Below are 144,179 nucleotides of genomic sequence, written 5' to 3' on the forward strand. Positions count from 1 at the left end.
AATGAAATGTACACAAAAAATTAGGGAAAAAATCATATTTACACGGGACAAAGACAAACACGTCTTACTGCTATGCCATCTTGGATCATTCAAATGTCAATGAAGACACTTGCCAGTTGGTCAGCGCATGCTCGCAGTACACGTCCTGGTAATCCGTCTGGCCCTGCAGCCTTGTGAATGTTGACCTGTTTAAAGCTCTTACTCACAAAGCTCTTACTCACAATGTAAAAAAAGAGATTGAAATATAATGAAATGTATACAAAAAATGGGGGGAAAAAATCATATTTACACGGGACAAAGACAAACACGTCTTACTGCTACGCCATCTTGGATCATTCAAATGTCAATGAAGACACTTGCCAGTTGGTCAGCGCATGCTCGCAGTACACGTCCTGGTAATCCGTCTGGCCCTGCGGCCTTGTGAATGTTGACCTGTTTAAAGCTCTTACTCACATTGGCTGCGGAGAGCGTGATCACACAGTCTTCCGGAACAGCTGGTGTTCTCATGCATGTTTCAGTGTTATTTTCCTCAAAGCGAGCATAGAAGTAGTTTAGCTCGTCTGGTAAGCTTGTGTCACTGGGCAGCTCTTGGCTGCGCTTCCCTTTGTAGTCTTTAATGGTTTGCAAGCCCTGCCACATCCGACAAGCGTCAGAGCCGGTGTAGTACGATTTCATCTTAGTCCTGTATTGATGCTTTGCCTGTTTAATGGTTCGTCGGAGGGCATAGGGGAATTTCTTATAAGCTTCCGGGTTAGTGTCCCACTCCTTGAAAGCGGCAGCTCTATCCTTTAGCTTAGTGCGGATGTTGCCTGTAATCTATGGCTTCTGCTTGGGGTATGTGCTTACAGTCACTTTGGGGACGACGTCATCGATGCACTTATTGATGAAGCCAATGACTGATGTGGTGTACTCCTCAATGCCCTCGGAGGAATCCCGGAACATATTCCAGTCTGTGCTAGCAAAACAGTCCTGTAGCTTAGCATCTGCTTCCACTGAACACTTTTTATTGATCTAGTCACTGGTGCTTCCTGCTTTCATTTTTGCTTGTAAGTAGGAATCAGGAGGATAGAATTATGGTCAGATTTGCCAAATGGAGGGCAAGGGAAAGCTTTGTATGCATCTCTGTGTGTGGAGTATAGGTGGTCCAGAGTTCTTTTTCCTCTGGTTGCACATGTAACATGCTGATAGAAATTTGGTAAAACGGATTTAAGTTTCCCTGCATTAAAGTCCCCGGCTACTAGGAGCGCCGTCTCTGGGTGAGCGTTTTCTTGTTTGCTTATGGCAGAATACAGCTCATTCAATGCTGTCTTAGTGCCAGCCTCTGTCTGTGGTGGTATGTAAACAGCTATGAAGAATAAAGATGAAAACTCTCTCGGTAGGTAGTGTGGTCTACAGCTTATCATGAGATACTCTACCTCTGGCGAGCAATTGCTCGAGACTTCCTTAGATATCGTGCACCAGCTGTTATTTACAAAAATACATAGTCCGCCGCACCTTGTCTTACCAGACGCCACTGTTCTATCCTGCCGGTACGTTGTATAACCAGCCAGCTGTATGTTGATATTGTCGTCATTCAGCCACGACTCCGCGAAGCATAAGATGTTACAGTTTTTAATGTCCCGTTGGTAGTTTAATCTTCCCCGTAACTCGTCAATTTTATTCTCCAAGGATTGCATGTTTGCTAGCAGAATCTAGGGAAGTGGGGGTTTATTCGATCGCCTACGAATTCTCAGAAGGCAACCCGCTCTTCGGCCCCTCTTTCTTCGCCTCCTCTTCACGCAGATCACGGGGATCGGGGCCTGTTCCTGAGGAAGCAGTATATCCTTCGCGTCGGGCTCGTCAGAGTCGTGAAAGGAAAAAAAGGATTATACTAGTCCGTGGTGAGTAATTGCAGTCCTGATGTCTAGAAGTTATTTTCAGTCATACGAGACGGTAGCAGCAACATTATGTACAAAGTAAGTAAAAAATAAGTTGCAAATAAACAAACAAAAAAACACAATCGACTGGGGGCACGAAAATCGGCTGCCTTCTTCTCCGGCGCCATCTGTTTTGTAGTAAGCTGTTAGTAGCCCATGTGCCTCAGCCTAATAATTTTGTCCCTTTCTCCCCGGTTCTGACTTGGTGTACAGGGAGAATACTGTAAGAATGGCCCATGTTCTGAATTATGTCGCTGTATATTTCAAAAGTGCTGAACAAATAGTTTGATTGACTATGATTGACTATGTCTGTCCTAGATTGACTATGTCCGTCCTAGCTCTCATTAATGTCTTCACTCAAATTACGGGTAGCCTCTTGTCCGCTCGTAGTCCCGTTATGCCATAGTTTCTTCATCTCAATTGTCAGTAGAAACCACATTTGTTTAAGGAAGTCAGTCATATCAGCTATGTTTTTAAAAAGGCAGTAAATGAGGCTGAATGAACTGTTTCGTTGCCAGACAAGACTGATAGCCAGGTGTAGCGGTGGTAAGGATTCACTCCATGGTGCTGAAAAGAAAGCTCTGCTGTTGGGACAGTTTTATGTAGGCCCTAACAGTTTGTGGGCACCGTTTGTCACCGTTATAGTGAAGTTAATGTATTGTTTAGTGTTGTGTAGTGTAGTGGTTTTGCTGGTATGCATCTAAAAAAATTGAGGGGAGTTTTCCCCACCAAGATTGACATACACTGCATACAGTGGAGATTTTAGGCAGGCTAGGGAGTGGTTAGGGTAAGGTTTGGAAATGAAAACACCTCATAACAAAAACACTCCTGGATTTGAAATGTCGCCACTCCCAAAAAATCGGACTAAAATGGACCACAAATATATCTCTATTGTTATGTTTCTGGTGTGATTTCAGGCTGAAATATCCTGTTTGTTATATGCTTTCATAAGAACCATTATGAAATAATCCTCCATGTGGACAAAGGTGTGCCACTGCAACGTAAACAGTGTGGGCCGTATCTGCCACAACATATTTGATCGCAACTACTCGGCTCACATAACCACGAGAGAGATCTTGGATGCTGTGTATGGACTGCTCATGGTCCCTGAACCTGAAGATCTACTGGACAGGTTGACTTGAACAATTATTTGACAATATACAAGAGTAATTCTAATTAGTTTAAAATCCATCTTAGTTTCCAAATGGTATATTGAATATATTATATTGAATATGTTTAATTCATGCCGGCATTAATATTTTCTAAATGAAAATGTTTTGTGAAAGTATTTCGGCAGAGGAATTCCTGAATAGCCGCGAAATATATAAACAAGAGGCCAAGAGTCACTCGGCGCAATATGCATGTGATTCAATGTATTACATGGAACAGGTGAATGCACATATCCCCCCCTTTTTAATAAAAAAAAATTGTTAATCGATTTTACATATTTAGATGTTTTTCCTTACCCTTACCTTAAAAGCAGTCTAGGGACAAAGAGTGACAGCAATCCACACTTTGGTTTTGATATACTAGCATTAGTAAACCCATTTCCCCTGTTTCAATGCCCAAATCACCTCTTAAATTTGAAATGTAAACGGCGTTCACAGAAATGTGACTTTTTGCTTTTAACCCAAGTCATCCCGACACACGCACACGCACACGCACAAGATTTGAAGCAAGGCATCAGACTAATCCTCATTATCAATAAGAATAAAATGCTGAAACACCATATCACTGTTGTATGCAGTATACTACTGTGTACAAATAGCAACATTTCTTGGTTTCCAGGTTTGTCAGATTCTACATTTGTTTGAACAGCAAGTACTTTTCTTTAACAGCATACATGGTAAGATAATTTTTTATTTTTGACTTACAAAAATTGGTGGGTGAAGAGTTGACTAAGAGGTTCACACCCTCACATCTAATTTGTCCGCTAACCAAGAAGATGTTCATTGATCCAGTGAAAACCCAGGATGGAACGGTTTATGAGCGAAAGGCCATTGAGAAACAACTAAAAATGTAAGTGTGTTGCTGGATTCTGAATATTGGTTAGAATTATACATTCATGTACTACTACTAACAGTGCACTCAAATTATTACAAGTAAATCTATAGTCATTCAGTTGTGTCAGAATCAATTTGAATCAATTGTCATTCCTCACGTGCAGAACTGTAAAACTGAAGCAACACATTGACAGCAACAATGCAATACTTTGTTGTCCGTAGTTAAAGGCTATGAAGCCTGATTGAGTTTTTTCTCTCAAAATTCTCCAATCAAGAAGTATAAACAAGTATTTGCCGGGACTGGGAGAATCTTGTGTAGTTTGTTATGTCTGTAAACATTGCAATTAAATAGCTAAATGAATGAATTCATTGACCCCATTTTTATGACAATGGTCTACACTCTTACCTTTCTACAGGCAAAGGACTGACCCAAAAACAAAGAAACCTCTAAGACGAACTGACCTCAAGTCAGACACAACCATGCAGAACATGGTGATGCAGCATCGCAAAAAGGAAGATCTGTAGACAAGTGTTTGAAAACACAACACGGCGTCCAAAATGTATTTCTTCCTGCCGTATGCAGGATGTTTTGGGGGAAACATAATGATGTTACCCATTGGGTTATTGAATGGTATGAGCTTTTCTAGAGGGCCTTCTTCTATGCGGAGGTTGTATCTACTCACTTCATGGGTAACTAGCTAAGATTTATATTATGGTAATTACCTGTTAAACTATGTTATTAATCAGTAGCATCTTTTTTTAAATTTCAAATGTCTCAGTTGTCATTGACATCATTATGTCACAGTTGTCATTAGACCATTGTGAAAATCAGACTTAAAATATGCAAATTCAACGATGTGTGAGATAAGTCGAGGGCCCACGTTAATGATGGTGGTGGTTGTTTTCAGTAGTTTACTTTAATGAAACCTTAACACAGTGATGTAAAGAGGCAATTTGCAGTTCAAACAATAACAAACATGACACCCCACCACAGCTGAGGGATGGTGCTGGAGGTACGTAACCACTCTCAAATTCATAGACAAGAGCTATGGATGCAAATACTGACCATCCATGATATCAAAATCATAGTTTTAAACATGTTTGAGGCTATGCTTTGTTTGTTTACACTTACATTGGTTTACAGACAATGGAGTGAAGAAAGATTGTAATTTGGGTTCTGCCGGGGTACGACAGTTGAACTAAGCACATGAGGCATTTGTAAGTTGTTTTCTTCTAGAATCAATGGCTATATAGTCATTCATTTAAAAGTCTAAAAAGGCATGTAGCAATTGCAGATTGCCCTTTTAAAGAATGATATGATATCAATAAAAAAAAAGAATAAACATTGGTTATGATCCTATTGTTGAAGTATTTCTTCACTTTTTCCCCTCCATTTGTTTGATCTATTTTGAAAATGAACTGATTAATTAGCCGTGGTGTTTTTCTTTGGTGATGAATCCACCCTCGTCGGGTCAACACCACATACACACCACACAACTCGCCAGAGCCAGGACTCCCAAAGGGGTGGGAACTCCCAAACTGATGCAACTCTACGCAACTGTTTAGTATGTGTAATGTTGGTGAGAGTGTTTTTGTTCCCAGTACTAACACGTGTACACACACACGCACACACTGTGGCAGAAATAACTGTCATTTTCAAATAGAGTAAAACAAATACATTAGAAGGTAAATATAGCAATTCAATTGCCTTTCATTGCTTCAAACAAGGTCAAACTAGCAGGTTCGTGTCTCTTCAATTGAATGGAAATGACAAAAGATGTAATATCATCTCCATCACATTCTGATGAACTGATCTGCATAACGGTAATACAAATTGGCGGTTAGCGCACGTCGTTTGCTCTCTGATATCATCTACTGTACGTGCTGTGGGCTCAGGCTCACGTGATTGTTATACAAATTCATGAGGCCTTTTAGAGCTCTGACGCAAACCTCGGTCGTGGTGCAGATCTGTCTACTACAGTATTTCCCTGGAATAGAAATACTATAACGTATTGGCACTTTTTCATAACAGCGCACTTCTATTGAGAATGAAACGTTAGCGAAATAGAATCCGTTACGATTTTTGGAAGCGCCGAGATGCTGGGGTTTTTCGTTCAATTAAATAACAGCCCACCATTAATTCTTGTAGAAAAGGTGGAGCAGGTGGGTCAGAGAGAGAGAAAGGAAGGGAAGGTGAGAAACAGAGAGAGAGAGAGAGAGTGGAAGGAGTGTGTATTTCAGAGCTGAGAGCTTTAATATGATAAGTAGTATAGCTGGCTGCTAGGCCATTAACAGAGAGAGAGAGAGATAGAACAAGAGAGAGAGGGGAGGAGAGGGAGAAGAAGCGAAAGAGCACCATCTCTGCGTTAATAAAAGAGGCCTTTGCAGGAGACTGATTAGAAATATAATTTCCTGACTCTTGCTTTTTTTCTCATTAAATTGGGCGATGTAGGCCTGGGATATATATTAATAACCTGGAGAGGGGTGTACAATAACAGAGGGGTGATAGACAGAGAGTAAATTCTCACTCTCTCACTCTCTCACACACACACACACACACACACACGCACACACACACACACACACACACACACACACACACACACACACACACACACACACACACACACACACACACACACACACACACACAGACATGCGCATCCATGTACATGCACAGAGTTCCTTGCATGCACACGCACGCACGCACGCACGCACGCAGGCACGCACGCACACACACACACACACACACGAACACAGTGACAAAACGCTAGCTAAAACCTGATGGCGGGCGCGTTGTGCAGTTGCTTTAATCTAATTCCGCCCTCTCCGCTGTGATTTGTTTCCACGGTAGTTTAATCTCGCCTGTCTCTTCTGTCCCTCAAATAAAACCCAGGCATAAATAAATGAGCTGCTTTACTGTGAGACCAGCCCGGCACACGAACACGCCATGGTAGTGACCTACATACTGAACAGTCAGTTAATACATTATTATTACTATCTACCATTACTATTAGCAGGATTATTACTATTCATTAAAGTCATAAGCATCTTATATTAATATTCAAATAAATGCCATTTTTTTTAAATATTCTAGCACTGCTGTCAGGCCTATACATCCATATAGTAATTAACTGTTATATTACATCATTATTGGCATTACTAATTACTATTTTTTAACAGCCCGCATAATTATAATGATTCATTTGTCGTAATAGCATTTGAAAGTAATATTCATGCTAGTGCTAGATACCACTAGAGTTGCAAAGGGTCGGAAACCTTCCGTTAAATTTCCAAAATTGAACAGCTCGAGCTGTGTATGCAACTGGTTCACCTCTGATGCTCACAGGCAATGTGTATTGGAAGAGATTTCTGAATGTTCTACACCCCTCCAACCAGACATGCTTTATCTACTCATTTGCTGGACGCAGAGTACAACAGAGTTCAAGGGCAGGTCATGCAAATCATCGTAGACTGTATTGCAATCACCTCTGATGGGTGGTTGAATGTTTGTGGGAAAGGAATAATTAACTACATCATCTCCACCCCTCTACCAGTATTCTACAAGAGCACAGACACAAGGGACAACAGACACACCGGTCTCTACATTGCAGATGAGCTGAAGGCTGTCATCAATGACCTTGGACCACAGAAGGTATTTGCACTGGTGACAGACAATGCTGCAAACATGAAGGCTGCTTGGTCTGAAGTGGAGGAGTCCTACCCTCACGTCACACCCATTGGCTGTGCTGCTCATGCATTGAATCTGCTCCTCAAGGACATCATGGCACTGAAAACAATGGATACACTCTACATGAGAGCCAAGGAAATGGTTAGGTATGTGAAGGGTCATCAAGTTATAGCAGCAATCTACCTCATCAAGCAAAGTGAGAAGAATAAGAGCACCACATTGAAGCTGCCCAGCAACACCCGTAGGGGTGGTGTTGTCATCATGTTTGACAGCCTCCTAGAGAGGAAGGAGTCTCTCCAAGAAATGGCCGATATGGACAGCCCCATCAAGAGGATCCTCCTGGATGATGTATTTTGGGAGAGAGTGGTAAGCAGCCTGAAACTCCTGAAACCTATATCAGTAGCCATTGCACAGATTGAGGGAGACAATGCCATCCTGTCTGATGTTCAGACTCAGCTGGCAGATGTAAGAGAAGAAATCTGTACTGCCCTGCCCTCTTCACTGTTGCTCCAAGCAGAGGAAACTGCCATTCTGAAATACATCAAAAAGTGTGAAAAAATCTGTGCAAATACCTTCTGTGGTCCAAGGTCATTGATGACAGCCTTCAGCTCATCTGCAATGTAGAGACCGGTGTGTCTGTTGTCCCTTGTGTCTGAGCTCTTGTAGAATACTGGTAGAGGGGTGGAGATGATGTAGTTAATTATTCCTTTGTGAAGACTTCTGCCTGAAGCCCATACATGCCGCAGCGTACATGTTGGACCCCAAGTATGCTGGCAAGAGCATCCTGTCTGGTGCAGAGATCAACAAGGCCTATGGTGTCATCACTACCGTGTCTCGCCACCTTGGCCTGGTTGAGGGCAAGGTTCTTGGCAGTCTGGCGAAGGAAGAACACTTCCAAGCAAGGGCTTTGGGATTTAGATGCAATATGCAAGTCGTGCCAACATATCTCATCAGCCACCTGGTGGAAGGGATTTGTGGATCTGAGGATCTTTCCCCTGTTGCCTCCACCATCCTCCAAATCCCACCAACATCAGCCGCCTCAGAGAGCAACTGGTCCTTGTTTGGGAACACACACACCAAAGCACGCAACAGGCTGACCAATACAAGGGTTAAAATATTGGTGGCCATCCGGGCAAATTTGAGGCTTTTTGAGCCTGACAACGAGCCATCATCAAGGTTGGAAAGTGACAGTGAAGATGAGGGCTCAGTCTGATGTTCAAGAGGTGGACATTGAGGAGGTCCAGGGAGAAGACATGGAAGCCTGAGAGGAAGACAACCAAAGCTTTAGTTTCTAGACTATCATTTTACAGATGTATGTTGAAAACGTTTTTGGGAGATGCGATGGATCATTGGGGATCATTCAATATTCCCTTTCTTTTTTTTTTTGTTCAGTGAAATCATCCTTTGTGGAAGAGTAGCTCATTTAATTAAAGTTCAATTAGTAACTAAATCGTTTTTTAAATTTCAATTGGACGGATTTAATCAGTTGCAATTATGTCTACTTATGATAATGTAAAAGGTTTATGTTTCTGTCTCCATATGATATGGTAAATATATCCAATGCAAAAAACATCTACATTTAAATGGTATTAATATTAATTTGCATATATTTACATTCATTCCCATATATTCCAGTTAATTCTCATATATTCCCGTTAATTCCCACGGAAAGTTTCCACCTCTGAATATTCCCCAAAAGGTGCAACACTAGATACCACTACTACAAATGTACTACTAAAAATATTGTTGTATGTAGAGTTGCTCATATACTGTAAATGTATACATCTTTTCGAAATACACATTCATCTTGATGACATTATTATCCTGAGTTAGCGAGGCCATTCTGGGAGGAACCAGGCAGTGTTTCCCTGCAGAGTGAGAGATGGCCTGATAAGTAGAGGTAATAAATAGCCCAATCCAGCTGTGAACAGCCCTCTCTCTCGCTCTCTTTCTCTCTCTCTCTCCGGCCCCTGTGGCCAAAAAGGCATCTGCTGCTCATGCTGATGTCATCTGGAGATAATAACCAGGCCCAGCGTGGCACCAGACCACAGCCAGTGCTACGCCTCCCTCCTCTCTGCCGTGCATCGGCTTACTGGGAGAAGATCTGGCAACCCGAGGCTGAGGAGGATAGCAACTCATGCACTACTGCAGTCAGCCCCATAACTGCAGGGTTGGTAGAGCAGCAGTGAGGGACCGCAATGAGGGGTTACTGGGATCTGGCAACCTTTGGATGGAGAGTTTCTAGGATCTGGCAACCTCAGGGGTCTGCGGTAGAGATTGCACCCCCTGCAGAAAGCCCCATAGCCAAAGGGGGTTTGGGACCCAGCGAGGGGGGATCTGCAGCGCTCTGCTGGGATCTGGCAACCCGCAGCTAGGGTGAAATACAAGTGCAACAACTCAACAGTCACCACACTTCTGTCTGAAATACTAAAATAACTGGAGAACCTTGTCTCCAGTGTGTGTGTGTGTGTGTGTGTGTGTGTGTGTGGGAGGGGGGGGGGGGGGGGGGGGGATTTAGAGATAGAGTAGAGATTTGGTTGGCATGGCTAATCGAGGCTAAGAATTTGACTCCCCTTATCCTAGTCCTAGTAGGCTTCATGCAGCTCTACTACCACTTGCCTTACCACAGCTTTTCTCCCACAACCCACCAGGGACTCCAACCCCCAACCCTCCAAACCCCCACCACAATACCACAGAGTGGCCACTCTCACCCGAATCCACCTCCCCTGCCTCCTCCTCAGTGGTTTGTAGGAAATCTATGGCTGTGTCCCAAATGGTACCCTATTGCCTGTTTAATGTACTACTTTTGCCCAGAGCTCTATGGGCCCTGGTCAAAGCTAGTGCACTATATAGGGAGTAGGGTGCCATTTGGGACGCATACAATGTGTTCACTTTCCTAGAGTGGTTAAGAGCACCAGCAACATGGAATTGGAAGGTAACTAACTCGACACTCTTGCCATTTCCTAAAGGGTTTCTAAAATGGGTGTGAGTGGGAAAATTGAGTTACTTTGGGTGGGTAAGATGGTTCAGGCCTGGTCTCTCCGCCCACCTGCACTGCGGACCATTACAATGGCTATTAAACCTCCTGCTAGCACGTGTCAATCTCTCCATTTGGACACTGAGTGGGAGGACTATTAAATGGCTGGATGGGCTGCTGCTTTCTACCTCTCAGTCTGTCTGTTTCCCTGTCTTTCTGCCTGTCTCCTCCTCCTCTCTGTCTCCTTTTAACTCCATCTCTCTCCCTCTCTCTCTCTGCCAGTCTCTCTCTCTCTCATAACTGTCTCCTGTCTGCGAGCATCAACTCCTCGGCTGACACCGATGCCTGCCTGCCTGCCTCTCTTTCGTTCTCCATCTCCGTGAAGGAGAAGAAAGAAGGAAGCAGGGTAGACGGAGAAATCAAATTGTCTTCCATCTAATTCCCTCTGACATCCAATTCGGACTGCTTTTCTTTCTCCCCATCCTGGAGGGATGAGAGAGGGAGGAGGAGGGAAGTGGGGGAGGGGGTGGGCTGTGGTGGTAACCTGAGGAGGAGGGATATGTGTCTGGGTGTGTCTGTGAGTGCGTGTGCCTGTGAGTGTGTGTGTGTGTGTGTGTGTGTGTGTGTGTGTGTGTGTGTGTGTGTGTGTGTGTGTGTGTGTGTGTGTGTGTGTCTGCGTGTTTGTGGTGGGAGGGGGGTCAGTTGGCTGTGGGCAGATATTCAGGATCCCCCCTGTCAGATGGAGCATAGATCAACCAAGGGCTGAAGGCTCCCCTCGAGTCAACACGCACACGCACACGCACACACACACACACACTTACACGCACACGCACACACACACACACACACACACTTCTTCAAGGATAGACTGACCAATACTCTTTCTTTTAAAATAATGTTTTCTTTCATGCAACAACCACACGTGATACAAATACCACTGACAGCAAATGAAGGGGGCAATTTAGATTCATTTGAATAATCTACATACATTTACATAAATTGCATAACCAAATATCCCAAACACTGTGACCGACCTAAGTAATAACCACCAAAAGAAGCAGTATCAAGAGAACGAAGCTCATCGCAATCCAGGGATTGCTTGAGAGGAAATGATGTCATAATTAAAAGGTATTGGTATTTTCTCTCAGCGTCTCAGCAGTGCTCAGCAGGTCAGCTAATAAATGGTCATCGTAGAGCCTCAAGGACCGTGTTGGTCAGAGTATCTAGCTCCATGGTGACTGGGACCTGTCCACTCATATACCATTTTCACTCTATCGTGCCGACCCCAACCATAGACTGCTAGTGCTGGTATAGTATGCTCACCATGTACCAGCATGCTTCCAACAGCTTTATAGGGCGGCAGGCAGCCTAATGCTTAGAGTGTTGGGATAGTAACTGAAAGGTCGCTAGTTTGAATCCTCGAGCTGACAAGGTGAAAAATCTGTCACCCTTGAGCAAGGCACTTTACCCTAATTGCTCCATGGCAGACCCTGGCCGCGACCCCACTCTCTGAGGGTGTCTCAGGGAGACTGGGATAAACACATTTCCAATTCACACGTGTATTCATACACAATTGTACATCTGTGAAATAGGACAAATATGTGCACCCACCAAAATTATAATAACTAAGGTGGGCGTGAAACCAGGCAAGACCAGTTCAGCTTGGCTCAGCAGTGAGAAAAGGATAACAGTGAGACTGACTGCCTGGGCCTTACTAGTCCACCTGGCTAGCTCTGCTGACTAAGCTGGTTCACTCTGCTGACTAACTCCTTCTCTTTGTCATCCGTCTGTTTCTGTTATCACAGTGCCTTTCAGTCCTCCTACACAGACTATGGAAGCCCATAAATCCCCCTTTCTTCCTCTTTCTCATTATTTCTATCTATTCCTCCTGTTTCTCTTCCCCATTTGCGCTCTTCCTGTTACTTCACTTCGCTCTCTTTCAGTCGCTTTCTTTCTTCTCCTTCTTCTGTCTCTTTCTCTCTCTCTGTGTGCTTGGCTGTGTTGGCTGACTGCTCTGTGGATGGCCGCTCCGTCCCGTGAGTGTTCTGACCCTGGCATTGTCTGGCCCCTGACTCTCCTCGACCCCTCACACAATGGTGCCTCACACACTGCCACCAGCCTCACTGCACCCCTGGTATTCACTGGGAGAAACACGGGGAGAGGGTGATACAGAGAGAGAGGAAGGGACAGAGAAACAGGAGGAGAGAGAGAGAGAGAGAGAGAGAGAGAGAGAGAGAGAGAGAGAGAGAGAGAGAGAGAGAGAGAGAGAGAGAGAGAGAGAGAGACTGTACTATTTACTGCAAGCTACTACAGGTGTGAACAGTGAACCAAAAATGTGCCCCATGGAAATCGGTGGCTACAAATGATAAGAACAAAAATGATAAGATCTTGCTGGAGCAGTGCAATGCATGATCTGTAATGGATTAAAAAAACTCCACAAATTATATTTCTAACTGTGTGTAGAGAAAATGTTGATGGAACATGAGGGCTTGGTCCATGCTGGTACACACACAGGGGGCGGGAGCTGGCTGAAATCTCTGAGTTCTGTGTGTGTGTGTGTGTGTGTGTGTGTGTGTGTGTGTGTGTGTGTGTGTGTGTGTGTGTGTGTGTGTGTGTGTGTGTGTGTGTGTGTGTGTGTGTGTTTGTGTGTGTAAGAGAGAGAGAGAGAAAGAGACAGACAGAGAGAGAGAAAGAGAGAATAAGTGTGTGCATGACAGATGTCTGGACAGATTCACACGAGGGAACAGCCACTCCTTGGTCACTTGCTTCACACCATGCCAGGTCAGCAATGGGTCAGCACTCAGCAAGGAAGAGAGAGAAAGAGAGAGAGAGAGGACCTGGAGTATAGATGAGAGGGAAAAAATGTGAAGAAGTGTAGCTGTACAGAGAGAGCGAGAAGCAGAGAGAGACAGAGAGAGAGCGAGAAGCAGAGAGAGAGAGAGAGAGAGGCAGAGAGAGAGAGAGAAAGAGAGAAAGAGAGAGAGAGCGAAAGATCAAACATTAATTTATTGTACAGCACATAGCAGCAGGAGCCATGGCACAGTACCAAAGGATACAAAAGGCAAGAGTCGAAATGAGAGAGCATTTATTTTCGAAGTATTTCGAGTGACTGATGTGAAGAGCACATTTTTAAGTTCTAGTTCAGAGTTATGAGTGGGCTGTTGTTTTCAATTAGAGCCACGATTTCCCTCCCATGTTTAAATATGCAATGCTTGGCTGTGAAACCCTTTTCTTTGATAGACTGTGCTGCTAAATGAGAGGAAACCAGCATAGAAAAGGCACAGGAGGCATGGGGAGCATGCAGGCACACTGAAATAAATCTGGAGTGATTACAAGTGACATGCCTGCAGCTCCGACATCCAAACTCGATCAATTAAACATCAAATCCTGATCCTCCACGATAGTTTCCCCTGCCAAACCCGCTCTTCATTGCTTTAATCCTCAATGCTGAAACCCAGCCCAGTTCCCAAGCTAGCGTGGAGACAGAAAACAATCAATGCATGTTAAAGTAGCCCTATGGTGCAGGGGTGTTGGGGGGAAGACAACATGTGTGTGTGTGAGTGGGGAGGTGGGGGGGGGGCAGCGTGTGTGCCTGTGTGAGAGACATGGTGTGTTTGCGCGCGTGTGTATGTGTGAGCGAGGGAGACAGTGTGCGTGAGAGGCATGGGGGATAGGGTGTGTGGGCTGTGGCCAAAACCCCCTCCTCCTCCTCTCCCCTCCATAGCAGGGTCTTGGCTGCGTTCACAGTGCAGGCATGTCACTGTCTTTAATGAACTCCGACATCACACAAATCACTGGAGTGGTTTCTCGGCAACTGAAGGGGATTTTGGACCCTGGTGGAGCCAAGATCGTCTTCCAGTGGGGAAATTGATTCAGTGGAAGTCTTCACAAATAAACAACTAAGTCAATAATCACCACAAGAGCTAAAGGAATACATTGATTCAGTCCTCTGTTTTCTTGCCAGTCGTTTTCCTGCCAGTAGATACTGTATATCAGAGAAGTCAACCCTGACATACGGCCAGAGAAAAGCCCGCCCAGTCTGCCACATGCACGCAAAATAGGAAAGACTTGCTGTTTTCACATTGTGGTGATATCTCAAAATCTATTTCCCACTCACTCTTAATCTTCCCTCTTCCCTCTCACACCATCTTTTTTTCTCTTTCAACCACTCCCACAAACTGTTATTCATTTCTTTCTGTCTCCCCCGTGTGGCCGTTGACATTTATAGGCAGGAATGCAGTCAATGCACCCAAACCCAAACCAACGTTTGATAGTTGAGTTTTAATTTGAGGCGGTGAAATCTCATGACTCCCAACTCCAAAGTTAAGAGTAGGATGTCATATCACATGCGTATCTTGTGAGAAACCCCCATAAAATGTGAATGATACGCCAGAGGTTGTGGTCATGAGGTCTGTTAATTGTAAAATACTTAAATGGACAATTTTATATCATTATAAAGTCCTTTAGAATCTAATACATTTTGGTAGAAAAAGGAACGAGCGGTTCTGCATGTATCTCCAATTTTAAGCTGCAGGTATCGGAGATTCATTTGAGAGTTTTCTACAGCAGGAAAATAATTATGCAGTGAAAGGATTACTACGTGGAAAATAATTCATGTACATTTGTCATAAGTGAAGAACAAGTCTGAAATTTCTTAGTGGAGATTACAAACTTCAGAAGCCTTTTAGAACCTCAAATACAGTACAAGTTTTACATTTCCCCAATCAATGCCCTGGGGCATTTTTGGGACCAGAGGAAAGAGTGCCTCCTACTGGCCCTCCAACACCACTTCCAGCAGCATTGAGTCTCCCATCCAGGGACTGACCAAGACCAACCCTGCTTAGCTTCAGAAGCAAGCCAGCAGTGGGATGCAGGGTGGTATGCAGGGTGGTATGCTGCTGGCAAATCTAATTAAAATACTACACACTCTCCCACCTTGAGAGAGTGAATGGTAGGCCTCAAAGACTGTGTTCACACAGGCAGCTCAATTCTGATCGTTTTTTCACTAATTGGTCTTTTGACCAATCACATCAGATCTTTAACATATGATTTTTTTTCAGAGCTGATCTAATTGGTCAAAAGACCAATTAGTGAAGAAAATATCAGAATTGGGCTGCCTGTCTAAATGCAGCCAAAGGTCTGTAAAAAATATAACTTGTTCTATTCAATTTCATCATTGCTCTATAGATATTTTGGCAAATCAAAGACACCCCAAATAAAACCTATTAGTATTTGCATTGCAAATATTACTGCAGACACTTTATTCATCCAAACTCAAAGTTTTTCGATACAAATCTTGCTATCAACGTCCATGTTGTTGGTGTTTAATGTGTCTATTGCTGTGACATAGTTCTAAAATACCGGTCCAGTAATTTGCTTGTTAACGTACCTGTGTTTTCAGGCACGGGTTGTAACGTCAACAATTCCTAAAGACGCTAATTATCGAAACTCCCACGTTAAGCGTAAATGTTGCTTTACCTAAACGTTGTATAAGTAATAGGCTATAACATAATTTACAAAATACAGTATGTTTGACAAATTGGAGAAACAGAAATGATGCGGGTTGCCTACGTTCCCTTTTAATCTTGCCCCCTCTGCTGGTTACATTGGAGCATCAACCGTTCAAATGTACCTGGTGCACTCACACACACTTCAAGCTTAAAGGATAATTAACTGCAGGAGTTAGCAAAATTAATGATGACATTTGAAAGAAACCAAACCATATATTCTTCCTGAGGACTTTGCTTTGACATAAATGTGCAAATACGAAAGTAATAGTATGATAAAAATGTATTTAGTTACAAAATAATTACATATTTTATAATAGTATTTTCAAAAGATTGTAATGCATCTGTAAACACATTTTACAACAATCGGATGGCAAGACAAACATTATAAAAATGTTTAATCACACAAAATTAAAAAAAATATTGCCATAACTCTAATCCACCACCATCTGTTAATTAATTGCATAGCCTATATCTAGGATGGCAATTATCATAAACATTCTTACCAAAAAATGATGACACAACTGATATAACACATGCATATACATCTCATAACACAATAAGTAGGTTTTAGACAGCTGGCTCAGGGACAGTGCCTAATACTGTACCAGGTGGTTATTTAGGAGGGCAGGGAAAGATCATAAAGAGAGGAAGTAGTCAAGTAGGCCTAATCAAGTAGGCCTAATCAAGTAGGCCTAATCAAGTAGACCTAAGCGTTGCACAGGAGAAAATCTCTGACAATTCTTCGTTCTCATTCCTAGAGTGAGTGACTGAGGGTCAATGATACCTGAGCTCTGTGTAGTCATTGTATATATCATAAAATACAACAACATCATAATATCGTGTAATACCAGTTACTTTGTCACCCTTTAAAAAAGTGTTATTCAAAACATTTCTGAGGACCCCATTTTCCCCTCAATCATTTCTCGCAACCCCAACCCAAATGTATTGACACAACCTTAAAATCTGTAAATCAAATAACCTTCAATTTATTGCATTTTCATATCTCATCAAAATGAAAATAAATCAATAAATACATTGACTCAATACAATTTTATTTTTTAAATGACCTTTCTCACGTTTGTATATTGTCGAATAAAATAATCTGTACTCTTCATTTTTATATTTTATTAATCGTTTTATTTTGGCGACCCCAACTGCAGTTCCCCCATGACCCCAACAGGGGTCCCTAGCCCAGACTTTGAATACCACTGCTTTAAAAACAAGTTCCAACCTAAATCCATATAATGCCTACTATCATTAGACTTTAACCCCACTTTGAGTTGCACACTTCAGAATAGGTCATTAAATCCCTCATTGTACGGAAACTTTAAAACTGTCTGACAGTTAGTCAACATAGTCTGACTAGAATGCCTACATTACATTTCTGGTGTGACTTGGGTACGGCTATGGTTTCACAGGTTTGTTGAAATCCTGTATATAATACAGTACATTATATATATATATATATATATATATATATATATATATATATATATATATATATATATATATATATATATACAGTATATAATACAAGACACAGTATAATATCTTTATGATAATAAAGATAATTGAAAAAGTGTTCCCAAACACAATACAAGTAAATATAGGTTGGGAAAAACAACAAGAACTTAATGAAGCTAAACCAAAGTGCTGGTACATCTCATCATGCTACCTTCATACTCATACTACTACCTTCATTACATAATTCATGTGTATAGGTAGCTATCATAGATACACATGCATACACAATCAATTTCCCTTGTCTCATAATGCCCAGGTATGCAATGCCTATTGGGACCCTTCTCCGTTTGATCCATTTACAAATATTCCAAATCATTTATTTTACAAATAAAGGAATTCAAAGACATCCAATTTAGCCGCCAGTACCTCATCAATAAACTTCACATTGATGCCTCTGATGCCCGAAAATCACCACAAATCAGGCTCCACCCACACAATCTTCTTCTGCTCCTCCCAGATGATGGAGCGCAGGGTGGTGAGCAGAGTGGTTTTGTCGTACCATGAGTCAGGGCTGACGCTGCGGCAGAGGCAGGGCAGCTTGTCCAGCAGGGACTCCTCGCTGCGAGAACACTCCAGCAGCTGCTCCTCGGACCAGCCCTGACGCTGCACCTTAGACCTGGGAGAGATGGAGAGGGAAAAACAGGAGTGAGTGAGTGAGTGAGAGAGAGAGAGAGAGAACAAGAGAAAGAAACACATATGTACACCATGTATGAGGCAATGGAACAATATTGCTACCATTCAGATTTCGTATCAAAAGTCACACAATGGCCTACTTGAGTTTGCGTGCTCTGCACTTGGAATGGCCGATGAAGATGATGATGGGGAAGATCTCTGCCCTGTGGAGGCGGCGTACACAGTCCAGGCCTAGAGGCAGCACACAGTGGGTACCCTGAGAGTAGAGATAGAAGAGGAGAGGAGTTTCGGTAAGGTCAATACTGCACCTGCACAGATTCTTCTGGAACACAGGGTACATCAAATAACAGGACCACTGAAAAATGGGGGGTATTATCGGTTGTTTTTTGTGACGTTCGTGGAAAACGGTTCAAGTCAGTCTATAAACCATTCAAAAAAGATATATAATATAAGTATGTCAAATACAGTGTTGTCATTTTGACTGTCCCACCTGCTTCATGACCCTCTCAACACTCTGCAGGGTGTAACACCGCTGACCCCCCTGTTCACACTCCTCCAGCACCTCAGACCTCTGCAGCCTGGCAGCATGCTCGCTGGAACTCAATAACTCTGGGGAGGGAGGGAGAGAGAGAGGGGGAGAGATAAGTATAGGGTAAGGTGAGACAGCAGGTACGAGGAAAACAAACATTCACATCTTTATTAACATCACCTTCCACTACCGTGCTAATAATAGATCATCTCATTGGAATTCCCCTCTGGGCATCAGGCAGGAGGATATGCAGTTATTGGATGAAATAAAAAGAGAGAGAGAAGAACGTCAGAAAAAGAAAAAAGAAAGACTACTCCCTAACCTGGCTCACACAACTGAAAGCCCTGCCACTCGGCCAGCTTCTGATCCAGGACACGGCCGAGGATTGTGGGTAGTAGGAGGACCGGACGACAGACGGGTGGGTAGTGGGGCGTGACCAGGGTGTAGGGCATGAGGGTCAAACAGCTTCTGGGTGCAGAGGCATCCCCTAGAGCAGAGGACAATATTAGGACACACCGGGTTCAGGCCAGTAACCAAGGCGACATTATTACAGATATAAGAGCTGTGACGATACCAGTAACGCAATATTGTATTCCTTGGTAAAAATGAAAACACGATACATGCCGCGATACCCGTATCGTCCCAGCCCTAATAGGTATGGTAATATCACAGGGCTGGAGTTAATCCAACCTGCTTCAGCAATGTTTTTGCACAGTTTAGCAAACTTGGTTTGATGCAGAATTTCAATGGGCGCCATCTTGACAATTCAATGGAGTGTTTGGCTCCAACGTAGAGGATAGTCTGTTATGATATGGCCTCTATAGTTCTGGCTCTGTTACGTTTTGTATATTCTTGTGTACAAAAATGACTTCCTATCCAGCCTTGACTGTATCTGATACATACCTGGCCCAGTGCTCTTGTCCTTGCTGTCTTCTACACAGACCCACAGAGGATTCCTCCCCTGTCTACCCGTACTGACGATCCTCACAGTCTTCTTCTTGTCCTGGGCCTGAGGACCCAGCAAACAATGTGTTAACCCGAACGTTTGACAGCGATTCGGAGGGATATTCACATGACTACAACATTTTCTTCATGAATGTTCGGTTAACACGTTTTAGAAACGTCAAAAACAAACATTTTTGGAACACATTCGCGGGAAAGGAGTGTCACTGTAACTCAGAACCCTAAAGCGAGTTGGATTTAGGTCCGAGTAGTTCTGCAAACTATGAAACTAGTGAATGATGTTACCTTTCTAAGTGTCATGGGTTGGAAGCTCATGTCCTCGATAGCTCTGATCAGCAGGCGTTGGGCCCTGCAATGACAATGAACACATCTTCACTAATATCATTTATACAGAACGTGATTTATGTATTGGCCAACAGTCAAAGTATCAAACATGGATTACATGTAGTACGTGTTAGTTCTCCAGAGAGGGATAGATATAGCCTAGTCCCAGATCTGTCTGTGCTATAGTGGTCATAGGAGTTGGTAAGATAGCACAAACAGACCTGGTTCCAGGCTAGGATAGAAATAATCCATGTCAACAATCCAATCCCCCATGGTGGGTATTGGGCCTAGTACCTGTAGTAGTTGGGCAAGTTGCCCGTCTTGAGGTCCAGCAGTTGGCAAGGGTGGACGTGGCTGGCCCTCCAGGAGCAGTCAGCGCCCGCTGGGCGGGTGCATGTGACGTGGAGGATGTCGTTACAGGAAACGGTCAGAGCGTCCTGCGAGCCCCCGGGTAACGACATGTTGACACGCACGTAGAAGGAGTCACCTGACAAGGCCTCGCCACTCTGCAGCTGGAGCAGGAGCTTCTCATAGGCTGAGAGAGAGAAAAGGGGAGGGACCATAGAGGATTATGACTGTGACAGATCTGGGTCACGGCACCAATGTTACAGGTGTGATTTATACACAACCAACCAATATGAATACAGCTACATTAAAATAGCATATTTATGAAATGTCAAGTGGAAGCAGAACAATACCTGTTTCATGTGATAATTCTTAGTTATACACATTACACAGAGAATGGTACTTATGCAATGCTATTGTAGCATGTCAATAGCTTTCCAGTGAGAACCAGTGAGAAAAAAGGGAGCACTCTTTTCTGTTGTTGTGAATATTAGCCAGGTGCTGAAATGGACTACTTTGAAGTTGTTTTGGGTTAAGTGTCCCCAGTATGTCACTCTGTTTTTCACCCCTATGTTGCTATGTTACCTCAAAACAAACAGTCATCCTAAATACCTATGAAACACGAAACAGATAACCCTTGAACTTCAACCTAATCATGAGAATGAGGAACTCCTGCACTCCTTTTTGTGACGAAATCCAGACACACACACACTAGTCAAACAACATTCTTTCCAATCGGCTAAGAACGCATATTTTACATCTCTCTAGCGCATGATCCGAGTAATTTGACAGACTCCACCAAAGTCACGTTAACATTTTGAAGAACATCCTTGCTTTTACAATTCTGTCACATCAGGCACGTCAAGCAAGGGAGAAAGAAAGGACGCCCAGTATTTGCACTGGGCAGGGTATTTGACTGTGATGACATATCAATTACTTGAACCAGACTGTATTTGAACATAATGATGACATATTTTAACAGGGCCAGGGTCTCACCATTTTGGTTGGGCCTCAGGGAGAGGTGGCAGAAGCCTCGGACCTGCCCCAGAGCCCACATGGCTTCTTCCAGGGTGGAGTCCTCCAGAACCATCCTTAGAGCCTGCTGAGCCTGCTCATACTTCACCTGGAACCCAGGAGCACAAACAACCATTGGAATTATAGTGCCTTCACAGAAACTATAAAGAAGAGGGGGGAGTTATGACTCAAAATGGCTGCATTGAATCGATTTGTCAGGTGCGTGCTGGATAGGAGACTGGAGTTGTGGGGACACAGACACACACACACACACACGCACCTCCAGTATTTGTGCCCCCGAACTAATGCCCACTGTGTTGGCGGCAGAGCCCTCAGTGACCTGGTGGACGAACACGCCCGTCTTGTTACCCCCCACCACCTGCAGCTGGCTCAGCAGCGCCTCCCCCTGGAAGGAGATGGTCAGGACTCGGCCCGTGATTCGCATGGCCCGGGGCCGGGAGCGCAGCAGGAACGGGGGGGCTGATGCCCTGGAGAGACTGGGGTTGAGATAGAGAGGAGATGAGGGTACTTGGTTGTTAGATTACTCTCTCGTGGGCAGACTACGGAAAGTTCGTAAACAATTGAGCATCTGACCAAATTTGTGTGTTATTTTAGTTTCGGGTTCACCAAGTTGAGTTTGGTAATGGCGCCTTAAAACCTCTTGACGCTAGGGGTCAATTATTATTTATTTTTTTTAAAGAACGTTCCCAAGGTAAACGGACTATTTCTCAGGTCCAGATCGTAGAATATGCATATAATTTACAGATTAAGATAGAAAATACTCCAACGTTTCCAAAACTGTCAAAATATTGTCTGTGAGTATAACAAAACTGATTCTGCAGGCAAAAACCTGAGAACATATAACCCGGAAGTGATATATATATTTTTTTATTCTGTGTTTCCTGGCCAGTCTTTCTTCCATTTAAAGGGGTATCAACCAGATTCCTTTTCCAATGGCTTCCTCAGGCTGTGACCAGGCTTTAGACATAGTTTCAGGCTTTATTTTGAAAAATGAACAAGATTTTTCAAAAGTAGTCAGGTGTCCTCTGAATAGTGCCTGCGCGCCAGAGGGGAGCTCTCCATTTTGCTTTTCTCTCTTATTGAATAGGATATGGTCCGGTTGAAATATTATCGATTATGTTTGTTAAAAACAACCTGAGGATTGATTATAAAAAACATTTGACATGTTTCTACGACCATTACGGATACTTTTTGGAATTTGTCGAATGGAACAAGGCTTTGGTTTTCTGAACATAACACGCAACTCAAATGGCGTTTCTTTGTGATATTTATCGAACAAAAATAACATTTGTTGTGTAACTGGGAGTCTCGTGAGTGCAAACATCCGAAGATTATCTAAGGTAAGCGATTCATTTTATTGCTTTTCTGACTTTCGTGACCATGCTAATTTGGGGCTAGCTGTTGTAGCATTGATTGCTACACTCACAAAAGCTTGGATTTCTTTCACTGTAAAGTATATTTTCAAAATCTGACACGATAGGTGGATTAACAACAAGCTAAGCTGTGTTTTGGTATATTTCACTTGTGATTGCATGATTATAAATGTTTTTAGTAATATTTTTCCATTTGGCGCCCTGCAATTCTAGCGGTTGTTTAGGAAAGTGATCCCGTAAAAGGGATCCGTGCGCAGAGAAGGAGCAAATCATTTTCATGTGTCGTCATCATAATACCCTCTCCTTGCAATATGCAGGCTAGATGGCTTTGTTCCTCTGTACTTATGCTTGCTTCAGCCTTCCCTCCACTCATCATCAACAATTCAAGACAGTGAATGTGTGCACATGACATAGATTTCAGTACATCAAAGTAAATTAAAGTCCCTCACCCATCACTGTTGTTGCTTTGGCAGGAAGGTGTGGGTGACATAACAGGTTGCTCAACCTCTTTGCCTGGAAATCGAATAAAACAAAAAAGAGACTGTTCAAGAATGTGTCCACAGAGGGAACGCCCAACAGTTAATGTGTTACCTAGCCAGGCCAGGATCCAAACTTCACCCAAGGCTAATTAAATATCTGCTCGGAGAGTGGCCAACCAAATAATTTCCATTTGTTTTCAGGAAGTCTCATCTGAGTGTTTCCCCACAAAGATAAACATGCAAGCATACGCTTATATCCATGTACGCAAGCACGCAAGAGCACACACACAAACACACTTGTAAGTACACACGCACACACAGAAGCTGGTAAGTCCCGGTAAGGTGAGAGGTTGTTAAAGGTTGGAGTTTATTCAGTTACGTACCACTGGGGAAGAACACAAAGTCATTGTCAAGTAAGACGTCACATTCAGCCGTCTCTGAGCTAGGGACAAGAAGAGGGAATAACACTCGTTTACAAAATGGCGTCTTCTTATTTCGTCCTTATTTTCTCTCTCTCTAACCTCTCTCTCGCTCTCTAACCTCTCCTTCCCTCTCTCTAGGTATCATGTAGGCTGCGAGAGAAACTGGTTGAGTGAGTTCGACTGCAGAAATCCAGAATTGCTATCATGGCACTTGGACAGACTTTTGTCTTCACCGTAAACACAAAACTACGACAATAAACATGAACATGGGCAGCTGTTCATCTGTGAAAACAACCTATAATTAGTTCCAAAAATAACACCTGAATCCTCGATCAAATATGACCACCAAGGGAACGTTTCCAATGGCACCCTAATCCCTAAATATAGTGCACTACTTTTGCCCAGGACCCTTAGGGCCCTGGTCAAAACTACTGTACTATATAGGGAATATAATGCCATTTGGGACACAGAGAGACCCCACATAGTTTATAGGAAGATCAAATCTACCTCTACACAGCTCTAATAGTAAAATGGCTCTGTTGTAGAATGATCTCATGTTACTAGGGCCGGGGACGCTGGGAAAAAAGCCTTGAAATGAAGCTCTTCCCGGCAACACACAGAGTAAACACATGGCCTTCCTGGTAAAAAAGCAGACTTTGGACAGTGACATGACATCACTCGGAATATAGAAGGAAGCACGCCAACTGTGCTACTGTGTAAATGTCCAACTGGTTCTGAATGAGGAGTCGGATTGTGTCTTAAACACACACACCCCTTACCTGTCTCGATTGTACCATAGGGTCTCTTCTCGTCTCCGCAGTGACTCTGGGCATGGAGGCTCCACATTTTGGGACCGGACACTACTTGGAGTATTATCACCACTCTACACACAGACACGCACAATTACCAGAAGTCGAGTTTATGATGCAAATCATTAAAGTCAACTCAGATGATATAAACAGCTGACATGACTGATATAAATCCTGCATGCACACACACACACACCTTTATACTGCATCCTCTCAAGGAATCAGGGTAAATTGCATGCATGCGGCGGAGGCGGGGACGAGGTGGGGGGCTGGAGGGGAGGCTGTCACTGCTGGAGCCCTGGCTCTCCCAGCTAAACTTCCTCTCCTGGAACAGACAGATACATGTTAGTCTTTAGTATCTCATTTAGACTCTGCTGTGTAAGTAAATCTGTATACAATGTGAATGTGTGTATGGAGTGTGCGTGAGTGTGTATACATTGTGCATGTGTGTATGTACATGTATACAGTGTGTGTGTGTGTGTTACCCCTGGTGTGTCGGGGCCTCCTCGGTAGGCCCCCCAGGCCCTGAGGGTGAAGACCTCCTGGAGCTCCACCAGTTGGCTGCGCAGCGTGTCCTTCTCAGCCAGGCTCCTGGCTATCTGGGCCTGGGCCTCGTCTCTGGACAGGTACGCCTGGAAGGATGGACAGACAGACAGACAGATAGGGCGGCAATAAGACATACATACATACAATGAGTGTTCAAAACATTAAGGACGCCTTCCTGATATTGAGTCCCCCCCCCCAGCAGTGTTGCAGTTCTTGACACAACCCGGCACCTACTACCATACCCCGTTCAAAGGCACTTAAATCTTTTGTCTTTCCCATTCACCCTCTGAATGGCACACATACGCATGTCTCAGTTGTCGCAAGGCGTCAAAATCCTTCTTTAACCCGTCTCCTCCCCTTCATCTACACTGATTAATGTGGATTTAACAAGTGACATCAATAAGAGATCATAGCTTTCACCTGGATTCACCTGGTCAGTTTATGTCAAGAGCAGAAAAGAGCAGGTGTTCCTAATGTTTTGTACACTCAGCGTATGTGGACTGACAAGCAAAGACAGACATGCAGGCAGGTCAGTATGCAAATAGGTGGATATAGGCAGACAGACTGGCAGACAGACTGACAGGCAGACAAACAGGCAGGCAGGCAGATATACAGACAGGCAGATAAACAGGCAGGCAGGCAGATATACAGAAAGGCAGAGAGGCAGATATACAGACAGGCAGACAAACAGGCATGCAGTCAGATATACAGACAGGCAGGCAAACAGGCAGGCAGGCAGGCAGGCAGGCAGGCAGGCAGGCAGGCAGGCAGGCAGGCAGGCAGGCAGACAGGTATGGCATTCAAATAATAGATTTCAGGATGAGCAATGATGCCATAAGGTAATAGCTCCGTACGTGGTTTCTCTCTGCCTGTAGCTCCCTCAGTTGGCTCTGTATAACAGTACTCTTCTGCTGGTACATCTCACAGTCCAGAGTCAGCTTCTGAACCTGCAGCGCCAGACACTCCTTATGTTCCACCATCTAAGAGCAAACACACCCATGCAGTGTTTAGAGTTTGGCCACTCTAAAATGTACTGTGTAACACAAAGCATATAGCCTTTCAGCAGATCTTTGCTGTTGAATAAAATGGCCAACACAAAAGGGTTGTTCACAATCTCCTAGACACACACACCTCCCGCCTCTCGCGGGCCAGCTGTTCATTCTCCTCTCTGTAGCACCTGAGCTGCTCAGCCAGCTCCATACGGCCATCCATCGCCTCAGCCAGATCTTGGGCCAGGATATCCTCACGCGCCTGGGGGGGATACAGGGATACAAAGAATTGGGGTTTAGAAAATTAGAGAAAAATAAAAGAGTAAAGAGGGATAGTGAGAGAAACCGAGAGAAAGACAAAGGAAGAGACAATAGTCAGGACCACAGTGCGTCTCTGAGAAATTCTACAGTTTGTTTGTAGGAGTCTGAGCTTGTTTCCTCACTCACCGGGGTGAATTTCTCGGCCACCAGTAGCTGCCTGCTCAGAGTGCTAATCTCTTCCCGCAGTTGCTGCGTCTCGCTGGGGGTGGTGCATTTGAGCGAGCGCTGCCTCTCGAAGTCTGTCTCTGTCTGGGCTTTGCGCAGCTCAAACTGAAGCTGATATACCTGCCCATCATAGAAAAACAAAAGACTACTGTCACAAACACTGTGACCGCAGTATTTGACCACAGTTGCTTCAACATGTTTTCTGTTGTCCCTTGTTGTTTCTTACAGTGAATGAAATGTATCTCTTAAAGATGGAATCCGCAGTAGGGGAAACAGCGCCACTGTCCACCCCGTGGCTGTTGTTATTGTTTTTGTATTGTTGACGAAACAGAGCTGGAGATTAGAAAAGTGTAGCACATGCTGTCCTATCACTCATGCAATGATGTCAGAGGGAAAGAAACTGTGTTGGTCGTTTGCAGTGACTTCTTTGTCGTTGTAATATCGCAAACGGACGTGGCAGTTTCACCATTAAGGATTCCATCTGTTTTAATTGAAATTCTTTTTGGTAACAGAGCTATACATCAAAATGTATTATGTGGACAGGGGTGCAGAAGGAGCTGCAGGAGCTTTAACACGTTTCTACGCCAAAATAATGCTGATATTAGTTCAATCGACTTTACAATACTTTTGGTCAACCCTGTAGCAACACTGTCAATAGCGCAACTTATCACTTCATGTAACGCAGTGCAGTCATCACTACTCCTGAATATCACACAGCTAACCCTTTGACCCTAACCTGCAGGTTGAGGTCGCTACAGTGGATGTTGGCGGCCGACCTCTCCTCGATGGCGGCCGTGTACCGCGCATACAGGTCACACTTCTCGTCCTTCAGCTTCAAGATGTCGTGGTGCGCGGCAGCCAAGTTCTTCCTCATGCGGTCGTGGTCGGCCTTAAGGCGGCGAGCCTCTTCCTGCTGCTCCAGCGTCTGACCTAGCTCCACCTCCAGGGAGGTGCAACAGGACCCCAGCCGACTGGCCTCCTGCCGAGCCTCCTGCAGCTCTTTCTGCATCCCTGTCACGGCTCTGACCAGGTACTCGGTCAAGTCCGAGTACTTAATCAGGCCTGGGAGGAAATCAGGATAAGATGGACGCACCACACCCTTCTGCTAGACCATGGCTATGTATCATTTCCCAACCAAATATTTTTACTAAATGATTTACCCGAATGGAGATTATGTGAATAATCTCATTTATTATAATTTAAAGTGAGAATACTGTTTACTGATGAATAGAATGAACACATTGTGCTGTTTTAAAACAGACAGGACAACTTAAAAAAGAGCCACCATCCTTCACACAAGGTAACCCGCCCTGATTCAGAGGGGATTGGGTTAAATGCGGAAGACACATTTCAGTTGAATGCATTCAGTTGTACAACTGACTAGGTATCCTCCTTTCCCTTTCCCCTCTCCATAACACATGGCCTAAATGAGCCACATGGGAAACAGGTCATGTGTTGCGTGCTACTCACCACTGAAGCCAGAGGGCTCGGTGCTGGGCTTGCGGCCTGTGACCTGGGTGTAGAGGGCGGGGTAGTGGATCATCAGGCTCTCCAGCAGGGCCATTGCACCGTTCCTCCCCTGGATACGCAGCAGGTCCAGCATGTGACCTAAAGAAGACAAAGGGTTGAATAGGATGAAGGTCAGGGAGTGCACAACGTAAATCAAACACGTAGATGGACTGTTTTATGGACTGTTATTCATAAAAATGGACTGTTGTATTTCATCATTACTTTAGGATTTTTAAAGGGACAGACACTATTCAAATACAAACTTGTTGAGTTATAAACGTTTATGAATTGCAGCACAAATTTTCATCTCCAGTTATAAGACATGCTCAAGTGCGTAGATATACACTGAGCGTACAAAACATTATGAACACCTAACATTGAGTTGCACCCCCTTTTGCCTCAATTTGCCAGGGCATATGGTCTCTAGGTGTTGAAAGCGTTCCACGGGAATGCTGGCCCGTGGAACTGGATTCTGTGCAAGAACTAAGGCTACATGACAGGCTCACTTTCCCTTTGAACTCATCATCATTTCTTCTTGAATCCGCAGGACATAAAACAATATATAGGTAAGATGGATATCGATTTTTAGACATGCCATGTAGTATTTTCATATTGTAGTATACGCTTTTTATTTGAACTCGAAATTCCTGTCCTTTTATGAAGATTTAAAAAAAAACTAAAAAACAAGCGTATCTCTGTGAAATGGCAACGGAGCACTGAGCGTATACAAAGCGTTCTATCTTCAAGGCCTTTTCGATTTCATTCAGCTCGGAGCCATTCAGCGACCCGCGGAAACAACTTTGAAGACGACGACAACAAAATTAAAAATCCTCAAAAGCTATGTCAACAGAGCTTGGTGCTTTTTAACGGATGTATTAGATTACGGAATCCAACTTTTGTCAAATTATTCTAATGATATGTTAGAGAAAGACCCCACTGAATGATTCAAAGCATGAATAATCATATTTGTCTTGTAAAATTTATTTTATAACATAAGGAAGTTACATTCCCTCACCAAAACTGGGTGAGTGGGTGGTCACCCTATAACAGTATCTCTTACTCATCCAAACTCCTACCAACTCAGCGACCTTGTGGTTAAAGTGTTCACCCTGAGATTGCGTGGTTGGAAGTTTGGATCATGGTCGATTCATACGAAAAAGTCTAAAAATGTGACCTGATGCCTCTGATTGAGACTCAACATTCAGGAGGATGGATTGCTGCGGGCGCTGAGGGGAGGGGGGGGGGGGGGGGTCACCCTGAGCGCCATACAGGCTAGAACCGCCACATACACTTGAAAGAAATAGCCAAACCAAAAACTGCAGACAAAAATGCTTTCTGCTTCTAAGATCAGTGAAATGTGGGCTAAACTGACAACGGAGTGGAGAGCAGAAATCTCGACTAGCAAGCAAGTCGCAGCAATGAAGAACTCGAAGGGGGGGGGGGGGATTCTGGCAGGGGGGATATTTTCGGCACAACACCGGTAAGACCCTGTGACTGTCTAGTGTCCTGCCCAGGGGGTATACTTGTACATCAGGCTGCCTCACGCTACAGAAACAGAAAATAGGCTCCTGTCCCTATGGGCCGTTCTGGCTGGGACAAGGCTTACTACTTACTCCACCAAAGAAATGTATAAACAAAACCAAGTGGAAAAAAATCAACACCAATAGAATCAAATACAATTGAATGGAATATAATTCAACAGAATAGAACAAAATACAGAGAGCACTCAAAAGTAATACAATAGAAAATCATAGACACGAATAGAATAGAAGTCTTACTGGTCCTCATGGAGCGGTTGGTGAGCTTGAGGCTGGAGAGGATCTCATCTTCATCCATCTCTGTGAGGACCCTGGCCTGGCGCAGGTAGGGGATCAACATACATGGTTTCACACCCAGGGAGATACGATGGCGGTTGTCGTTGATCAGCTCCCATACATCTTCGTCGCCCATCTCCTTAAGGTCGGGCCCCTCCGGAACACACTCCGCTGCCATGATGAGTGTGGCCGTGTGTGTGAGGCGACACACTTCGGGCGAGTGTCACGGTCAATGGTGGTCGCAGGCAGACGCAGTCCCTGAAGAGAGACACACTCAATCACACGCACCTAGCATCATCGCGGTCCGATGCTGGGAGAAAAGCAAACTGTCAGAGACACAGGAACTCCAGCACTGTGTGAGAGAGATTTATTTTCCACTCTCAGCAGGTGTAGGCGTCTATGGGTGGGGGTGTGTGTGTGTGTGTGTGTGTGTGTGTGTGTGTGTGTGTGTGTGTGTGTGTGTGTGTGTGTGTGTGTGTGTGTGGGAAAACCTGAAAGACAAGAAACATAATCCCCAGTGAATCCGTGCCCATGCACACACCAAGGGACTGCCCATGCATGCACACAATAACCTGAAAATGTGTACATGTCACAATTGTAAACATCACATTGTGCCGTAGCACGCGTGCTTCATTGATGTAGGCCTATTGTACCTTTTGTTTGCACTACATGGCTCCGATTCAATATCCGCTGTTAGAACACAAAGCTACTTGCCTTCCTCCATTTTCTTTATTACTGAAGCCATATTGCACTGTGGCCACATCACATGAAGGAATTAACAATTCTGTATCTTTGTGATTCACAACCACTGTCATAAAGATACAGAATTAACTTCACTAATCAATTTCATTAATTCCAATTACTATAGCTCCCGCATTGGGCCAATCAGTGTAATTTTGTAAATGCCGGATCTCTATAGCAAAACGCATAATTCACCGAAGTTTCATCAAATATTATTTTCAGTACAGTCCGAGATATCGCGTGTGACTAAACGAACGGACGGGTGGACCGACACACATTCACAGTCCCCTCCTCGATTTCATCATGGGGCGAAAACAATAGATCAAGAGATAGGGGATCTTCGCTGGAAATGTACCACCTGTATATGCATGCCTCATATTGTGTTGTTACCCTATGTGACTGTTATTACCACGAGTAAACTAATACAATGGCAAAGTTTGGCTATAACAACAAAACCCTACATACAAAGGGTAGGTTACACATTTGCCTTTGGTCTGTACACGATAGCATGCATTCAAGTAGACTACAAAACTGTCAAATGCAGGGAGATAATACTGAGAAACAATAATTAACAGATGTTACTGAATAACCATGAGGAATTTCAGGAAATGAGTACAATTCACACGCATCTATTTAAAGTAAAAGACATATAGGCCTACTTAAAATAGCGTAAAATGAGTTCTTATAATATTTACAAAACGTAACTAAAATTGATTAGTGACATTTACCTTTTCGTGGGAGTCGCGGGTGTAGCCTATATATAATCACCATGAACAACCCTACGCGTGCGAGCAGCGCTCCTCCCGCCAATGACAGCGCATGGGCGAGGAGGGAAAAGTTACTAAATTACTAATCAACCAATCAAAAAATAAATAATCCGGGTTATTTGAGAAAATGAACAAAAACATATTAAGCTATTTCCTGGTAACATTCCTTGGGCAACTGAATATTAAAAGGCTGTGGTTGGACTTACAATACATGACCAAAGGTATGTGGACACCTGCTCGTTGAACATCTCATTCCATAATCATGGGCATTAATATGGAGTTGGTCCCCCCTTTGCTGCTATAACAGCCTCCACTCTTCTGGGAAGGCTTTGCACTAGATGTTGGAACATTGCTGCAGGGACTTGCTTCCATTCAGCCACAAGAGCTTTAGTGAGGTCGGGCACTGATGTTGGGCGATTTGGCCTGGCTCGTGGTCAGCTTCGCAATTCATCCCAAAGGTGTTCGATGGAGTTAAGGTCAGGGCTCTGTGCAGGCCAGTCAAGTTCTTCCACACCGATCTCAACAAATCATGTCTGTATGGACCTCGCTTTATGCACAGGGTTATTGTCATACTGGAACAGGAAAGGACCTTCCCCAAATTCTTGCCACAAAGTTGGAAGCACAGAATCGTCTAGACTGTTATTGTATGCTGTAGTGTTAACATTTCCCTTCACTGGAACTAAGGGGCCTAGCCCGAACCATGAACAACAGCCCCAGACCATTATTCCTCCTCCACCAAACTTTACAGTTGGCACTATGCATTTGGGAAGGTAGCGTTCTCCTGGCATCCGCCAAACCAAGATTAGTCCTTCGGACTGCCAGATGGTAAAGAGTGATTCATCACTCCAGGGAACGTGTTTTCACTGCTCTGGAGTCCAATGGCGGCGAGCTTTACATCACTCCAGCCGATGCTTGGCATTGCGATCTTAGGCTTGTGTGCGGCTGCTAGGCCATGGAAACCCATTTCATGAAGCTCCAAACAAACAGTTCTTGTGCTGAAGTTATTTCCTGGGGCAGTTCTGAAGTTGGTAGTGAGTGTTGCAAGAACAGTTTGTTTGGAGCTTCATGTGAGCTTGTGGGGCCTACCCCTTCGCGGCTGAGGCGTTGTTTCTTCTAGATGTTTCCACTTCACACTTCACAATTACAGCACTTACAGTTGACCAGGGCAGCTCTAGCAGGGCAAGAATTTTACGAACTGATTTATTGAAAAGGTGGCATCCTATGATGGTGCCACGTTGAAAGTCACTGAGGTCTTCAGTTAGGCTATTCTACTGCCAATGTTTGTCTATGGAGATGGCATGGCTGTGTGCTCAATTTTATACACCTGTCAGCAACGGGTTTGGCGGAAATAGCCGAATCCACTCATTTGAAGGGGTGTCCACATACTTTTGTATATACAGTACGTGTCAAAAGTTTGGACACACCTACTCATTCAAGGGTTTTTCTTTATTCCTTCTACATTGTAGAAAAATTGTGAAGACATCCAAACTATTAAATAACACATATGGAATCATGTAGTAACCAAAAAAGTGTTAAACAAATTAAAATATATTTAATATTTGAGATTCTTCATAGTAGCCACCATTTGCCTTGCACACGCTTGGCATTCTCTCATCCAGCTTCATGACGTAGTCACCTGGAATGCATTTAAATTAACAGTTGTGCCTTGTTAAGTTAATTTGTGGAATTTCTTTCCTTCTTAATGTGTTTGAGCCAATCAGTTGTGTTGTGACAAGGTAGGGGTGGTATACAGAAGATAGCCCTATTTGGTAAAAGACCAAGTCCATATTATGGCAAGAACAGCTCAAAGAAGCAAGGAGAAATGATAGTCCATAATTACTTTAAGATAGGAAGGTCAGTCAATACGGAACATTTCTAGGACATTTATAGAGTTTCTTTAAGTGCAGTCGGAAAAACCATCAAGCGCTATGATGAAACTGGCTCTCATGGGGACCGCCACAGGAAAGGGTGCAATGCAAATAGTCTGGGTAGCCATTTGATTAGATGTTCAGGTGGTATAGAGGTATAGAGGTCCTGGACGGCAGGAAGCTTGGCCCGAGTGATGTACTGAGCCGTTCTCACTACCCTCTGTCCTGCCTTGCGGATGGAGGCCGAGCAGTTGCCATACCAGGCAGTGATGCAACCAGGCAGGATGCTCTCGATGGTGCAGCTGTAGAACCTTTTGAGGATCTGAGGACCCATGCCAAATATTTTCCGTCCCCTGATGGGGAATAGGTTTTGTTGTGCCCTCTTCACCAACTATCTTGGTGTGCTTGGACCAGTTTGTTGGTGATGTAGACACCAAGGAACTTGAAGCTCTCAACCTACTCCACTACAGCCCCATTGATGAGAATGGGGGCGTGCTTGGTCCTCTTTTTCCTGTAGTCCACAATCATCTCCTTTGTCTTGATCACGTTGAGGGAGAGGTTGTTGTCCTGGCACCACATGGCCAGGTCTCTGACCGCCTCCCTATAGGCTGTCTCGTCGTTGTCTGTGATCAGGCCTACCACTGTTGTGTCATCAGCAAATTGAATGATGGTGTTGGAGTCGTGCCTGGCCGTACAGTCATGAGTGAACAGGGAGTACAGGAGGGGACTGAGTAGGCACCCCTGAGGGACCCCCTTGTTGAAGATCAGCGTGGTGCATGTGTTGGTACCTACCCTTACCACCTGGGGGCGGCCCGTCAGGAAGTCTAGGTTCCAGTTGCAGAGGGAGGTGTTTAGTCCCAGGGTCCTTAGCTTAGTTATGAGCTTTGAGGGCACTATGGTGTTGAACTCTGAGCTATAGTCAATGAATAGCATTCTCATATAGGTGTTCCTTTTGTCCAGGTGGGAAAGGGCAGTGTGGAGTGCAATATAGATTGCATCATCTGTGGATCTGTTGGGGCAGTATGCAAATTGGAGTGGGTCTAGGGTTTCTGGGATAATGGTGTTGATGTGAGCCATGACCAGCCTTTCAAAGCACTTCATGACTACAGACGTAAGTGCTACGGTTCGGTAGTCATTTAGGCAGGTTACCTTAGTGTTCTTGGGCACAGGGACTATGGTGGTCTGCTTGAAACATGTTGGTATTACAGACTCAGACAGGGAGAGGTTGAAAATGTCAGTGAAGACACTTGCCAGTTGGTCAGCACATGTTCAGAGTACACATCCTGGTAATCCATCTGGCCCTGCAGCCTTGCTCAGCATATGTGGGAACTCCTTCAAGACTGTTGGAAAAGCATTCCAGGTGAAGCTGGTTGAGAGAATGCCAAGCATGTGCAAAGCTGTCTTCAAGGCAAAGGGTGGCTACTTTGACTAATCTCAAATATATTTTTATTTGTTTAACACTTTTTTGGTTACTACATGATTCCATATTTGTTATTTCATAGTTTTGATGTCTTCACTATTATTCTACAACGTAGAAAATAGTAAAAATAAAGAAAAACCCTTGAATGAATAGGTGCGTCCAAACTTTGACTGGTACTGTAGAGTGTATCCATTTTTAGCTCATGTGATGCCACATGCCAAATATATTTGAATAATGTGGAATCCTGGTTGCTATTTAAATATGACATTTGCAATGATGTCAGAACTTAACTGGAAAACAAACGGTCACTGAGATGACACATCAGTGGTTGCCCCTCCAACACCACATTCATTCCATTGAGTTACTTCCTTACGGCCTATGTAGGCTATTTACTTGGAGCTGCTTTGAATTATGAAAGGTTTTTAGGTAACGTAACCTAGACACTTTGTGTGCTATACATGGGTGTAGTAGTACAAAGACCAATGGAACGAGGATGTTTTTGTAACAACCAATGAAACCATCAACAACAAGCAAGTTATGAGAAACAATATGAATCCACCTCCCTGTGACTGATTTCTCAATCAACACCGACAGATGCCCATATATGAGACTGACTAGACTGGTATACAGTCATTTGGTGTCACAGTGGAAGTGCAGAACCTACCAACTACATATTTAAAAAAATATGTACAATTCGGTATGTCTCCGAAGGCTGCATTTACACAGGCAGCCAAATGTATATATTTTTTCCCCCTAACTGGTCTTTTGACCAATCAGATCAGCTCTGAAAAAGATCTGATGTGAAAAGATCTGATGGGATTGGTCATAAGATCAACTAGAGGAAAAAAATATCAGAATTGGGCTGCCTTAATGTACACCTCTCCAAGTACTTATGTTGACAATACCTGTAAGACCACATTGCAAGTGCAGCTATAGGCTTTCGAATACAGGTCACACACAAACACATTATAATCCTTGTTAAATTACATTATAAAGGGTTATACATAATTATAAAAAGTTATAAAGAATTATACCTGGGTGCTTAAGTAAAGTGTCACTGAAAGGAATTCAATCAAAATAATACATTTCCTGTGCTTGTGCTGTAAAACTGTAATTCACTGATTTGAAAGCAAATTCCTAGTAGGCATCCACTATATGCTTTCACCTATCATGTATCCTTAGATCGGAGCAGATGAGCGAGAGGATGCGAGGAAAGGAAGCCTTTATAGACTATTGAGACGCATCCTAGGACGAAACATAACAGGTTAGTGGGTGGTCCACCGGCTGATATTGATCTGTGCCAACTGAAGGGCTGTGGCCTCACTAATGTGTAACCTGGCCTTCTCAACCTTCCAATTCAATTCATTGTGTGCATTATAATAGTACCTAACCGGTCATGTAACAGGCAAACAAAGCCACTGGCAAAGCTATCTGAGAGATTGAGGCCAAGCCTCTAAATAACAGCCATCACTGACAATAAAGATTCCTATAACAAAGGTTTCTATGACAGTAAGTACACAAACTACTTTTTGATTCGTCAGTGAAACATATAATAACAAAAGCTGTTGAAAAGAGGGGGAATGTAATTGGTGACTGGCCTGGTTCCAGATCATCACTGACAGTTCGGGAATTCCCTTCCCTTGAAGGCGCCCCAAACCGTGACAAAAGGCACTTCAGGAACGCATGAGATTAGGGGTGATAATCTGGTTATATAAATGGATTAGATATCCAGAGGTGAATAGAGAATCAACTCCAAAGGGGCCTGGTGTTGATTCACAAAGAAAACCCTGGAGGGGACCATTGTCACGACTTCCACCGAAGGTGGCTCCTCTCCCTGTTCGGGCGGCGCTCGGCGGTAGTCGTCACCGGTCTACTAGCTGCCACCGATTCCTTTTTCTTTTCTGTTGGTTTTGTCTTGATTGTTTTCACCTGTATCTTATTTGTGGTTAATTAGGGGCTATTTAAACTCCCAGGTCCCGCCTTCTCTTGTGCGGGCTTATCCTTTATGTCAGTGGTGTATTATTGTTTTGCTCTTACGTGTTTGCTGTCCGTTATTTTCCCTGGTTGAGGGACTTATCGGTTTATTGGTCATTTTGCCTGGTTGTTGGCTGGACCCAGCTGAATAAAATGTATTCATTGAAAGCACTGCTCTCTGCGCCTGACTCCACACCCACCACTTCTAGCGATCCGTGACAACCATCTGGGACCACTTCCTGACTATGATGTCAGCGACTGCTTATTGGGTGGGGGAACCAGCCAACTGACTGATTATTATCCAATATTATCTGATATTTGACATTGATGGACAGAACCTTTCATTTATGTTAAGTGACGCTTAATGGCATTGTATGATGTTTCTCTGTTATTATGACATATGATCATTCACAGGCTGGCTTTAGTGATTCCATACTTAAGATTTAGCTAGTTTGTGGATATTAACTAAAGAAAGAATTGCAAATGTTGCTTTTATTGTTTATATATGTGTATCTTCAGTTTATCCATGGACAATAATATTTTCACACGCTGGTAGGATATCCGTGTATACTGTATATTAAATCAACTCTTCATTCTATCAACTGAAAATAAACTGAAACAAAATAAACAGAAATATTCTGAAAACCAAAACTGCCCAAACATGGCCAGGGGGAGAGCTTCCACCCCAAGTCCAGCTCCCTAATCCTAACAGCCAGAGTAACATAGAACACCATAGAGCAGTAATACCCTTCATCTATGATGGATCTCTATCTCCAATCTACTCTGTGGGTAATCCTATGATGGGGGTTTTCAGTCATGTAATAGTCAGTGGGTCTCCTGACCAATCGGCGTCTGCAGGCGCGCGGCCAGGGCTAGGGAGAGGCGTCGTAGCGCCCCCTGGTGCTGGGGAAACTCCTGCTGGACGCAGTGCAGGATGGTGGTCACAGCGTGCAGACGCTCCTCCTGCCGCTGCAACGCAGGCTCCAAGGCTTCGCTGGTGGACAGGGCGCTGTAGCGGCCCTCACGCACCGCTTGGAGCTGCTTGGCCCGGCCCTGGAGAGAGACCAGACGGGCCAGGTTCTACAGGGGGAGAGAGAGAGAGAAAGGAAGGATAGAGAGAGAGATTAAGTGTGAGACAGAAAGAGAGCGAGCGAGAGAACCAGACCGAGAAAGGAAAAGAAGGATGGATAAGGGATTAAAAAAGACATGCAATGAAAAGAGATATTCAAATAGCTATGCACAGTGCAAAACACTTCTCAACTATGGATAACAATACATTGGGCAGGAATAGTGTTGAGAGTGAATGGGTGAATGTGTCTACATCGGGTACCCTCTCCTTGGTGTCCTGCAGACTTTGGATGTCTGAGGTGAGGACAGTTCTGGCACTGTGGAGCTCTCCCAGCTGCAGCTGTTTGTCCCTCAGACTGCTGCTCAGACTGGCCTGGCCCTGCTGCAGCTCCCTGAGGACCCCGTCACACTCCTCAGCTTGCTGTTAGGGTGGACACACACACACACACACACACACACACACACACACACATTAAGCATATACATTACCAGTCAAAAGTTTGGACACACCTACTCATTCAAGGGTTTTTCTTTATTTTACTATTTTCCACATTGTAGAATAATAGTGAAGACATCACAACTATGAAATGACACATATGGAATCAGTTAAGAACAAATTCTTATTTACAAGAACAGTCTACTCCTTCCTCCCCAACGGGGATTTGAAACCCGGTCTCCCACATGCACCGCATTCTATAGTACAGACATGGCCTGCTCTCCCTTATGCAAGGAATTAGGCACTTTCCCATGTTTACTACAGTATACGTATATTGTAAATCACAGACAGTGTCACCAGCAAAGCACACCCACACCATCACACCTCCACCTCCATGCTTCACGGTGGGAACCACATATGCAGAGATCATCCGTTCACCTACTCTGCGTCTCACAAAGACACAGCGGTTGGAACCCTAAATCTCAAATTTGAACTGATCAGACCAGATTTCCACCGGTCTAATGTCCATTGCTTGTGTTTCTTGGCCCAAGCAAGTCTCTTCTTATTATTGGTGTCCTTTAGTAGTGGTTTCTTTGTCATGAAGGCCTGATTCACACAGTCTCCTCTGAACAGTTGATGTTGAGATGTGTCTGTTACTTGAACTCTGTGAAGCATTTATTTGGGCTGCAATTTCTGAGGCTGGTAACTCTAACATGCTGACCAGACCGGACATGTCGCGTGCGCGAGCGTTGCAAAATAAATTTAGAAATCCATGTTATTCAATTATTGCACCTACACTGCTCGCGAGCGTCTGCGACGCCAAGGGCTAAAATAGAAGTCGTTCCTATTTCTGACGCAGATTGCGCTTAAAGTCATCTCCTTATTGGTTTATAGAAGCAGGTACCCACGTGCCATCTCCTCATTGGTTATACCCACGTGGGTGATTGAAAGACGAACTTTGTTGGCGGTTTTCGTGGTAATACAATGAAAGTTTAGATGCGATCACCATATAAGTTCAAAGATGCAAAAGCCTGGAAGGAGGAGAGATGACTAGAAACGATTCGGTTGGCCGTTTTATGTGTGGATTAATTGTCGGAGTAGAGGTCCTTGCGCATTTCAGGTAAAATAACAACTCAATGTTTATATTCCAGGACAAATTAGCTAGCAACAGCAAGCTAGCTGAATAGGACAAATTAACGTTAGCTAGCAAGTGCAAGCAAGCTAGCTAAATTGCCATACATGTTTAATGCTTTTCGTGGTTTTTGCGACTGCCCTTGAATAAACTTTTCTGGATTGACTGACCTTCATGTCTTAAAGTAATGATGGACTGTCGTTTCTCTTTGCTTATTTGAGCTGTTCTTGCCATAATATGGACTTGGTCTTTTACCAAATAGGACTTTATTCTGTATTCCATCCCTACCTTGTCAGAACACAACTGATTGGCTCAAACGTATTAAGGAAAGAAATTCCACAAATGAACTTTTAACAAGGCACACCTGTTAATTGAAATGCATTCCAGGTGACTACCTCATGAAGCTGGTTGAGAGAAAGCCAAGCGTGTGCAAAGCTGTCATCCAGGCAAAGGGTGGCTACTTTGAAGAATCTCAAAAATAAAATATATTTAAATTTGTTTAACACTTTATTGGTTACTACATGATTCCATATGTGTTATGTCATAGTTTTGATGTCTTCACTATTATTCTACAATGTAGAAAATAGTAAAAATAAAGAAAAATCATGAATGAGTAGGTGTCCAAACTTTTGACTGGTACTGTACATACACACAGGAACGCACACCCACCAACACACCAACTGACCCAATGACCGACACACCCACTTCCACACACCCACACCCCCACCTTCTGTGTGTCCAGTATCTTCCGACGCAGGCCCTGCAGGATGCCGTGGAAGTCGGTGTGAGTGGGCTGCTTGCGGTCGGTGCGTGCCTGGGTCTCACTGCGCATCACGATAGTCTCCCTGCGAGCCACCACTCCCTCCATCTCCCTCAGTAGGCGCTCCTGCTGCTTCATCAGCTGACCGTATCGCACCTGTAGGGACACACCCACATTGACACTTGATTCTTACTCCCAGCAAACAGCATTGATTCCTTACCCAGTGAAAGCATTGGAGGGGGTGAAACAGGTGCATGAGTATGTGAGGTGTCCTAACTATTCCACATTTAGTGCGCTAAGGAATCAAATCAAACATGATTTGTATAGTACATTTCGTACAAGGCAGCAACACAATGTTGTCGTTTTCTATATGAAAAAATTGTGTATCGATCTACAATAGGAGTGAAAGATTGTGTGATGTGAGAGTTGGTTTCTCCGGTGTGTGTGTGTGATGTCACCTCCATCCGGTGGATCTCAGCCCTCATGGTGCGGATGTCTCCCTGGCCCACCTCAGAGTCCACAGCCGACCTGGTCTCTCTCACCAGCTGGGTCTTCTTCTCCCACAGCATGACCTGACGCCTGAAATGCACGCACACAGATAAACATCAATCAAATGGATTTCTAAATGCTTTTTCACACCAGCCGTTGTCACAAAGTGCTATACAGAAACCCAGCCTAAAACCCCAAACAGCAAGCAATGCAGATGCAGAAGCACGGGTGAACTAAACAAAAACACACACACACACATAACACAAACATGTGAAACACACACACACACGTACACTCGCACGAGGACAAGATACAGACAGACAGATAGACAGAGGCTCATGTTTCTAGACCAGACTACTTGCTACTGTTTGACTCACTCGGACTCCACCAGACTGTTGAACAGCCTGTCCTTCTCCTCCTGGATCCTCTCTAGCTTCACCTGCATCTCAATGGAGTCTCTCTCTGCCTCCTGAACACACAACATTACAGGAACACACTGTTTTATATGTAGTCCAATGGTGTGGAGGCATTTCTATACGTCATATTTAAGTCTACATACAGTGTGTCACGCGTACTGCCCTTTGATTTGGTAAAGAGCCTTTGATCTGTTGTAATGGCCAGGTATATCTGATTAATGTGGTATTTAGTTTCCTGACACAGGAATAAGACTGTTGATCAAAATCTATCATGGAGTATCAGAAAGTGCTTTCTGTCTAGACAGAAAAAGACTTTGAAGTCAGATTTTGTAGTAAAAAAATTTTACTTAGTTACTGCGTTTTGCTTTTGTAGGGCAATATAGAATGCAGTGGTTGAGGACTGAAACGTTGTATGTGGGTGTATTTGACTGAGGGACTGATGAACACCAGAAACAGCCCCCACCATGAACACCCCCCGCCCCCGGTCACCAGTCTGACCTTGAGTCTGTGCAGGAAGTCAGTCTCCATGACGACGTTGCCCTGCTCCAGGGCCTGGTGGAGATGCCTGTTCTCACTCAGCAGGGAGTTGAGCTTCAACATGTCCGCCATCAGCTCCTTCATGTGTCTCTCCAGCTCGGCCTGCTCACGCTGCTCCTGTTGTATCTCACCTGGACGGGAGGCAGCGAGTCCATGGGCTAGCGTGTGTTTGTTAGGGTAGGGTCACAAAGAACCCCAAAATGGTGAAGTGTCTTGAATTTTGTTTCAGACAGGGCGTGTTTGAAATTGCTCAGTTCGTTCACAATGCCTGGAGGAGAAGGATACATGTACTATTTGTGTCGTGGGGCTAGATGGTAGCTGTACTGGCCATGATTATTCTATGCTCATAATTTGTAAAATGTTATTTTATTCTGTAGTGTCTTGTAAGCCCATGTGGCTGGGTACCGGTAGGTGTATGACACTAGAGTAGCAGGGCGGTGCTCCGGGCCCATTTCTCCATGGTCAGTGTGTGTGCGCGCCCGTGTGTGTTACCGTACTCTCGGTGCGGACTTTCCTCTGCTGTAGGATGGTGAATTGGGTCTGCAGTGTGAGCAGGGCGGCGCTCCGGGCCTGTTTCTCCTGGGTCAGTCTCACTAGTTCCCCCTGCTGCCGCAGCCAGAGCTGCTGCTGCTCCTTGATCTCTCCTCCCACCCCCTCCAGCTGCTTGGTCAGAGTACTGGCCTGGATCTCCAACGGGCCCAGGTCCTCGTGCTGTTGACGTACGTAGCGATGCGATCAAGACAACATAGAAAGTCAGGAAAATGTGCATTTTTTCCAAAGCTGAAACGTTTCAAATCCATTCGAGCTCCAGTCTTATTGTAGAGGATGGTGCTAACATAGAAATAGAATGCCATTCTAGATCTGTAGGTGTCACCTATTTTAGATTCAGTACCTATAGTCCTTTATTCTTAGGGAAATAAACCCAAAATGTTCAGTTGGTTACTGGTCAGTGCTTGGTTGTAAGTTAACTCTCACCCCAGTGCTGGCGATGAGCTGCTCAATCTTCTTGTTGTAAACGTTGATGGTGGCCTGCTTGCGCTCGATGACAGTGACGCGCTTGGTGATCCTGGCCTCGCTGGCGCTGAGCAGTTCGTTGCGGCGGCTCATCTCCGTCTCCAGCGAGGCGAGGGTGCGGGCCAGACCCTCCAGACGCAGGGTGACGTCACTGCTCTCCAGCGTCACCGCTGCCCTTTCGTTCTCTAGCCGGGACAGCTGGGTTTCCTGGTAGGGTGAGGAGAGAGAGAGACGCACACACAGAGATTGGTTTGAACACAGAGATACATTGCACTAACAACGTTTCATATGTAGCATTGCGGTTGTTGTGGTTTTCAATTGACTAGCTCAAGTTATACCAATGTTCATATTAAATAACAACCAGATGAAACTCCTTCTGTACGGTAATTCTACAAAGTATCCCATTCCTAACACATCTCCACAATATGATTGACAATACACTGCTAAATAGTTGTTGTAATATTATGAATTACTTGAAAACTCCCGAAATAAACTTATGTGAGCCCCACATTTTTTTTTAAATTAACTAGTCAAGTCAGGTAAGAACAAATTCTTATTTACAATGACGGCCTACCCCGGCAAAACCCTCCCCTAACATGGACGACACTGGGCCAATTGTGCACCGACCTATGGGACTCCCGATCACGGCCGGTTGTGATACAGCCCGGGATCGAACCCGGGTCTGTAGTGACGCCTCTAGCACTGCGATGTAGTGCCTTAGACCGCTGAGCCAGTCAGGATCCCCAAAAATACGGCGACCAACCCTCTCACCTTCTCCCTCTTGTGGGCGGCCATCTTGTCGGTGAGGCGTCGGGAGTACTTGGTGGCCTTGTCGTGGGTGAGATGCTCCTGCATCTTGGACATGATGCGGTCCTCCAGCTCGATGCGCCGCACCCACTCCTTCTCCGTCTGCTTCCTCAGGGAGGACACCTCCATCTGGCGCACCCCACACTCCTGGAGAGGGGGAGGGGGGAGAAGAGAGATAGGGAGATGGGAGGGAGGGGGACAGAGGTTAGAAGTGTTTCCTCGTACTATCATCCACTTACATGAGTCACGACAACAACAATACAACCCTCAGTCACTTCATATTGAGCGGATATTGCATTCAGAGGAGCCTGCATAGGGAAAGAACAAAATACACACCAAGAACAAATCAACTGCAAACTTTTGAGAAAAAAAAATTAAGAAACAAACCACAATAAGCGCAAGTCTTTTGACTTCCTTGAGTTTTTATCCTTGATGATTCATTTCGATGTGTGCACTGTTGATTCCACTTCGTTAAAGCAACCTACAAGCATTTCAAATGTGTCAAATAAAACCAATTCATCCACTCACTGTGTTGACGCGCTGCAGTGTCTGCTCGGTCTCCTGCAGGGTCCTCGCGTAGATGCTGTACTGGACCTGCAGCGCCTCCTGCTGGCTGTGGCTGTGGGAGATCAGCTTCCTGGAGGTGGCACTGTCCAGTTGGGTCCGGTTCAGTAGTACTGTCAGCAGCTCATTGCGCTCCCCCTCCCGCGTGATGGACTTCTTGAAGCCCTCGATCTCGGTGTCTAAAGAGCGGACCTGGTGGGTGGCCGTGCTGCATGGAGGCAGGGAGAGGGAGGGAGATTGACAGACGTGTACACGGTGGCATCACACAGGTGTACAGCATGTCCAGCTTCAAGGAGAACGTTTGACCAGAGCAGACCAGCAGGACTGATGTACAGCAAATACAAATTGTATTGTAAATAGACATTGGACAGTGGCCAATGTACATCTTGCCAAAAGTAGTGCATCAGATAGGGAATAGGGTTGCCATTTTAAGTCTATCCAGTGTGTATTCTCTTCCACCGTGGTGTAGGCCTCGTCTCGTCATACCCGCCAGGCTGCTGTTCTACACTGTGTGTTGAGGTGTGTGTGTGTGTGTCACAGGCGGCTGGTGGTATCTTAATTGGGGAGGACGGGCTCATAGTAATGGCTGAAACGGTATAAATGGAATGGTAACCAACACATCAACAGACGGTTCCCATGTGTTTGATAATATTCCATTCACTCCATTCCAGCCATTACTATGAGCCGCCCTCCCCTCAGCAGCCTCCTGTGATGTGTGTAGACTCTACACAGTGCTAGGCGTTTACGTGTCCTCACCGTAGAGCCTCCAGCATGGCGGTGTAGGCGTCGTCTCGTCTCCTCATGCCCACCAGGCTGCTGTTCCACTGCTGCAGCAGCTGCCTCCTCTCCATCCCCAAAGAGTCCATCTCCATCTGGGCCTGTATCGAGAGACACACAGGCAAAAGGCACACCGTTCACCACCATTCCCCATTCCTTCTGTGTGTACAGCTTTTGTCTCAGCCTTTTTTTTTTTATTGAAATACTTGAATGAGGTGTTATATTGATTGGCTGGATCAAAAGCCTGTACCCAACCTGGAGTGGACAGTAGTGTACCTCAGAGAGGGCCTCCTTGGCTGCCTGTGTCTCCTCAGACTGGGCGATGGTCTGGACTTCATACAGAGCTATCTGCTCCGTCAGCCGCTCCATGTGTTTGGTCAACCGCTCCACATACAAGTCCTGAGAGAGAGAGGGGGGGGGGGGGGGGGGGGTAGAGAGTGAGAGGGGGGTAGAGAGTGAGAGGGGGGTAGAGAGAGAGGGGGGGTAGAGGGGGAGGGAGGTAGAGAAAGAGAGAGAGGGGGGGGTAGAGAGAGAGGGGGGGTAGAGAGAGAGAGAGGGTCATATAGGGAATCACCTATAATACCCTGCCTGAGAAGATTTAGCCACAGTAATAAGAATTATTTTAAATTCTATTTCTAGACCCTTAGCAACTGGTCCAGGACCAGTTTTGAGGTTTGGCTCAGCTCGGTTAACATTAGAACTAACATGCCAATCAGCTGATCTTGAATCAGTTGTAAAAGAAGGAAGGCGTGTGTCCTGACCTGTTTGTGTTTCTGCTCCTCTGCCTGGGTCTTCTCGGAGTAGGCCTTGCGCGAGGCGTTCTTCATGGCCGTGATGTCAGAGCGCAGGTCGGCGTTGACCTCCTGCATGTAGAACAGACGCAGTGCCAGGTTCTCTACCTCACTCTGCAGCTGGGACACTGAAGAAGGAGGTGATAGACGTAGTTAGGGACAGGAGTTTTTCCTGACTATGTCACCTGACCAGGAAAACCTTTATATCGTTATGGACTATTATAACTAGGCTAGGGTCCTGATTTTTTCCCTTGATTAGGTCAAGAAAAACTCCTGGCCCGAGCCATAGTACAGATATAGGATCTTAATTTGACCTATATTGTCACAGCAAAATAAGCGCATAATGTTGCTTGATCGGTGGTTAAGCTATTAGCTGGCCAAAAGTAGGTTACCTGAAAAGTGCAATTGTGTTGGTGTTAGTGTGGGTTTTCAGTGAATTGATGTAAATCCCAAAGCTTATCTGCATTTCCTGTGGCGCAGACAACAAAAGAGTGATCAAATGAAGATCCTACATCTGTAACAAAGTGACAACACCCTACGTTCACAGAAACTTGTGCTTTATGACAGTTGATGAGTCAATGTGTCTATGTTTCCTGAACAGTTGTTAAGTATTAATACGATCCTTGTATAGTGTCTGTCCCCATCAAGTCAGTGAGTGGTCTCAGCACAGAATTAAAAAATAGATACTAACTGTGTATCTTCATGGGTCTCACCGTGTGACCTCTGCTTGCCGGCCTGGCTGGCTCTGGTGCGGTACTGGCTTCGGACCCCCTCCAGCTGATCCTGGGCCTGTCTGCGCTGGGCGGCCGCCTGCGCGTTGGTCTCGTGACGGCCCTCCAGACAGGCCTGGAGTCTGGCCAGCTCCTGCTGTATGCCGTACAGCTCCACGCCCAGCTCTTCTCGGTGGTCGCTCTCAGACCTCTCTATGGCCATCTAGGGAGATGGGTGGAGGAGGGGAGGGAAAGAGATCATATGTTGGGGTCAGAATTGCATAGGGCAAATGCATTAGAAATGCACTGCAAGGCCAGTGAATGTTTTTTTAATGTTATAACATTAGTGATTAATCCTTGTGAATCAATTGTTGTCGCTTATAGATCATTTCTAGTTGCCGATTAGCTTATTCTGTTTTTTGAAACGAAAGCACAGGGTCACGTTTCGAGATTGAGACAAAACAATTCAAGGGCGCCCTCTCCTGGGAAAAAGGAGTGACTTCAAAAAGGGGACCTATGAATGGTATGAATCGTACTGCATGTATACTGTAAAGTGGATGTCCATGTTGATTTGATTGTGTATCATTGTAAAGGATGAAGAGACTTTGCTTCAGAAGAAGAGAGCTACTGTACCTTCTCGCGCAAATCCATGTTGAGTCTCTCCAGTTGCTTATGGAGGTGGTTCTTCAGTGCAGTCTGGAACCTTCTCATCAGCGGCTGCAGGCAGATAGGAGAAACCACAGTAAGACGTTCATCTGATAACCATAACGGGGTTTAAACCTTAAGTTATTTAAAACCATGTTAGCAGTGATGTTAAGCGGGAAAACTGCTTTACGTGTTCAGGGTCCAGCACGATTAGCTCATCTTCCTCATCGCTCTCTTCCGCCGCCCTGCGTAACCCGTCCCCATCGCTGTCAGAGAGGCGGACTGAGAGGTGCAATGAGGGGTGAGGCGGCAAGGGCATCGTTCCGTTATCTGGCACCCCAAAAAAACAATGTTTCATGATCACTCCTCAACAGATACCGTGCTTGACAAGTCACAGTGCCCGAGTCAATTACAAAGGACATAGAAATCAGTTAAAAATGTCCACCATTGTTCTATCCCTCCCTCTTATTGAAACCCAGCTGACCTGAGTTGCTGGCGGGGTTGGCTGCGCCTGTACCACTGTTTCCTGACTGTGACACTGGGTAACCAGCCCCCGCCTCAGCCTGCTCTCTGTCTGACTGCTCTGCTGATCCACCCTGCATGGAGGACAGACAGGAGGACACTCAGGAAGTCACTTTTTGACCCATAAAGTTACAATACAAATAATAAAGTGTTATATTTAATTATGTGCATTGGACCATTGCCTAAATCATGCCTATGTCGTCTTTTGGGAATAGTTTCATGATTTTGAATGATTACAAATAAAACGCAGATGATACAATATCATTAGAGTCACAAATCCTAACTTGAGAAACGTGTGAAAAAACATATCCTGTACTGTAGAGTAGTATCTTTCACAAACCTCCTGCACAGGTAGCACAGTAACCCCAGAGTCCTCTGCTGCCTCGTCAGCACCACCTGGCTGTTCATCGTACCTCCCCTCCTGTGGCGGGGTTCCCCTCCTCTCCTCTTCTCCTCCTCCCTCCATTGGACTCAGTGGGAACCAAGATGGTTGACTCTGTCAGCACTACAAGAAGGTTGCCTTTGTGACAACATTGGATTTCATTGCAGTCATGTAGGCAGGTAGCCTAGCGGTTAAGAGCTTTGGTGACAGTAACCGAAAGGTTGCTGGTTTGAATCCCCCAGCCGACTAGGTGAAAAATCAGTTGATGTGCCCTTGAGCAAGGCACTTAACCCTAATTGTTCCTGTAAGTCGCTCTGGATAAGAGTGTACCCTAAATAATGTCACCTGCTCTTTTAACGCCCTTTCATTGAAAGCCTTACCTGCTTCTTGAGTTATTAAGGAGTTATCTCTTCAGAACTGAAAGGTCAGAGAATGAAAATAATGTATTGAAGCAATAATGCAAATTTAAAAGTTGGCTGACAAAGCCTCCTGTCATCACCTGGGAAGACATGACAGAGTAGACACAAATATTTAAATATTCACTAACGTTATGAAGTTGAAGACAATCATTCATTAGGCCCTCATACTGTACCTTTGCTTAAAAATGAAATAAGACAGATACCTATGATGGCTATGCCTACTACGCGCATTATTTCTCATGGAATACTGCTATTCACTTGTCTTCAAGATAGCGTGCCTATCCGTTAATATGCTATTAACGCTAACGTTAGCTAGATTGCCTAACAGCTTTAGAATACCAGAATGTTTTAAATGTTCTCGAATGCATAAGTTACTAAACCTTACGGCTGCTTTATCACCTCTTCAGCAACAACAAATACTCTTGTAGCTCGAAATACGAAATTGAATTTGCAAACTAAAAACAGCTACTCACCTCTGTTTGTCAGCCGGCCAGGCGTTGCTAGGAAACGATTAACTTCCGTGATAGAGCCTAGTCATTGGATAGTGCCGCCCCTGTTGAATATTGAAATTTGTGGACTATTCAAACTTTGCAGTACATGGATTATCAGAAATGGAATTGGAACATTTTAAATATAGATGCATGGCATGTGACTGTGCAATCAAAATAACTTCAGTATATGACAAAAAATTGTTTAATTAAAAAAATCTTTATTTCAATCAAGAGCAAATAATTACAAAGCACGTTGATATTTTTTTTATCATTTGTACCACAATACCATTGCAATTCAGTCGTACAAAATCGATAACAGAAAAGAACAAGGCCTGCTAAATCAACATTTGTAAAAATAAAAAGGCATTATTTTAAAGAACTTCCTTTAGGGAATCTTGGTCTCTCCCAACTAAGAGACCACGTTTCAGCCAAGCAGTAGACAAGGATGAGGCTCAACAAATTTGTCCTTAATCTAAATATTCCATCTATTTGCAGACTCATCAACTCTTATTATATAAATCTGATGTGCTATTCACATCATCATTCTGTCATTGTATTTCAGAAAAGCAGACAAAGCGTTACAAAACATTCTAATTCCAACCTGGTACTAGACCTACATTCAGGTCCATAATTATTGGCACCCTTGATAAAGATGAGCAAAAAGACTGTATAAAATAAATACAAATGCTGAGCTATATTGTACACTCCAAAAGAACTGGGGAATTCTATTTTTTTATACTAATAAAATTGCTCAGAGAACGAGATTTTGCTTAACAATAAAACATTCTTTAAAAAGGTGTCAAAATTATTGGCACCCCTGTTTTCAAGTCTCAGCACCCTCCCCTTAACAAGGATCTGGAAAGATTCTATATGGATGAACGGTCCAAGATCCCTCCCACTGTGTTCTCTAATCTTTTTCTTTAAAGGCCCAGTGTCCTTATCCCACAAAGGTACGATGCTGGAGTACTGAAAACAGGGGTGCCAATAACTTTGACGCCTATCTTTTTGAGTATTGTTTTATTACTTTTTAAACTAAATCTCTTTCTCTGAGCAATTGTGTTAACATACAATAATCACATTTTCAACATAAAATTGCATGCAATATAGCGCAGTATTTGTATAATTTATTTTAGTATTTTTGGCTCATCTTTATCAAGGGTTCCAATAATAATATTACCAACTGAACGATTGATAAAACGAAAACTGAACAAGAAACCAATTAGAAGTAGAAGGAAAGTTAAAAGGATATTCCTTCATCAAGGACATTCTACAACAGTGTTTTAGCATCCTGACAAATAAATGGAACGAAACACAAATAGGAATTCATGTAAACAAATCCAATGCTAAAACTGTGCATTTAAAACTTAACTTCAAAATGAAGAAAACATAACCGTAGAGTATAGAAGGTGATTCAGACTTCAATAGTGATGATTTGAGACAGTTAACCGTTTATTTTAATATTAATGATGGTTTTGGCAAAGGGCACACTGCAACATTTAGTTTGACTCTACCAAGTGTCATTTAGCACGTCTGGCAAGGGGGCTCATTTCCAAGCATTGGCAACTGTTGATGATGGCCATTTGAAAAAACATTAAAAAAAAAATTAAAAAAAATACATAACACTTCCTACATCATTTGAAAAAAAATTCATGAAAACCTAAGTTGTGCCGAGTACGACAGGAATGGTCTCAACATGTGCCATGGGTATTGTACATGCTAGAGAGAGCATAACACAATAGCACTGCAAATATGCAATACATGTCTGTAGATACGATTTCATTAATAGTGTTTACAAGGAAAACATAAATCAAAACTTCTGTTTTAGTTGTGCAATACTTGGCATACCCCAATCAGCATAATCCATGTGATTGGTTAGGAATAGTTTCCATACAACAAACTATAAAACAGTCCAATGTCAATGTAGCCATACATACATTCAACAAAAGTGTTAACCCCATTATGTACATCTTTTCAGAAATACACATCTTTAAAAGATTATATATATATACTATTTTCTCATTGCTCACCTCATGTCTACGTCCTTAGTTAGCAAGGAACTTGCATAGGCATTAGTGAATTAAAGACACGTGTTGCCTAGGTAATGACGGCTAACCCTATAGCATTGGCTTCCAGAGAAAATTGAGGGGAGGGGCTTCATATAGCTGCTTCCATACAGATACGGACACAGTGATCATTTGCATATAAAAAGGTGTGGTGTACAGTTAAGAGGGGAACTTTCCCCCTTACCACTGCTATAGGGCCAGACATGTTCTCATCCCCGAAATGGTTAGGATTTGGGGTAATCTGATTCTAGGCCTGTGGTAAAGGGGAACGCCTATCCCGAGCAGTAAGAGATGTGGGGTCACAACACAATATATGTGTATATACTGTTAGTGTTCACCTGGACAAAGCATAGGGTGCATTTGATGCCAATGTGACATTGTCAAAAGTATGCACTCCTGCTTCTAGTGTCAGGCTTCACACACACATGCACTCTCTTGCAGACACACCCGCACAATAACAAAAGTATAATCTAGCGGTGGCATGTCTCATTCAACCATTTCTTTTCACCTCATTCTCTCTCTTGATTTGGGTCCCCAAACAAAAGTTGTTGTCTATCTAGGACATAAGGTGAACGGTGAATGTGAAATAACCATGTGTTCATAGGACACTGTGTAACCTCATAACGCACAAAAACTCTCCACACCGCTCCACCTATACCCCTAGCGTCTAACCTGCCCCTGTCAAAGGTTGTATCACTGTTACATTTGTGCCATTCTGAGAAAAATCTACTTTTCTAAGTCTGTTCATCCTACACAAATTAAAGAACAGAGCAGATAGTTATTTTTTGTTTTTAGTGTTTCTCTTCCTGGTTGGTTGACTGACCTGTCTCGTTCGGTCAGTGAGCTTGTTAAAGGTCAAAGTTCATCTGATGACTGAGGTCATCCTGTTCTACCAGTGACAAAAAAGACCCTTAAGTATGGAGCTATTGGAATGTCAATGTGGTAACAGAAGTCTTTTTGTATGTCCTTATGCACCAATAGGCCTTATACTACTACAAGGCACCCTGGCTCCCATTCTAATTCACACGTTTCAGGCAAATACTGTAAACAATCCTTCATATGCCGCTAGTGGCGCCCCCCTCTGTTTCGGAGGGCTCCGTTTCCCTCTGGGTCGTATCGGCTGTGGAGGTGGAGGGCGTTCCAAAAGAACGGGGGTCCATGGCAGAGTGCATGATGGTCAGCCACAGGTCGTCCATGTTTGGCATGACAAAGATTTTCTACGTCGAAGAGAAGATGGGAGAGATTCAGAGATGTTACATTTGATGTAGTATGCTGACATACAGTTTGGACAAAGTACGGTATTACGCACACACAGGCATGCAGACACACACACACACACATACCTGAAACTCCTGGTCCAGTTTCTTCTCGATCCAGTCGGTGACGTGGGCCAGTGTGACCTCTCTCTCCCCCAGTTTGGGCCGAGCCTTCAGCTCCAGGTGGGGTGGACTCCTGAAACCATACCTGCGATTCAAAACAGAGTCAACAAACACACTTGAGAAACACCAGAGTGTAGATTTCAACTATAACAGATCATGCAGCACTGAGCCATTTGTTATTGTACTATGTGGGCAAGTTAATGGTAAAGGTTACTCAGAATAATAAGGCACACAAAATGTCAGTTTTCCAGGGATGTGATCAGTCACCAGCAGAGGGCACAAGTGCATTGCGGAACATAATTAACTAATGCACAAGTATGCCAACACGTGTTTGATTGACACCCCGATAATATAATATTAAAGTGTATTCATTATGTATTGTGGTGGAAATTAATGTGTTGGGGTGTAGCATATCCTGTTGCTGGGCAGAGGTATGATGTATAACTATATGAAGCTGTTTAGAACATACCATATCCTGTCAGTGGGCGGGGGTGGGATGTTGACGGCCAGCGTGCCCCTGAGCTCCTGTACCTCCACGGTGAGCAGCAGGGGCGTGTTGGACACCTCCTCCATCTTCTTCTTGATGAACTCCGTCTCGGTGGCCTTCTGGAAGTACTTGGACTTGGCGATCTTGTCCACGAAGCGCATGATCTTACTGGGCTGGCGGCCCCCCGTGTATCTAAAGGAGAGGAGAGATTTAGGGGTTGTACTTTGTCGCGCAAATCTACCTTGATTTATGTAAAAGTCTGAATTACGTGAAAGTCTACATTAAGATCAAGTCTGGATTACATGAAAGTAGTACGGAAAGGTACTTTACAAGGTAAATAATCAGGGTAAAAGTAAATACTCACCCCTCTGCTCCAGGGACGTCATTGGTGACCTCTGAAGTATCCTCTTCGTCTGAGGACCCAGCACTGGATGACTCCTCATCACTGTCAGCTAGGCAGTACGTCCGTGGTCTGTACCTGGCGCACACACACACATGATTCAGTATGGATTCATCCCCATTGTTTTCAGAGGGAAAGCTGACTCTTAGAACTACAAAGCCTGTTCATACAGTGGTTCCTCCTTTAAAAGATGCGAGCGGGACTTAGAGGTACCCAGCGTCACAGCTTCATTGCACCAGACCACCACAAGGGGGAGTTAGAGTCCTCATTATGCATTTAGGTCCCAAGGTTTTTATATGACCAGTCATATCGAGTGGTTCCAATGACGAATTTGACGCGAGCCACTCGTCCGTGGTGACTGACAAAACATTACGGGGGAAGCAGATGTAAATCGTTATAATGTCATACATAACGAGTCAAGCAAAAAATGAACAATTAAGAGGAATATGTTAGTTAATGTAGAGACAATTGATTGTGCATATTTTTTTGTCAAAGTTAATTTTACAAAAATCGCTATTTATCAGGTTTTTTCCCCAGTCATATCCAATACCAGCTGTATCAAACTCCATTCTTTGAATGATGCTGTGTCTGCATGTATGTATTACAATTATACACTTAAACAGTGTTTACTACTCCTGCTCCTGGGACATCAATGATACACATTGTAACTATGCAATAGACTAGAAACATGATTTAAGTAAAGGCTAATTTGTAATTCATATATACAGATTTTAAAAACCAGTACATCCTGCCAGCACGCCCACAAGCGTGCTGAATGAAGCGTGGAAGAGAGCAAGGAACGAGATGGGAGTAACAATCCAGGCTATTTGCTCTGAGACTGGCATAATAATGTAATGAAACAAGCAGGGAGCAGGCTTCGAACCCTCAACATTCTAGTCCGAAGGCTGTTCCCAAATGTATTAATTGGGGTTGGGGCCGATTGTGGCTAAAAAACCTTTATCAATTGTAATCTTTAACATGTGGAAAGGGGGAAAAGCATTGTTATTAGTTTTTCACAAACGTAGCAAGATGGGCGAATAGCTGAACAATAGACTATTCACCCTTTATTAAAGAATTGTCTAATAGCCGAGCTAGGTGTGAAACCCCCTCTCCCCAGCTTGAGCTGTGTGAACCCCCCCCAACAAAACATTTGTATCCATCTTTCCACATATACCTACACACGGTTAATGTTCTGTGGAGAGAAGTATATATATATATATATATATATATATATATATATATATATATACACAAACACAGAGTTGAAGTCAGATGTTTTACATACACTTAGGTTGGAGTTATTCAAACTAATTTTTCAGTGCATGACAAGTAATTTTCCCAACAATTGTTTACAAACAGGTTATTTCACTGTATCACAATTCCAGTGGGTCAGAAGTTTACATACACTAAGTTGACTGTGCCTTTCAACAGCTTGGAAAGTGCACAAGTCCCTTCTACAGCAAAGCACCCCCACAACATGATGCTGCCACCCCTGTGCTTCACGGTTGGGATGGTGATCTTCGGCTTGCAAGCCTCCCCCTTTTCCCCCCAAATATAACGATGGTCATTATGGCCAAACAGTTCTATTTTTATTTCATCAGACCAGAGGACATTTCTCCAAAAAGTACAATCTTTTTGTGCAGTTGCATGTGCAGTTGCAAACCGTAGTCTGGCTTTTTTTAATGGCGGTTTTGGAGCAGTGGCTTCTTCCTTGCTGAGCGGCCTTTCGGGTTATGTCAAAATGGGACTCGTGTTACTGTGGATATAGATACTTTGTACCTGTTTCCTCCATCATCTTCACAAGATCCTTTGCTGTTGTTCTGGGATCGATTTGCACTTTTCACACCAAAGTGCGTTCATCTCTAGGAGACAGAACGCGTCTCCTTCCTGAGCGGTATGACAGCTGCGTGGTCCCATGGTGTTTATACTTGCGTATTATTGTTTGTACAGATGAACGTGGTACCTTCAGGTGTTTGGAAATGGCTCCCAAAGAACTAGACTTGTGGAGGTCTACAAATTTCTTTCTGAGATCTTGGCTGATTTCTTTTGATTTTCCCATGATGTCAAGCAAAGATGCACTGAGTTTGAAGGTAAGCCTTGAAATACATCCACAGGTACACCTCAATTGACTCAAATGATGTCAATTAGCCTATCAGAAGCTTCTAAAGCCATGGCATCATTTTCTGGAATTTTCCAAGCTGTTTAAAGGCACAGTCAACTTAGTGTATGTAAACTTCTGACCCACTGGAATTGTGATACAGTGAATTGTAAGTGAAATAATCTGGCTGTAAACAATTGTTGGAAAAATGACTTGTGTCATGCACAAAGTAGATGTCCAAACCAACTTGCCAAAACTATAGTTTGTTAACAATACATTTGTGGAGTGGTTGAAAAATGAGTTAATGACTCCAACCTAAGTAAACTTCCGACTTCAACTGTATATTACATAGGATATGCAAATTCACGAGCATCACGCTCTCTACCTACTCCGTGTAAAGAAATTCGACTGCAACCAGAGATCTGTATATAATGACGAGATTCTCATGTCTCTGCCCTAACAATGGGAGTCGTCATCCCCAAACAAGGAAAGACAGGCGACAAGCATAGGTCCAAAATAATCGTATAGAAACGCATTGGGATTATTTTGGAAAGATTTTGGTGAGAGTGAAACCTCTCGCTTTGCATGTTCCTCTCTGCTGCGTTTCCCTGTCATCGCTCGCTTCGTGACTGACAGGAGCCTATCCTATCAACAGCTCTTTAGAAGATGCATATCGTTCATTCGAGTGCGACAGGGCTCGACGGACTAGCGAATTTAAACTTTTAAATGAAAAGTAACGTAGTTAATATGAAGTGGAAAATGTAGCAAGCTGAAAATGAGTCTAATGGGCTGATTAGCCGACAGCTTCAGCCGGCGCTAATGGAAAACACTGAGTATGGACTGATGCGTCCTATTGAGATCCCCTTTGTTTTAGAATTCACATGAGGACACACAGATTCTGAACACTGACAAAATGAACCCATTCACAATGCCAGTTAGATAGGATGGAAGCTATATGTAATGAAATTACCACAAAAACAGATTGAAATGGAACGAAAATGGAAATGAGAAGGCCCCAGAGAAACTCTGCACTCACCAGGTGAAGAAAACATCCATATAAGGGTGCGTCCAGGAACAGAGGGAAGGAAGGACAGAGAAAAGGGTAGAGTGTACAGAAGACGAGTTAAAAGAGAACTGTAGCTAACCCCTGACCCCGGGGAAAGCTAATTCTGTCATTATCATGTGTTCAGAGGAGGAAAACATTATAAACCTTTAACAGTTGTTTCAAGAAAACCAAAACGTCAGTGCGAATTTGTCGACAAAGCAGCTTTGAATAAGGTTAATATCCGACTGGATAGTGAAGAGAATGTCTCATACTTCCCATACACCGAGTAGGCTACACAAACGTTTACTGTGGAAAAACAAGGTTATTCCACCCTTGAGAGCAATTACGTTCATTAAATGTTTCATAGTTAAAATACTGTTAACCCTACACCGTAAACCTATCATGAAAGTTTAGAATCATTATTAGAGTAGGTCACACACCAGTCAGTGTTGTGTTAGTGAGGACCGTTCCTTCCCCTTACCCATCCTTGCTGATGTCTCTGATGCGCATACAGTCGCCGTCCTTCCCCAGTCTGATCAGGTTCATCTTGGTCTCCAGGGTCATCAGGAAGGAGCCGCTGTACGAAATCTCCAAGTCAAACCACAGACCTGGGGGAGAGAGACAGACAGACGTAGGCCAGTGTGAGTATCTGTGTGGGGCGGGGGACGACAAGTTTGTGTGTCCGTGTGTGTAGTCGCAATGACACATCTCAGTGTGCGTTTAGAGGAATCACAATGGAGTGGAAGAACGCACATCAGATGATCATTTTGACAAACCAAACTACTTCAACCAGCTTTGATCAGTAACCTACCACCATTGACTGTAGTTTGAAAAATATCAGCGCTTAAAAGCAGCGCTTCAGGTAAAGTAATTGGAAATGACACTAAGTGATGAACTTTCCAGATCTGCAGAGCCTAAAAGTTGAGTAGACATGGCTAAAGGTTCTCAGTCTGTGGCGAATGCTCCAGGACACTAGCCTTCAGTCTGCCATTCACTTCTGCCTCCCTCCCTCGCACAGTCTTTCTCGCTCCCCTGCCTCGTCCTCTCCCACTAGCATCTCGGACCCCCACATTCATCCCTCTCTCAAATCTCCCTCCATCTTTCTCTCATTGCCTGACAGTGGAAGAGAACCGAAGGGAGGGATACAAAAAGAGAGAAAGAGAGAAAGAGGGAGAGATCACAGGACCCTTTGAACAGAGGGGAAACAGTTGGACACCGTGCGATACCCCTCATAGGGCTCGTTTGATGTCAGCGGGGTGCTGCTCGCTGTATAAACATGGTTCTCTTCTGAAAGCCCCAGCCCTGCTAATCTGGGTTAGAGAAATCTCCTATCAAGGCCCCGGCCCAAAGCCCCCCTCGCATGGGGCAGGCCTGGGTTCTCCGACAGGGGGCCCATCACACACAATATTACACAGCAGCACAGTACGTGAACACACACGCTAACACACACACATCATGGTACTGTACTTTGGGAGAGTGCTACTTTACACCACTAGGAGGCACTCATGGGTTGATAGATGATGCTCTCTCTCACACACACACAAGCCTGCAAGACAGAGAGCGAGAGAGAACACACACTTTCTCTTGCCAACACAGTAAGACTTCCCACTAACACACCACTTGTACCTCTCCTACAGCAGGAATGATGGGAATTCTATCCGTCTTAATCAGACAGTCAATCAATAGACGAAACACAGACACATACAGTTAATTCAGAAAGTTTTCAGACTTTCCCTTTTCCCACATTTTGTTACGTTACAGCCGTACTCTAAAATTGATTAAATTACATTTCTTTCCTCAATCTACATTCAATAACTTATAAAGACAAAGTGAAAATAGAAATACCTTACTTACATAAGAATTCAGACCCTTTGCTATGAGACTGGAAATTGAGCACAGGTGCATCCTGTTTCCATTGATTATCCTTGAGATGTGAGGGATAGGTGAAACTTTGCCCTAGTCAGGATGGAGGGAAAGATGAACAGAGCAAAGTACAGAGAGATCCTTGATGGAAAAACCTGCTCCAGAGCGCTCAGGACCTTCAGGACATGTCTCTCATGTCTGAGCCGTTGAATTGCGACTCACCTTTATCTCTATACTGATATTTAGCTTGTTTTATTACCTTGCAGAGTGAATAACTACACTGTTTATATTCTGCCATATTACTAGTCACCTTGCAATGGTTAAATGCGGTGGTTCGCACTTCCAGTTTCGCGGGACTGCTACCATCTATTCACGGTTTCTGGTTAGGGTAGGACCTAAGACTAGGTCAAAGGTTCACCTTCTAACAGACGGAAGCCACAGTAAAAAAAGGAATATGACAGCCCGCTTGGAGTTTGCCAAAAGGCACCTAAAGGACTCTCAGATCATGAGAAACGAGATTCTCTGGTCTGATGAAACCAAGATTAAACTCTTTGGCCTGAATTTAAAGCCTCAAGGCTGGAGGAAACCAGACAATGTTCATCAAATGGCCAATATCATCCCTACGATGAAGCATGGTGGTGGCAGCGTCATGCTGTGGGGATGTTTTTCCCATCGGCAGGGACTGGGAGACTAGTCAGGATCGATTGAAAGATGAACAGCAAAGTAGAGAGAGATCCTTGGTGAAAACCTGCTCAGGACCTCAGACTGGGGCGAAGGTTCACCTAACAGGACAACGACCCTAAGCACACAGCCAAGACATCGCAGGAGTGGCTTCGGGACAAGTCTCGGAATGTCCTTGAGTGGCACAGCTAGAGCCCAGACTTGAACCAGATCGAACATCTCTGGAGAGACCTGAAAATAGCTGTGCAGCGACGCTCCCCATCCAACCTGACAAAGCTTGAGAGGATCTGCATAGAAGAATGGGAGAAATACCCAAGAACACTTGAGGCTGTAATCGCTGCAAAAGGTGATTCAACAAAGGGTCTGAATACTTATGTAAAAGTGATATTTCTTGTTTTCATTTATTTATACAAACAAAAAAATTAAATATTACATTTACACAAGTCCTCAACTGGCAGCTTCATTAAATAGTACACGCAAAACACCAGTCTCAACGTCAACAGTGAAGAGGTGACTCTGGGATGCTGGCCTGAGTGATGCCAAACTTTTGAACGGTAGTGTATACACAAACACTTCAAAAAAACGTTTTTTTCTTTTTCATTTGGGGTATTGTGTGTAGATTGATGAGGGGGGGGGGGGGGGGAACGACAATTTAATCCATTTTAAAATAAGGCTGTAACATGCATTAATGTGGGGGGAAAAGTTAAGGGGTCTGAATACTTTCCGAATGCACTGTACATAGTATACACACACTGGACAATTGGAGACTCATATCCCCCTCCAAACAGTGAAGCTCTGTACGAGTCTAATTGAATAACATACATTCTCTACATCACATGGTCTTCTTTATCATGGCATGTCACAGAACACTGTGTACAGAAAGACCACTGAAGGTGCTTTGAAATGACAGATGTTAGGCCTACTTACACTTAAAAGAAACTTGATAGCTAGACAGACAAGGTTTCTGTACAAATGTAATTAGCATTGAGTATTATATTCATTTTCAATTCATATTGTAGGCCAATTTTTTTGTAGGCTTTCATCCAAAAGTAGTTTATCTAGGACTATGCTTGAGTGAAAGGAAAATCATAAAGAGAGTAGCATTCGAGTTGAAAGCTCATAAACCAGCAAGCCATCAATGTGCCGGGCTGACCTTTAGCCTCACTGTTTGTATTGCTTTCACAGAAACATAGCAGGTTGAGAAAACGAGGAACTATGCATGACAACCAACTAGTGACACCATTCCCCTACGGGGTGAACACTCCCAGAGGGAAGGGTTGGAGAAGCTGTGCTTCTTTCTCAACACCGTCCTCTCCAAGCCTGAACGCTAGCTGTGCTAAGTGACCACAAGGCAGCCCTGTGACACCAGAGGCACGCAAACAAACACACCCCTTCCCTGTCCAATCAGACCTACTCCGTCCACATCCCCATGGTGTGAAAGAGAGAGAGAGCCCGGAGACTTGTGGCCCTTGCCTAACCCTGTGTGGCCCTGGCGATAATAAGGCTGTGTCCGACAGCGTTAGGGAAGGCAGGGCTGATGGCGTGGGGAGAGGAGCCCCAAATCGCTAGCTGCGAGAGCAGTATAGAAAGGCCAACTCTGGCTTAATTGGGGTGAGCTGGCCTGGTGACGAGTCAGACGAGCGGAGCACTCCCATGCATACAGGCTCAGAGGAAGGAAGGATGCCAATGTGAAAGCACGCAGGAAAGTACACACACACACACAGAGAGAGAGACAGACGTTGGTCCACCCTCTATTCCACTGCCAGTGAGTTTTATTGATCGCGGTTGCCCAGCAGTTCCAGTAAGGGCAGAAGGCAGAGACCTTGAACTGCCTGGAGGACAGGCAGGCTGCACACTACAAACTGGGCCTCTCTAACTCCCTGGATTATATAAATGTTTCTTTAGAATGTAAACTAGAGGATATTTTCCTTAACAAACATTATAGTTGCATACACTTGTTCCAATGCAAATTATTCAAACGTTTGTGAATTCGAGCAATTATTTGTCTGTTAACCTGCACATTGCCAGTTCAGCTGTGTGTTAGCCTCAGTCTAGAACAGTGGTAGTCAGTGGTCAGGCTGGGGGGGGGGATTGGCACTGCGGTGGGGTTGCCAAAATAAAAATAATATTGAAACATGTTTGAGAGACGAAAATGTAATGAATTTAAGGTTATTTGTTGATATAAAATGATGTTGTCCAGCTATATACGACAGCAAATTCTACTGTTAGTGAGAGTTAAATATTGACCTACTTACTTGGGGGCCTATTTTGAAACGGTTAACCACGTTGCAGCATATGATCATTACTAAGTAACATTTGGTTGCGAGATAGTGGGACTCTGTAACCTAGCTGGATCGAACCACCATATTATTGACGACGTCTTACATTGCAAAACATTACATTGCATAACGTCAGGCAATAAAAAAAGATTTTCCCAGAAAGCTGATTACTCCTTAAACCCATAACTCACAAAAAAACGAAATTAACAATCCACAAAAAAAAAAAAAATGGCTCGTGTTCATTCTTATTGGACAAGTACAAGTAGCCGCTCCCCATTTCACTCAATGCTTTACTGTTTGGTGACTAATGAACATAACCCAGTCCCCCTGAGTGTAGTGGAAGTGCATTCCTCCAACTCTGATCCAACAGAATCTGTTCCCCTCTCAGCCTGTGGTGGAATCCATTTCCTCTGTCATTAAGTCACATCGGAGCGCGGGGCGATAGAAATGACAAAACAATGGTGGCAGTGACTCACAGAGGAACAGCAGGGAGACACCGAGAGACCTAGACAGAGAGTGTTTGGCAAAAAGAGGAAGAAACAGAATGAGAGGAACAGAGAGAGGGAACAGAGAAACTGGGAGAATTAAAGATGGGTACTGTAGAAAGACAGAGATGTGTAGAAAGAGAGAGAGAGAGAAGCGACAATCCGAATGCCAGACACAGAAACGCACATTATTTCACTAGTGTTCATCTCTTCCTGTCTTTAACTCAAGCCCATGGGAGAAGCAGAATCAAGACTGGGCCCTAGCCATTTAGAGGCCATAGGAGGGCCATGCCCCAATGGAGTGGGGGCATTCAGTGGGCCAGTCATCTTTGGCCATTACTAGGATGTAAAGCATCTAATCTACATATCATATGACGCCATCTCGCCTAATATTTACACACTAATAAGACGCAGGAAAATCTATACTGTGGGGCGTAAGGGTGTATGTACCCAGGAATGACATGTGATGTGTATGCACCCAATAATGATTACCTACTGCGCAAATACGGAAGGTAAGGTACTGGATGGTTAGATGTTACGAGAGATACACTGCTTCTGCTAGAAAGCAACAAACCGACTGTCACTCTACCAAAGTGAAGGCATTTACTACTAGTAATATTCATATTATGTATTGTCCAAACCTACGCTCAACTGTGCTATACAAACTGCAGCGTGTCTGTACTGAGCAGCTGGTTGTGCAACTAACAGCCAAGTCTATGACCCCTGTAGTGTACCTCGGCCTTTATTTACTCAGGTCTAACAGATAACCATGTGACCCACTCAACAGCTCAGGACTTGATTACATTCTACTTAGCAAGGCATTTGCCCACAACACACATTCCATCACACTAGCAAAACACGCTGAACAAGAGCTTCACTAACATAGTATCACTCATTGACAACATTATCGATGAATGACATACTGAGTGAGTAAACGTCTATCAGGATTGGGTTGACTCCTGTGGAACATAATGATCTAATTCTTCTTATTAGATATATTCCTTGATAATGTTGTCAATTTGTGGTATTGAGTTGAGCTATTGCCCCTACTGGGATTGCACATTCTCCCTCTGTTGATGAACGCAATGTTAGAACTCTTATTCTTAGATAATGCTTCCATTCTATATTGTAAGACTAAGTCATCCCCGACACGGACCAGTCTGGCATCTTGTTCAATTAATCATCTATTCCCATGACTTATCGATCATATGATGGTCTAATTTGTGTGTGTGTGTGCGCAGCACTAACCATTTCCAAATATTTATCCTCCTACGCCATCATAGCTTTTTCTAATGCTGAATGAATGACCAGCCTATGGCATGTCGTTGTGATCATTGCTGTTAGCATGACTGGCTAAGTGGCTATGTAAAAAGACACTTGTCTTTTGTTCTTGTTGCTGCAGTTGTTAGCGTTAGCGTTGTTGCCCTCACCATTGTCACGGTTGTTGTTAGCATTGCTATATCTGCTGTCACTGTGGTCTCTTGGTTGTTGTTAGCTAGCATGACATTGTTTCTGTCAGTGGTGTTATTGTTGGCACTTAGCATTGTTAGTATTGCTATATCTGCTGTCACTGTGGTCTCTTGGTTGTTGTTCATGCTGTCAGTTAGCACTACATCGTGTCTGTCAGTGGTGGTGTTGTCCCCTGGTCCAGGACAGAGCAAAGTATGGAGTGTGTGTGAAAAGAGAGAGAAAATTTACACGTGTTAAACAGTAGCGTGACGTGTGCGAGTAATCAGAGGATGTAAATCAACAGTGCGCCATACGTGTGTGTGTGTGTGTGTGTGTGTGTGTGTGTGTGTGTGTGTGTGTGTGTGGGGAGAGTGTGCGTGTGTGAGAGAGACTGTGTGTATGCTGGACCTGTGTAGCACTAACTCATATCACATGAGACCACACCGCAGATAAGAAAACTTGGAATTCCTGTACTGATATGACTCCAACCAAATTGTCAACATGTTAGACACAGACATACAAAACACCCACGCTCACAATACTGCCCTTATGCTTATAGAGAGCCGTGCTAGACTGAATCTACGGTTCATGCCTTCTCGTAAGGAAAGAGGGATTCTAATAAACAGACTACACAGCACAGCTCTACATGATGCCTCTGCCATGATGGCACCACGCAGCGGAGGGGATCAATTCCAACGATGGGGTCTGTGTGAAGTGGAATTCAAGCCTGCTAATAGCACATTGCACAGTGGGAGCCTGGCTGAGCGAGTGTGTGTGTGTGTTAGTTGCACAGTATGCGTGTTTGAGTGCGTGTATAAATACAATGCATTGCAGTTTTTCTTCACTGGTCAGGATTTGGTTGATGGACAGTTACAGTAGCACACGTCCAGGGTTCTTACCTTGATGGTCAACTGAGGGTTTGGAGGCGCCAAGGATTCTGGGAGTGGCCACGCCCATGTCCAGCTCTGTCAGGGTCAGCTCGTTCATGAAGTAGGGGAGCTGGGGGAGAAAGAAACAGTCAAGTAGATGACACACACAAAGGGTCAGCAGCTGCAGCTGCATAGTAAGTGCAAGTTAGAGGTTGATGGTAACAGGCCACTCACTCATTCTACATCTCCCACATTCTACCAGTCATTCATCTGCCACAAAGGCCCCTATCGACTCCCACACGCCGGCTAGCTGAGACAACAAGACTAACAGCCAACATCACCACACGACATTGGGAATAGGACCAGACGAAGGACTATCGTGGGGCTAGTAACAACGCCAAAGATGAAACATTGGGGATAATCGAAGGACCAGGATACAAAACAGGGATGGAGAGAGAGAGAGAGAGGAATGAGGTTCTCTCTCTGAGCCCAGTGTGGAGTCTCTGAGTCCTGTGGCGGGGCTGCACAGCGGAAGTGGCTGACATTTAGAGTGTGTGTGTGTGTGTGTCCCTGCAGAGTCGTAAGGATACACTGTGAGGCATAAGTCCCCTGGTCTCTTTTTATTTGCGTTTTTTTGTTTCTATATTTAGGCATGCATGGCTCCTTCTCGCTCTCTACCCCTCTTCGCTCCTTCTGAGCCAAATAAACCTCATCTTCTTCATCCCTTCTTTTGTTGTTGTCCTTTGATCTGCTCTGTTGAACCTATGCAGCTCAGTGGTAACAGAATACAGTACAGATACAACAGTGTAAGAACGCTCTTTTAAACACACAAGCCCTTTGTCACAACAGGGTCATAGATGAGAGGCGAAAGGTCAAAGGCCACCCACCCGGATCTTGCTGAGTTTCATCTGGATCTTCTTGGAGACCACGTCGGCCCAGTAGGGCTCGCCCAGGAAGTCCCATGCCACCCGGCCAATCACAGAGTTCACCCAGGCAACAGGCTCCTCCTCCCCCAGCGTAACGACAGGGCCAAAGCTGCTGCTGCTGCTCTGCAACTGGTAGGCGGGTACACAAGAAGTGAGATAAATACTAACTTAAGCACAACTGTGTACTGTGATTTGATTTATTTACAGAAATTATGTATAACAGAGTATAGTACAGTAAAAAAAAAGAGAGAAAGAAATAAGAGAGGGGGTTGAAGGTATACCTTCTTGCTCGACCCAGGGCTACTCTGTGGACTCTGGACTACGGGACTAGTGGCAGCGATGGGGGTGGCAGTAGCAGTGGCAGTGCCAGTCTCGGGTGCTACCAGGGTGGCCATGTAGACACTGTAGTCCAGTAGGGACTTGGTCTTGGCTGTTATGCCTGCTGTTGAGTCCCTGGTCCTGGGCTGAGACGCTAGCACCTCGTCCAGACTGCTCCGGCTGCTGCTGCGGCTGTGGGAGCTCAAGGCTGATGGTGGGGGGGTCAAAGGTGAACAAGATTTTAGAACGATGCAGTTGGATCAATATATTGCATGTGCATTATGAAATACAAATGTTGTCTGGCACTTTCCTCAGACGCTTTCACATTGTCACACTATATTTGTGCAAGCATGCTAGCGCCAGACATGTTGAGTCAAGCGATAACTTCCTGTAAATAACTAGTACGGAAGAATGTGTGTGTAAGTGTGTGTGTTGGTCCGTGAGTGAGTGTGTGTGGCACCTGGATCCATCCACTCACCAGTCTTACTCCCCTGCAGATCGGTGACTCTCTTTATCCCCGTCTTGGGGGGCTTGGAGGCCAACAGGATCCTCCGGTGCCACTCCTCCTTCTCCCTCCCCGTCCGACCAAACAGGTACAGGGTCAGTTCTGGACCACCGGACCTTTTGGCCTCCTCCGTCCCCACGGTGGCCTCTCCTGTGGCTGTGGTTCTCTCGTGTGTGGTTTCGCTGCGGTCGCCCTCTGCCTTGGACATGAAGTCGTCCTGCTTGGCCAGCTCGATGCGGATAGGGTACTTCTTGTTCCACACGCGCTTCCTGGCCAGACTCTGGGGCACAAGATCGATCTAGAGAGGGAATAGTTTGAGTTGGGTGTGTCTGTGTGGGTCTAATGGGAACATAAATTGAAGTTGAACTGTAGTGGATATTTTAAGTTAACAATGAGGTGAGACAAGATCAATCACCAATCAGGATATTAACATCATTAAAAACGTATCGATAAAGGGATCTGGTCACACCACCCACAAAGTGAATAGAGTGAGAGTCCAATGAGTGGATTGAGCCTCTGGGTTACATACTATATAGGTGCAACATCAGATGACGTACAATGGTTCCGGACACCAACCCAGCACATCCTGTGCCAGACCTTGTCCCCAAATGCAAAGACTGAGTTGTTTTGTTCAGTACTAAGAACATTTGCTGTTACTTAGTCTCCACCTTGCTAAAAAGGGAACGAGGGGAGAGAACAATATCCCCCAAGGCCCAAGGAGGGGGTGACTGACGCACAGACATTGTGGAGACAAGTGATTGGTTCCCCATTACTCACGCCGTCCCCTGGGGCGGCAGGTAGCCTAGTGGTTAGAGCGGTGGGCCAGTAACTGAAAGGTTGCTGGATCAAATCCTCAAATCCTGCCTGAACAAGGCAGTTAACCCAATGTTCCCCAGTAGGCCGTCATTGTAAATAAGAATTTGTTCTTAACTGACTTGCCTAGTTAAATTTAAAAAAATCCATTGACATGGTTTGCAACAGGTAAAGACACATATGAAAACAATGTTCTTCTGACCTCCTTTGCCCTATTCTCTTTTTGATATTCTGCTTAGCAACAGGGACATGTGACAGACAAGCCTGACTTCTCCCCTCTCTGGGCCCCCAGGTGACTGAGGCCCATTTGAGGGAGGAAGTGCAGCTGCCGACACCAGAGTCCGAAGGGAGACATTCTAATAACAAGAGTTCAACAGTTAAACCATAAGAATATTCTGCAGATAAGTCACCTTAATTAAGGTTAGGATTGGGAACGGGAAGCTGATCCTAGATCTGTACCTAGAGGAAATGCACCCACCTTGCTGTCAGTGAGGTCGTAGATCTTCTGGCTGATATAGGAGACATCGGGCTTGGGTTCGTTATGGGTGGCCCGCCGCGCGATGTTGCGGTTGGGTGTGGACAGGCGCAGGATGGAGCCCTCCAGTCTCACATACACAGAGTGGGTCAGAGTGGCGTGGTACGTCTCCGGGTCGTAGTTCACTATCTCGTTCATCCAGCCCTGCAGGGGGAGATAGAGAAATCAGCCAGGTCAATCAATCAATCGACAAATTATTTGTACAGTAGACTATACAGTGTATTCGTTAAGTATTAAGACCACTTGACTTTTTGAACATTTTTGTTAGGTTAGAGCCTTATTCTCAAATTTATTAAATAGTTTTTACCCTCATTTATCTACACACGATACCCCATAATGACAATGCAAAAATAGGTTTTTAGAAATGTTACTAAAAGTATAAAAATGTAAAAACTGAAATATCACATTACCATACAGTACCAGTCAAAAAGTTTGGACACACTCATTCCAGGGTTTTTCTTTATTTTTACTATGTTCTACATTTTAGTATAATAGTGAAGACATCAAAACTATGAAAACACATATGGAATCATGTAGTAACCAAAAAAGTGTTAAACAAATCAAAATATGTAATATTTTAGATTCATCAAAGTAGCCACCCTTTGCCTTGATGATAGCGTCGCACACTCTTGGCATCCTCTCAACCAGCTTCATGACGTAGTTACCTGGAATGCATTTCAATGAATAGGTGTGCCTTGTTAAAAGTTCATTTGTGGAATTTCTTTCCATCTTAATGCATTTGAGCCAAGCAGTTGTGTTGTGAAAAGGCAGGGGTGGTATACAGAACACAGACCTACTTGGTAAAAGAACAGCTCGGTCCTTTGGTCCGATGTGTCCAAATTTGAGATTTTTGGTTCCAACCGCCGTGTCTTTGTGAAACACATAGTAGGTGAACAGATGATCTCTGCATGTCTGTGTGTGTGGTTCCCACCATGAAGCATGGAGGAGGTGTGATGTTGTGGGTGTGCTTTGCTGGTGACACTGCCAGTGGTTTATTTAGAATTAAACGGTTCACTTAACCAGCATGGCTACCACAGCATTCCGCAGCGATACACCATCCCGTCTGGTTTTCGCTATTAGTGGGACTGTCATTTGTTTTTCAACAGGACAATGACCCAAAAAACACTTCCAGGCTGTGTAAGGGCTGTTTGACCAATAAGGAGAGTGATTGACTGCTGCATAAGCTGACTTGCCTCCATAATCACTCGACCTCAAACTCAATTGAGATGGTTTGGGATGAATTGGACCGCAGAGTGAAGGAAAAGCAGCCAACAAGTGCAGCCAACACTTTTTTGGTTATGACATGATGCCATCTGTGTTACTTCATTGTTTGATGTCTTCACTATTATTCTACAATGTAGAAAATAGTAAAAATAAAGAAAATTCTTGACTGAGTAGGTGTGTCCAAACTTTTGACTGGTACTGTAAGTATTCAGACTCTTTACTCATACTGTGTTGAAGGACCTTTGGCAGCGATTAAAGCCTAAAGTCTTCTTGGGTATGACACTACAAGCTTGGCACACATATTTGGCGAGTTTCTCCCATTCTCTCTGTAGATCGTCTCAAGCTCTATCAGGTTGGAAGGGGAGAGTCGCTGCACAGCTATTTTTGGGTCTCTCCAGAGATGTTCGATCGGGTTCAGGTCCAGGCTCTGGCTAGGCCACTCAAGGACATTCAGAGACTTGTCCCGAAGCCACTCCTCCGTTGTCTTAGCTGTGTGGTTTGGGTAATTGCCCTGTTGGAAGGTGAACCTTTTCCTCAATGTGAGGTTCTGAGCGCTCTGGAGCAGGTTTTCGTCAAGGCTCTCTCAAGGTACTATTCTCCGTTCATCTTTCTCTTGATCCTGACTAGTCTCCCAGTCCCTGCCACTGAAAAACATCCCCACAGCATGATGTTGCCCCCGCCATGCTTTACCATAGGGATGGTGCCAGGTTTCATCCAGACATGCCGCCTGGCATTTGAGGCCAAAGAGTTCAATCTTGGTTTCATCAGACCAGAGAATCTTGTTCCTCATGGTGTGAGAGTCTTTTGGGTGCCTTTTGGCAAATGCCAAATGAGCTTTCATGTGCCTTTTACTGATACGTATGTGCCTTTCCAAATCATGTCCAATCAATTTAAATGTACCACAGGTGGTCTCAAATCAAGTTGTTGAAACATCTCAAAGATGATCACTGGAAACAGGAAGCACCTGAGCTCAATTTCAAGTGTAAGTTCTTTTTTATTTTTAATAAATGTAAAAAAATGCAAAAAAAACAAAAACCTTTCGCTTTGTCATTATGGGGTATTGTGTGTAGACTGATGAGAAAAATGTATAATTTTATCCATTTTAGAATTTGTCTGTAACATAGCAAAATGAGGTAAAGGTCAAGGGGCCTGACTACTTTCCGAATGCACTGTATGAACCTTCTGTACTGCTGAACCCTTCCGGAAAGACACTACAATGATTTTAGGCACCTGACAAAGCAAATGAATGTTAAATGCATGAACATCTGATTCCGTCTATATGTATAGAAACTAAATCCCAATCATTGTGTCAAAATTGAGATCAAAACTCCTGTGTTGGTCAAGAACAGATGGATCAGAAGGATTTGGTAATGCTCATAGTAGGCTGTTGAGAAGTATGATGCATGTCTTGCCAATAGTCCCAAATTAATCATTTCATTGTCTCTGACTTAGCGGATAGCCTTTCAGCTCCTTTCCTGGGTTTGTTTGCGTTCTCTCTACTTCAATTTATGAACAAGCAATATGTATTAAAACGAAAACCCAGTCTATTTGTGAACTAGGGCGCCCCACGTGTGTAGTTAGACCAAAATGATGTAGTGGGTGGGTCAAAAAGTCATTTGTTTAAAAAAAAATAGCTTCCAAAACATATTTGGTGTTGAGGTCAATTACAAAACTTTATGGTAGAAAATTAACTGTGTTGATTTATCTAGCTGTATTTTCCTCCTAAATTACTCATGCTGGCTTAGACTGCATCCTATGTGTGTGTCTTCTAATGTCACTGCTACCAACAGCTTCATTAAACTACTAGGCATAATCAACTCTAAGGGGTTGAAATGAAGTCAGTCTAAATCTCTGGACATGCCCTACGCCACAGACGGGACCAGTAACTTCTAAAACGCTTCAAAAGAACGGTGATGCCGTCACAGATTCAAACACACAACAATCCACGACTTGACCTCAACCCTGATGGTCTGCACTGCGTGTTAGGTATGGTGATGATTGAAACTGGTTGCTCCTAGCGGCTATCATCACTTTTACCACCAGTGTATTGTTCACGTTATTTAACTTCAACATGTGTAGAGAAATATTGCACCACTGGTTTAGCCTTGAACCACTAATAAAAAGCCTCATCCAACGGCAATAGATTGAAGAGGGTAGTAAAATCGCGACAGCAGTCATCTAGTAACGTGCTGCCTCCTCGTCGGCTGAGTCTGAAGTAGTGCACTATATAGGGAATAGGGTGCCATATAGAATGCAACCCTCCAGACTCATCTCGTCCCTTCCTCTTCGCAGAGATCAAGACGTCCCCTAGAGCTTTGCCATCACAGACACACAAGTCTCCTGCAGGAAACTTGATATAGGCCTAGATGTGCTGGTTCTATTGCTACCACAGCTAGATATGAAGAGGGAGATGGGAGAGAGCGAGAGAATGACAGAAATAAAGACATAAAAAAGAGAGAAGGAGACAGGGAGAGAGGGCATGTGAGAGAATAAGAGAATGAGGGAGAACGAGAGCGAGAGACAGATAGAGAGAGAAGACACTTGTCACCAAATTCTCATATTATAGCCCTGAACAAAGCCTAACCCCTTTGTGTCCATAACACCACCATTCACTGTCCCTTTTACTGACAAGGCCAAGCCCAGGACAGTAAAGCCTGACAGTTCATGTGCTTGTGTGCTGCCTGCTGGTGATGTTATCATCAGCTTTCCAATATGTGGGGGTCAAACAAGACAGTGAACCCTCTCCATTATATTGTGACTGACCGACTGGCTTTCGTTGACAGTCCAGAGGTGACATCATTTGGAAGGAGGGCCACGGGACATGGGGTGACCACTCTTCCACAGGGTCTACTACTGCCTGGCAAGCCATGGAGGGCATTAGCAGTGAAGAGAAAGTAGGCTAACAGGCTTTGAGTATGATATACAGCCACAGTGGCTATGGTCTGTCTGATCCATTTGAGTGCTAATGCTGCTAAATGCACAGCTGGCTTCCCTCAGGTAATTTATTGTCTATTAGTGCTAACAATGGAGGATGAGGTATATTTGCCTCGGAGGCTCGCTCTTTTGTTCCCTCTGACATCAAAGCGTTGAGAGAGTCGAAGCGTGGACGATCTCATTTACTGCTCAAATAGGCGTATTTCTTCTCTGAATGGCACTTTATGTGGGCTGTCACGACAGTCGTCTGTATTTGTCTAGAGGAGAGACTAGTCAGGAGACTAGAAGAGGATAATATAAGAGGCTTTGACAGGATGCTAGCAGATACCCATAGACTTCAAGTCATTGCGCTAACGTTAGTTAGCATTGGTTCGCAAAACTACCTCTAACTTCCTTCATACTGGACACAGATACATATAAATGGTATCCACTAGTTCGTTTGACTCTGGGAAAGTAGATACATGGCCTCATTGCGAAAATCCTAGAGTATGACTTTAAGCCAGTCACAGTTAATGATGGGTGCTGAAACGTTGTACATGTAACTGCCAAAATAAAGGAAACTTGAGTAAATGAGGGATAAAGTATATTTAAAGTAGGTGCTGCCAACACAGGTGAGGTTCCTGAGTTAAGAAATGAACGTCCCATCATGCTTAGTGTCACATATAAAAATCCCCTTTTGCCCATTATTTTGGCTACAATATATAGAAGAGACCTCGGTGACTTTGAAAGAGGGGGTTCAAAGGAGCATAGGGTGTCTGTGTGCGTCTGTGTGTGTTTCAGTCAGCAGATCTCAACCCAATTGAACACGTATGGGAGATTCTGGAGATTACTGAGATGGCATTTTCCACCACCACCAATAAAACACCAAATGATAGAATTTCTCGTGTAAGAACGGTGTTGCATCCCTTCAATAGAGTTCCAGACTCTTGTAGAATCTATGCCAAGGTGCATTGAAGCTGTTCTGGCGGCTCGTGGTGGCCCAACGCCCTATTAAGACATTTTGTTGGTGTTTTCTTCAGTTTGGCAGTTACATGTAGGTGATCAGTCAGTAATAAAGGAGACCTGATCTAGGCCTACTTCACGGTGACCTTACAATTCATTCTCTACAAGGGTTGCACAATTCCCAAAGTTCACAGGTTTTTAAGAAGTCCCAGTTGGAGGATTCCTGGAATTAGGAGGGATTAAGCAGGGAGGAAATCCTCCAGCAGGGATTTCTGAAAAATCTGAGAACATTGGACGTTTTTTTAAAGGTGCTTTTATGAAAACAGTATTGCACAGCAGGAGCTAAAATAATAATTAGTCGCAATTAAGACCAGGCTACAAGATGGTCACCCGGCTTCTTCTTAAAAATGTACAATGAACACCAATGGGATCAAGGCTAGTGAATTACAGGTCAACCTTGAGAAATCGATCTCTAATGGTCGGTCTAAAAGCAGCTTTGCTCTGATAACACAAGTATTGGGAAAGTTCAACGTGATACCTTACCACAGCAGGTCTCTCATTGTTAACGAACAGAAATCTGGCCATTAGCTAGGTAATAATAACATGGTCTTATGAATCATTCCTTTTTGGGGTTGTGTTCAGCACCACTGCCTATTCGTGTGACCATAGATTTCTGCATATCTTCAGTTAATTGGTTTTACAGTGATTTCAAACCTCTCCTCAGCGATCCCCAGCCTGTCCAATGAATTTGCTCTATTCCAGATCTAGCACTACTGATTCCACTTCTCAACTAATCATTAAGCCCTTGTTTAGTGAATCAGGAGTGGTAGTTCCAGGGTACAACTCAATTGTGGAACATCTGGGGGTCCCTGAAGAGGGGTTAGAGAACCAATAGGTTAGAAGAAGATCATGGAGTTCCTCACCTTGAAGATGCTTGGCTCTTTGATGCCCAGCTGGGCCATGTTCCTCAGCTTCCCCTGGTGTCTGGGATGTCTGGTGCGATTGCCAGAAGGCTTGGGTCCGGCCAACCACACCACAGCGATAGCTAGCATGAACCCTAGTCCCACTCCCAGCAGCATACCCCCAACGTAGGTGGGCAGGGGCAACACGAAGTACCCGTAGACCAGCGCTGTGATGATGATCAGGGTGTAGTGTGGAATGCTGGGTGGTGGATCTTCTCCCTCGTACTTGTCGTCACTGCATAGTTCCGAACTGCCACTAGGCGGCAGTCTGACTTGGCTACATGTATTGTCCGTTGTGTCTCCATAATCCCCCTCGGTATCCTCAAAGTCCTCACTAGACAGGATGCAGAAGTCCTCATCCTCCAGCTTGGCCAGGGCTGACATGGAGCACTTGTCCAGGCCGAGAGAGGCGGAAGCGGAGGAAGACATTTTAGGACTTCTGGTGTCAGAGGTGGGATTTGGAGAGCTGGCTCCGTTTCCAGTCCCCTCAGACTCCCAGTCGTCCCCGTTTTCCTCCTCCTTGATGCTGTAGTTGTTGTTGCTCTCCGGTTGGCCGTTGTTGAGGGAGGCCAGGCAGGTGAGCTCCGAAGCACTGGACGAGAGTGCTTTGGACCGAAAGGCACTGCTGCCAATGCCTCCGCTCTTGTCCTCCATGATCTTATTGAACAGCTGGAGAGGCTCGTAGATGGCCTCGGAGAAACGGCGCTTAGTGTCCTCAATGCTCGCCTCCACGGACGCCTTAAAGAAGTTGCGGCTGTCTGGGGAGGTGAGCGTCGAGGAGGGGGCGGTCTTGGAGTCACCCCCGGCAACGACGCCTACTGGGGCACGGGACTGCGTGAACTGCTTGAAGAGGTGCAGGTTGAGGCGGGAGTCCGAGAGGCGGTAGGGCGAGGAGGAGGAGGAAGGTGGGGATTCCTGGGAGGTGTCAGAGGAGAGTGACTTGACCAGCGTTTTCATTAGGTGGCGGTGGCTCACGGAAGTGGGGGCAGCGGGGGAGATGGAGACATTTTCAGAAGGCTCAATGATGTCAGAGGATAGAGACTTGACCAGGCTGAAGAAAGGTTTGTCACTAGACTTGGAGGAAGTGGATTTAAAGGTAGAGGCAGGGGAAGGAGAGGAGCTTTTCAGTTCAGAGGGTAATGTGGAGGTGATGGAGCTTTGAGGACCAGTTGAGGACAACATAGGCAGAACTGCAGCCTGATCCTCTGAGTCCAACCCGGCTCCATCAAGGATCAGATCCTCGCTGGCCTCCAGGGCCGTCACAATGCCTGGGTCCTTTATAGGTCCAGCAGGGGGAAGAGGAGAGGACACAACTGCCCCATAGAGCTCCTCTTCCTCCTCCTCCTTTTCCTCGCCCAGGGGCGAGAAGTGGATAGTGATGGACTTCCGGGACAGCGAGCCCTGGACGTGGAGCTTGGGTAAGGCTGGCGGCCGTGAGGCTGAGGGAGGAGGAGCTTTGGCGGTGTCTGCATGGCTACTGTGGCAGCTGGCCATCGCAGTGCTCCTGCTGGGTCACAGCCTAGGGAGATAGACAGGGAGAGGGCAAAGGTTACACACGTCCCCATACTGTATCATCACCAAACAAACTCCCAACTACAAACAGATGAACCTACACAAACAGGAGGGCAATGTTAGACATGTAGGCAATTTAGTCCACGATGTCCCCATAGTGTGTCATTATCGAACAACCTCAACTCAGCCAGAACAAAGAATGGGTTCAACAATGGGCATTAGACTGTTAAATCAAGGTTTGGAGGAGGAACCTACTCCAATAGCAGGACTCGAAGGCGTATCACTAAGCAATTAACAAAAAGTTAATCAGGCCGAGTTACAGTAGCCGATTCCTACAATATCCTTATTGAAAGCAGGGCCAAATCAATGAGAGGGGAATTTAATTAAGCCCTTAAAGACTTCCCCTGGCTGAGCTCTGTCCTTTGATAGGGGATGGAGTCCAACACAGCTCTGACAGGAAACCCACAGTTTCCGTGACAAGCATTGTCACCACACTGAGGGACCAGCTGGCTTGCAGGGCTGGTGAAAGAGAACCTAAAATACCACCCTGTAGGCTGATCCTATGTCCTAGTCTTTGGGTGGGTAATGCTGAAATCATGGCTACTATAGCAATGATCAAATGGGAGCAAAATCACAAGGCGATCCCTATAAAATGGCACTGAATCGATCGTAAGAGTCTACAGACAGTCTACGATATCACAAGAATACAAGAAGCAAGGAAGGTTAGAAGGTAGCCTCATAAACGAAGACAGGGAATGGTAGAGTCGTCAAAATCAATGCAGGCTTTCCTGGAAGTTACCAAGTTGACATGAATGCATGGCTATATGGATGAATAGATGACTGCATGGTTATCTGAATATAAATCACCGTTTCCCATTCCCAGACGGAGAGAAAGGGTTGAGTGGGTAGAGGCTGACAGAATGCCATGCTGTGTGTCTCTCTGTGCTTGTTCAGCGTCAGCCTTCCCAGCAGGCCAATAACCCCACCCACACCTAGTGATTATAACCCCACTGTGACACCACCAGGTGAGAGACTAACACACACACACACACACACACATCATATGAAAGCATTCAAATGTGTGTGTGACACACTAACCCTCCTTTTCTGGGTCTTTCTCTCACATGCTCACACACACACACCCCTCAGAGCAATACATAAAATGCCTGACTAATTATTTGAAGATAAACAAATCCTTTATAAAAGGAGAAAGTGGAACTTGTTTGAAACTTGTTGACGGTAATAGAAACAAAGTGGGATGTACTCTCTGGGATTGCCTCAGAACGGGAACAAACGCTTTCACAACAAGCTATGAGGGACCAAAATACCCAACATAACGAGACCGTCCCATCTAGGCCTAATTCCAAAGCTGTAATTCTGGGAACGGATTGAACAGTGTGGGACAGAGTGACATTTGGGACTGGTTGGTTGGTTCATCATATGACCCTTGGTCTGGATGTCGATAGAGAGCAAACGATGAGGTCATCATCCAGCCCGCACATGACAACGCACAACACACAGGCTTGTCTTATGACCGCTTGTGTCATCGACCATAAACAAGAGACGTTGTTTTGGAAATAAAATGGCAAGCAAGTGATAAAACAATGTAGACTGTGTAGAATGGACCAAACACAGGCTACCTTTTGCCTATAGGTAGGATAATCGTCCTGGAATGACAACCATACCCTTGGTATGCTGTTGTTTATGCTATCCTTTAACGAATATAGTCCGTCCTTATCTCAAGCTTCCTAGGCTTTATCATTTAACTGTATACCTTTGTGGTTCAATGATCCTTTAACCATTATTAGAGCAAGACCCTGGGCAATGGTCTCCGAGTGATGTAACAAGGCGAATGGTGATGTTTCCACTAGGCTAAGACGCTACGACTGCGTGCGTCACATGACCACGGTATCCCACTTACAGTCACAAGAGAAGTCACGGAGAGAGTGCTCATCCAATTAATAAGCCCAGACTGGGTTTCGTCTATGGTACAAACTAAAGGGATGGAGATAGCTTTGGAAGCCAGGTTAACAAGGTACTGGTTAGACACTTGCGCTTGTTATTTGCCCTAGTTGTCAGGTGATATCTCTGGAAGTGACCGACGGAACAGCTCTAGAAGTTACATGTACACACAGATCTAAGATCAGCCTACCCTCCTCTATTCATAGCCTTAATCATTTAGAAGGGAGAAAGCAAAACTGACCTCATTTCAGCATATACTGTAAGCCTCTGGGCAAATGGTCCTAATTCAATGAAGCCAGTGAGTCGATGAGCAAGGGCAGCTCAATCACACGTCGCACAATGATGATGTAGTATGCCTAAGGCCTCACTTATGGGAGGAAGGTTATTAGGCCTAAAGATATAGGCCTACCTCAGAGCCAAGGACAAAAACACAGTTTAACTTATTCTGTATGAGAGATAGTCTATAACTGCAACCAACCCAACCCCCTCAATACTAAACCATTTAAGACAGTGACACGCTTGAAACATGACCTTTACAACATGACAGTGAAAGCCATTACCACTTCAAACCCGTTTGACGGTTATTACATTATGACTGTAGTCAACTTCAAAGGGGTTGTCTGACAGTAGCCTAGGCTACATAATGGAGCGGTTCTCGTGTAAGGCCAGTGCTTGAATAGCACGATTAACATTTTTCAACAAGAAATGGTTAACAAAACAGTGGTGGAAAGCCTTGCCATTAGGATCAATGTAAATGTGGATTTACATTTAAAAAACAGTGTTTCAGAAAGAGAGAAGAGGGGGTGCATGATAGAGCATTGAGTGCAATGCAAGTGCCATATTTAGATAAGTCCAGACATTGAGCAATGGTTTTGGAGAGAGCAAGTCTTCTGCAGGTGAAATGGACACCTACTATGGCCCTCCAGCGTGCACACACAAGCACAGTTTAACCGTTTTTTAATATAAATGTTTTAATTTAACCTTTATTTAACTAGGCAAGTCAGTAAAGAACAAATTCTTATTTACAATGACGGCCTAGGAACAGTGGGTTAACTGCATTGTTCAGGGGCAGAACAGATTTTTACCTTGTCAGCTTAGGGATTCGATCTAGCAACCTTTCGGTTACTGGTCCAATGCTCTAACCACTAGGCTAACTGCCACCTCTACCGTTGCATGCAAACAGTGCACTAGGGCTGCACAATTAAATTGCAATATTGATATATGTCGCAAGAGGCTTATTATTATTTAATTTTTTACACCAATGTAACAAGGGTCCCCTGGGATACTGACCAACACTTTGGTTCCTACCCTGTCACAACAACTTTTAACTACCTGTTTTTTCATTAGTTGTCATGCCAAACACCAACCATAGAATTGCAATACTGATTTAATTTCTATGATGCCAACAGTTCACCAAAGTGTTTCGATCTAAATCTCAACTAAAATCACAAATATCAATATTTGGTTAACAAAAACATTGATTGATTGATTATTTTCCCATATTGTGCAGCCCTACGGTGCACATTATGCGCACGAGTTAACAATACACATGCAAACACAGACAGAGGCAAACATGCACATACCTGACGGCTACACACAAGGTGTGGTCAAAGTGCTGCTCTTAGGTCAGTATAATTTCTACCCTGCTGTTCCCCCACTCACAGTTACAGACAGAGAGCCGCTGTTCCGAGATCAGCTTCCTTCCCTCTATAAATAATGCATGATTTCAGCAGACTGCCAGATTGTTATGGATTGGTCTTGGCGGCTAAAAGCTGCCCTCTAAACCAACTTCTCCTGCAGAGGCACAATGAAGGAAAAGAATGGAGGAATATCAAATCAAATCACATTTTATTTGTCACATACACGTGTTTAGCAGATGCATTTCGCTGCACCCACAATCACATGTGCTTCTAGTTCCGACACTGCAGCAATATCTAACAATTTCACAACAAATACCTAATACACACAAATCTAAGTAAAGGAATTAAGAATATATAAATATATGAACAAGCAATATCAGAGCGGCATAGACTAAGATACAGTAGAATATAATATAGTATATACATATGAGATGAGTAACGCAAGATATGTAAACATTATTAAAGTGACTAGTGTTCCATTTATTAAAGTAGCCAATGATTTCAAGTCTGTAGGTAGGCAGCTGCCTCTCTGTACTACTCTCTGTACTAGTGATGGCTATTTAACAGTCTGATGGCCTTGAGATAGACTGAAAAACAGCTTCTCTCGGTCCCGGCTTTGATCCATCTGTACTGACCTCGCCTTCTGGATGATAGTGGGGTGAACAGGCAGTGGCTTGGGTGGTTGCAGTCCTTGATTATCTTCTTGGCCTTCCTGTGACATTGGGTGCTGTAGGTGTCCTGGAGGGCAGGTAGTTTTCCCCGGTGATGCGTTGTGCAGACCGCACCACCCTCTGGAGAGCCCTGCAGTTGTGGACGGTGCAGATGCCGTACCAGGCGGTGATAAAGCCCGACAGGATGTTCTCAATTGTACATCTGTAAAAGTTTGTGAGGGCTTTAGGTGACAAGCCAAATTTCTTCAGCCTCCTGAGGTTGAAGAGGCACGGTTGCACCTTCTTCACCACACTGTCTGTGTGGGTGGACCATTTTAGTTTGTCGGTGATGTGTACGCAGAGGACCTTAAAAACGTCCACCTTCTCCACTGGTGTCCTGGCGATGTGGATCAGGGGGTTCTCCCTCTGCTGTTTTCTTAAGTCCACGATCATCTCCTTTGTTTTGTTGATGTTGAGTGAGAGGTTATTTCCCTGACACCACACTCCGAGCCCTCACCTCTCTGTAGGCTGTCTCATCATTGTTGGTAATCAAGCCTACTACTGTTTAGTCATCTGCAAATTTGATGATTGAGTTGGAGGCGTGCTTGGCCACAGTCATGGGTGAACAGGGAGTACAGGAGGGGGCTGTGCATGCAGCCTTGTGGGGCCCCAGTGTTGAGGATCAGCGGTGTTCTTTCTAGAGGTCGACATATTAAAATCGGCATGGCTGATTAATTAGGGCCCATTTCAAGTTTTCATACAACAATTGTCAATCGGCATTTTTGGACGCCGATTATGGCCGAATACATTGCATTCCACGAGGAAACTGCATGGCAGGCTGACCATCTGTTACGCAAGTGCAGCAAGGAGCCAGGGTAAGTTGCTAGCTAGCATTAAACTTATCTTATAAATAAATTAAAAAAAATCATATAATCACTAGTTAACTACACATGGTTGATGATATTACTAGGTTAACTTGCTTGTCCTGCGTTGCATATAATCAATGCGGTGCCTGTTAATTTATCATCGAATCACAGCCTACTTCGCCAAACGGGTGATGTTTTAACAAAAGTGCATTCGCGAAAAAAGCACAATCGTTGCACAAATGTACCAAACCATAAACATCAATGCCTTTCTTAAAATCAATAAATAGAAGTATATTTTTTAAACCTGCATATTTAGTTAAAATAAATGAATGTTAGCAGGCAATATTAACTCGGGAAATTGTGTCACTTCTCCTGCGTTCATTGCACACAGAGTCAGGCTATACGCAACAGTTAGGGCCGCCTGGCTCGTTGTGAACTAATTTTCCAGAATTTTCCATAATATTGAAGGTTGTGCAATGTAACAGCAATATTTAGACTTAGGGTTGCCACCCGCTCGATAAAATACGGAACGGTTCCGTATTTCACTGAAAGAATAAGCGTTTTGTTTTTGAAATGATCGTTTCCGGATTTGACCATATTAATGACAAAAGGATCGTATTTGTGTGTTTATTATATTATAACTAAGTCTATGTTTTGATATTTGATAGAGCAGTCTGACTGAGCGGTGGTAGGCAGCAGCATGCTCGTAAGCATTCATTCAAACTTTACTGTGTTTGCCAGAAGCTCTTAGCAATGCTTGAAACAGAGCGCTGTTTATGACTTCAAGCCTATCAACTCCTGAGATTAGGCTAGCAATACTAAAGTGTCTACTTGAACATCCAATAGACAAAGGTATATGAAATACAAATGGTATAGAGAGAAATAGTTGACGCGTCATAACTCCTATAATAACTACAACCTAAAAACGTCTTAACTGGGAATATTGAACAAACAGCTTCCATATGTTCTGAGCAAGGAACTTAAACTTTAGCCTTTTTACATGGTACATATTGCACTTTTACTGTGTTTTTGCATTATTTAAACCAAATTGAGCATGTTTCCTTATTTATTTGAGACTAAATAGATTTTATTTATGTATTATATTAAGTTAAAAATAAGTGTTCATTGTTCATTCAGTATTGTTGTAATTGTCATTATAACAAATATAAAAATTACAAAATTAAACGATAGAATAAAATAAAATAAAAATTGGCTGATTAATCGGTACTGGCTTTTTTTGGTCCTCCAATAAATCGGTATCGGCGTTGAAAAATCATAATCGGTCGACCTCTAGTTGTTTCCTACCTTCACCACCTGGGGCAGCCCGTCAGGAAGTCCATGACCCAATTGCACAGGGCAGGGTTCAGACCCAGGGCCATGAGCTTAATGATGAGTTTGGAGGGTACTATGGTGTTGAATGCTGAGCTATAGTCACTGAACAGCATTCTTACATAGGTATTCCTCTTGTCAGATGGGAGAGGGCAGTGTGCAGAGTGATGGCGATTGCATCGTCTGTGGACCTACTGGGGCGGTATGCAAATTGGAGTAGGTCTAGGGTGACAGGTAAGGTGGAGGTGATATGATCCTTGACTAGTCTCAAAGCACTTCATGATGACAGAAGTGAGTGTTACGGGGCGATAGTCATTTAGTTGTTACCTTTGTATTCTTGGGAACAGGGACAATGGTGGTCATCTTGAAGCATGTGGGGACAGTAGATAGGGAGAGATTGAATATGTCCGTAAACACACCAACCAGCAGGTCTGCGCGTGCTCGGAGGACGCGGCAAGAGAATCCGTCTGGGCCGGGCGGCTTTGCGAGGGTTAACACATTTAAATGTCTTACTCACGTTGGTCACAGAGAAGGAGAGCACAGTCCTTGGTAGCTGGTCACGTCGGTGGCACTGTTTCATCCCCAAAGTGGGCAAAGAACGTGTTAGCTTGTCTGGAAGCAAGGCAAAGGTGTCCGCGACGTAGCTGGTTCTCCTTTTGTCGTCCGTGATTGTCTGTAGACCCTGCCACATACGTCTCGTGTCTGAGCCGCTGAATTGCGACTTCACTTTCTCTCTATACTGACGTTTCGCCTGTTTGATTGCCACCATATTCCCAGTCACCTTGCCATGGTTAAATGCAGTGGTTTGCACTTTCAGTTTAATTTGTGATTTTAAATGATAAGACATGAACAGAATGGATCAGTGATTCGTATTCCCTGCAACTTCCTGAAGAGGATATGGCCCATCTAGTGTGAGCGGTGCACGTACATCTACCACTGTCTAGCCGTTAACGATGCTAATGAACGACCGCCTTCGGGCTCCCGAGTGGCGCAGCAGTCTAAGGCACTGCATCTTAGCGCTAGAGGCGCCACTACAGACACCCTGGTTCGGAATCCAGGCTGTATCGCAACTGGCCGTGATTGGGAGTTTCATTGGGCTGTGCACAATTGGCCCAGCGTTTTCCGGGTTTGGCCTGTGTATGTAGTTATTGTAATTAAGAATTTGTTCTTAATTGACTTGCCTAGTTAAATTAAATAAATAGGATGGAAAGGCTTTCCCCCAAAAAACTTCTCATTTAAAAGTTAACCACAAAGTAACCTATGCCTACCTGGCAGAACCATTAATTTTTGCATCAATCCAATGGCCATTTGTTTTACAAACTCCCTCACATGTGCGCTACAGAAAGACAGCTTACAAAACAGCAGTGCTGAGTGCATGCACACTTGAATTAAAAGGGTGAGTACACGCAAAAATCTACATTTCTATCATTTTTCCAAGACAAGTGATTCGCTGATGTGGTTTAAGCAATTTTGTGGAGATAGAATATCTAATTATGTTGTTTTTCTATTAAGAAAGTGTGATTTCAAGACTGGAAAGCAGAAAAAAAAAGAGGGTATTATTTTGCTGTGGTATTGTTTTGGTTATCGAGTATGGTTAGGTATCGAGTATCGTGATAGTAAACCTGTTATCAAAGTCATAAGTCTGGTATCGTGACAACACTAGTGGGAATGACAGGAGACTCGTCATATTTGTCATATAGGCCTAAAGAGAAATCTGGAAAGGTGATGTCAATGAGTGGAAATGGCTTAGGTGTTCATAGTCACACTCTCACCAGATAACACACACAATAGGAAGGACAGACCTTAATATAGAGTTATCATACTGCTACAGTGAGTGAAGAGGGTGTATAGTTGAGTAATGACATCATCTATGTGATTGACTTCATGGGAAAGCATGACCATAGTGGGGTGATGACGAGTCATGTAAGTTGAGTTCTCAGACTCGAAGGGCACATTCTTGAAATTCTATCCAAAACTCCTGAGGTTGTTGGGGCCCATATAGGTCTTATTAAATGCAATGCAAACAGGTGACAAAACTACATAATCTACTATAATTCTCTAAGGCTATAAGCTCAGCTAATTGCTAACAGGGGTGCACGCATTACTAAGAATGGACCACATGCACGGACACAAACAAGGAAAACATAAATAGGCCTAGGTAAAAAGCAATTCCTTTCAAGATAACAGTAAAAAGGTAAGAGCACTAAAAAAACATTTTCTAACATTGCCCGTGTTAAGAAAAACAATAATAGGGAGTGAAAACAAGAGGATTTAGTCCGGCAGAACAGGCTTGGCAATGAGCTGCCTGGTGCACTGACCTCTCCTGCTGCAGCTAATTTCCTCCTTGGTAAGCTTTCCAGGACCAGTGACCTCTGACCTCTATCCCGTCCCTCTCTCTGACCTCTATCCCGTCCCTCTCTCTGACCTCTATCCCGTCCCTCTCTCTGACCTCTATCCCGTCCCTCTCTCTGACCTCTATCCCGTCCCTCTCTCTGACCTCTATCCCGTCCCTCTCTCTGACCTCTATCCCGTCCCTCTCTCTGACCTCTATCCCGTCTCTCTCTGACCTCTATCCCGTCTCTCTCTGACCTCGACACAAAACGACCCCTTCTCTTCAACCCATCAGAATCATACAAGGTAATGTGATGCCAATAGTTTCAATATTATTCATCCTTTCGCCAGCATAGGTGATAACCTGTACAATAGCAACTTTTGTATGCTTTCTTACCATAATGCACCAACAGGCTGTGTCGAAGGAGCAAGAACAACAGATAATTCTATATTCCTTAATGGAGGATTGTGCAACCAGCAGTTTAAGTAGCAAGCTACTTAAAAAAAAATCTGATATCCAGTCGTCATGCCGACTAACAATTTCCTACAACTCCCACTAGCAACAAACCTTTCCCGGAATGAATTAACTTGTTGTTATGGTGATGCATTGTTTTTTTCCTACCACGACAACACGTGGAATTAGCTTTAACTCGGCCATTAGGAAAACCATCACGCTCACCGATATCTCATTTGCTGGCCCTAATCCAATTAGCATGTTAGCATCTGCTTAACTTTCACATCGATTTAGCGGCTAGCTCGCCCAGCAGCAAGATAAAATGGGCCCTGCTGAGTTTGAGGTCTTCACTGTTCATGCTAGCTAGACTGCTAATTGCAGTCAAAGAAAAAAGGGCTAGACAATAAGACGGTCAATGTGTGGGAGCTGGTGCTAGAAATGATGCAATAACAAAAAAAGGATGTGATTTCAGGTCAGTAAGGATATCAAATATCAGCAGCCCTGGTCTCACATTTAACACTGAACCACATCAAACCAGTCTGAGCTGGTATCTAGTGGAAAAGGTTCCCTCGGGTTGATGACATAGGGACTGCCCAGGGAATACCACCAGCATGCCATTGTTTTATGTTCTTTCCTGTAGTTCAACCACTAGGGACAGCATTATAGGCTCACTTAGAAAACAGCCCAGAGCTGTTGATAATGCTCTATGAGTGAAGATAGAATGAGTTAGTCTCATTCTTTCTGAGCGTTAATAGCATGTTGCCTAGGGTCTGACGGCCATAAACCTCTGAAATAATGTTGTTTCCATGGTAGCTTGTTTAACCCTCAGGAGAGGGGTATTTTTTGCAAGTCATCTTGTGTCTGCTGTGTGACAGAAATAACAGGCTGCTAGGAGGAGGGATGGCACAATAGCCTCACATCACTAGCCCCCTCTGAGGCCTTCACAAATGTCAAAACGCTGTTTTTCCAAATGGCAATCCAGAATAAACATGATCATTCTGGCAGCTAGCGTTCAGGGGACATCAGGAACTTGGTGAGAGAATAAGTCCGTGTGAAGGAGGGGGGGGGGGGGGGGGGGGGGGGAGTGAGTCAAGATGAAGTCAGAACGTGCAGCGCCGTCATTGTTTCGCGGAGGCTTGACAGGTGCTTGGCGGTTGCCCTCAAGATCATGTGGAGAAATGTACTAAGATGAGCCGGAAAGTTGAAATCTATACGCAACTCAGAGGACGACACGATTGGCCAAAGCAAAGCGTTTGAGTGTCCTTGGAGTCAAACCCACCTTCCATTACCAATCCCAATGGGACCGATGGATACTGTAGCTCACCAACCAAGCTTGCTCGAGACACACATAAAACGATAAAGCCTAGAGATCTTAACTTTCATTCTTTGTCAGAGAGATGACACGGCCCAACATTCCAGGGCCTGTTGGAGAGACTGTGTAATCCCAGCCCATGTATCCTAGGCAGGGATTAGCAATAATCCCCCCCACACAACTTTCCCTCTGTTTACTTATTCAACCTCTCCGCCGCTTTGCTAATACTGCAACTACCTGCTGAGTCGCTTACTGAAACCCCCAAAGCAATGTCAACCCACACAACCCAACCCAAAGCCTCTGGTTATTGGTGAACGGTGAAAGCATCTTCCTCTTCCCATGTGTCGTGAACAGTTCCTGCCGCCTTTGAAAAGGCAATTTACCAGGGTATTTAAGATAACACTACCTAAAAGGTGTTGAAAACGAGGAAATGGGAAGTAAAAACATGTTTGTAGCTCTCTCTCCCTGTGAATCACTCGCAGTGATGCTTTTGTGCTTTTACATGATGTAATACACTGCAAATTCGCAATAAACTGCGAGACGGGCCGCTACAACCTGGGGGGGGAAAAGAGATAGAATGTAGAATAAAAACATGTGGCGTAATAATCTTTCCAATTCTATTGAATTGGTGGGTGCGAGTCTGCCGGGTATGAAAATGCCTTTGTGCTAATGCCATTGACACAGAGCACAGGCAGGGGATAAGAAAGAGGGGATTACGGGAGAGAGGGGCGGCGGCTGAATAGGTGTAAACAGCGCAGTATGCTGGAGCTTAGCTAACACTGACTGAGCTGATAGCAAAGTGTGTGTGTGTGTGTCTTATTGAAGTATTAGGTGAGAACCTGGGAGAGAGAGGGAGGATGTGATTGGAGGTAGGGAAATGGAGAAAGAGAGAGCATAGTGAAGGAGGGTGTTGGAGAGAGAGGAGAGAAAGAAGAGGGGGAATAGACAGGTGAGGTAAAGGAAGAGAGAGAGGCCAATGAGTGTGCTTACACCTGACCACTGTGGAGTCTGGACAATCTTAGTCTAGCAAGCCTCCCTCACCCAACAGACTGGGAGCTGCTGTGGTCAAAACTGGCGGGGCAATGAGAGAGAGAAATGCCGGGCAGTGAAATGAGATCACGGCTATCAATTGTCAATTGCTATGCTCTAGTAAGTGAAGTATAGGAACCTTCTATGCTCTGGGTTGGAAGTTGGCAGTTGGCACAGATCTAGGATCAGCTTACGCTCCCCTTCACCCTACTCCTGTTAGCACTAAAGAAGTTGTGTAGTAGTAACTAACGACATCCATTGCCTTACATGAAGTGTTTGTGAGAGTACAACCTGTGTGCCAGTGTTACTATATAATAGAGGTCGCCCGATTATGGTTTTTCAACGCCGATACAGATCATTGGGTGCCCAAAAAAGCCGATACCGATTAAAATCAGCCGATTATTTTTGTTTTACTTAAAAAAAAAACAAATGCTTTGTTTGTAATAATTACAAATTACAACAATACTGAATCAACACCTTTATTTTAACTCAATATAATACATGAATAAAATCAATTTAGCCTAAAATAAATAATGAAACATGTTCAATGTGGTTTAAATAATGCAAAAACAAAGTGTTGGAGAAGAAAGTAAAAGTGCAATATGTGCCATGTTAAAAAGCTAACGTTTAAGTTCCTTGCTCAGAACATGAGAACATATGAAAGCTGGTGGTTCCTTTTGACACGAGTCTTCAATATTCCCAGTTAAGAAGTTTTAGGTTGTAGTTATTATAGGAATTATAGGACTATTTCTCTCTATACCATTTGTATTTCATATACCTTTGACTATTGGATGTTCTTATAGGCAATTTAGTATTGCCAGTGTAACAGTATAGCTTCCGTCCCTCGCCTCGAACCAGGAACACATCGACAACAGCCACCCTGGAAGCATCGTTACCCATCGCTCCACAAAAGCCGCGGCTCTTGCAGAGCAAGGGGAACAACTACTTTAAGGTCTCAGAGCGAGTGCCGTCACCGATTGAAACGCTATTAGCGCGCACCAGCGCTAACTAGTTAGCCATTTCACATCGGTTACACCAGCCTAATCTCGGAAGTTGATAGGCTTGAAGTCATAAACAGCTCAACGCTTGAAGCACAGCGAAGAGCCAGGCGGCCCAAACTGTTGCATATACCCTGACTCTGCGTGCAATGAACGCAAGAGAAGTGACACAATTTCCCTAGTTTAATATTGCCTGCTAACCTGGATTTCTTTTGACTAAATATGCAGGTTTAAAAATATATACTTCTGTGTAATGATTTTAAGAAAGGCATTGGTGTTTATGGTTAGGTACATTCATGCAACGACTGTGCTTTTTTCGCAAATGCACTTTTGTTAAATCATCCACCGTTTGGTGAAAGTGGCTGTCTTTGTTAGGAAGAAATAGTCTTCACAATGAGCCAGACGGCCCAAACTGCTGCATATACCCTAACTCTGTTGCAAGAGAAGTGACACCATTTCTCCTAGTTAAGAAATTCACGTTAGCAGGCAATATTAACTAAATATGCAGGTTTAAAAATATATACTTGTGTATTGATTTTAAGAAAGGCATTGATGTTTATGGTGAGGTACACATTGGCGCAACGACAGTTCTTTTTCGCGAATGCCACCGCATCGAATATTTGCAACGCAGGACACGCTAGATAAACTAGTAATATCATCAACCACGTGTAGTTATAACTAGTGATTATGATTGATTGATTGTTTTTTATAATATAAGTTTAATGCTAGCTGGCAACTTACCTTGGCTTCTTACTGCATTCGCGTAACAGGCAGGCTCCTCGTGGAGTGCAATGTAATCAGGTGGTTAGAGCGTTGGACTAGTTAACCGTAAGGTTGCAAGATTGAATCCCCGAGCTGACAAGGTAAAAATCTGTTGTTCTGCCCCTGAACAAGGCCGTTAACCCACCGTATCCAGGCCGTCATTGAAAATAAGAATGTGTTCTTAACTGACTTGCCTAGTTAAATAAAGGTGTAAAAAAAATAAAAAAACGGCCAAATCGGTGTCCAAAAATACCGATTTTTGATTGTTATGAAAACTTGAGGCCCTAATTAAATCGGCCATTCCGATTAAAATCGGTCGACCTACTATACACGGCTCCGCTTGAAAAGTGAAGAATACGCTCAGAGATGTCCCAACTCCATTTCTATGGATTGCACTCCTCTAAAAGTGAAAGCCTCATTGACTAATGCTTGAGCACAGCCAGCTATTAAACTAGGACACTGCTTTAAAAAATTAAAAAAACTGATGACAGCGTCGGCCAGTAAATACAGGGGACAGAGCACAAGCTGCTCTACCACCCACATGCTAAGGACATTGTTGTTTGACACTTTTAGAAAACTCAAGAGCACCTGACAGTTCCCCACACGCACTCCCACACAGACGCTGAAACACCTGCCCTTGGCTGCCTGCTGTAGGCCTGGCTCTGTGTGTGTGTGTGTGTGTGTGTGTGTGTGTGTGTGTGTGTGTGTGTGTGTGTGTGTGTGTGTGTGTGTGTGTGTGTGTGTGTGTCTCCACAGAGAACACTAGATGAGAGGATCAGAGAGCTGGAGGCCTGATTGTTCGCATATGTTGTGTTTACCAGTAAGTGTCGACTAGTGTGCATGAATAAACATGTTTGTGTGAGAGTGAAAGGGAGAAAGAGTGTGTGTGAGAGAGTGAGAGATAATGTGTTGACACACAAGCCAGTTTAAAACCAGTGTGTGCGTGCGCTTTCTGATGCACAGGCCAGTGCTAACAGGCTGGGTAAAAATACCCCCGTCAATGAGACAGGCTGCCCTGTGGTGACCCTGTCAATACAGTCAGAACTCAGTCAGGCTTAAAACAGTATTTTTGGAATGGGTATGCAGTGGTGGTGGTGGGGGTACAGCGGTCTTGCAGGAAGTTTCTTCAACCCTCACTAACTGCCAATTCAAAGAGACACTTGTAAACAAGGAGCCGACTGTGTTCCTGAGGCATCTTCCAGGGAAAAGCTGTGTCACTGCCGCTGGGGGGCAAAGCTCTGGGCCAGGGCTTGATTGGAGAGTGTGCTCAGTTACCCAGAATAGTTAGAAGTCTATGTAAAATAAAAAAATATATGTAAACGGACCTGATGTTTAAGAAGTTCTGTCTTGTTCTCTTTAAACAGGAAAGGTCCGGGTGAGGGCCTGATACTTCTCCCCCAGGCCCGATACTGTACCGAACATTCACACTATATAGGACCTACCCACTGGTCTATACAAAAGCCCAAAGGCATTAACAAACATGCTGCAGGCCTAACGGTAGCCTATCCATGTTTGAGCTGCTACTTTACGTAACAGTAGCCTATTTCTTTCCAAATGGCTACAGTATTACACAGATTAAAAAGGTTCAATAGATTTCCGATACATTCCAAACATTTCTGGTATTGTTCTGGTTCAGTTGTTCTTGTCAGTGAGAAAGGGGCTGGCTGGCATGGGTCCAGTATGTGACAAAGAGAGAAAGTGCTCATGACGTGCCCATCAGTGAGCGAGAGACCGAGAGGCTGAGAGAGAGAGAGAGAGAGGCTGAGAGAGAGAGAGGCAGAGTGAGAAGAGCAGAGAGAGAGCTGGAGGGTGGTCCTCTATGTCCGTTCTCTTCTCGCTCGCCAGCGGCCTCCGGTACGGTTCACTGGTCCTTCGTGACGACCCTGACCATATGCTAACATAAAACAAGCTGTCACTCGAGGTTAACAACCGCAAAAACATGCTCTTGGCTTGTCTCTCTACTTGCATCTTCCAAAACATCCGTATCGCTGGCATTCCAAGTTCACAGTGTATCTAGTAATGTTGGATATGCATGAACACAACAGAGCCGAAGTCTGTCTCAAGGTAAAGATATAGGTTGCAGGTGAATTCATCAGACCATTTCTAGGGCCCTATAAAAACGGCGTTGTGGAAAACGCGGGACGGATTCACAGAATCCAGACATTAAAAATGGAATTCAACATTACATTTTTTTATTTTTTTATTTAGTAGGCAAGCGTTACATGGCGATAGCAGACACCAACCCGCAAACAAGATGTTTTGGAGGTGTAACTGCATAGCACCGGTCAAATCATTGAGTACCCCACATCAGTGATCACCCAATCGTGTTAGAAGTTCAGAACGAGAAAATGTAGACTATATAGAAAATTACGATCAAATTGAAAAATCTTTTAACTAAATAATTTGTATTTCTAGCAACCTAATCGAGGTGTAGATTATATCTCACATTCCAGTGTTCTAACGTGAAAATAAGGCCGCATGGGATTTCACATAATGCGACTCATTGAATTTGCCTAAGTTAATCACAAAACACTAACAAAATGCATCAGTGATTTGTATTTTCCTGCAACGTTCTGAAACGGTACAGGAATGCCCGTCAGTGTGTGTTGTGTGTGTCAAGTCTACACTTTGTATAGCCATTAGCGATAATGCTAATGATTTAAAAAAACGGGTTATTTGTACTGTTGTCTTGCACTTGTTTTCTTTGGTGCAAATTTTTATTTTCACAAAAAAAACTAAAACCATCTTCTGGTAGATGGAAAGGCTTTCCCAAAAACCTTCTCAATGAAATGTTAACTACAAAGTAGCCTATGCCTACCTGGCAGAAGATCACTTTCATAGATTTTTCCCAGACCTCAAAAGTGGTCTCCTGATGTGGTTTAACCTTTCTAGGACACACGTTCCGCTAGCGGAACTCCTCGACAACATTCCGCTGAAAAGGCAGCACGGGAAATTCAATTATAATTATTTATTTTTAAATATGTAACTTTCACACATTAACAAGTCCAATACAGCAAATGAAAGATAAACATCTTGTTAATCTACCCATCAAGTCCGATTTAAAAAAAATGCTTTACAGCGAAAACACAACATATGATTATGTTAGATCACCACCAAGTCCAAAAAACACAGCCATTTTCCCAGCCAAAGATAGGAGTCACAAAAAGCAGAAAGAGATCAAATGAATCACTAACCTTAGATGACCTTCATCAGATGACACTCATAGGACATCATGTTACACAATACATGTATGTTTTGTTCGATAATGTGCATATTTATATCCAAAAATCTCAGTTTATATTGGTGCCATGTTCAGAAATGCCTCCAAAATATCCAGAGAAATTGCAGAGCCACATCAAATAACAGAAATACTCATCATAAACTTTGATGAAAGATACATGTTTTACATAGAATTAAAGATACACTTGTTCTTTATGCAACTGCTGTGTCAGATTTTTTTTTTTTTTAATATACGGAAAAAGCAAACCATGCAATAATCTGAGACGGCACTCAGAAACAACATTTCTCCGCCATGTTGGAGTCAGCAGAAATAGAAAATTACATTATAAATATTCACCTACCTTTGATGATCTTCATCAGAATGCACTCCCAGGAATCCTAGTTCCACAATAAATTGTTTTGTTCGATAATGTCCAAGTAGCTACTTTTGTTAGCACGTTTAGTACACATATCCAAACGCTGGTGCAGGTCCAGGCGAACTTCGGACGAAAACTTCAAAAAGTTATACTACAGGTTGAATAAACTTGTCAAACTAAGTATAGAATCAATCTTTAGGATGTTGTTATCCTAAATATTCAATAACGTTCCAACCGGAGAATTCCTTTGTGTCTATAGAAGTAATGGAACGCAAGTCGATATCATGTGGAATGCTCGTGACCAGGACCTGGCTCTCTGCCAGATCACTGACTCAAACAGCTCCCATCCGGCTCAACATCACAGTAGAAGCTTCATTCAACGTTCTACAGACTGTTGACATCTAGTGGAAGCCGTAGGAAGTGCAAACAGATCCATATCCCACTGGGATTTCCATAGGCGATGAGTTGAAAATCGACCAGCCTAAGAATTCCCATTTCCTGTTTGGATTTTTTTCTCAGGTTTTTGCCTGCCATATGAGTTCTGTTATACTCACAGACACCATTCAAACAGTTTTAGAAACTTCAGAGTGTTTTCTATCTAATAGTAATAATAATATGCATATATTAACATCTGGGACAGAGTAGGAGGCAGTTCACTCGGGGCACGCTATTCATCCAAAGTGAAAATGCTGATGTTCAAAGGTTAGTGATTTCATGAAAGATTGATTTTTATAGTAATATATTTCAATTTGCCGCGCTACATTTTTTCTGGATTTTGGCCAAGTGGGACGCTACTGTCCCACCTATCCTAGAGAGGTTAACAGCTTCTACCCCCAAGCTTCTATCAAATCGCCACCCAGATTACTTACATTGACACTCCCTTTTGTTTTTACACTGCTGCTACTCGCTGTTTATTATCTATGCAGTCACTTTACCCTTACCTACATGTACAAATTACCTCATATAACCTGTACCCCCGCACATTGACTTGGTACCCCCTGTATATAGCCTTGTTATTTTGTGTTACTTTTTTATTAAATGTTTTACTTTATTTAGTAAATATTTTCTTAACTTTATTTCTTGAACTGCATTGTTGGCTAATGGCTCGTAAGTATTCATTTCACAGTAAGGTCTACACCTGTTGTATTTGGCGCATGTTACGAATAAAATTTGACTTGATTCACCTTTTCAATACAATTTCACAGAAACAGGCACTTGCCCACACACACAGTGTGTATTTTCTCCCTCTGAAAGCAGCCCAGTGTTGATGGCAGATTTAATTGTTCAGGCTAAAAGGCAAATTAAACTTCACGCCTCACAGACAATAACTGCTAGAGTTACCAGTCAGCACAATGTGTTAATGGAAGAGGGGGGGGGGGGGGGGGGGGGTTTAGTAAATATTTTCTTATTCCCATTTTCTTAAAACTGCATTGTTAGTTACGGGCTTGTAAGCATTTCACAGTAAGGTCTACATCTGCTGTATTCAGCGTCTGTGACAAATAAAGATGTATTTGATTAAATTAAAAGAAAATAATAACTAAATCAGGGTTCCCATTCTGTCACTTTCAGAATTCCATGGCCCCAGTGGAGGGGAAAGGATTTAACGTGCACACTTTAGGCTGAATCAATGTGAGCTATATCGGTTCATTGACCCCTCATGACGTACATGATAAGTAATGCACTCCTCACTTAACCGCCACTCAACTTCCTAAACAGGCCCTCATTATCTTTGAATGAGCTACACGGCCTTGACAGCGACATATCTGCTACGCTGCCCGCCGCACAGTGATCTTGTTCCACTGCTCTGGTTACATGACCGACGCAGCTTGACAATCTTGGCTGTTGCCACAGTCAGCCATTACGGCTACAGGTAGGCTGCAATGTTAGTTTTTTCTCCCTATGGCTGAGCCAACACCCAGAGCCTTTTGGGTCTGCTACTGACGACCAAGTTGAACCAAGGGTTCAAGTGTTCACGCTGTCACTCCCAGCTGAGCTCGTTTGAACTGAAGCTATAATTCCAGACATAACAATTGCAGTTCTCGTTTGAGGGGGCATGGTCTACATAGGCTATTGTGATATGGGAGCTTAGTTACGACTTACAAACTTGGAGCAGTTTTAATTGCTGTACCAGGGTGGGAACTATGCACTGGAAAGTGGTACTGTAAAACAGTTTATGGGTACAGCGTTTTTCTGACACGGATGACGAAGGCAATAAATTAAAGGTGGACATGTTTCAAATCCAACAACTTAAAAACCAAGTGGAACAATATAAACTTCATCAGACATCCGTATAAAACTGACTGGATTTACTCGTTTGGCACGGTAAAACAATGCATTTTACAACTCTTGGACGAATCCCTCCCTGAGTGGTATAAAACACTTTTTGATGCGTCTGTTATTCAGATGCTAACTGAAACTGATTCCAAAACAACTTAATTCTGATGAGGTGGAAAACTCAGATCTGTGTCTAATTGGCTGTGGATACAGATACCAGATGTTACAGCAGGAGTTACATAAGAAAGCCTACTCAAGTTTATCATATTCAACTAGTCTACTTCAAGCAAACCTAGGAGTTTTCTAGCTTTCTAGCTGTGTTAAGAATCCTGGCTTTGTTTAGGAGAGTTCAATGCGTAGCTCCGGCATCAGCCTGCCTGTCTAAGCTTTGTGGGCATCCATCTCAAATCAAAACAAAAGTTTATTGGTTGTGTAAACAGTTTAGCAGATGTTATAGCGGGTGCAGCAAAATGCTTGTTACTAGCTCCGAACAATGCAGTAAAATGTCCAAGTACACAAAAAAACAAAACATTTGCATTACTGTAACAGTAATTGAAACGCAATCTAGACACACACAATGAATTTAGACAAGACATGCATGAGGAATTATTTTCTAACAGTCTTGAAGGAGTTCCCATATATGCGGAGCACTCGTTGGCTGCTTCTCCTTCACTGCGGTCCCAACTCATCACAAACCATCTGAATTGGGTAGTTGTCGGGTGATTGTGGAGGCCAGGTCTACTGATGCTGCACTCACTCTCCTTCTTAGTCAAAAAGCCCTTACACAGCCTGGAGGTGTGTTTCGAATCATTGTCCCGTTGAAAAATAGCATAGTGCTCAAACCAGATGGGATGGCATATCGCTGGAGAATGCTGTGGTAGCCATGCTGGTTAAGTGTGCCTTGAATGATAAATCACTGACAGTGTCACCAGCAAAGCACCCCCACACCGTCACACCTCCTCCTCCATGCTTCACGGTGGGAACAACACATGCGGAGATCATCCGTTCACCTACAATCCATCTGTCGTTCTGCCCCTGAACAAGGCAGTTAACCCACTGTTCCTAGGCCGTCATTGAAAATAAGAATTTGTTCTTAACTGACTTGCCTAGTTAAATTAAGGTAAAATAAAATAAATGCAAATCTCACAAAGACACGGCGGTTGGAACCAAAAAAACTCACATTTGGACTCATCAGACCAAAGGACAGATTTCCACTGGTCTAATATCCTTTTACATTTACATTTTACATTTAAGTCATTTAGCAGACGCTCTTATCCAGAGCGACTTACAAATTGGAAAGTTCATACATATTCATCCTGGTCCCCCCGTGGGGAATGAATCCACAACCCTGGCGTTGCAAGCGCCATGCTCTACCAACTGAGCCACACGGGACCTTTTCTTGTGTTTCTTGGTCCAAGCTAGCCTCTTCTTCTTATTGGTGTCCTTCAGTAGTGGTTCCTTTGCAGCAATTCGACCATGAAGGCCTGATTCACACAGTCTCCTCTGAACAGTTGATGTTGAGATATGTCTGTTACTTGAACTCTGAAGCATTTACTTGGGCTGCAATCTGAGGTGCAATTAACTCTAATGAACTTATCCTCTGCAGCAGAGGTAACTCTGGGACTTACTATCCTGTGGTGGTCCTCATGAGAGCCAGTTTCATCATAGCACTTGATGGTTTTTGCGACTGCACTTGAAGAAACTTTCAAAGGTTTTCAGATTGACTGACCTACTGGTCTTAAAGTAATGGACTGTCGTTTCTCTTTGCTTATTTGAGCTGTTCTTGCCATAATATGGACTTGGTCTTTCACCAAATAGGGCCATCTTCTGTATATCACCCCTACCTTGTTACAACACACCTGATTGGCTCAAACGCAATAAGGAAAGAAATTCCACAAATTAACTTTTAACAAGGCACACCTGTTAATTGAAATGCATTCCAGGTGACTACCTTATGAAGCCGATTGAGAGAATGCCAAGAGTGTGCAAAGCTGTCATTAGTGTTTAACACTTTTTTGGTTACTACATCATTCCATATATGTGATTTCATAGTTTGTGTTTTCCCTATTATTTAACAATGTAGACAATAGTACAAATAAAGTAAAACCCTGGAATGAGTAGGTGTGTCCAAACTTTTGACTGGTACTGTATATGTATGTGAATGGTGTATATAGTATCAGGGCTCTAAAGTGCGACCATTTTACTCTCATCTGCACCTAAATATCTGGAATTTTTAAACGACATGATAATTGTTGAAATGATTACTACACTGTACCCCAGCCCCTACCATGGAGAATACACTGAGCGCAGATTCATGACCGTCATGCTTGTACCATGACAACAAAGAAAACGGCTTGTTCGCACAAATATCTTTAATTGTGCTCCTGAATTTCTTTGTATACCCCTACATTTTTCAACTTGGGGGCACACGTGACCCTTGTAAAAAAAAAAAACATTTGAAAAAACATTTGAAAAAGTCAGCGTTGAGCCTTCGAGCATGGACATTATGTGAATAGAAAATATGTGTACAACAGTAGTTATATTGGATGAGCCTTGACTAGAAAACACTAAATACATATGAAGTGGGTAAAACAGTATGTAAACATTATTGAAGTGACCAGTGTTCCATGACTATGTACACTGGGCAGCTGTTTCTAAGGTGCAGGGTAAAGTAACGGGTAGTAGCCGGCTAGTGAAAGTCTAAGGTTCAGGGAAGGGTACTGGGCGGAGGCCGGCTAGTGTTGACGGTTTAATTCTGATGGCCTGGAGAGAGAAGCTGTTTATCAGTCTCTCGGTCCCAGCTGTAATGTACCTGTACTGTCTCACCCTTCTAGATGGTAGCAGAGTGAACAGGCCAGGGCTCGGGAGGCTGAGGTCCTTGATGATCTTCTTGGCCTTTCTGTCCAGCCGTCTACTGCTGCAGTGTTCACCAACACTGGCTCTAATGCTTCCAACTTTGTCTCCCCCTTGGCTAACGAACACACTCAGTCATCCAGACACACAAGGACACGCACAGTGGTACACAGTCGCACACAACGGAAAATGTGCAAACACAGACACACACCTAAGAAAGAGAAAGCCTAACTGAGTTCTGCAGATGTTTTTTTCTCCTTGGCAGACAACGCATGCCGGATATCTGCCTGGCTGCCTTATCTGTCTCAAGTAATTGGCTTTTCCTGCCACTTCGACATAGGTCCACAACGGCTAACTTCCAAGGCAACCGTACGCTACAGCACAACAGTGCTGAAGAAGAACTGATACCTAGCTAGACAGACTGTAGAAAATGAGGAACAATCAATGGTTTGTGATACTGCACTGCTAATAATGCTGTATGTAGCAGAAACCAAAAGAGGTTAGACATTGCTAAACTGACTGTTAATGATGAACTCCGGTACTTTGATCGATAGCGAAATTGACTAATGTGGTCAAAAGCGCTGAGCTGCCAAGAAATATCCATGACTCATCACCTACGTAGCGGCCTCATGTACTGGAGGATCTGGAAAGGCTGGAATGCCACAGCTCGGGTCCAAAATGACAGTTTGTCTGTGCTTCGGCTTTCTGATATGAGACATCTCTATTTCGGTCTGCGTTCGGCTCGAAACCAGAACTCAAGCCCTGACGCAACTAATCACAGTTTGCCTCGCCATATCTGTTTTTAAAAGCAATAGACATTGGCTTGGAAAGAAGAAATGTATACTCTAGATTTATTTCCCTCCCACCCTCCTTGTATCAGCCCTGTTTTTCCTAGTAAACAAGTAAATATATCCTGGAGGTAGGGATGGACGTGCCTGTTGCTAGGTACAGAGACTATGCCTGACCCACCTCGGTTATCGTTCATAGCTGACAGGTTGACATGTTTCTATAAATGGTCATTACTTCTGAGGAATATCAGAGGCTATTGACCCTGTCTGCACAAACAACTGTCTTCAGACTTTTCCTGGGGAAAAGACAAGAGCGCTCTCAGGAGTACGAGGAATCACTGAGCAATGAATACAAAATGAATAGCTGCCATATTGAAATCATTTGGTGATCTCCATTCGTGCCGGAGGAGGCATGGGCCTGTTAACAGAATGGACAATGTGATCAGAAGTCTTAGCCGGGTGTCTTCAGTTGCTGTCCAGTGCACCAATCGAAATATTTAAAATGTGTATGTTTCCATATATAGACGTGTTTCAAATCAAATCAACTATATCCACTGAGCTTGTCTGATGCTTTAAGCGCATGGTTAGATAAAAAAAAAAAAAAGACACACAGATGACTAAAGGTAGTCCGACCGCAAATGATTTGATTGTGCCATGTCAGGCTCAGGCTTGCTGTAAAAATATTAAATGACAACAAGTGACTGACTAGCACCCGTTGTCTCTCTCTGCTCCCTGCAGCAGCGTCCACCACAGAACATCAGTGTTTATCGCGCTGTCGGTGTTGCTGAAGCTGCAACATAATCATTTCTGACTGTTACTGAAATCCCTCATTTGTTTAGGCAAAACATTCCCTATTCACTCAACCCTTGCTCTCTTCACGTGACACATGAATGCATTGCATGCACGTGTCCAATAGGGCCTGACCTATTGCGTATCACAACCACATTACTAAATTGGTTATAACAAACTGTTGGACCTTATATAGACAGGTATGTACCTTTCCAAATCATGTCCAATCAATTGAATTTACCACAGGTGGACACCAATCAAGTTGTAGAAACATCAAGAATGGTCAGGGGAAACAGGATGCACCTGAGCTCAATTTCAAATCTCATAGAGAAGGGTCTGAATACTTACGTAAAATGCGATCAGTTTTTTTATATCTAAAAACCTGTTTTTCTTTGTCATTATGGGGTATTGTGTAGAATGATGAGGGGGGAAAAACAAATTGAATCCATTTTAGAATAAGACTAACGTAACATAATGTGAAAAAAGTCAAGGGGTCTGAATACTTTCCAAATGCACTGTAAGTATTGAAATAAAGGCCTAAGTAAGTTACAGCTCAACGGTGGTTATAGAACGCTGCTATACTAATGATAATGACATTAGCCTACTTATTATAATGATGATCATAATAGTAACAATACCAATACGAAGGAGATCATTATAAATATTATTTTTCTTACAATTTGGAACAGTATACACACTAAATAAATTATAACACCAGAGTGGCTGTGCTGTTCGCCAATGAAAACCAATTTCATGAAGTTTCTTGTTCTTGTGCCGACTTTGCTTTCAGAGGCAGTTTGGAATTCAGTAGTGAGTGTTGTAACCGAGGACAGACAATTTTTACGCACTATAAGAGCTTGTGTGGCCTACCACTTCACAGTTGAGCCGTTGTTGCTCCTAGACATTTCCACTTCACAATAATAGCACTTACAGTTGACCGGGGCAGCTCTAGCAGGGCTGACAAATTTGACGAACTGACTTGTTTGAAAAGGTGGCATCCTATTACAACGCCACATTGAAAGTAACTGAGCTCTTCAGTAAGGCCATTCTACTGCCAATGTTTGTCTACAGAGATTGCATGGCTGTGTGCTCGATTTTATACACCTGTCAGCAAAGGTTGTCTGAAATATCCGAATCCACTCATTTGAAGTGGTGTCCACATACTTTTGTATATATAGTGTATATGGATGATTTATAAAGCCAGGCACATTTAACAGTTAGGTTGTTGACAATAGACCTAATTAAGTTGGTTTCCTCTCTCCTCACTTTTCTTAGACAAGAAAACAGACAAGGGCTGTTTTCTTGTCTCCTAACTCTGCTGCTGCCTCTGCCGCATTGTTCTAAACACCAATATGCTGGTTAACTTTGCTATGATACATAAAGCAACATGGTCTAGGAAAAGGTGTCAATTCAACAGCGCACTGATGTTTCAGAACAGCGACCGCAATCTAACATGGGAGAAAGCACATTTGTTAAAAAATAATATTATTTTTATTAGCGTTGCACTATTGTTCTAATGTAATAGAACCATATACAATTTCAGTAATGCATGTCTTAGAGTGATGGACTTTGCCATCCCCACGGCCTCCACAATGGATTAGTCCACTCAGACGGGTGTCCTGTAGACCATTATTTTTACTATTGCTCGACTAAAGAATTCTGTCGACCAACAGCCTATTGACCAGTCGACTAAATGGGGTCAGCCCTACTATCCAGACAATCATCTTAGCAGGTGTCCACTGACACCCCAGTGAGAATTTCTAGACCCACCATATCCACTGTCCGGTCTGTCCGTCCATCCATCAGTACACACTGATCTTTGTATAGAGGCTCCTCCAGAGGCTATTGGTGCCCCGTGTGAGGCGTGTGGGAAAAGTGGGCCTAATTGAGCAACTATTCACCGCCTCTCTATCAATGAATATGACTATAAATCAACATTTCTGATCAACGTGTCTGTCAATTTTCTCCCAAATTCAATTTTTACCATTTAAATTTTTCTGAATTCTGTGTTTTACGAGGTATGCAAATTGTATCATCAGAAAGTGTGTCTAATAATGTGATTGAATAAAAAGTCAACAATTTAATAAGATATAACAGTAAATTTGTAATGATGCAACATAATATTGCACTATTTTTTATTAACCTGTTGGGGATGGGGGCGCTGTTTAGACTATTTATGCTAATTTGGCTAATTTTTTAAACGGCTTCCCACAAAATCCTTGATCGTACAATATGCATATTATTATTATTATTGGATAGAAAACAGTCTATAGTTTCTATAGGAGTTGAAATTTTGTCTCTAAGTGGAACAGAGCCCATTCTACAGCAATTTCCCTGACATGGAGTCAGATTTGAGAAATGTTGGCCACTCTTCTGAAGTCAGTTAAAAGGGCACTGTCGTTGCTATGACTATACGGACACTTCTTACGTCTTCCCCTGGATGCCTTTACGTGATGACGATTCCAACGGGGTCGATTGCGCGTTCACAGGCCCTACAAATGAAAAAACCCTGAAGCTAGTCATTCTTTGGGAGCTGCGTCATGAGCCTAGAGGACACCGGCGCGCACCTGTTCCAAGCGTTAGTTTAGCCTGTTATATTTCTCCGGTCATCTTTTCACTCGTTATAGGAGTTAAAAACATCATAAGGTAGTTAATTTAAAGCGTTTTATAGCAATTTATATCCGTTTAGTGCGATTTTGGGACATTTATTTTTGCAACGATGTGAAAAGTTGGGCACGCTTTTCAGTTCATCCCGAACGCAGTTGACATTTCCACATGGCAAGAGGACAGCTTTCCACCAAAAGACGATTTCTCCCAAGAAAGGATCCTTTGCCCAAGATACTGATGGAAGAACAGCTCAAGGTAGGACATTTTTATTATGATAAATCGTGTTTCTGTCGAAACATTTTAGTGGCTTAGGACGCCATGTTTTTTGACGTAGCTTCGCTTGGCGCAAATTGTATTGAAAAGTAAGGATAAATTAAAAAATGTAATAACGCAATTGTATTAAGAATTAAATTGTCTATCAATCCCTGTCCACCCTATATTTTTTAGTCACGTTTATGAGTATTTATGTATAAGAGTAGATCACTGTCTAAGTGGCGCAAGGACTTTTTCTTTACCAGCTTGTCTACATTTCACATTGTCTAACCATGATTTTGGTGGCTAAATATAAACATTTTCGATCAAACTGTATATGCATGTTGTAATGTGATGTTACAGGAGTGTCATCGGAAGAATTCTGAGAAGGTTAGTGAAAAAATTAATATCTTTTGGCGATGTTGACTTTTATCGCTCACTTTGGCTAGAATCAATGCTGGGCTGCTAATTGCTATGTGCTAAGCTAATATAACGATTTATTGTGTTTTCGCTGTAAGACACTTAGAAAATCTGAAATATTGTCTGTATTCACAGGATCTGTGTCTTTCGATTCGTGTATGCTGTGTATTTTTACGAAATGTTTGATGATTAGTAGTTAGGTAAACACGTTGCTCATTGTAATTATTCTAGTCCATTTGTGATGGTGGGTGCAATTGTAAACTATGCCATCTACCTGAAATATGCACTTTTTTCTAACAAAACCTATCCCATACCATAAATATGTTATCAGACTGTCATCTAATGAGTTTTTTTGTTGGTTAGGGGCTATAAATATCTTAGTTTAGCCGAATTGGTGATGGCTACTGGTGTTGGTGGACAAATAAAAGATGGTGGATTATGCTAATGTGTTTTTAGGTAATAGATGTACATCTTTACATATTGTGTCTTCCCTGTAAAACATTTTAAAAATCGGAAATGTTGACTGGATTCACAAGATCTGTGTCTTTCATTAGCTGTATTGGACTTTAATGTGTGAAAGTTAAATATTTTAAAAAAATATTTTTTTTGAATTTCGCGGCACTGGTTTTTCAGTGGGGGGGGGGGGGGGGGGGTGTGCCGCTAGCGCCACGCTGATCCTAGACAGGTTAAGGCAAGTGCTTCAATACAGAGTTCTACTAAGTGTTTCATAAAAAATTAAAAAAAAGTAATGCAAGAATCTAGATAACAATGCAGCAACCTTCTCTGTTTCCAGCTGGCTGAGGATGTTTGTGACTGCCTGGGATGATGACTTTTCTGCAACAAACTCTCTGTACAGATGAACATGCTCTGCATGGTACTTCACTGTCTCAAAACAGCTATTCCATCTGGAGCTCACTGCTTCAGGAGCCTTGGCCTGCACAAACTCCTTCATAATGAGGAAGCTCACCCCTCTTCTCTTTCTGGCAGGCTTCTTGAAGACAGATCTCATCCATGTCACAAGTGATGCAACTTCAGAGACATATTTGTAGTGCTGCCAGGTCTCAACCACCAGATTGATGACATGGCAGAGACAGGTTACATGGACACTGTTGGGCATCACTCCTTTCAGAGCGTCCTTGTATGCCTTCAGGCAGTAGGAGGCATCATCTGTGACCACTTCCCAGGCATCATTTAGGTTCAGATTGTTGCTGTGGAGGGAGGCTGGTATAGCTTTGGAAACCGTTGAGTAGATGCATCTGTCCATGAAAATGACATCCACCAGGAAGTACTGGTTTTCAACACCTGCAATGAAAGATAAGGAAAAACTTGAATTATGTTTTAACCGAAATTAATATTGTGACGAAATAAGTGCTATTTAAATTTCAAGTGTAAACACAATATAGTTATGGCGATAGTTAGCTAGATGGAGAGGCAGACAGCTTCTGACATTATGCATACTATATTTCACCACGATAGCTCGTCATTTGGAATATCACAATTTGCATGCGTACAATTCACATTGCAGAATGTAAATGTAGGCTATTGCAACGGTATATTAATAGGATGTGAAGTTAACTCACCAATGACAACGTTTAGAACGCTGCAATCCCTTGCAGCAGTTGTCTTGTCAACAACCAGAGCAAATTTCTTCCCATGGATCTTCTGTAGAACAGCAATGTTGGTCAAACACACGGGGCAGGCACGTTTCACGGAGGCTTCTCTCATTTTCGGGCAACGCTCCTCCCAGTTTGCAATGCTTCACTAGAAATGGTCGTAGCTTTCTTAGGTTTTCTAAGGGGATGTCAGACTCGGCGCACACAGCCACAAAGTCCTGAATAAATTCTCGACTTGAATCTGTTGATGCGCCTTGCACTAGTAATGGTCATTTGAAGAGGCATGCTCTGGCTAACACAGTGCTTTTCCTTGTTCTTCACATGGGCTTTAAAATTTAAGTAGTCTTCACACTTATTTTTACGGGTCCAATCAATAGTATGTTGACTTCAAATTTGTACGTTTTTTTTGATGACTTGACCCTCTCAGACGGCCTCTTCGACATATTTCTCAAAGTGACAGCCAAGTTGTGAGGTGACGTAAGGGTCCCACACACGACCGACCCCCCTCTCAAAACACCCCAATCGAAAACGGAATTATTTCTCTAGGCCTACTCGTCCGTAATTTTACAATTATGAAATAATTTAGGTTACTACAATAATTAGGCCTAATGCAGATTTTTTTTTTATTTTTATTTTTTTATCGATTTCAGCCAAATTAAGGAAAAATGTGCAATATTCTACATTTTACAGTTGATTCCATTTTTATTACCAAATTCCGCGATTGCGTCCGTGTTTTCCGCATCACCGAAATCATAAGGCCCTACATTTTCATCTGGATAAGCCCACTGTCTCCCGGGAAGAATGTCAGTCTTGCAAAGAGGAGAATAATGGTGATAGAAACGGCCGACAACTAGCATCAAAAATACTTCAAAAAAGATACCCAAACACGGGCACTTCTGTTGCCCTTTCTCGCTCTGCATAGAGCACATTCCACAGAGCACATTCCAGATTCACAAATCACAACGACGAGTCATCGTGAAACATTGCCAAGTATTTTTCCTCATGAGAGACACACTGATTGATTTACATAATTGTTTTGCACTGCAGATGAAGGTTCAGTTGGCCTAAGTGCCTAATGCTACAACTGTTGTCTGTCTGATCTGATAAGAGTGCATTTTGAGGATACTAGGGCAATGGGAAACAAGGCCAAAAGAAAAGCCTGTTTATTGAACTATTGTGCCCTCCTGCCTTAATCCCAGTCAAACCTGTCTAGATCAAAACCAACAACAATGACATTCCATGGAGTTAAACGTCACCAGCTTTGACCTGTATTTGCATCGACATGTTTGGGTTGATAGAAAGAGCCTGTTGGACTTGATCAACTGCGGCAGGGCAATGTGGCGAGTTTCAACAATTGCTCAGCTTTCTGCCACACCTGTTACGGCCTCTGAACGGCTAACCTGTGACATGGACCATGATGCAACAACACACAACACTACAGTTGAGTCAACTCAGTGCTCTGCTCTATAAAGATTAGGGTTGCAAAGGGTCAGAAACTTTCTGGTAAATTTCCAGATTTTTATACGGAAATGTTTAATGGGAAATTTGGGGTATTTTGCTTAAATTCATCAAAAAAAGTTGTCTTATAACAGTGAAACTTTTTTTGCGGGATACACATAAGGCAATTCTAGGTCTTGCGGCATATTTTGGTTAAACTATCCCCAATTCAATGGAATTGCAACCCTCTGCATGCACAGTGCATTCTTCCAGCACAGCTGATTCTCAAGATCTTGCACACTAATGAGATGCTATTGAGCCCACACTACTACACTGTCTGAGCCAAGGACTACATGCTGTCTGGTAAGTTTTGATTACAATACTGGGTGGGGTGAATAGATTTTATATGACATACATTATTTTTGTTAACTAGTAAATAGTAGCCTACAGAAATTATTTAAATAGTTTCTAACTTTCTACTAGTTAGTTTCTGCTACCATGTGGGTTTTAGCTTGCTTGAGCCTGCTAACTGAGTGTAAATTCACATTTCCATCCCTGTTCACCCGTTTCCATAACATTCACCTGTTTCAATTTAAAACATGTTTCTTACAAAGGAGTTGTTTAATCTAACTGCTTAACTATTTATCTGTACATGGAATTGTATTTGGGTTTTACTCATTTTTTTCTAATCTTTACAGGAACATTCCACGGGCACTATCTGATGTGTGGAGACATTTCACTGCAGCTAATGTAGAAGGAAAAGCTGTGTACATTTGCAGATAGTGTGCCAAATCATATGTGAAGAATGCAACAAATATGCAGAATCATCTGGCCAAGTGCATAAAGTTCCCTCAGCTCTCACAACCTCTGAGAAAAGTCCCTCTACTACAGACACCTTACCGATAGCAACATCTCATGGTCTTTTTTGACTCAATGGAAGAACGTAATCAGAGAAATGCTGATGAATGTCTTGCTCGAGCTGTGTTTGCAACTGGTTCACATCTGATGCTCACAGGCAATGTGTATTGGAAGAGATTTCTGAATGTTCTACACCTCTCCAACCAGACATGCTTTATTTACTCATTTTCTGGATGCAGAGTTCAACAGAGTTCAAGTGAAGGTCAAGCAAATCATAGAGAAAGCAGACTGTATCGTAATCTTCTCTGATGTGTGGTAGAATGTTCGTGGGCAATGAATAATTAACTACATCATCTCCACCCCTCAACCAGTATTCTACAAGAGCACAGACACAAGGGACAACATACACACTGGTCTCTACATTGCAGATGAGCTGAAGGCTGTCATCAATGACCTTGGACCACAGAAGGTATTTGCACTGGTGACAGACAATGCTGCAAACATGAAGGCTGCTTGGTCTGAAGTGGAGGAGTCCTACCCTCACGTCACACCCATTGGCTGTGCTGCTCATGCATTGAATCTGCTCCTCAAGGACATCATGGCACTGAAAACAATGGATACAATCTACATGAGAGCCAAGGAAATGGTTAGGTATGTGAAGGGTCATCAAGTTATAGCAGCAATCTACCTCATCAAGCAAAGTGAGAAGAATAAGAGCACCACATTGAAGCTGCCCAGCAACACCCGTTGGGGTGGTATTGTCATTATGTTTAACAGTCTCCTGGAGGGGAAGGAGTCTCTCCAAGAAATGGCCATATCACAGTCTGCCGACATGGACAGCCGCATCAAGAGGATCCTCCTGGATGATGTATTTTGGGAGAGAGTGGTAAGCAGCCTCGAACCTATAGCAGTAGTCATTGCACAGATTGAGGGAAACAATGCCATCCTGACTGATTTTCAGTCTCTGCTTGCAGATGTAAGAGAAGAAATCTGTACTGCACTGCTGCTCCAAGCAGAGGAAACTGCCGTTCTGAAATACATCAAAAAGCGTGAAGACATCTGCCTGAAGCCAATACACGCCGCAGCGTACATGTTGGACCCCAAGTATGCTGGCAAGAGCATCCTGTCTGGGGCAGAGATCAACAAGGTCTATGGTGTCATCACTACCATGTCTCGCCACCTTGGCCTGGTTCTTGGCAGTCTGGGGAAGTACACTTCCAAGCAAGGGCTTTAGGATGGAGATGCAATATGGCAGTCATGCCAACATATCTCATCAGCCACCTGGTGGAAGGGACTTTGTGGCTCTGAGGCTCTTTCCCCTGTTGCCTCCATCATCCTCCAAATCCCACCAACATCAGCCGCCTCAGAGAGCAACTGGTTTTTGTTTGGGAACACACAGACCAAAGCACGCAACAGGCTGACCAATACAAGGGTTGAAAAATTGGTGGCTATCCGGGAAAATGTTTGGCTTTTTGAGCCTGATAACAAGCCATCCTCAAGGTTGGAAAGTGACAGTGAAGATGAGGGCTCAGTCTGATGTTCAAGAGGTGGACATTGATGAGGTCCAGGGAGAAGACATGGAAGCCTTAGAGCAGGGGTGTCAAACTCATTCCACGGAGGGCCTAGTGTCTGCAGGTTTTTGGTTTTTCCTTTCAATAAAGCCCTAGACAACCAGGTGTGGGGAGTTCCTAACTAATTAGTGATGTTAATTCATCAATCAAGTACAAGGGAGGAGCGAAAACCCGCAGACACTCGGCCCTCCGTGGAATGAGTTTGACACCTGTGCCTTAGAGGAAGACAACCAAAGCTTTAGATTCTAGACTAACATTTTACAGATGTATGTTGAAAATGTTTGTGGGAGATGCAATGGATCATTGGGGATCATTCAATATTCCCTTTCTTTTGTTGTTCAGTGAAATCATCCCATGTGAAGAGTCAGCTTATTTAATTAAAGTTCAATTAGTAACTAAAATGTTTAAAAGAAAACATTATTAGAAGGATTTAATCATTTGCAATTATGTCTACTTATGATAAGGTAAAATGTTTATGTTTCTGTCTCCATATGATATGGTAAATATATCCAATGCAAAAAACATCTACATTTAAATGGTATTAATATTAATTTACATATATTTCCGGTAATTTATATTTCCGCCTTTCCTTCCAGTTCTCTGCTGCCTGTGACTGGAACGAATTGCAAAAATCGCTGAAGTTGGAGACTTTTATTTCCCTCACCAACTTTAAACATCTGCTATCTGAGCAGCTAACCGATCGCTGCAGCTGTACATAGTCCATCTGTAAACAGCCCACCCAATTTACCTACCTCAACCCCTTACCGTTTTTATTTATTTACTTTTCTGCTCACCAGTATCTCTACCTGCACATGATCATCTGATGATTTATCACTCCAGTGTTAATCTGCTAAATTGTAATTATTCGCTCCTATGGCCTATTTATTGCCTACCTCATGCCTTTTGCACACAATGTATATAGACTCATTTTTTACTCCCTACTGTGTTATTGAGTTGTTTATTGTTTACTCCATGTGTAACTCTGTGTTGTTGTCTGTTCACACTGCTATGCTTTATCTTGGCCAGGTCGCAGTTGTAAGTGAGAACTTGTTCTCAACTAGTCTACCTGGTTAAATAAAGGTGAAATAAAAAATGTAATAAAAATTCCCATGGAAAGTTTCCACCTCAGAATATCCCCCAAGATGTGCAACCCTAATAAAGAGCCATTACAAAATGGTACGAACGGTAATTTGGTGACTGATGAAGCATGAGAAATGAGCATGAGTATAAAAATAGACCAACAACTTGGAAATATTTAGGTGAGCATGTGGCCAAGTAGTGAGTCAGGGGCAAAGCCATGAACAGGTGCCGAGTCAACAGGGTGTAATCCGTTGGCCCAGCATAAAACTGTGATAAGCAGCACATTTTCCCAGTCTCACGACACTCTCACGCACAATAACGCAGTGTGGTATTACCAGCATTCTACAGGGAGGCCTCTGCACTGGGAAGAGAACAGACTACACACACCTGTTCTATGACGTTACAAAACAGGATAGATGGAGATCCGTCGTCAGTCACCAAAGTTAAACGACAAGCATGGGATGTTCGGCTTGAAAAAAAATACATAACATTTCAGCCTGTACTCAAATCAGTTAGCGTTCTGCTAACTTGTTATGGAGGGGGTCGCTATCCGGCCTAAAATTAACGTGAGACCTTCTAAGACCTCAACCTCACGACCACGTGCCAATGTGGTCAAAGTGAACAGTCGCCACGATTACCAGAGGGAAATCAAAACAGATTTGTTTCACGGCAGCTTTTGCCTGACAGGAACAGACGGCTTGCTTTGATTTTCCTTTCTAATGTATAACAGACATCCATTTCACTATGCCGCTGGTGTTTTGCTGTAGATAGACAAGCGTGACTTCTCTTTCTGATGCACCTGCTACAGAAATTAGGCTAAGCTTAGTGAGTCTTAAACAGGTGCTTCTGCACTCTATCCATTCTCTCGCTTTCACGCGTTATAACGCGACACATAAATCCAGAGGATTTCACACCACTCAAGGCCATGTCTCGTGTGGATGGTATTTTCGGATGTGGAGAAAGTGCTTTTGACTAAAACACTGAGCAATTCTATTAATAGCCTTAGTGTTAGGCTAGGTGATGTGTTGCGAGAGTTAAGTAAAGGATGTGGAGACGGATTTAGTAGAATTTCATTTCAGAATTTGCCTAACGGTAGCTTGCCTAGCACATACATTATTGTATTGAGTACACATGAGGCCCCTTGAAATGACTCATGCTAGAGGGCAGTGTAAAAAGGGTGCAACCAACAGTGGATCATTAACCAATGACACTGTACCCAAACCGTTTCCATGGTGAAATACGATTTTGAGAGGTTTCGCACACACTATCAGGACAACAAATAATGATCAATAGCACAAATAGATAAGCCCTTACACATAGGCCTATGGGAAACTCCATGGGAAACAAATTGTTTATGCAAAATAGGAAAGCCAAGCCTAGGCCTACAAGAAGTGCAAAAGGTTGCTAAACCAAAACTGTTGAGTCTTTCTTGGGATACATTTGTTTTAGGAAAACAGTTGAACAATCATTTCACAGGACTTGTTTATTTGACTTGTTTATTTTATCACAGTACTGAATGGCAGCCACAGAAGCCATTTACTTTTGACATGGCCAATTAGTCAAATCCATGTCAAAGTACCTGACAAATACCTCAGGTCTGCTCAAAAAGACTAACAGCAGAGGGCATTCTGCCCTCGTCTCAGCAGCAGTGAACGTCAGTGACAACGTTTATTTCCTTGTATTTGTTTGGGCTGAAAATAGACATACTGATCTGTGGAGGCTGCTGAGGGGAGGACAGCTCATAATAATGGCTGGAAAGGAGCGAATGGAATGGCATCAAACACATATTTGATACCGTTGCACTCATTCTGCTGTAGGCATTACCACAAGCCCTGTCTGTCTTATTATGGTTCCCCTAGAACCTGTCCTTGACTGCTGCTGCAATCTCAATCTGTTCCAATAGAATAAAGGCTGTGTGTTACAGAAATCAGTGTCTCTCTTTCTGATTATCTTTTATTTTCTTCACCCTCTCTCTCTCAAAGGTCAGTTGTGTCAGAGAATGGATCAATGATCAGTTCCAAATTTACTGGCAAAGTGCTTACCTCGTATCCTTAGTGCCATTCAATCCAGCATCGCCTCAGCGTCTGCATTCATGTAGAGTCGACTCTCACATGTCCATAGTGTTCAATGATCTGCTAAATAGAACAAAATCAATAATGGTCATATAGATTTTTGCACATTAAACATGTGCAATCGCATAACACACACACACTAACTTAACGCCACATTGGACTTGCTGTGTAACTAAGCAGTTTTCATCATGTTGTCATCACTCAAACATTCGCTCAGGTGAGAAATGTTTCCAAAGACGTATTCCAACTTACCCACAGTCTGCATTTGAGATAAATGTTGGCCAGAACAGTATAACTAGCTACTTTACGTATGCAATGACTAACGTTACCCATCTGGCTTTTTAGTTGCTTCAAAGAACAGTTTAAAACATATGAAAGCAACTTCCTGCTTATGTTATGAACTATAAGGAAACACGGGCAATGTTGTATCGATCAGTAAGTTTATGTTGCATAATAAACTATGCATACACTGCTAGCTTTGCCAGCTAACAGTAACTCGCTAGCGTTTAGCTATGGGTGAACCAAAGCCCTAGCAAACTCCCTAGTTTAGTTTGGGATGCATCTAAACCTAATGACTAGCTAATTTACCTAGTTGCTAGCTAGCTAACGTTAAATGTCTCAAATCAACTCTCGCTTTTACATTTCAACATTGTGAAACCCCTGTTCGAAATGGTTTGTTTTACAAAATAACAACGAAGTCGTTTGTGAAAAACAATCTTTGTAAACCGCTGGCTACGAGACATTTTTCGACAATAAAGCCAAAGGTGTCAAAACTGAAACTCCGATAAAGAGGTGTGTTTTGCCTAAACAAGCGCGAGCTTACCGTGTCCGGAGTTCATAACCTCTCGAGCGAGCAAGATTACAAAATCCACTGAATGAATATGAACAGTTTACCGGACAGTAACAAAACGTTGTATTGTTATCACTTCCAAGTACTGCGTCGTTGTCTGAGCCTCATTTCATGCCCAGCCTGTTGACAGCTGACTGCTGGAAGCACAGAGTTCCTGAGTGAAAAAAAATCCATTAACGTCTTCCAAGGCTAGAGTAATCAAAGTCGATAAGTAGGATCGTCAAACCGAACCCGTTCGGGGATTGATTATATAGAAGTTTTTCGGATTGTTTTAATTATTATTTTAGGACTATAAAATGGACTTGAAATAAATGTCACAGATAAAAAGGTTACGAAAAATTTGCAATGAAAATGCCATAGGCCTTTATAGGTTAGAACTGGAGCACAGTTGGCGCACAAAGATACACTTTGTAACTTTTGTCTCTGGGTCTTTCCACTGTGGATTGTCTCATAATACTACAAAAAATAAGCAATAATTGTTCTTGACTATCTAGCCATCAAATACACTAACACGCACACTAAATGCTTGAAATGATGCATCATTGAGTTTCTTGATTTACAAGAGTAGATTATTATTTGTGTCATTGAATCGATTGGATTCATCAGAAAAATATACATAACTTTTGTGGGAATTGCTTGTTCTTATATAATATAATGGGATTTGATTTTTTTTTTTTTGTTAAACCTGCTGCTGGTCCTGACGTTGATGCGGTATTGAATATTATCAAGATCATGATGTAATTTAATCACAGTTGGATTTTTTACACCTCCCCATTTTATGACTTTCACACAGCTTCAGATCGTCCTTGGTTGAGAAAAGTGCAATTAGTTTGAAGTTGAATTATTTGAATTAAAGGCTTGTATGGTAATGAAAGCATCGCCATCTAGTGTTAATGACTTCTAACTGTTGCTACTCCCCCAATACATTTGGGACATGTTTGTATCCACTACAGAAAATCATCTCCGGAATCTAGCTACATTACATTTAATGCACATGTTTACTTTATACAAATTACATTTAGACTATGTTTAGATTCGTCACAGACTCTATTCAAACTCTTATAGAATACTAAGCAATACCAAAAATAAACAAAGAGTGTTGAGAAAACTCTGCACCATACCTTGCTTGCTCAAGATGTCTAATCAATTCAATCACTTCCTTCCTAACTCTGTGTCTTTCATCTCTCAAAGACAGAACCACAAGCAAGACAAGTTACAAACTCAAAGTATTCTAAATTAAATCACTAAGCCCCTTGCATGCAGACAAGATGAAAGAGAATTCTGCCTAGATAGAAACATGGCAGTTGGCACACTATCTGAAATCTGCAGTGTGATGACGTTTGTCTGCCTACCAACTCCCCAGTGGGGTTATGGTAATGAGTTGTGACACAGAATAAATGTAATGTTAGTCTTTTGTTTTCATTTATTCCCTTAATAAGTCCTCACTGCTTCTCAAGTCTGTCAAGCCCCACTCACTGTTATTGAAATATTACTTTACTGTAGTCAACTGTAGTCTTCTTATGTATATGTGTATGTCTCAGGATCAGTTCAATCTTTTTGTATTATGTCAGTTTCAATAGATTAAAATGATTGATTATTTCAAATTCCTTTTACAAATCTAAGAATATAAAAGTTTACCAAGTTACCAATTACTTCACACTGGAAGAAGTTGAGCTAGAGTAAAGCTACACCGAGTATACAAATATACACTGAGTATACAAATATACAAATATACACTGAGTATACAAATATACAAATATACACTGAGTATACAATTATACAAATATACACTGAGTATACAAAACATTAGGAACACCGTCCTAATATTGAGTTATTCTTTTTCTTTTTTAGCTATATATTTTTTTAAATGTGGGAACTGTATTGGGCAGTTGGCTTGTTCCACGAAATGAGTACCTTTTGATATTTTAAGAAGAACTTGTGCACCAATATTACATTTTAAAAACCCCTTATTTTCAATGAAGTGCCCTTTAATATAGACCACATGGAGAATTCAATCAATCAGAATTTTTTATTTCAATAAAGATTTGCTCAAGTGCCAAAATCCAGCATTTCAAATATCCCTCCATGCATCCTCTGTGACTTCCAGGAACTTTGTAACCCACTTAACACCAAAATATATCCAAGTATTTGCCATCACTGTAAAGCCTTAGTCATTTTGTTGCTTTGACAGTCATTTCTGAAGATGATTATTTATTTCATGTGATTGGTGATTCGTTTTAAGGAATCTGTGCCTCATTTTAAGGTCAACCTTGTTACATGAACTGAACTCTTGTTTTAATATGGTAAAACTATTCAGTTTAAATATTTTTTGACTAAAAGAAACATTGAACATCTAATAGTGTTAAAGCAGGGTAGTAGCATGTAATCTGAATACAAAAAAAAACCTGTAATTGGTTAGCTGCCAGCAAAAATATTGTAATCAGATAACAGATACTTTTGAAAGACTATATGATCATTTGTTTGATTACTTTTAAATTCAGAAAGGGTGTTTGCAGGGAAAAAAATACGTTATGACACCTTTCTGTTCTCTCAATGACATTCATTTCAGCATTGAAAAAAGGTGCAAGTTAATTGCTGCTTTGTGAGGTAGGAATTTACCAGTTGGATGCATTCATGTACTTAAAACACTGATTGGCTAATGGCCAACAAGCTGTGTAAACTAATACACTAAAAGTACAGCTATCATGCTTGTAAACATATTATAGTGTTCAAAACCATATGAATAGATTGCTTTTTTATAAATATTGTTTTGTTAATTAACTGCAGAAAATGCTGATATCAAGGTAATTTCTTTAGTCGGTGACGTCAGAAGTCAGCATGTTAAAGAAGTGGCAGCTCAGGATGATAGACGAGTTTCCCACTAGTAATGACCAGTTGGAGGGTCGTTCAAGTGTTTTTTTCCCAGTCGTATGTGGTAAATTCGCACTTCCCACTTGGTTACAAACGCAGCATAACTTCGTTCCACCTGAGCGAGTGATGACACACAAAATACATTTGATGGATCCATTTTGTCTTCTTCTAATGCCTCTTAAGAGGAAAGTAATCCAAAAGTAACTGAAAGTAATCAAATTATGTTACTGAGTGAAGGTAATCCATAAATTACTTTACTGATTAGAATTTTGGACAGGTAACTAATAACTGACGGATTACATTTAGAATGTGACCTATTCAATCCTCTGGAAAAGCAGGTGGGCTGGTTCCACTCTTTTTCCTGGTGTTTTGTGATGGATAATTGAGTGGGTCGAGCATAACACGTCAACCCTGTAACTCATAGATAGGCTACAAATGTTTTAAAACGTACATTTTTTTGAGTGACGGTTGTGTTCAATTGCACTACTTGTTGTACACAACAAGCTTCCATTCCACTTGTCACAGGGGGATTCATGGCTGATTTAAGATGAAATCGTTAACCCTGTTACAGTCAAGCCTGTTACAGTCAACCCTGTTACTTTATTTGGCACTTAATAAGCACTTACTATAATAATATTTATTTATTTAACCTTCTGAGATAGGAAAACTTGTTTTTTATTAAGTTGAACATGTGCTTTTTCTGATAGAATGTTAAAATTAGTTGAAATCAAACAGGTTTTTTTCACCAAGTTAAACAATCTCAAAAGGCACCAAATTGGTGGAACTACCCAGTTGCAGAAAAAGCTACACCACTACATGGCAAACAAGTAATTGATCACTGAAAACACTACAAATATTTGAATTTAGTTAAACTACCACCAAGCTACTGCAAAATGTAGTTAAATTACTAGTTGAATTACATGTACTGGAACTAATCCCCAAAACCGTGCACATGATATCGTACATGAAAATATCTATGACATTTGTTTTTCATTTTCAAGGCTCCAATCAATATAAAATTAACATCAACAGAACTTAATATTTCATGGACTTTGGCAATGTGTCCCCTTCTCCTATAATACACGATGACTTTGTTCATATCCATAATGTACATGTTTTATGTTCTGAAGGTCAACTATCCAGGCTTGTCTTTTTCAGGCATGACTCCTATCCCGCAGCAGTTTGATAGAGAAGGCCAGGTCCACTGTGTAAGCTAGCAGAGTAATGCTGGTCATCACCGCTTCCATGACAACAAGGGTGGGACCAGTTTTCCTGTCTGTGAAGTCTTGGCCGGAGTTTTGTAGCTCCAGGACTCTGGTAAAACACAGTACGGTGGCGACCACATAGAGAAGCACCCCTGTCAGACTGAAGCTTGCCAGCAGGCGGTCAAAGGGCAGAGGGCATCGCCCAGCACAGTCCCCTAGAACCACCATCACTGTACCCAGGGACATTAGGAGACAGAGGGCATACACCACCCCAGACACCCATAGCTGCCAACCCACAGCTGCCAACCCTAACCCAGCTCCTTTTACCAAAGCTCCACGGACCTGCTCCACCACCAGGACGATCATCTCACATCCTCCCCAGAGCTGGAGCACCTTGAGCAGGCCAGGTACGCTGGCCATGTAGCCCTTCTGGTCCTGGGTCTGGGTGCGGATGAGGTAGGCCTCGGTTGCATAGGCCAGGAAGGTGAGACACGATGCCAAGGTGGCGGCGATAGGACGGGGCCAGACACCTTCATGACCCATGACCGCCCAAGGAAAGGTGACCGAGGCGCTGAAGGTCATGAGAGCGGCGAGAGCCGCCACGGTCACGGTCAAATTCTTCCAGGAGATGGGGACCAGGCTGTGGAACTGGATGATGTTGACCACGTGGATTAGGAGGGTGAGGACGAAGAAGAGGCACCAGGTGAACATGCAGAGGATCCTGAAGGAGGGCTGGTGGGTGTCAGAGATCAGCTCCGAGGGAACCAGGGAGGCTACCAGGCTGAAGGTGAGGCAACCGGACAGGAGAGCCCACATACGCACCAGCGACAGAGGGCTGGTCAGATCACTGGCCTCCAGTACAATTACAGGCATGGTGTTGGTTCCCAAACAAAGTCCAAAACGGGAAAGTCCAAAAAGCTGTAGACAGAAATTTATAATGTTGTAACAGGCTTTGCTGTAGAGCAGCAAAGAGGTGTCTTGCTTCCAATAATACTTCTTTAAACCTCAGTTTGGACAAGATCAATTTCAAGTTGTAACGTCTATTTCGGTTAAAACAAAAATTTGCTTCCACCTTCCGAAAGGATGTCAACAACCTTAACCAGGAGAATGTACTGCACCCGGATAGAGTCAACTCACAAAAATATTTCCCACCAACTGAGAAAAAGGACGCCGTCTTGTTGAGCTCTTTCAGTCAGATGACAAAGCCCCTTGAACATTTCTAATTTCTGCTAACTCCAAATCCAGGAAAGAACCCTCCGGAACTAGAATATGGTAGGCCCAAAATTAAAGGCCCCAAAAATCACTTAAACCGACAGTTCAGCGCATGAGCCAACGGTCATCTCCACTCTGTCCTGTACCACCATTACCATTCACAATGCAAACCCAATTAAAACCATCACTCTTCTATCTCGTGCTTCCTATACACCAGCCTGGTCTCATAGACTAGACGTATCATAGTAAACATAAAGCCGGGACACTCAAATGAGTATGATATATTATGTTTAGTATGGTTACATGAGGCAAAAAAATAAAGTAGGGTGGTTGGTCAAGGAGGATGGGTGGGCATATAACACGAATGTATAGCAACCCAAAGGTTGCGAGTTCAAATCTCATCATGGACAATTTGAGCATTTTAGCTAATTAGCAAACTTTCAACTACTTATTACTTTTGAGCTACTTTGCAACTACTTATCGTGTTAGCTAACCCTTCCCCTAAGCCTAACCCTAAATTGAACCCCTTTAGCTAACCCTTTCCCTTTCCCTAACCCTTTAACCTAACTCCTATACTTAACCCTAATCCCTAACCCTAGCCACTAGCCGAGCAACTAGCCACATAGCTAGAATTCGTAACATATAATACATTTTGCAAATTTGTAACATATTGTATGTTTGCAAATGTGTAACTTATAATACGAATTGTAATTCGTAACATATCATATGAAATGGGTGAAGGACACCCACAAATTAATACATGCCATTCGAAATGTAACATATCATACAAAATCCTGGACTTCCTGACGGCCACCCCCAGGTGGTAAGGGTAGGTAACAACACATCCTCCGCGCTGATCCTCAACACGGGGGCTCCTCAAGGGTGCGTGCTCAGTCCCCTCCTGTACTCCCTGTTCACTCATGACTGCATGGCCAGGCATGACTCCAACACCATCATTAAGTTTGCCGATGACACAACAGGGGTAGGCCTGATCACCAACAACGATGAGACAGTCTATATGGAGGAGATCAGAGACCTGGCCATGTGGTGCCAGGACAACAACCTCTCCCTCAACATGATCAAGACAAAGGAGATGATTCTGGACTACAGGAAAAGGAGGACCGAGCACGCCCCCATTCTCATCGATGGGGCTGTAGTGGAGCAGGTTGAGAGCTTCAGGTTCCTTGGTGTCCACATCACCAACAAACTAACATGGTCCAAGCACACCAAGACAGTCGTGAAGAGGGCACGACAAAGCCTATTCACCCTCAGGACACTGGCCTCAGATCCTCAAAAGGTTCTACAGCTGCACCATCGAGAGCATCCCGACTGGTTGCATCACAGTAAGGCAACTGCTCGGCCTCCGACCGCAAGACACTACAGAGGGTAATGCGTACAACCCAGTACATCGCTGGGGCCAAGCTTCCACCCTAGTCATGGACTGTTCTGTTTGCTACCACACGGCAAGCAGTACCGGAGCGCCAAGTCTAGTTCCAAAAGGCTTCTTAACAGCTTCTACAGCATAAGACTCCTGAACAGCTAATCAAATGGCTACCCAGACTATTTGCATTACCCCCTCCCCTTTTACACTGCTGCTACTCTCTGTTTATTTTCTTTGCATATTCACTTTAACTCTATCTACATGTACATATTACCTCAATTACCCCGACTAACAGGTGCCTTGCACATTGACTTTCCGGTGTCCCCTGTATATAGCCTCGCTATTGTTATTTTACTGCTGCTTTTTAATTAATTATTTGCTACTTTTATTTTTTACTTAACATTTATTTTTCTTAAAACTGCATTGTTGGTTAGGCTTGTATTTCACTGTAAGGGCTACACCTGTTGATTCTGGCGCATGTGACAAATACAATTACATTTTAAATGGAGGTTCTTGGATTCACATAGAGAATATTACGAAATACTCTGAGACCAGGTTGTATACCCCCACCCCTCTCCTCCACCCTACCCCGCCATCTCCGCCCACCTCTTCACTTCACTGGCTCCACTTCCTGTTATGGTTGCAGCACTCTCGGTCTCATAGTGTAGGTAGCTGCAGGTGACCGCAATAACGCTGTCGCAAAACACCACTATCTTTCTCCCTGACACAGTTCGCATGACATGTTGTTCCCTTTTCTAGAATTATGGCGAGCAATTCGTTTCTGGTTAGTGTAAACAATGTGGTACACACACACACACACACACACACACACACACACACACACACACACACACACACACACACACACACACACACACACACACACACACACACACACACACACACACACACACACACACAATCCCTTTGTCCCCGTTTATGGATGCATAAATATGGTCAGTGTGAACTGAATGTTGTTTACATGGTGTTTGATTCTATGTATTATATATCAGGTCTGCATTTACAACTGCGTACTCCTAATGCAAGCCAAGGCCCATTGACAATTGGAGGGTGTCGTAGATCATTTGACTGAAGTGCTGTTCAGAGGAGCTATATGTGGAACATTTGATTCTACACAGTCCTCGGGGGAGTGGTACCGGAGGTGGAGAAGAATATCTCAGTTGCTCTTTCATTTGACAACACTCGTATGTGTGCTTGAGGTGTGCAGATACATGAGTGTCTCTGTGTGTGTGTGTGTGTGTGTGTGTGTGTGTGTGTGTGTGTGTGTGTGTGTGTGTGTGTGTGTGTGTGTGTGTGTGTGTGTGTGTGTGTGTGTGTGTGTGCGTCTGTGTGCGTGTGTCTTTGTGTGTGTGTGTGTGTGTGTGTCTGTGTGTGTGTGTGTACGAACAGTATATCATCTGTTTTTCTGCATATGCATGTGTTTATTTGGGTGTTTGTGAGTAAGTGGGTCTGAGTGTGTTTGTAAGTTTATGTGTTTATGTGTTTGTTAGTGTGTGTGTACATTTCTTTACTTGACTTGAGACTTGACTTGCTCTTAGAATGCACGACTTGGACTTAACTTGAGTCTCGCCCCGTTCTACTTGGGATTCGACTCGAGACTCGAACCTTTGTGACTTGAGACTTGCTTGTGACTGGAATAATAGTGAATTGGTCCCACCTCTGGTGTACTCTGTGTATGATGATGATGTGTGTGTGTGTGTGTGTGTGTGTGTGTGTGTGTGTGTGTGTGTGTGTGTGTGTGTGTGTGTGTGTGTGTGTGTGTGTGTGTGTGTGTGTGTGTGTGTGTGTGTGTGTGTGTGTGCGTGTGCGTATGCGTGTGCATCCGTTTGTTTATGCGTGTGTGTGTGTCTTTGTACACAAACACAAAGAGTCTTGTCACGATCCGACACAGTCACTTCCGTTGTTGAACCTGCTTTCTGTGTTATATATAGACACGGGATACATCAATTCCCATGTGTTCACACTGCTCAAGTTCAATAACGGCCTTCTGACAAGAGAAGACACACGCCACAAAGACACACAATAGCAGATAAACAACAGAAACACCTACCGATGCCAATGCGAGGTAGCTCGCTGTTTGGAAGTAATGTATGAGGCTTTAGCACTTCAAGGTTGGGGATGAATTAAAACAATTATAATTAGTTAAATTGGAATTTAATTTCAAAGTGGAAATTGTCCATTGATTTCAATGAGTTTGATTTCGAATTGACATGTTCATTCATTTCTTGAACTGACTGTGTGGTGATGGAGCTTCCCTCGTTCTATGTAGGATGGAGTCGAATATCTCAGGATGAATCGTTATCAGTTTTGGTTTGAAGAAACTTCGTCGAGAAAGGTGCATCTGTTGTATGACTGATCTTCAATATCTACAATGCTAAAAGTGGTCCATCTTACCTGTGTATAAGGAGGTCATTTGGGTAACAGTGCCACAATGTGGTAGATATATGAATTACACGGGCTCTCATAAAACAGCCAGACCTCGTACTAATGCAGGCATGGAGGGGACCCCCAATGTATCACTATGAAGTGAACTCTCATACTGCTTATACAAATGTACTCATTATAGGCAACCATAGTTTCTGTGTACAACTTGATATTGACATGCAGTCTATTTGAATCAATATTTCATACACATCACAATAACATCACGTAAATGTTTTAAAATTCAGATAGAAATACTGATTGGAATAGGTAACCAATGAATACAGACAATGACTATAGGCATTAGACAACAGTGAATAAACTGGGTTTACAAAGTGTAAAGATGAACTGTGTCTTTCTGAAACCGAATGTAAGACACAACCAGAGAAGTGAGAGTAGATCGTATCCTTCATGTGGCTTTCACATGAGTCGTGTAGAATTGTTTCTCATGCTGTGCAAGTTTCTGCACTGCACTACTATGTATCCTTTACCACTATGCATTATAAGGAGTCACAGCCACTGACTGATCTATATCATTAACTATCTACTATTGCCAGGACCATGTGATCTGACCAGGAAAAAAATCAGGGCCCTAATTATTGAATATGTCTATCGACGGCCGTAGATGGTATAACACAGCAACGAACAAGGGCACCACTGACTACCCACAAGGACACAGCCACCTCACAGAAAGAGGAGGAATTGTCTCCCACTAGCCTAACTAACACAGAAAAGAGATGAGCAACTCTTTCATTTTGGAGAGAGAGGGGGAAAGAGAGAAGAAGGGAGGAAAGAAGGGAGGGTGGCGGAAAGAAAGGGAAGGAAAAGCAGAGGAGAGTGAATAATTGATGTGGCCCCGGTCCCGGTGCTGGTTCCAGCGGCTCCCTCTATCGCACAAAGACATTTAGCAATGATTCAGATCAAAGAGCCACAGACTCCCGCTGCTAAGCTGAAAGGCGAAGCCCGCCGATTGCCTTCTCCCCAGCACTAATAACATCGTCTTTATGCAGTTAATAAACTGCACACTTCAGTCAAACTATATCATTACGGCCGACTTAGGAAGCTAATCATTTAAAAGCAGAGAATCGCCTCTGTTCTCCGCTTTAAACCAAACAACATTGTATTGCATGCTGGGGCTGGGAGCAGGCATGTGTGTGTGTGTGTGCTTTTGGAAGGGGACATCAAAGCTTTGTCACAGTGTATAGTGAGCGCGTGAGGCGGGCTTGTAAACACACTGTCTACTTCGGTCGATACGGACATGAAGAGCACTATTGAAGTTGCCGGGCCTTATAAGGCCACAGGGCAGCATCAGGTTTGGTCAGAACCTCCCACACACACACACACACTCGCACGCAAGCACACACGACATGCACACACACGTAAACGCACACACACACACAAACGCGTACACACACAGGTGCGCACGTACACACACACACACATGCACATACGACACACACGCATTACACACACACGTGAACCCAAAACACCTGTGCACATGCACACGTGCACACATACACACACGAATGCAGGCACGCACACACACACACACACCCACACACACACACACACACACACACACACACACACACACACACACACACACACACACACACACACACACACACACACACACACACACACACACACACACACACACACACACACACACACACACACACACACACCATAGGAGGTTGGTGGCACCTTAATTGGTGAGGACAGGCTCGTGGCAATAGCTGGAGTGGAATAGGTGGAATGGTATCAAATACATCAAACACATGGTTTGATGCTATTCCATATACTCTGTTCTGGCAATTATCATGAGCAAGTCCTCCCCTCAGCAGCCTCCTGTGACACACACACAAACACGCCGTCCCCTTTAGTTTTGTTAGGAACCTTTCATTTCATCAAATCAAAGGCTTCAGGAGGTGTGTGTTTGTTGTGTGTGAATGTATGTGTGTGTTCGCATGTGTTCACGGTAGGGTAAGCAGTAAAGTCCTCGTTCTGTCTGATGTCACCTTGCTTCCAGTAGCGTATCATAGTGTAAAGCTCCACTGTTTTTCATAATCATAATCTTTCTCACTGAAAAGACTGGAACACAAACAGGGCTTTAGACGAAAGGGAAGACTGGGAGAACAATAGAACAGGGGATGTCATTGTAACTGAACATTCATGTGGTGCTCATCCCAAAACAGCCACTAGCTTCTAGACCTTACCCCGACTCTCATGCACTTGTGGAGACCTGAGAGGATTGGATAAGGAATATGGTAAATGCTTCATCATGACCTACAAATGCTGAGGGGTAGGGGTTGATATGGGATTGGGCATTCTTCCCCATGCAGTCCTCCAGTCTATAGATATAGATATTCCTTGCATATTCAACAACTTACAAAAAAATTGAAGCTGAAATTGGGATTTTATTTTTGGAATAAGGCCTGTTTTTCTTTTGAAGCCAGAAGGAGGCTAGTATCAGCTACATTTATGCCTTTACTAGACTATGGGGATATTTTATATATGAATGCTTCCGCTCAGTGTTTGAGATCAATTGACACTCTTTACCATGGCACTTTGAGATTTATTTTAAACTGCAAAACCCTTACGCACCACTGCACTTTGTATTCCAGGGTTGGCTGGCCTTCTCTAGTCACTCGTAGGCTCAGTCACTGGTATACTTTTATTTACAAAGCCATTTTGGGTTTATTACCTTTTTATTTAGGCATTTTTATTGTTCAGAAATGTGGTGGGTACTCTCTTCGTTCGCTGGACTTTATCCTGCTAACTGTTCCAAATGTCCGAACTGAATTTGGTAAAAGGTCTTTTATGTACTCTGCGCCATCGTCTTGATACACCTTACAAAATAATTTTAAACTGGAAGAACCCGATTGGTGTTTTTAAATCACTGATGAAGGATTTTGAGGCTGATTCCCTGACCTGTCAATGTTTTTAATTTGCTGTTTTTGATATTGTTATACTCTTGTGAATTCATGAATGTTTTTTACTAGATTACTTGTAGTTTTTCATGTTGTCTGTCTGTAATTTTTTGTAATGACTTGGTGCTGCCTATCTTGGCCAGGACGCTCTTGAAAAAGAGATTTTAAATCTCAATGAGCCCTTCCTGGTTAAATAAAGGTTAAATAAAATAAATAAATAAAATAGAGGGCGCCCTCTAACTGAAGAGAGCAACTAACGTTGTTTTTTTAATCAGAACATTGTTAATTGAATCAAGCAATTCAGCTCTTATCTGCTGGTACTTTGTAATGATTCCAATGATACTTACAACAATTTTTCTCTCTCATTAGATATAATATGTTTCGCCAGTTGGAATACGAAAATAGTTATATTCACACAATAGCACAATGAAACACAATAACCACAAACAATACTAGGTGTGCTTCATGTAACCACCTCAGGGTGATATAATGACAGTTGATCTGCTTGAGACTTTACATAAATGTTCTTAAAATAACCCTTTATGACTTTAAAGGTGATATCCCCTTTTTCGCTTTAGATCGAAAAGGGGATATTTGAGCAATCGTCAGTTAGGCCGCAGGCTCCTATAGCCGTGTTGCGGGAATACTGTTTCTATGTAAAGGTGAAGTCTCTGGTTCCGTATCAGTGATGTGGCGTCATGTTGTGGTTACGGAATGGTTGAATGGCACTGTTCTCAGGGTAGCCCAAGCTGAAAAACAGGTAGGGCCAAAAAAGTATGTTTACAGGATTGACTGACACCAGAACAGATCTTTGTCTCCCCTGCACTGGAAAACAAGATGGATCAACTCTACAGAACAACTGGACTCGGATCAGTATAAAACAAATACAGGCTAATGAAGGTGGATGGTGAAGTTCCGCAGCAGAGTTCTGTTACAGTGATCAGATGACACACCAGATCAGCACCTTCCTCTGGGATGGGGCAAGTGTACACACACACACACACACACACACACACACACACACACACACACACACACACACACACACACACACACACACACACACACACAGAGCTAGGGGTCAGCAGCTGTTAGGTTGTCTGACCAGATGGGAGGAGCTCCAGGGGTCAACACACACAGGACACTGCAGCTGTATCAGATGGCCCAAACATCACTAGACTTACCCACTCAATCCTGGGTTATGACATCACTACAGTTACTCACTCAATCCTGGGTTATGACATCACTAGAGTTACCCACTCAATCCTGGGTTATGACATCACTAGACTTACCCACTCAATCCTGGGTTATGACATCACTAGAGTTACCCACTCAACCCCGGGTTATGACATCACTAGAGTTACCCACTCAAACCTGGGTTATGACATCACTAGAGTTACCCACTCAACCCTGGGTTATGGCATCACTAGAGTTACCCACTCAACCCTGGGTTATAACATCACTAGAGTTACCCACTCAACCCTGGGTTATGACATCACTAGAGTTACCCACTCAATCCTGGGTTATGACATCACTAGAGTTACCCTCTCAACCCTGGGTTATGACATCACTAGAGTTACCCACTCAACCCTGGGTTATGACATCACTAGAGTTACCCACTCAACCCAGGGTTATGACATCACTAGAGTTACCCTCTCAAACCTGGTCATGTGGCTTCGCTCACCTCCCTTCTGGTCAGTGCCTTATAAGAGACCAGACTACCTGGGTTGAGATATTCAATTCATTTGACATGGTATTGGTAACCCCTGTACATAGCTTCATTCTTGTGTGTTTTATTTGTCTTGTATTTTATCTTCATGTTTAACTCTGTATCATTGGGAAAGAGCTTGTATGTTTCTACACCTGTTGCATTCGGCGCATGTGACAAATACAATTTGATTTTTATTCAATTCGGCACCACAAAGTATCAAAGCTTCTAAAGTAATGGTGCTTGCACGAGCTGACGCCGTTGATTATTCAGCCACAGCTGACGTTGACTGCATCGACGTCAGAGGAGTAATAGACAGACAAACATCATTTGAGAACATCAAACATATAGTCCAGAAGAAGTTAGGAAGCCGTGGATCAGTCGAGAAAGTTCGTCAACCATAACTATGAAGAAGGTTGTCATGACGATACCTAGACGATAATGATCAAATGCCGCCTACACTGGGTGAAATGTGACAAGACTAAAATGAGAGAAAGGTGACGATAACCTATTTTCAAAAACCCACACACTGTCCTGTCGATTGCGACAGGCCTGGTGGTGCTATCCGATGGGGTTAAAGCTCGTCGGTTATCTCACCCCTAAGAAAGAAAAACATGCTTATCATGTAAGATCCTCAAAAAGAAAGGTTCAAATAATGTTCTGCTTTATTTATTTCACTTTTAACAACAACAAAAAAATCTTCATTGTGCCAGAAATTTGTCTTCATTTTTCTGCCTAGCTACACGGTATTTAAAGTTCAAAAACCACACGACACATAGAAGTCCTTAGAGGTGCAGGGAGGTGTCGAGAGGGACTGGTAGAACACATAGCAGTCCAAAGCTGAGCGCCACAAGTCTGTAGAGCCTTCTACCTTTAGGACCTGAGGAACAACACACACATTACTCTGCTGTGCCCCAAATGGCACCCTATTCCCAACGGCTCTGGTCAAAAGTAGTGCACTACATAAGGAATAGTGTGCCATTTTGGGGCACAGCCCCTGCACCACTGAACATGGTTGGACTGCAGTTACTGACTTCAAAAACGGTCTGCTTCCCCGGATTAAGCTGAGCCCTTCACTAAAAACGACACCAGTGTATTGGATATTTCAACTTAACATACAGAAATGTTTACAGTACAATCTTCTCTCTTACCAGATTTCTGGACCACGTGTAGCTTTTTTGCCATGTTGGACATCGTATTGACATACGTTGCCGAATCCTCAGAAAGGTGTGTTTCAATCTCATGGATTTCAGAATGGACTTAAGCACTGACGAACACTGCCATCTCTGTTATCTTGGTTGTGTGAATGTGTCACAGTGTTTCTCTACACTGATGTACAGCTCTGTGTGTGCTTTTGAACCCATCTAACGACAGGAAACTGTCAAATCAGACAGGAGGAGAAGTAAGGGGACGTGAGTGACTGTCGTGCAAACTAGGTATTTAATCACTATGGGCAAACTAGGGCTGGTCAAAACTATGTAAGTTTTAGGATGCCATTTGGGACCGACACATTGACTAGTGAAGTCATCACCGGCGATGTATCGAGCACCACGTGGACGAGGAGATGGAGAACGTGTGCTTCATTCTAGAGCTAGAGGACTCCTGGTATCGCCAGGAGTGATAAGTATCATTTTTGTCTTTATCTGTTGTCTAGTACTGTCTTTTTGCTCGCTAGGACCATCTACTTTCAGTATTGCCCGTCTTCCCATTAGCCTACTTGGTTTGTGAACTGTTGACTGCTCATCGTTTGCAGATGATTGTTGACACATCAACCAGGGTTAAGGGGCAGGGCAATTTGTAACTTGTTTTGATAATCAGTGGCTGTATTGGAGGGGGAGTGGTTTCTCCTCTCCTAGGCAATCAGCAATTAGTAGAATGTGGTGTGCTCTTCACCTCTGCAAGGTAATTAGTGTTAGTACTTCAGTCTCCCCTGGTTTCTCAGCAGCAGCTGTAAGCGGAGGTCGTGTCAGTCTCATCGGCAAAACGAATGCAAGACCGTTGCCAAAACAAAGCTCCAAACCACTCTTTCACGGGAGTATCTTACTTAGTTATTTTCTGATGATATCATTTACCTCTCCTTGCCTCTTTTGACCTCACACTTTCCCAATCCCCTACAACTCACAAGGCAATACGCTTGACCTCATCTTTACTAGAGGCTGCTCGCCTACTAATCTCACTGCAACCCCCCCTCCAGGTCTCTGATCATTACTTTGTTTCCTTTTCTCTTCCTTTCCTCCAACCCTAGCCACAGCCCCTACCCAGATGGTCATTGGCCATCGCAAGCTTTGTTCTCTCTCCCACTACTTTCTCCTCTTCTATCCTATCATCTCTCCTTTCTGCTAAATCCATCTTGCTTCCTGATTCTTCCTCCCTGGTTCCACTCACACAGAACTACCCTATGCCTTCTCCCCTCTCTCCAGGTAAAATCATGTGACTAGTGAGGTCTGGCCGCCCGACAACCTGCGCCTCGACCCGGTCCCCTTCTCCAGACCATCTCTGAAGAACTTCTCCCAATTCCTCACTTGCCTTATCAACTCATCCCTGACCACTGGCTGACCCCTCTGACTTCAACATGGTCTGAAAAGTTCCCATCCTTAAGAAACCAACGCTCGACTCATCTAACGTCAAACTATAGACCTGTATCCCTTTCTTTTCTTTCCAAAACACTTGAGCTTGCTGTCTCTGATCAACTCCCTCGTTATCTCACTCAGAACGATCATCGTGACCAGTCAAACTTCAAGACGGGTCACTCAACCGAGACTGCTCTTCTCTGTGTCACGGAGGCTCTCCGCACTGCCAAAGCTGACTCTCTCACCACTGTTCTCATCCTCCTAGATCTATCCACTGTCTTCGACACCGTGAACCATCCGATCCTCCTCCCCAGCCTTTCAGGGCTGGGCGTCTCAGGATCTGCACACTCTTGGATTGCAAACTGCACACTTCGCTCCTATCGGTGACGTGGAGAGGCTCTGTCTACACCACATACTCTCACTACTGGTGTCCCCCAGGGCTCGGTTCTTGGCCCTCTCCTCTTCTCTCTATACACCAAGTCACTCAGCTCTGTCGTATCCTCACATCATCTCCTATCATTGCTGTCTAGAAGACGCTCCACTACTTTTCTCCTTCCACCCACCCTTCTGACACCCAGGTGGCAACATGCTTCATTGCGTTCCAGGCAGTTATCTCAGCTTGGATGTCGGCCCACCATCTCAAGCTCAACCTCGACAAGACAGCACTGCTTCTCCTACCAGGGAAGGCCTGCCCGCTCAAATACTTCTCCATCACGGTTGACAACTCCGGTGTCATCCTACCAGAGTGCAAAGTACATTGATGTGACCCTGGACAACACCCTGTCATTCTCTGCAAACATCAAAGCAGTGACTCGCTCCTGCAAGTTCATGCTCTACAACATCCGTAGTGTACAACCCTACCTCACAAAGGAAGCAGCGCAGGTCCTAATCCAGACACTTGTCATTTCCCGTCTGGACTACAGCAACTCGCTGTTGGCTGGGCTCCCTCTTTGTGCAATCAAATCCCAGCAATGTATGCAGAACGCTGCAGCCCACCTGGTTTTAAACCTTCCCAAGTTTACCCATGGCACCCTGCTTCTCTGCACACTCCACTGGCTTCCAGTTGAAGCTCACATCCACTACAAGACCGTGGTGCTTGCCTACGGAGCAGCAAGAGGAACCATCCCCTCCCTACCTTCAAGCTATGCTCAAACCCTACACCCCAACCCAAGCACTCTGTTCTGCCCCCCTGTGATATGCAGTTGTCCCACCTACCTATCATAAGAGGAATGCACTGTAAGTTGCTCTGGATAAGTGTGTCTGCTAAATGACTAAAATGAGAACAAGAGGACAAGACGCAATGGCTCTTTAGTTTATGGAGAGTGTTACATGGTCGGAGAGGGAGGAACACAGTAGTGTGCAATCTTCACACAGACTACTAGTGTACAGTGATGCGCTCATCTCAGTCATAGCCACATTATGGTAGGGACATATAGTACATTTCTAGCCTGGGTACCAGCCTGCTTGTGCTAACATTCCACTCATTGTAATGCCAAACTTAGCATACATATTTGGCATATGACACAGAGTAGGACTGAAATGTTAGCAAATAACAGGTCTGGATTTCAGGCAAGTTAGCTACAGGATCTTAATTTGACCAGTATTGTCCCAGCAAAATAATCCTGCAGAAACAGGCTTTGCACTTTGAGTCCATAATGATGGTTTGGCTATTAACTGGAAAATCCTCAGCAACAAAAGAGTGATCAAATGAAGCTCCTACACATGTACACTTCTGTCTTCTCTGAATTGTGATAGACGTTATTCAAATTCTGAGTTGCGTCTAGCTACACATAATGTCAAGAATCTATTGAATTCTACTGTGGCTACAGCACAGTAATAACGACAATATAGCCTATTGTAGCTTGCCGAGACTGTCATATTTCTGTGGCCATAGAATGTACTGGTCGACTGCAACAAGACAAACAGCACAGTTACAGAGCTGACCCAAGATCTGTTTCTAAGGTAATCATCACCCTTAAGCATTACCACCAAGCCAGGGTAGGTCCCATGGTATTCATATCCACGTTGGCAGCACTATAAAGTCCAATAGGATCTCTCTCCAACACCCGCTCTCTTGTTTGACCAGCAGCCAGACCGCTCTGCCAGCCAGCCTCTATTATTCAGTCTGGGCCCACAGAAAAGGCAAGCTAGTTTTTCAGTTTGACAATCCCATGCTGCCTCGGTTTCTCCGCACCTCATTTCTTTCTCGTTCTCCCTCTTCTCCTGAAAGAAAGACAGAGAGATGGTGGGGGGTTGCCTCATGGCAGGTTGCTGTTTTATATGAAACGTATGAGGGACGAAAGGAGAGAAGGGGGAGAGAATGAAAGGGAGACTTGGGTCTTGGTGAGGGTTGGTGTGTAGAGCCAGGAGCCACTTGAGAAGCAGTGGGTCTTAGAGTGGACGGGTTTGTTTGGAGAAGCCCTCTCCAGCCAAATGCGGGATTACCCAAACGCAGGTTCCCATGAAACAACACCACATCAATCATAAAGGGGTTACACACATGCATGCACAGACACGCAAATGTGCAAGCAAACACGCATGAACACACACATGCATGCACATACAGTGCCTTTTGGAAAGTATTTAGATCGTTTACTTTTTCCATATTTTGTTAGGTTAAAGACTTGTTCTAAAATTAATTAAATGCTTTTTCCCCCTCGTCAATCTACACACAATACCCCATAATGACAACGCAAAAACAGGTTTTAGACATGTTTGATAATTTATTAAAGATGAACTGAAATCACATTTACATAAGTATTCCGACCCTTTACTAAGTGCTTGGTTGATGCACCTTTGGCAGCGATTACAGCCCAGAGTCTTCTTGGGTATGACGCTACAAGCTTGGCACACCTGTATTTGGGGAGTTTCTCCCATTCTTCTCTGCAGATCCTCTCAAGCTCTGTCAGGTTGGATGGGGAGCATTGCTGCACAGCTATTTTCAGGTCTCTCCAAAGATGTTCGATCGGGTTCAAGTACAGGCTCTGGCTGTGCCACTCAAGGACATTAAGAGACTTGTCCCGAAGCCATTCCTGCATTGTCTTGGCTGTGTGCTTTGGGTCGTTGTCCTGTTGGAAGGTGAACCTTAATTAAGGATCTCTCTGTACTTTGATCCGTTCATCTTTGCCTCGATCCTAACTAGTCTCCTAGTCCCTGCCACTGAAAAGCATCCCCACAGCATGATGCTGCCACCACCATGCTCCACCGAAGGGATGGTGGCAGGTTTCCTCCAGATGTGACGCTTAGCATTCAGGCCAAAGAGTTCAATCTTGGTTTTATCAGACCAGAGAACCTTGTTTCTCATGGTCTGAGAGTCTTTGCCTTTTGGCAAACTGCAAACAGGCTGTCGTGCCTTTTACTGAGGAGTGGCTTATGTCTGGCCACTCTACCATAAAGGCCTGATTGGTGGAGTGCTGCAGAGATGGTTGTCCTTCTGGAAGGTTCTCCCATCTCCACAGATGAATTCTAGAGGTCTGTCAGAGTGACCATCGGGTTCTTGTTCACCGGACGGCCAGCTCTTGGAAGAGTCTTGGTGGTTCCAAACTTCTTCCATTTAAGACTGTTTTTGGGGACCTTCAATGCTGCAGAATTTGTTTAGTACCCTCCCCCAGATCTGTGCCTCAACACAATCCTGTCTCGGAGCTCTAACAATAATTCCTTCGACCTCATGGCTTGGTTTTTGCTCTGACATGCACTGTCAACTGTTGGACCTTATATAGACAGGTGTGTGCCTTTCCAAATCATGACCAATCAATTTAATTGACCACAGGTGGACTCCAATGAAGTTGTAGAAACATCTCAAGGATGATCAATGGAAACAGGATGCACCTGAGCTCAATTTCAAGTCTCATAGCAAAGGGTCTGAATACTGATGTAAATGGGGTTTTTTCTTCTAAAAACCTGTTTTCACTTTGTCATTATGGGGTATTGTGGTTATATTGCTGAGTATTTTTTATTTATTTAATCAATTTTAGAATAAGGCTGTAAAGTAACAAAATGTGGAAAAAGTCAAGGGGTCTGAATACATTCCGAAGGCACTGTATCCACGTACACACACGCACATGCACGTACATGTACATACAAACACATGTACACATGTACACACAAACCTCAACACTCTCTGACAACTTGTAATGAAGAAAGGAGAACTCCTTCGCGGACCCCTTTCTCTCACCATGTTCACTCTGAGGAGAAACCGTTTCCTAGAATGGTAGGAAGGAGGGACATAATGTACTGTAGAAGCCTGGTGCTGGTGTAAATGGAGGAAGGCACGTAGACACCTCAAATATTTAACAGGCCCAATATATTGCACGAGTGAGGGAAGTTGCTTGGACGTGTGGATAGGCTGTTCAGTCCACAGGCCTGGCCCCTTTCTGCTTGCGTGCCGTCTTGGTGATGGTAGTCCCCCCTGGTGAAATCGCTGTGGGACTAGCTGCCGTGAGGATCCCCCCCATTTGCCATGCCGATCCGGCCCATCCTCGTTTCCCTTTGATCTCCCTTTGATCTCCACCTTAGTGGCAGATTGAACAACTAGAACAACTGTTAGCCCCTTGTTCTCACCTCACTGTCCACTCAACAGACAGCAGAGCTAGCCTAGCCTACATAGCATACGCATCCATCCTCAACATCTCTGTTAGCATCAGCACTGCTAAAGTCAGGAGGCCTCAGAGGCAGCTGTCAAATGAACTAGATTCCAATACTAGGTCCAAGGTCGCTCCCACGCTAGGCGCTAACTCTGTCGAGCTCACTGTTAAGCTTGGTTTGTCTCTTTTGAATTTGAAGACCACTTAAAGGGATAGTTTGTGAGAGGCCCAGTTGAGCTAGCCTCAGCATGGGGTGTAGCCTGCGCTTGTCACCTGTCATGAGACAACTCACCAAGAGAAGACAAGGGGACTGATGGACTAGGGGATCCTCAAAGTTCCTAATTTTACTTTTACATTTCAGTAATTTAGCAGACTTACAGAAGCAATTAAGTTTAAGTTGCTCAAGGGCACATCGACAGATTTTCACCTAATCGGCTCGGGGCTTGGAACCAGCAACCTCTCGGAGCAGACAACGTTCTCTTCTTGTCACGACTCCCGTCAAAGTTGGCTCCCCCGCCTGTTTGGGCGGTGCTCGGCGGTCGTCGTCACCGGCCTACTAGCCGCCACCGATCCCTTTTCCCTTTTCTGTTAGTTTTGTCTTATTAGTCGCACCTGTTCCGATTTGTGTTTTCTTGATTTGCTTCCCTATGTAAGCGTGTTGTACCCGCCCTTTGTTGTGCGGGATTATTTGTGTGTTCACGTTTGTGTCGTAAGGTGTTGTTGTGCTCAGGACCGTGTTTACCCTGCGTTTGGGTTGGTCTGTGTTTTGCGCCCTGTGTTTGGGCATTTACTATTTTCGGTGATGGAATTAAAGTGCATTTTTTCCCTGGAACTCTCTGCTCTCTGCACCTGATTCCTACCAACACACCTAGTCAGCCGTGACACTGATGAACATGCACTCAGGCACATACACACATGTGACACACACGCACACAGTCTGGAGCAGACTAACACACTCACTGACACCTGGAGAAGATTGGATTGTTTCAGTACAGGGCATCAACCTCCATATCTCCCGTTAATAGCAGTGGTGTAAAGTACTTAAGTAAAAATACATTAAAGTACTACTTAAGTAGTTTTTTTTGGTAGATGTACTTTACTATTCATATTTTTGACAACTTTTACTTCCCTACATTCCTAAACAAAATAAAGTACTTTTTACGCCATACATTTTCCCTGACACCCAAAAGTACTACAAAAAAAGTACGACAAAAGTTCTACATTTTTACAAGAAAATGGTCCGATTGACTCACGTATCAAGAGAACATCCCTAGTCATCTCTACTGCCTCTGATCTGGTGGACTCATTAAACACAAATGCTTCATTTGTAAATTGTAAATTGTGCCCTCCAGTGTTGGAGTGTGCCCTTCGCTATCTGTAAATAAAAAATTAAAATAAAATTGTCCCACCTGGTTTGCTTAATAATATGATACTGAAATATCTTTTAGCAATTCGGTTTACTTTTGATACTTAACTAAATGTAAAACCAAATACTTATAGACTTTCACTCAAGTAATATTTTACTGGGTGACTTTCACTTTTACTTGAGTCATTTTCTATTAAGGTATCTTTACATTTACTCAATTATGACAATTGGGTACTTTTTCCACCACTGAACAGGGCCCTGACCTCTGCCTTTCTACCTCTCTCTCTTTCTCTCCTTCAAACTCACCCTTTACAGCTGGTCCTCTCACTTCTTCCACTTCTTAATTACAAAATGAGCTAGTGACACTTTCTCAAATTTGAACATCAAGGCCAGAAATACAGCTGATTTTCATTCTTATCCTCCAATCAGGGACTGATTCAGACCTAGGAGTCCAATCATTAATTGGTCAATTACCTACCAAGGAATAAATAAAACCGGCAGTACTCTGGACCTCCAGGCTCAAATTTAAATTGCCCCTGAACTAGTGTATCAAGAAAACTAGTCAACAGTACAATTCATACCATTTCTTTTATATGAATTGCATATTCATGGTGTAATATAATGTATTAGTGTGCAGGCCTACTGAACTGCCAGATTTGAAGGCCTATCCACTATTTCTGTGTATGGGTGTACATATATCTGTAGGCAAGGGCATAGCCTAAGTGTGAGTTCGAGACAAAGCAAGTCAGAGATAGACAGAGAGACGGCCCCACACACAACTATGCCTTGTGGTTTGCAACAGTCAACTTCACCGCAAGACAGATGTTTGTGTGGCATGTGTGAAAGGTAACATTCATTAGCTCTCAAGACCATTTCTATGTGTCTCCAAAAGCGAAGTTTGTGCGGAGAGCAGAGGGTAGCTGGGGGTTAGCCATAAGCAAATTCAGAGATTCATGTTGATTCTAATTACAGGCAAAGGGAGGTAGGCGTTGCATTATTAAAAGCTCTAAAACACACAGGGGCTCCCTTTCAGGCACAAGTTCTCTTTCTTTCTCCTTCTTTCTCGCCCTCCCTCCACGTCCCTCCATCCCCTCCTCCCGAGCTCGAATTAATCCAGAGGCGGGATTTTGCTCGACAAGTGATCAAAGAACAGTCGTGCGTCGCCAGGTGCGGCAGCTTCAACCGCCGACAACGACAAATCCTCGTTTTTCTGTGTTGTTTTTTTCTTCACTGAAAAGAGAGAGAGAGAAAAAACAATGCTTGGGCGAACTGCTGTTGTGTCTGAGGGAGAGAGAAATAGTTATATTCCTATGAAGTCTGAAGGCCTTTTCTTCTCTCGTTCGGAAGGAAGCAGGGAGGGCGAGATCTAGTGAGTGTGACGGTGAATCGGTGGAGCTGCGTCCCCCGTGTCTGCCGTCCCCTTTGCGCCACGGCGGTTTGAGATGTTCCTCTCTGCAAACTACAGCGACACTCAAGACACGCGGCCAGCGGGAGCGAGCGAACGGAGAGAGGACAACGTGGCATCGGATTAGGCTTTATTAAGTCTCAGTCATTAAGGATGGGCACGACAACAGTCACAAAACACACAACAACACACTGTTACACACACCGTGTGTGTCTTGCTGGGCTGGAGAGTGAAGGGATGAGACACAAAGCATATCTTTCAATCTATAGGCTGTCCTCTGAAGGGGGGGTATGGGGGAAGCTGTAATAAGTATCTCAATCCCAAAGTGTTTACAGTGCAGCACTGTTTGGAGAGTACCACCTCACAATACGCACATGACGATAGCCAGCCCTAAGGGGCAAGCGAGACGTTATTGAAATGGAGGGATTGGACAGACTTAGCATCCTCACTCTCTAATATGACTGACAGTTTAGGAGATGGGGGAGTGCATTGTGCACAAGTGTTTTGTTGGGACGCACAAACGCAATAAGAGGACAAAGGTAAACAGAACAATTGGTAGATCTAATTCTGTTCAAAGACGGCTGTAGAAAACGGATGAGTCTTGGGACCAGCTCTAGGCCGTGAACTTGTTCTAAGTGGCTGGCTATTGTGTTTCTTTGTCACCATCTTGAACCCTGATTTGAACCCAGAAACAAAATGGCCGCCTTTTGAGTGAGTCGGCGTTAAGGCCTCATTATCAAACTGACACTTCCATTAACCTAACTTGACGCCTTTTTTTTCCCTCTCCTGAACTGTGATTTTTGATGGTTTAACTGCTAATACTCATGTCAGGGTTGAGACACTTTATTCCACTGAATTAATCATCAACACTTTCTTCTAACAGAAGATTCCACAAAATGGCTTTGTAATGCTTAATTCTCTGAAGCTCTAAAATGACGCACTAGCCCTCTGTTGTCAAGTAGTGAAGCATATGAAATCCACATTCTCCAAATGCCATCACTTTCAAAAATCCTTTGAAGTTTGTGACATTTGTTTCACTTTGAAGCATCATATTTGTAGACAGACACACACACACATTCCTGTCATGATGCCTTTTTTTTCACAAGACCGCAAATCTTCACTCAATGTCCATGCATCAATCTGTATCCTACACCCAGTCAATAGCATGAAACATAACACTGTAAGTTTCCCTACAACATTGTTGCGGTGCAGAACTCCATGGTGTGCGAATGAGCTCACCAGAAATCAGAAATGTCCACTCGTGTATGCATGTGTTCACTGTATGTGTGTGTGTGTTGGGGCCATGTTCACAGCCGGTGGCCCTTGTGGTTGTCACAGTAGCTTTATCTAGGCATTGTAGAGGGGTTGGAGGGGAGCGAGGGGGCCCTGACAAGTGGGTATCAGGTCCAGGAGCGTGTGAACCACGGTCGCGATCCAGCTGTCTCCACCACACCCCAATCTCCCCCTCTATCTCTCCACCCTTCCAGCCCTCCACCCTCCCTCCTCCTTCAGCCACTGCTGCCTCCAGCTGGAAGCTTTGAACCCCCTTCACCCCTCTCCTCCACACCTCCTCCCTCTCTTCTTCCACATAAGTCCAGAGATTGGGGAGGATGAATAAATAGACGTCACGTCTTTCATCGCGGCGAAGGGGGGGTCAGGGGTCAGAGTGTGTCAGGCGGGTTAGAGTGACGTTTTTGTCTCAGCCGACAGTCAGACAGGTCATCCAGGCCATCCTATAAACGGTTGCCAAAGTGTACATGTGACATCATGGGAATATTCAGTTAAACATTAACTTTAAATGGTGTCAAATACAGTCCGGTTATGTTAAAGTGGATATGTACCCTCAATATAAGAGGTCACAGAAATAAAATATTTAAAGAGATATAGAGGAAAGACCTTAAAGAAAACCTCACATAGTTTTCTTTGAAGTAATGGTGCTGAAAGAAAAATGACGCAAACCACCTGACTAAAATCATATACATTACCAGTCAAAAGTTTGGACACACCTACTCATTCAAGGGTTTTTCTTTATTTTACTATTTTCTACATTGTAGAATAAGAGTGAATACATCAAAACTATGAAATAACACATATGGAATCATGTTGTAACCAATAAAGTGTAAAAATAAATGAAAATATATTTTATATTTGAGATTTTTCAAATAGCCAAATAGCCATAGCCTTGATGACAGATTTGCACACTCTTGGCATTCTCTCAACCAGTTTCATGAGGTAGTCACCTAAAATGCATTTTATTTAAGAGGTGTGCCTTGAGCCAGTCAGTTGTGTTGTGACAAGGTAGGGGCCCATTTCTATAGCCCATTTCTGTAAATTACCAAATCCATATTATGGCAAGAACAGCTCAAATAAGCAAAGAGAAACAACAGTCCATTATTACTTTCAGACAATCCAGAAAATGTAAAGAACTTTGAAAGCAGTCGCAAAAAAACATCAAGCACTATGATGAAACTGGCTCTCATGAGGACCGCCACAGGAAAGAAAGACCCAGAGTTACCTCTGCTGCAGAGGATAAGTTCCTTAGAGTTACCAGCCTCAGAAATCGGCAATTAAATGCACCTCAGATTGCAGCCCCAATAAATGCTTCAAAGAGTTCAAGTTTCAGACACATCTCAACATCAACTGTTCAGAGGAGACTGCGTGGATCAGGCCTTCATGGTCGAATTTCTGAAATGAAACCATTACTAAAGGACAGCAATAAGAAGAAGAGACTTACTTGTGCAAAGAAACACGAGCAATGGACATTAGACCGGTGGAAATATGTCCTTTGATCTGATGAGTCCAAATTTGAGATTTTTGGTTCCAACCACGTGTCTTTGTGAGACACAGAGTAGGTGAACGGATGATCTCCGCATGTGTGGTTCCCATGTGAAGCGTGGGGGTGCTTTGCTGGTGACACCGTCTGGGATTTATTTAGAATTCAAGGCATACTTAAGCTGCATGGCTACCACAGCATTCTGCAGCGATACGCCATCCCATCTGGTTTGCGCTTAGTGGGACTATCATTTGTTTTTCAGCAGGACAATGACCCAACACACCTCCAGGCTGTGTAAAGGCTATTTGACCAAAAAGGAGAGTGATGGAGTGATATATCAGATGACCTGGCCTCCACAATCACCTGAGTTGGACCGGAGAGTACAGGAAAAGCAGCCAACAAGTGCTCAGCATATGTGGGAACTCCTTCAAGACTGTTGGAAAAGCATTTCAGGTGAAGCAGTGTGCAAGGCTGTCATCAAGGCAAAGGGTGGCTACTTTGAAGAATCTAAACTATAAAATATATTTTAATTTGTTAATTAACACTTTGTGTTACTACATGATTCCACATGTGTTATTTCATCGTTTCGATGTCTCACTATTATTCTACAATGTAGAAAATAGTAAAAAAATTAAGAAAAACCCTTGAATGAGTAGGTGTGTCCAAACTTTTGACTGGTACTGTAACTCCATACACACGCGTTTCAAATATTTCAACAGTGACAATCGGATTCGAAAAACAAAGGGCAAATATGCAGCCAAATATAATTACATATGTTAAAAGGGGGCAAAAGAAAGCCTCTGCGTCGGTTAAATTGGATGTGCATACGACATTTCAAAGGCCATCAAAATGGAAAAGGGACGAATAAAGGAGTGGAACAACATTTATTTACATCATAAATGCACAGGTTTCTTTTCAACAGGCCTCTTCAGTACTCTCTGGCTTTTAATGAAGGGCAAGTTGGAAATGCCACTAGACTCCCACTGCTTAGGAGAGATGGAAGTCTAGCACAGCCAGAGTCTCTCGGCGTGTGTGTGTGTGCACTAATACTTCTCTCCCTCTGTCCCAGTTAATCAAGTCCACCCCTACCAATGTTCTTCTAGTGAGTATGGGAGGGGTGTAGGGATGAGCGGGAAAAGGTGCCCTTTCCTGTCTTCATTTCCGTTACTCCTTCTCCATCCCTTCATTTTTCACATCACTTGTTCTTTTTCTCTGCCTCACGAACCACTACTTTTACTTTTCGTATTTCTCTTCCTTTCTTTTCCCTCTGTTCCCTCTACTTCTGCCTCGTTCCCTTCCCGTCTTCTTCCTCAGTCCTCCCAGAGTGTTGGCGAGGGATTGCTAGAAACGGTGTCTTGGGGAAAGTCGCTAACATCCCAGCTCCGAAGCATCTCCGGATCCCGAGCGGAGCCAGCCAGCCATTGCCCCACGGTGAAATCGCTGCATCAAAGCCGCGAATCGTTCCCTTTTCCTCCCCTGCTTTCTCGGTCTTTCTTTCTTCCATGGTGGCACTTCAAGCGACTCCGAATGTTTAACTTCATACATCGTCCTCATTAGGGGCCCTCAAAGCCTTCCATTGATTCTAAAGGCGCTCATTTGAATTTTTAATCACACATACTGTATGCATTGTAGCTGTGCTCAGCACTATGCACTATGCGTGCTCTCGCTTCGCTTGTTCTTGCAGCCGTTTTAAAGTCCGCTCAACCTCTTGAAGTCTCGAAGTTAAGACTTTTACTTAGGAGAAGCCACACATCATGGAGTATTGATGGAAATGACTTGGAATAGGGAGTAGAGATATTAGACTTATACTGTGGCTGTATTGTGATGTGATGGCAATACAGTGAAAGTGATATGTTGTTATGGTGGTGACATTGTGATGGCGTAGCAGTCAGGCGTCTTTTGTCTTCGTCTTGTCGTGTCCCGTGTGTATATCTTTTTTCTTCGCATATACAATGGGGCAAAAAAGTATTTAGTCAGCCACCAATTGTGCAAGTTCTCCCACTCAAAAATATGAGAGAGGCCTGTACTTTTCATCATAGGTACACTTCAACTATGACAGACAAAATTAGAAAATAAATCCAGAAAATCACATTGTAGGATTTTTAATGAATTTATTTGCAAATTATGGTGGAAAATAAGTATTTGGTCACCTACAAACAAGCAAGATTTTTAAGTGGGAGAACTTGCAAAATTGGTGGCTGACTAAATACTTTTTTGCCCCACTGTATTTAAAAAATATTTTTCTTAAAAACTTCTTATGGCTGAAGGGGAGTATTGAGTAGCTTGGATGAAAGGTGCCCATATCAAACGGCCTGCTCCTCAGTCATAGTTGCTAGTATTGGATAGAAAACACTAAAGTTTCTAAAACTGTTTGAATTATGTCTGTGAGATTAACAGAACTCATATTGGCAGGCAAAATCCTGAGTTGAAATCAAAACAGGAAGTCAGAAATCTGAGCTTGTATGTATTCACCAGAGTCCCTAATGAAATCCCCTTGACATATGAATGATTGTGCACTGCCTAGGGGTTCCGCTAGATGTCAATCATCAATAGAAATTATAATGAGACTTCTATGATGTTGTGGGAGAGAATGATAGCAGAATCAGTCAGGTGTCCATCAAGCAGCCATTTTCTGATCATGCTTTTTCCTCATGGTACTCACTTGCGTTCCATTGCTCACGACGACAAGAAAGAATACTCCGGTTGGAACTTTATTGAAGCTATATGTAAAAAACATCCTAATGATTGATTCTGTACTTAGTTTGAAATGTTTCTTCGACCGGTAATATCCCTTTTTGAAGTTTTTGTCCGATATAACGCTGACCAGAATTAGCATTTGGATATGTAAACCAGACGCGCTAACAAAAGAAGGTATTTGGACATAAATAACGGATTTTTTCGAACAAAACAAACATTTTCTGTGGACCTGGGATTCCTGGTGTGCTTTCTGATGTAGATCATCAAAGGTAAGGGAATATTTATCATATATTTTCTTGTTTATGTTGACGCCATCTTTGCGGCTGTGGTGTTTTACTTTTGAGCTCCGTCTCAGATTATAGCGTGGGTTTCTTTTTCCGTAAAGTTTTTTTGTAATCTGACACAGCGGTTGCATTAAGGAGAGGTATATCTATAATTCCATGTGTATAACTTGTATTATCATCTATATTTATGAGTATTTCTTTTGAAACGATGTGGCTATGCAAAGTCACTTGATGTTTTTCCCATTAGTGAATCTAGTCGCCTCAATGTAAACTCAGATTTTTTTGATATAAATATGAATTTAATCAAACAAAACATGCATGTATTGTGTAACATGAAGTCCTATGAGTGTCATCTGATGAAAATAATCGATGGTTAGTGATTAATTTTATCTCTATTCCGGTTTTGTGAAGCTATCTTTAGCTGGAAAAAATGGCTGTGATTATTGTGGTTTTGTGGTGACCTAACATAATCGTTTGTAGTGCTTTCGCTGAAAAGCCTATTTGAAATCGGACACGTTGGTGGGATTAACAACAAGATTACCTTTAAAATGATATAAGACACATGAATGTCTGAGGAAGTTTAATTATGAGATTTCTGTTTTTTGAATTTGGCGCCCTGCACTTCGACTGGCTGTTGTCATATTGATCCCGTTAACGGGACTTCAGTCATAAGAAGTTTTAACCTGAACTTCAAAATACTCTCCTGCAACCCGCCTCACCCAATGTGGTATGGATCTGCTATTTTCTTTATTTCAGAACCGGAACCCCCAACAGAAAGTACTAGCGAGTAGTCAACTAGCCACTGCTAGCGGTCATCAGCTAACGTTTAGCCCGGACAACTCCTGCCAGTCTGCACAACGCGATTCAACCCAGAGCGTATCGGACTTCTTCTTCTCCATATACCCGGATTCCTACCGCAAGCTCTGAACCTTTTCACCTGGATCATCGCAGCTAGCAAGCTACTATCCCATTGGCTTCTCCTGGCTAACGTCTCTGTCCTGAAGAAAGCACCAATTAGCCTGGAGCTAGCCTATGCTAGACCCATCTCCCGGCTAGCTGAAGAGGTCCATCCGCTACTCCTTGGGCTACAATGCCTATTTTGCCAATTGGCCTGGACCCCTTTTATTCCTGAAACGGAGCCCCGCCGATCCTTCACGACTGGACTACCGACGTAATCCGCCCGAGGTTATTTTTTAACTGGCTCCCTCGTCGCGACGTCCCCTGAATGCCCATCTGCTAGCCTGCTAGCCGCTGCCCGCTAGCTGTCTAGAGCACACCATACTGTTAGCTGAAGAAGTCCGTCAGACAATTTTTTTGGCTACTATACCGATTTTGCGAATTGGCCTGGAACCTTCTATTAAATGAAGCCCTGCTGATCCATCACAACTGATCTGCCGACGTAACCGCATGAAGGGGCTACAACTGACTTATTTCGTTGTGACGTCCCTCTAAGGCCCTTCTGCTAGCCTGCTATCCCCGGCTCGCTAGCTGTCTGAATCACCGTGTCTCCAGCTCGCCCAGCTACTCACCTGACCCAATGATCACTCGGCTACACATGCCTCTCCCTAATGTCAATATGCCTTGTCCATTGCTATTTTGGTTTGTAATTATTGCCTTATTTCATTGTAGAGCCTCTAGCCCTGCTCAATACGCCTTAGCTAACCCGTTAGTTCCACCTCCCACACATACGGTGACCTCACCTGGTTTAAATGATGTTTCTAGAGACAATATCTCTCTCATCGTCACTCAATGCATAGGTTTACCTCCACTGTATTCACATCCTACCATACCTTTGTCTGTACATTATGCTTTGAATCTATTCTACGGTACCCAGAAACCTGCTCCTTTTACTCTCTGTTCCGAATGTACTAGACGACCAGTTCTTATAACCTTTAGCCGTAACCTTATCCTACTCCTCCTCTGTTCCCCTGGTGATGTAGAGGGTAACCCAGTCTCTGCAGTGTCTAGCTCCACTCCCATTCCCCAGGCACTCTCATTTGTTGACTTCTGTAACCGTAAAAGCCTTGGTTTCATGCATGTTAAATTAGAAACCTCCTCCCTAAGTTTGTTTTATTCCTTGCTTTAGCACACTCTGCCAACCCGGAGATCCTAGCCGTGTCTGGATCCTGGCTTAGGAAGACCACTAAAAACCCTGACATTTGCATCCCTAACTATAACATTTCCGATAAGATAGAACTGCCAAAGGGAGCGGAGTTGCAATCTACTGCAGAGATAGCCTGCAGAGTTCTGTCTTAGTATCCAGGTCTGTGACCAAACAATTTGAGCTTCTACTTTTAAAAATCCACCTTTCCAGAAACAAGTCTCTCACCGTTGCCGCTTGCTATAGACCATTTTCTGCCCCCAGCTGTGCCCTGGACTCCATATGTGAATTGATTGCCCCCCATCTATCTTCAGAGCTCGTGCTGTTAGGTGACCTAAACTGTGACATGCTTACCACCCCCGGCCATCCTACAATCTAAGCTTGATGCCTTCAATCTCACACAAATTCTCAATGAACCTACCGGGTACAACCCCAAATCCGTAAACACGGGCACCCTCATAGATATCATCCTAACCAACCTGCCCTCCAAATACACCTCTGCTGTCTTCAACCAGGATCTCAGCGATCACTGCCTCATTGTCTGCGTCCGTAATGGGTCTGCGGTCAAACGACCACCCCTCATCACTGTCAAACGCTCCCTAAAACACTTCAGCGAGCAGGCCTTTCTAATTGACCTGGCCCGGGTATCCTGGAAGGATATTGAACGCATTTCGACAGTAGAGGATGTCTGGTCATTCTTTAAAAGTGCTTTCCTCACCATTTTAAATATGCATGCCCCATTCAAAAAATGTAGAACAGACATAGCCCTTGGTTCTCTCCAGACCTGACTGCCGTTGACCAGCTACAAAAACATTCTGTGGTGTACTGCATTAGCATCGAATAGCCCCTGCGATATGCAACTTTTCAGGGAAGTTAGGAAGCAATATACGCAGGCAGTTAGGAAAGCAAAGACTAGCTTTTCAAGCTGAAATTTGCATCCTGTAGCACAAACTCCAAAAAGTTCTGGGACACTAAAGTCCATGGAGAATAAGAGCACCTCCTCCCAGCTTCCTACTGCACTGAGGCTAGGAAACACTGTCACCACCGATAAATGATAATTGATAATTGATAATTTCAATAAGCATTTTTCTACGGCTGGCCTTGCTTTCCACCTGGCTACGCCTACCCCGGTCACCAGCCCTGCACCCCCCACAGCAACTTGCCCAAGCCTCCTCCATTTCTCCTTCACCCAAATCCAGATAGCTGATGTTCTGAAAGAGCTGCAAAATCTTGACCCCTACAAATCAGCCGGGCTAGACAACCTGGGCCCTCTCATTCTAAAATTATCTGCCGAAATTGTTGCAACCCCTATTACTAGCCTGTTCAACCTCTCTTTCGTATCGTCTGAGATCCCCAATGATTGGAAAGCTGCCGCGGTCATCCCCCTCTTCAGCGGGGGGGACACTTTAGACCCAAACTGCTACAGACCTATATATATCCTACCCTGCCTTTCCAAGGTCTTCGAAAGTCAAGTGAACAAACAGATCACCGACCATTTCGAATCCCACCGTACCTTCTCTGCTATGCAATCTGGTATCCGAGCTGGTCATGGGTGCACCTCAGCCACACTCAAGGTCCTAAACGATATCATAACCGCCATCGATAAAAGACAATACTGTGCAGCTGTATTCATCGACCTGGCCAAGGCGTTCGACTCTGTCAATTACCACATTCTTATCAGCGGACTCAACAGCCTTGGTTTCTCAAATGACTGCCTCGCCTGGTTCACTAACTACTTCTCAGACAGAGTTCAGTGTGTCAAATCGGAGGGCCTGTTGTCAGGGTTCTCTGGCAGTCCCTATGGGGGTGCCACAGGGTTAAATTCTCGGGCCGTCTCTTTTCTCTGTATACATCAATGATGTCGCTCTTGCTGCTGGTA

General features: G+C 43.6%; 4 protein-coding genes across 11 annotated transcripts; all 4 read right to left on the reverse strand.

Moving 5' to 3' along the window:
* Positions 1-16,144: 16,144 nt before the first annotated feature.
* On the reverse strand, positions 16,145-31,433 carry LOC129839349 (caspase recruitment domain-containing protein 14-like). Of its 5 annotated transcripts, XR_008757006.1 has the most exons (22): positions 31,347-31,425; positions 29,842-30,368; positions 28,025-28,162; positions 27,291-27,616; positions 26,516-26,674; positions 26,211-26,330; positions 25,934-26,059; positions 25,019-25,165; positions 24,730-24,858; positions 24,504-24,607; positions 23,686-23,744; positions 23,273-23,336; positions 21,710-21,926; positions 21,412-21,538; positions 20,365-20,605; positions 20,032-20,095; positions 19,687-19,792; positions 19,106-19,270; positions 18,745-18,863; positions 18,395-18,510; positions 16,804-18,237; positions 16,145-16,761 (listed from the first exon to the last, which is right to left on the reverse strand). XR_008757006.1 is itself a non-coding variant. In XM_055906729.1 (21 exons), exons 2-21 carry the CDS (start codon positions 30,053-30,055, stop codon positions 18,030-18,032), a joined length of 2,949 nt encoding a protein of 982 aa, XP_055762704.1. In that variant the 5' UTR covers positions 30,056-30,135; positions 31,347-31,433; the 3' UTR covers positions 16,145-18,029. The 5 variants fall into 5 exon arrangements, 4 of the variants coding, with proteins under 4 accessions (XP_055762704.1, XP_055762702.1, XP_055762705.1 ...); XM_055906729.1 differs by having other exon boundaries at positions 16,145-18,237; positions 29,842-30,135; positions 31,347-31,433; XM_055906727.1 differs by having other exon boundaries at positions 16,145-18,237.
* Positions 31,434-37,124: 5,691 nt separating this feature from the next.
* Positions 37,125-48,611, reverse strand: ccdc40 (coiled-coil domain containing 40). The gene is made up of 20 exons (XM_055906985.1): positions 48,590-48,611; positions 48,078-48,114; positions 47,656-47,820; positions 47,278-47,389; positions 46,984-47,123; positions 46,782-46,865; positions 46,152-46,371; positions 45,409-45,566; positions 44,924-45,046; positions 44,627-44,748; positions 43,835-44,078; positions 43,271-43,453; positions 42,461-42,706; positions 41,983-42,196; positions 41,447-41,616; positions 40,910-41,001; positions 40,502-40,622; positions 40,011-40,199; positions 37,978-38,136; positions 37,125-37,727 (listed from the first exon to the last, which is right to left on the reverse strand). Exons 3-20 carry the CDS (start codon positions 47,779-47,781, stop codon positions 37,473-37,475), a joined length of 2,958 nt encoding a protein of 985 aa, XP_055762960.1. The 5' UTR covers positions 47,782-47,820; positions 48,078-48,114; positions 48,590-48,611; the 3' UTR covers positions 37,125-37,472.
* A 194-nt stretch (positions 48,612-48,805) lies between these two features.
* Positions 48,806-110,931, reverse strand: LOC129839704 (testis-expressed protein 2-like). Of its 4 annotated transcripts, none has more exons than XM_055907280.1 (13): positions 110,743-110,928; positions 109,890-109,979; positions 72,826-74,383; positions 66,746-66,946; positions 65,428-65,752; positions 64,913-65,157; positions 64,593-64,760; positions 63,736-63,835; positions 56,561-56,687; positions 52,901-53,014; positions 52,519-52,728; positions 52,014-52,134; positions 48,806-51,887 (listed from the first exon to the last, which is right to left on the reverse strand). In XM_055907280.1, the coding sequence occupies exons 3-13, from the start codon at positions 74,356-74,358 to the stop codon at positions 51,726-51,728; spliced, it is 3,306 nt and encodes a 1,101-aa protein (XP_055763255.1). In that variant the 5' UTR covers positions 74,359-74,383; positions 109,890-109,979; positions 110,743-110,928; the 3' UTR covers positions 48,806-51,725. The 4 variants fall into 4 exon arrangements, with proteins under 4 accessions (XP_055763255.1, XP_055763256.1, XP_055763254.1 ...); XM_055907281.1 differs by having other exon boundaries at positions 52,901-53,008; positions 109,890-109,982; XM_055907279.1 differs by having other exon boundaries at positions 109,890-109,982.
* A 1,238-nt stretch (positions 110,932-112,169) lies between these two features.
* Positions 112,170-116,214, reverse strand: LOC129839729 (myeloid-associated differentiation marker-like). Its single transcript, XM_055907323.1, has one exon. It carries the CDS (start codon positions 115,716-115,718, stop codon positions 114,795-114,797), a length of 924 nt encoding a protein of 307 aa, XP_055763298.1. The 5' UTR covers positions 115,719-116,214; the 3' UTR covers positions 112,170-114,794.
* Positions 116,215-144,179: the final 27,965 nt, after the last annotated feature.

This window comes from Salvelinus fontinalis, chromosome 40, assembly GCF_029448725.1.
Source record: "Salvelinus fontinalis isolate EN_2023a chromosome 40, ASM2944872v1, whole genome shotgun sequence".
Taxonomy (NCBI): domain Eukaryota; kingdom Metazoa; phylum Chordata; class Actinopteri; order Salmoniformes; family Salmonidae; genus Salvelinus; species Salvelinus fontinalis.

Bases quoted from the DNA above. Each gene is read 5' to 3' on its own strand.
- LOC129839349 (XM_055906729.1), bottom strand. From the start codon at position 30,055: ATGGCAGCGGAGTGTGTTCCGGAGGGGCCCGACCTTAAGGAGATGGGC. The intron at 26,675-27,290 runs GTTAGGGTCAAA...TATGATGGGCAG, and splicing joins GTAGCGACCTCAACCTGCAG to GTATATCAGCTTCAGTTTGA. The intron at 25,166-25,933 runs GTACGGAGCTAT...CCATCCTTCCAG, and splicing joins TACAGGCAGAGAGAAACCAC to GCGTACCTGTCCAGAGACGA.
- ccdc40 (XM_055906985.1), bottom strand. From the start codon at position 47,781: ATGGAGGGAGGAGGAGAAGAGGAGAGGAGGGGAACCCCGCCACAGGAG. The intron at 41,617-41,982 runs GTACGGTAACAC...CCTCCCGTCCAG, and splicing joins GAGGAAAGTCCGCACCGAGA to GTGAGATACAACAGGAGCAG. The intron at 40,623-40,909 runs GTGAGTCAAACA...CGTGCATTTCAG, and splicing joins AACAGTCTGGTGGAGTCCGA to GCGTCAGGTCATGCTGTGGG.
- LOC129839704 (XM_055907280.1), bottom strand. From the start codon at position 74,358: ATGGCCAGCTGCCACAGTAGCCATGCAGACACCGCCAAAGCTCCTCCT. The intron at 65,753-66,745 runs GTGGGTGCATTT...TTCCCTCTCTAG, and splicing joins ACGACCTCACTGACAGCAAG to ATCGATCTTGTGCCCCAGAG. The intron at 65,158-65,427 runs GTGAGTGGATGG...CCCCACCATCAG, and splicing joins TCTGCAGGGGAGTAAGACTG to CCTTGAGCTCCCACAGCCGC.
- LOC129839729 (XM_055907323.1), bottom strand. From the start codon at position 115,718: ATGCCTGTAATTGTACTGGAGGCCAGTGATCTGACCAGCCCTCTGTCG.